General features: G+C 39.2%; 2 protein-coding genes across 6 annotated transcripts; one reads left to right on the top strand and one right to left on the bottom strand.

Annotated features, from left to right (window-relative positions):
- Positions 1 to 38,543: 38,543 nt before the first annotated feature.
- Positions 38,544 to 67,466, top strand: FANCL (FA complementation group L). Of its 3 annotated transcripts, XM_032184853.1 has the most exons (14): positions 38,544 to 38,644; positions 40,735 to 40,793; positions 41,799 to 41,859; positions 42,952 to 43,008; positions 45,316 to 45,413; positions 50,818 to 50,914; positions 55,740 to 55,808; positions 63,625 to 63,775; positions 64,699 to 64,782; positions 65,402 to 65,447; positions 65,537 to 65,618; positions 66,396 to 66,512; positions 66,863 to 66,934; positions 67,406 to 67,466. In XM_032184853.1, exons 1-14 carry the CDS (start codon positions 38,549 to 38,551, stop codon positions 67,439 to 67,441), a joined length of 1,125 nt encoding a protein of 374 aa, XP_032040744.1. In that variant the 5' UTR covers positions 38,544 to 38,548; the 3' UTR covers positions 67,442 to 67,466. The 3 variants fall into 3 exon arrangements, with proteins under 3 accessions (XP_032040744.1, XP_032040746.1, XP_032040745.1); XM_032184855.1 differs by lacking the exon at positions 38,544 to 38,644 and having other exon boundaries at positions 40,741 to 40,793; positions 41,804 to 41,859; XM_032184854.1 differs by lacking the exon at positions 38,544 to 38,644 and having other exon boundaries at positions 40,743 to 40,793; positions 41,780 to 41,859.
- Positions 67,208 to 113,904, bottom strand: VRK2 (VRK serine/threonine kinase 2). 3 transcript variants are annotated; one of them, XM_032184851.1, is made up of 14 exons: positions 113,732 to 113,904; positions 103,562 to 103,617; positions 102,969 to 103,038; positions 102,080 to 102,167; positions 101,833 to 101,941; positions 100,321 to 100,413; positions 90,777 to 90,909; positions 80,981 to 81,101; positions 77,839 to 77,897; positions 75,390 to 75,568; positions 71,202 to 71,375; positions 70,702 to 70,872; positions 69,901 to 69,992; positions 67,668 to 67,731 (listed from the first exon to the last, which is right to left on the bottom strand). In XM_032184851.1, exons 1-13 carry the CDS (start codon positions 113,853 to 113,855, stop codon positions 69,921 to 69,923), a joined length of 1,449 nt encoding a protein of 482 aa, XP_032040742.1. In that variant the 5' UTR covers positions 113,856 to 113,904; the 3' UTR covers positions 67,668 to 67,731; positions 69,901 to 69,920. The 3 variants fall into 3 exon arrangements, with proteins under 3 accessions (XP_032040740.1, XP_032040741.1, XP_032040742.1); XM_032184849.1 differs by lacking the exon at positions 69,901 to 69,992 and having other exon boundaries at positions 67,208 to 67,731; XM_032184850.1 differs by lacking the exon at positions 69,901 to 69,992 and having other exon boundaries at positions 67,208 to 67,731; positions 70,702 to 70,869.
- Between the last annotated feature and the right edge of the window lie 30,275 nt (positions 113,905 to 144,179).

Genomic DNA, 144,179 nt, shown 5'->3' with positions numbered 1-144,179 from the left:
CTTTGCAAGATTCAGGTCATAACCAGAAATGGGCTCAGTCTCTATGCATTCACTGTAGCATCTTCTCCTTTGCCCTCATCTCAGAGTGACAGAGTATTTATATGTATTTTAGAAACTCTTTCCAGTAACATTTATTACACTTTAAATTTTAACACTACAAGTTATTTTAATTAGCATTATTTCTTGTCTCCCATTATTTTTTCCAATTCAACCTGTCCAAAGCATGACCATAGGATAACGTGCACTTTATACTGCAAATAGCAAGAGAAATATTGGTGGGCTCTATCTAGCATGCCCTAAGGCCTTGGGAATGGCACCAGATGAATATGTTTAGATAACTGGCTGCATTGTTGCATCTACTTAAGGTCCTAACCATACGTCTTCTTATGGAGGAGATACCTTGTTCCTATCCAAAGCCTTGCTGAAGTCATTGAGGAAACTCACATTTAATTTTTGTTAAAAATATATATATATATATCTCATTTGATTAAAAGAATTTTCTCTAGAGAAGAAAACACTCATTTCCTCCAATCTTTGTCTGAGAACATGTTTACATCATTCTCCCCTCATTCAACATTACTTGGACCTGTATTAGGGGTACATTAGAGCTGCAGATGCATTAAGTCCCTTTGCCTTTCCCCCTAAAAGCAGGTAAACATTCTCCTTCTACACATTGTCCTGATGCCCTTCTGCATCAGTTTGAAATGTCAGATCTCTGTCTCATTGCTAGCATCTGGCAGCCAAATGCTTTCTCCCTTGTCACAGAACATGCAGGATGAGATGAAACATTAGGCACTAACAGATACAGTAAGTGCACAGAAGGGAACGTGTTGCTTACAGCAGCTCTTTGCCTATTTGTTGCTGTCATGCTCTGTGTCTGTATTCTTTTTACCTTTGGTCTGGTGGACTTCCCATTTGGGACCTGAAGTACTTACACAGAGCAGTGAGAAGCATACAGATCCAAGAGCCAGTTTTCCTTTCTCTTTGCCCTGCTGTGCTCTTTTTTCCCTCTTCTTGCTTGCACAAGGGTGGAGCAAAGGAGAATATCTGATTAATCCTTTTCAGACTGGAAGGCTTTGCAATTTTATTACAGAACAAAATTATTATGAACAGCTCAAGATAGAAATACTCTTTGATACGGAGAAATGTATTTAAAAGTTTGCCTGCAATGCCTGGTACGAGCAGAGCTGGAATATTTGAATAAGCCTTTTGAAGCTTGCAGTTGCCTGAGTTCATTGTCGTCCAAAGCTCTAGTCCAAGATGACTGGAGCTGCTGCAGGCTTTGCGAACTTATTACAAGCACAGGTGAGTTGCTGTCATCAAATTGGAACGTCCATTAAAACTTCAAAGGATAAGCTTGATCTAAGTTCTCCTTGTCATAATGTGTCATACTTATTACAGAGAGATTTATTAAGCTTCTCTCATGTTATACGTTGAGTCTACTGTAGGGTCATGGAACATATTAAGGTTCTGACCAGCAGTAAAGAGCTCAAATTTTCATATTTCGCATATGACCTTGGGACTATCTAAAATGGCAGCCACCTTTAACTCAACACAGTTGTGCCTAAGCACATCGGTACTTGCACTCTACTGGCATTTCAAGAGACAAAAGACATGAGAAGATGAATGCTGAATAGGTTTAGGGGGCATTTAAAAATCCAGGTACTGTGCTAGGCCAAAAATGAGGGACCCTGACATGTGAAATTTTCTTTAAAAAGATATATAATTTGGAAAATTAAGTTTGAGTGCTCTGTCCTATCCTGAACCAAGTCCATGTCCATACTGCACATTAAAGAGCCATTGTGTTTCTGAAAAATCACTGTTAAAACAGTGAAATTTCATACTTACTCTAATACTGCATTCTTATCTACTGTGAGTGAAATTGCCAACTCGCACAGCACAGTTAATAATCTCGTGTCCCTAACAGAGCACTGAGCAAAACCACAATGTAAATTTAGAAAAATATATTTATATTGCTTATGCTGGTATAAATCCATAGTAGCTTCTGGAGACTGAGAAAGTTTGGAAGGGTTGCTGGTTTTGAGCTATTTATTTCTTTTGATACTGTTTCTGCAGACTTGAGAATGGGCTTCATCTGAATAAGAACAACCTACTCTTTTAGTAAAGTTAGTTAAGGTCTAGGAAAAGGAGCCTAGGGCTGTTTGTTTCCCCTTGAAGTAGACTCTAAACTAGTTCAGTGACTATTTTGCTCTGTTGACCTAAAAGGGAGCTTTGTGTGCAGAGGGCACATCACTGTGTATCACAGAATCACAGAACTGAAGGGGTTGGAAGGGACCTCCAGAGATCATCGGGTCCAACCCCCCTGCCAAAGCAGGTTCCTTATAGCAGGCTGCCCAGGTGGGCGTCCAGACGGGCCTTGAATATCTCCAGAGAAGGAGACTCCACAGCCTCCCTGGGCAGCCTGTCCCTGTGCTGCGTCACCCTCACCGTGAAGAAGTTCTTTCGCGTAGTGGTGCGGAACTTCCTGTGCTCCATTTTGTGGCCATTGCCCCTTGTCCTGTCCCCACAGACCTCTGAAAAGCGGTTGGCCATATCCCTGTGTCTCCCACACCCCAGGTGTTTCTAGATAAGATCCCTTCTCAGTCTTCTTTTCTGCAGGCTGAACAGAGCCAGGTCTCTGAGCCTTTCCTCCTAGGGGTGATGCTCCAGGTCCCGTATCCTGTCTGTGGCTCTCCGCTGGACTCTTTCCAGGAGATCCCTGTCTTTTTTGTACCGGGGAGCCCAGAACTGGCTACAGTACTCCAGGTGAGGCCTGACCAGGGCAGAGTAGAGGGGCAGCATCACCTCCCTTGACCTGCTGTCCGTGCTCCTTTTAATGCAGCCCAGGATCCCGTTGGCCTTCTTGGCCACCAGGGCACACTGCTGGCTCATGGCCAACCTGTCATCCCCCAGGACCCCCAGGTCCTTCTCCGCAGAGCTCCTCTCCAGCAGGTCATCCCCCAGCCTGTGCTGATGCATGCGGTTGTTCTTTCTGTTATAAGTGAAGTCTCAACTCAATCTGTATTTAGTAATAGTTATAAAAGGAATATTTATAAAAGGTATAAAAGGCAAGTAAACAGCGCTGGGTGTGCGGGGAGTCTGTGCTCCACCAACACGCACACACAAACATCGAACATTCTAAATATACAGAACATTGCTTTTACATACGAAACCCGAGTATGCCTATACATACGTACAATCAGGAAAGGTAACAATCTTTTAAGTTCCACAACTTACTGAACTTGAGTACGCCTATACATAGGTACAATCAGAAAAGGTAACAAACAATTGTTTAAGTTCCATGAGGTAACAGTCTCCGTTTTCCATTCCTTTTCTTCATTACAAACACCAGAGAATTCCAGGGCTAGTCGTGGTAGCAATATGTCTCGCTTTAAGTTGTTAAGCAACTCGGTCTTCGGGCCTTATGTTTCCCGTGCTTCCCGCATCGAAGAAAAGCATATCCATCTCCTTTGCAAGGCCAATAGGGCCTGGGTCCAAAGGCACGTCCAGTTCACCAGGGGGCGGAACAGCAAAGGCCTTCGATGGCTGTAGCAGCAGAGGGGCCGATGGCGTAGCAGTCGGATCAGTGAAGGAGCCCGCAGCTCCCTCACTGTCTGGCAAACCACACGTGTCTGACTGTGGTCCCACAGGGCTCTTTAAGGCCTCAGAGACTGCTCGCCAGGTGCTGAGCAATCCCACTGCAACCTTGTCGTTTTTAGTTGCAGAGTCCCACGCCTTGACCTCAATTTGGTGCCATATTTCAGGATCATAAACCGTCTGATTGTTAAGAAGAAGAATAAGCCGTCAGGTTACCAGGACAGTCTTTGTTCCTAAGGACGTATGATTCGCCATAATGCGCAACTGCTTACCAGCGAGGGGCAGCTGTGTGTGAGGCTCCGCTTCTCTCAGCTTGAGCTTCTCTCCAGCTCTGGTGCGCCCGTTTCCAGCGACTTTCAGTACGAGCTTCTCTGAACAGTTTGCTGAGTTTGGCCGAACCGATCTTCATGAGGCGATCAATGTGCCTGTTCCCGTCCTGGTCTGCATTCTGCTAGCCTGTTCCTTTTCATTCCTTCTTTCTGCATTTTTATTGGTGACGTAACTTCATCGCATCGTGTTGCCTTTTTTTTTTTTTTTTTTTTTTTAATCTTGAGGACAGGCTCCCCTCTTATACCCTTCACCCCACAGCAGTCCTTTTGAAAAACAACTTTTCCTTGGTCAAACACCTTTGCAAATAACAACAGCAGCAAACACCCAGAAACTTCCATGCCTTAAGGGCTGGAGAACAAGCAACCCTGAGAGTGCATGGAGTCTCCTGAATCAGCCTTCTTTGTTCCCTCTAAGCTCTTTTACATTCCTGATGGCCTCATCGTTAAGAGTCTACTGTTATCATTAACCACGGGGTTTGCTGACCCCCATGGCCACACTCCCACATCTCCCCCTTCTTTATTAATATCAACCATCTTCTGGACACAAATTACCACTGCATATATAACACTTCCCAGGTGCAATTTGCTTTTGTTAAACCTCCTCTGGTTTCTTCCTGCCCAGCTAGCTCTCCAGCCTGTCCAGGTCTCGCTGGATGGCAGCACAGCCTTCTGGCATGCCAGCCACTCCTCCCAGCTTTGTATCACCAGCGTCTGATACAGCGTATATGTATCATATACTTGCTGAGGGCGGACGCTGTTCCCTCATCAGAGTCGTTGATGAAGCTGTCGAACAAGACAGGACCCAGCACCGACCCCTGAGCTTGTCACAGGTCTCCAACCGGACTCTGCGCCGCCGATCACCACCCTCCGAGCTCGGCCAGTCAGCCAGTTCTCAACCCACCTTACAGTCCGCTCTTCTGTCCCAGGCTTTGTCAGCTTTGTTAGCAGGATATCATGGGAGACAGTAGCAAGAGCCTTTGGATTTTGTTGTGTTGTTGTTGCTTGGTTTGGAGATTCACATCACGCTCCGTGATAGAGAAGTTTAGCGCATCGGCATCCCACTGGGAAGACACAAAATGCACTCCCAAAGTCTTTCCCCGTCTCCTTAGCACTGGGGGTGCCTTAAGAGGAGAGCGGTCATGGCTGGGCCCTTGCAACGCTAGCAAATGCTATGAAAAGTTGCATTCGGCTGAAAAGTAAGTGAATGGCATGAACGTGATCTCACTATTTGAACTAATGAGTTAAATGTCCACTCCTGCAAAAACACTCAAAGAAATAATCCAGTAGGTTATGTGTAGTTAGGCAATCACAGCTGAAACTGCAACAAAGTGCCGATGGTGAGAAACAAACAACAAAGCCGTTTCCTTCTCTGAGAGCGGGACACCTCGCTCAGGGAAGACCCCCACGTGTCGCCTTCAGAAAGCCTTCGACACCCTCCACCTCGTGCTCCCACCAGCAGATTGAAGAAGGTGAGAGGGAGCGGCTGATGGAAGACTGCTCTATCCAGAGCGTGGGGTCTACTGTGAAATTTTCCACTGAGATTGTGTCCCTTTCTGAGGATTGTATTTCAAGGAACACACACACCAAGCAGAAAGCACCCAAGGAACCCAGGAAGCGATGCTAAGAACGACCCTTCTTAGGATCAGACTTCTAGGAAACATGGTCTCTAAGGAAGGATTAACCATTGGATTACTGGACTAAGGCTTTAATGTCAAGAGCAGGCAGAACCGAGCTGTGGAGAAGGATGCTGCAAATAAAAAGCGAGCAAACTTCTCCCCAGGCCATAGATGTGGGACAAGGAAGAAAGGACTTCTGTTGCAGCAAAGGGACTTTAGTTTAGGTGTTACTGTGTGGTGCTTTTACTTGGGTGGGCAGCCGAGTTCCAGCCCGGCCGCTCTCTCACTCCCCCTCCTGAAAGGGAAAGGGAGAGAAAATCCGATGCCAAGGGCTCAAGGGCTGAGATAAGGACGGGGCGATCACTCAGCAGGTATCGTGATGGGCAAAGCAGACTCAGAGTAGGGAGACAGTAAGATTTTCCCCCCCCGGTGCACCCTCTCCCACCTCCTCCCCCCGAGCGGCTCAGGGGAGCGGGGCAATGGGGGCTGCGGTCAGTCTGTAGCGCTTTGTCTCCGCCGCTCCTTCTCGGTCGCTCTCTGCCCCTGCTCCACCGGGGTCTCCTCCGTGGGCTGCAGCGTGGAACCCTGCTCCACCGTGGTACACCATGGGCTGCAGGGGGACAGCCTGCTTCACCGTGGTCCTCAGCACAGGCTGCAGGCTCTGGCGCCTGGAGCACCTCTCCCCCTCCCTCTTCACTGACCTTGGCGTCTGCAAGGCTGTTTCTCATTCCTCCCTCTCTCCCAGCTGCTCTTCCGCAGCAATTTTTTATTTATCTTTTTAACCTTTCTTAAATCTGGCCTCTCAGAGGCGCGCGCAAACAACAGCGCTTCTTGGGCTGGCTGTGGCCAGCAGCGGGCCCTTCTCTACCATGGCGCAGTTTCTGGATTCTTCTCACAGAACCCACCCTGATGGCCCCCCCGCTCCCAAAACCTTGCCACGTAAACCCAGTACATGAGGCAAGAGAACTCGGAAATGGTTTGAAAGAGATTTATAGCAGCATGACAGAACATGGCACCTCCCAGTACAAAAAAGACAGCTCTACAGGAAATGATCGGTTGGCAGATTGAAAACAAACAGAAGAATGTGCTTCTTCATACGTCAGGCACGGAGCTGTCGGTCTGGCTGCAGACATGGGAGATGCCAAAAAGCGCCTCACTGTAGAAAACACCAAAAGCTGCACGATGAAGAACTCCTCAAGGGCCGTAGTGAAGAAAGCACCCAAAGCTTCACGATGAAAAACTTCTCTGGGCCTGGAATGAGAGAACAAAAACACCAAATGTTAGAAGACGAAGCACTTCTCAAGGGCTGGAAGGTGAAAACAACACCAACATTGGCATGATGAAGAACTCCTCAGGGAAAACGCGGAGAAGAACCCCAAAGGCTGGATAGTGCAGAACTCCTCAGGGCCGCAGTGACGAAAACACCAAATGCTGCTCGACAAAGCAATCCTCAAGGGCCAAAGTGAAGAGAACCAGAAAAGCTGCACGATGAAGAGCTCCTCAGGGCCGTAGCGAAGAACACACCAAAAACTGCTCAAGAAGGCACTCCTCAGAGGCTACAGTGGAGAAACACCAAAAGCTGGACGATGAAGCTTTCCTAAAGTGGAAACGTGGTGAAGAGATCCCGAAAAGCTGAACGATGAAGAACTCCTCGTGGGCCGCAATGAAGAATATGCCAAAAGCTGCACGCAGAAGCACTCCTCAGGACCTAGAATGAAAAAAAAAAAAAAGCACCAAATGTTAGAAGATGAAGCACTCCTCAGGGGCTGGGAGGGGAAAACAACACCAAAATTGTTGTGATGAAGCTCTCCTCAGGGAAAACACGGCGAAGAACCCCAAAGGCTGGATGGTGCAGAGCTCCTCAGGGCCGAGTAGAACAAGAAAACACAAGCTGCACGATGAACTCCTCAGGGCCGTAGTGAAGAAAAGACCACAAGCTGCACGATGACGCATTCCTCCGGAGTCGCAAAGTGAAGAGAAGCCCAAAAGCTGCGCGATGAAGAACTCCTCAGGGACCACAAGGTGAAGAAACCCCAAAAAGCTCCACGAAGAATTACTCCTCAAGCGCCACAGTGAAGAAAATGCAAAAAGCTGATTGATGAAGCACTCCTCTGGGGAAACGTGGTGTGGGGAAAACCCCCAAAAGCTGCACGATGAAGAGATCCTCAGCGATGTAGTGAAGAAAATAGCAAAAGCTGCTCAGGAAGACACTCCTCAGAGGCTGCAGTGGAGAAACACCAAAAGCTGGACGATGAAGCTCTCCTTAGAGGAAACGTGGTGAAGAGATCCCGAAAAGCTGAACGATGAAGAACTCCTCATGGGCCGCAATGAAGAATATGCCAGAAGCTGCATGCAGAAGCACTCCTCATGGCCTAGAATGAGAAAAAAAAACACCAGATGTTAGAAGATGAAGCACTTCTCAGGGGCTGGGAGGGGAAAACAACACCAAAAGCATCATGATGAAGCTCTCCTCAGGGAAAACACGGCGAAGAACCCCAAAGGCTGGATGGTGCAGAGCTCCTCAGGGCCGTAGTGAAGACAACACCAAAATGTGGCCGAGTAGAAGAAAACACCACAAGCTGTACGATGAACTCCTCAGGGCCGTAGTGAAGAAAAGACCACAAGCTGCACGATGACGCATTCCTCCGGAGTCGCAAAGTGAAGAGAAGCCCAAAAGCTGCGCGATGAAGAACTCCTCGGGGACCACAAGGTGAAAAAACCCCAAAAAGCTCCACGAAGAATTACTCCTCAAGCGCCACAGTGAAGAAAATGCAAAAAGCTGATTGTTGAAGCTCTCCTCTGGGGAAACGTGGTGTGGGGAAAACCCCCAAAAGCTGCACGATGAAAAGATCCTCAGCGATGTAGTGAAGAAAATAGCAAAAGCTGCTCAAGAAGACACTCCTCAGAGGCTGCAGTGGAGAAACACCAAAAGCTGGACGATGAAGCTCTCCTTAGAGGAAACGTGGTGAAGAGATCCCGAAAAGCTGAACGATGAAGAACTCCTCAGGGACCACAAGGTGAAGAAACCCCAAAAAGCTCCACGAAGAATTACTCCTCAAGCGCCACAGTGAAGAAAATGCAAAAAGCTGATTGATGAAGCACTCCTCTGGGGAAACGTGGTGTGGGGAAAACCCCCAAAAGCTGCACGATGAAGAGATCCTCAGCGATGTAGTGAAGAAAATAGCAAAAGCTGCTCAGGAAGACACTCCTCAGAGGCTGCAGTGGAGAAACACCAAAAGCTGGACGATGAAGCTCTCCTTAGAGGAAACGTGGTGAAGAGATCCCGAAAAGCTGAACGATGAAGAACTCCTCATGGGCCGCAATGAAGAATATGCCAGAAGCTGCATGCAGAAGCACTCCTCATGGCCTAGAATGAGAAAAAAAAACACCAGATGTTAGAAGATGAAGCACTTCTCAGGGGCTGGGAGGGGAAAACAACACCAAAAGCATCATGATGAAGCTCTCCTCAGGGAAAACACGGCGAAGAACCCCAAAGGCTGGATGGTGCAGAGCTCCTCAGGGCCGTAGTGAAGACAACACCAAAATGTGGCCGAGTAGAAGAAAACACCACAAGCTGTACGATGAACTCCTCAGGGCCGTAGTGAAGAAAAGACCACAAGCTGCACGATGACGCATTCCTCCGGAGTCGCAAAGTGAAGAGAAGCCCAAAAGCTGCGCGATGAAGAACTCCTCGGGGACCACAAGGTGAAAAAACCCCAAAAAGCTCCACGAAGAATTACTCCTCAAGCGCCACAGTGAAGAAAATGCAAAAAGCTGATTGTTGAAGCTCTCCTCTGGGGAAACGTGGTGTGGGGAAAACCCCCAAAAGCTGCACGATGAAAAGATCCTCAGCGATGTAGTGAAGAAAATAGCAAAAGCTGCTCAAGAAGACACTCCTCAGAGGCTGCAGTGGAGAAACACCAAAAGCTGGACGATGAAGCTCTCCTTAGAGGAAACGTGGTGAAGAGATCCCGAAAAGCTGAACGATGAAGAACTCCTCAGGGACCACAAGGTGAAGAAACCCCAAAAAGCTCCACGAAGAATTACTCCTCAAGCGCCACAGTGAAGAAAATACAAAAAGCTGATTGTTGAAGCTCTCCTCAGGGAAAACATGGCGAAGAACACCAAAGGCTGGATGGTGCAGATCTCCTCAGGGCTGCCGCAATAAGAACACCGAAAGGTGCACGACGACACCCTCCTGCAGGGTCACCCAGTGAAGACAACACCGAGAGCTGCACACAGCAGCACTCCTCAGGGGCCACGAGCAGCGCAAAGGCCGCGCCTCGCCTGTGCGCCACCATCGCCGGAGTGCCGCAGCCCCAGCACACCCAGCACTATGTCAGCCACCCTGCCCTGTGACATCTCTGCTCCATCACGGCCAGGCGCCGCCCCATTGGCCGCCTGCCTTGGCGCCTCTGGGCGCAGCCAGTAGCGAGGCCGCTGGCGCTTGTTGCTAGGCAGCATGGAGCTGTGGCAGCCGATGGGCGCCAGGAGGCCGCAGGGCGGGGCTGGCCTCCCAGGGCTGAGGCCTGGCGCAGTGCCTGGCAGGAGCCATGAGGCTTTCCTGACACCACCTCCTCTTGGAGCTCTGCCTCGCCTTGCCCCCGGCCCTCCAAGAGGCACGTTTTGGCGCTAGGAGCACGCCAACTGCTCCAGCAAGGTGGCGGCAGCATTGTGCAGGGCACACTGACATTGCCCATCAGTCGATCCCTCCTCTGTCCCCGGTGACACAGAGTACACTGCCCGCTTAGCCGTGCTGCCCACAGACCTGAAATTGGGTCCTCAGTGTCCTGCAAGGGTACAAACCAAAGCCAGTTCTGTTGACACAGCCCACAGGACTAAACTCGGTTAAACCATGCACCGTGAGAATGCCAGTCTCTTTCTTCCTCACCCAAACTGCCCAGTGCCATGTAGTTTTGGCATCAGCTTCTTGCAGAACTGGATCTTCAGTGTTCGTGCAGCTCTGCAAAGCTTCCGCTCTGCAAACTTTTGAGTCTGTGGACTGTGGAAGGACCAAGGCCCCGCTACGCAACTCGCCGTTCGATGTCGTCTTCAAAAGCAGGGGTTCTTATCGATGCAAGCCAGGTCTAGAAAGACTGCATCTTCCTGTTTTCAATTGTTAGGGGTAATCCAAGTGTGAGAAGCCTGTGGAAACATTGTATTAATGGAGCCGTTACTCCAATAGGTTAAACAGAAGATAGAGAAAGCTAGGCGTTGTGGGGCTCGTTTCCCAGACTTGTAGGGGTTGGAAGGGACCTCCAGAGATCATCGGGTCCAACCCCCCTGCCAAAGCAGGTTCCTTATAGCAGGCTGCCCAGGTGGGCGTCCAGACGGGCCTTGAATATCTCCAGAGAAGGAGACTCCACAGCCTCCCTGGGCAGCCTGTCCCTGTGCTGCGTCACCCTCACCGTGAAGAAGTTCTTTCGCGTAGTGGTGCGGAACTTCCTGTGCTCCATTTTGTGGCCATTGCCCCTTGTCCTGTCCCCACAGACCTCTGAAAAGCGGTTGGCCATATCCCTGTGTCTCCCACACCCCAGGTGTTTCTAGATAAGATCCCTTCTCAGTCTTCTTTTCTGCAGGCTGAACAGAGCCAGGTCTCTGAGCCTTTCCTCCTAGGGGAGATGCTCCAGGTCCCGTATCCTGTCTGTGGCTCTCCGCTGGACTCTTTCCAGGAGATCCCTGTCTTTTTTGTACCGGGGAGCCCAGAACTGGCTACAGTACTCCAGGTGAGGCCTGACCAGGGCAGAGTGGAGGGGCAGCATCACCTCCCTTGACCTGCTGTCCGTGCTCCTTTTAATGCAGCCCAGGATCCCGTTGGCCTTCTTGGCCACCAGGGCACACTGCTGGCTCATGGCCAACCTGTCATCCCCCAGGACCCCCAGGTCCTTCTCCGCAGAGCTCCTCTCCAGCAGGTCATCCCCCAGCCTGTACTGATACATGCAGTTGCTCCTTCCTGGGTGCAAGACTCTACCCACTTGGTTTTTTTAAACCTCATCTGGTTTCTTCCTGCCCAGCTAGCTCTCCAGCCTGTCCAGGTCTCGCTGAGTGGCAGCACAGCCTTCTGGCGTGCCGGCCAATCCTCCCAGCTTTGTGTTTAATGCTTCTGAGACAAATACCTTCACTGGGTTTAGTTTTCAGAATTGCATGTTCCCTGTCATTACTGTTGCTCCAACAACTTCAGTTAGAAGTGAAATTTTTAAAAACTCTTGAATTGCTAGAAGCCTGTTGGATCCCAAAATATATCATTTAGTCGATAGTATTGTTTTCAATTAATACAACTAAAAGCAATATTTATGTTTTTTCCAGAGTTAACTGGTAAAAAAAATCATAGAATCATAGAATGGCTTGTGTTGGAAGGGACCTTAAAGATCATCTAACTCCTCTGCCATATACATGGATGCCACCTACTAGATCAGGTTGGCCAAGGCCCCATCCAGCCTGGAAAGAAAAGAAAAGAAAAGAAAAGAAAAGAAAAGAAAAGAAAAGAAAAGAAAAGAAAAGAAAAGAAAAGAAAAGAAAAGAAAAGAAAAGAAAAGAAAAGAAAAGAAAAGAAAAGAAAAGAAAAGAAAAGAAAAGAAAAGAAAAGAAAAGAAAAGAAAAGAAAAGAAAAGAAAAGAAAAGAAAAGAAAAGAAAAGAAAAGAAAAGAAAAGAAAAGAAGACCAACTGGAAATAACCAACAGCTATTCTTTCTTGGATTCTTTATGATAAATAACAAAACCCCACTAATGAGGCTGTTTATGCTTAAAAAAAAATAATAAAAAATCAAGGTTGCAAATCGTTATCAGGTTGACAGGACAACCATTCAATTTGTCTTCAATCACTACACTCAGAACAGTTCTTGTTCATAACAGAAGATCTTACTTCCCCTTCATGTAACGTAGGACAATTTCTTCATAAACTAAGGTAAATTGTCTTATGCATATCCCTGGAGTTGTTCTGGATTTATAATAATGTAAACTATGTACAGAGCTTTAGCACAAATTTGTGGCTTATACCATTTTTATATGCAGTTTTTGCAATTGTGTTTTCACATGATTTGCCACACTCGGAGGGCCAATGGTATGAATGTTGCAGGCAATAGGGAAGTATTCATTCTTCCTGATTTTCAATAATAAACAGAGAATGCAGTCTTAGTGAGGAGGTTAGTCTCCAAGGGCTTCCTGTATAATCAATGCAGAGAGAAAGGCTCCTGCACAGTGACTGAGAGCACCTGGATTAGGCTTTGGTTCTGAACTGCTCTGTGGAGCATCCTTTCACTCTTATACGCAACGAGATCGCCTTCCCCCCATCATAAATTTGGTTCCCAAACTTAGATGAAGGTGAAAAACCTCCCTGGAGAACCTATTTTGTGCATGGTTTTACTCTACATGACTAGTGGGAGAATGCTTTTTTATTTGGGGGAGTTAATTTGGACTACTGTGTAACTGTATTTAAATCTTCTTCCAAGAACAGCCTTTTGCCTAGTGTCCTGAAGAATTTATTTGTTTTCATGAGTTTGTCTCAACCTTCAAGTTATTGTAACAGTTTTGTGTATTTAATATACAGTCTGTGTTAATATCATGGACAGTTTTATAACAGCATTATAACATACACCGTTCCCTCTAGCTTTTTATGGACATCTACGCTTCTGCATTAAACTACTGTAGCTTGTTGAATTTACAGTAGAAATCAAGAATGAAACCTGATGAAAAGCCTTTTAAATTGTGTTGTATACATCCACTGCATCCATCTTGCAAAAGGACTAAAATGAAGAGAACTCTTATGTGATAATCCCTAGCATCGTATCTTAGCAAGAGTACAGAATTACAATTCTGCTGGAAAACCATAAAGGAAAAAAGATTGTAGTACAGTAGGAAGGCTTACTTTATTTTTTTATTTGAAGTTAAGCTTAATTATTTATATTTTCTGGGGAAAATAAAAACAAAATGATAACTATGCTTTCTTTGTTTAACGGAGGTCTCGTTTTAGATTCCACAGCATGAAAATATAACAAATATGTACTGAATAGAAAAATAAAAGCAGAAGAGACCCAGAAGACAGACTAATAGATAAACAGATAGATAAATAGATACCTCCTTCCCTGCCACAGCCCAAAAAAATACCTAAATAATGAGGAATTGTATAATTACAAAGCAGTCTAATTATTTATTGTCCTCTGTACATATATTAATTCTTAATTTGAGAATTCCTACATCATTTTAGTGTAAGATTTATGCCCTTGACAGAAGTTATTATTATTGTTCTAAACAAACAGAAAAGAATACAAAAGCTGGACTGTTATTTTTAACTTACTAATGATCTGAATTTCTACTGAAGAAATATGAAAGATGACACAAGTTACACTTCACATTATCAGTAAATACTACCATAACATCACCACAAGGCAACACAGGTTGTCATATCCAGTTACTATTTTCTTAGGAAATAAATGACTTCTGGTTATCATGGGCCGATGTGACATGACAGTGTAAAATCATATTCCAGTCTGTGGTGAGCAAGATGATAACATATGTCACCACTCTACTAAACCTGTGAAAATCCCTTGGAATTTCTATTTATTAAGCTTCATGTTCACCCAGTGTGCAGTATACAGTTTCTCCACTGGCTACAGTAAAGCACTGCTTACTGTTAATTGCTTATATGTATTCCATTTCAATAGCAATCAACCTTACACAAACTAGTGAAAACTCTCCATAAGTAATACTAAGAGCATTTTTCAAAAGTACTAGTATGCTACCAAATTAACTCAAGGAGAGCTCTACAGCACTCTGTACTTCCTGTTTGTAGTCTACTAATTCAACTAAATTCAGCTGATAATTAAAGCACAGCTGACCCATACTGAAATTATAAAACTACATTACCTGCATTTAGGTTCTATTTACATAACATCTCTTATCCTCTTTATTACTTTATCTCTCAATTTTTCTATTATTTATCTTACTACAGATGTTTTTAATGGGGGATTGTCATACTGAAGAAATAATCTGAAGAAAACTATGACTACACTCTCTATATAATAGATGGAAGCAATTCCTGAAGCATTATCTTTGTTACACCAAAAAAAATAATAAAATAAAATAAATTAAATTAAGATCTCTGTGTTCATATAAAAGTCTAATACCTCTAATACCTCTCTCGACTTTTGCCAAACTAACATCCTGTAGCGACAAGCTCCACAGTAAGTGAGAAGCATGTCTTCTGCTTTAAATTTCACTGTGTTCTTATCATACATGACAAGACCCTATCAAGACATTATTTCATAATATTTTATCGTATCTCTAATGTAGCCTTTCTGCAAAGCTGGTGATGCCATTTGTTTCAATATTTTCTTTTCATCCTCTGTCATTCTTGCCAAATATAACTGAGTTGCTTCTAATTTTGCAAAACTTCTGTTTGCAGTTGGAGACCAGGTCCATACATGGTGTGTTAAGTGTGGAGGACAACTGATGTAATGACATTAGAGTTTTTCATATTATGGTCCCTTCCTGTACCAAAATTTTCTGCTGTAGCTACATGCCAGGTGGAAGACTTCATTGCACTCTTGGCAATGCTATTTAGGTCCTATTCCTTTGATACATTTAATTTAGAACTCAGTAAGGTGTAAAAATAGATTAAAAAAAAAAAAACACCTTGCAAAGTACATTAATTTGCATATATCAACATTGAATTTAATCTGCCATCAGGTCGATCATTTACCTAACTTGTTTATTTTCTTCTGAAGCTTCTTATTACCCTCTCTGGACTTGATTAACCTGCATAATTTTGAGTCACCTGCAAATGCCATCACTTCAGTGCTCATCCCTTTTTCCAGTTCATTAATAAATATATTAAGCTATGCCACTCCTATTGCAGAATATCATGGCACTTGGATGTTAAATTCTACCACAGTGAAAACAGAGAATTCAGTTCTTCCTCCTTTTTATGTCTCCTAGTCAGATTGATTCATGACAAGAACTAGGAAACCTTTTTTGACTGCAAGTTACAGGAACTTTGTTGAGCATGAAATTTCTAGTTGTGCCTCTGGCTTTGGGACTAGTTAATTTTATTTTATTTTTTGAGGGTTTGAAAGGTTAGACTTAAATGATTAAGCAGTTTAGCTTTATCCACATTTTATTTTGTTCAATGAGTTCTAGCAGACAAATTGATTTGGGAACATCCTGTTGTAGATAAAAAAAAAATGAGAAAAACGCAATTTCTGCTTACCAGATCTGGTTCATTTAAGAGTAGTATTTATATTATACTAATTTTAGTGTCTGTTATTCTGAGAACTTTGGATGTGTCAGTGTGGGTCTTTATTTAGAAAGTTTGTCTGAAAGGGTTATTGAATTCCTTCAGTTTGGGTTGCTCCCCTTATTTGTCATTTACGTTTGAGAGGACACTCAGCACACTTGGAGGATCTTTTAGCCCTGCAAGGTTTCATTTTCAGAAGCAAACAAGCAACCTGTTTCCCCACCTGACATGTAATTGCTCCCTAGGATAGTCTGGCAAGCAAAATCATTACCAGTACTGGGAGGCTAAGTTTCTTGTTCCTGTAAGGAAGGATTTGCAGTTGTTCAAACATAAAAATTCTCTGTATTTCTAACTAGCAGATTTCCTTGGTTCTCTGTCCCTTGAGAGCAAGTTATCAGTTCAATGAGGGCTATAGAATGGGCCATAATACTACTCTGAAAGTAACCAGACTGTAGACAGGTATGTCAGGACTACCTGTCTTTCCCCTGAAAGATGAGACCCTGCTCTGCTGGTGTCCTGCTATGCCTGAAGATGAAAGTGAAATTAATAGCAACTTTGGAGCCTTCCACTATCTGAATCAAGATGAGTTTTCTGAAGCACAAAGATATTTTGGAAGGTAAAAAATTGAATGAATAACAGAGGATGGAGGGAATTACTTAATCCACTTGCTGACCTCCCTAAAATATTCTGGGAAAATTTATTGAGTTTGCTGAAGATTTAGTAGAGGGAGGTGACTGAAAGCTATGAAAGTTTCACTGATTCCTTAAAATTGGAAACTAACCCTCTAAGTTAAATTAGTATTTAATTTCACATCTTGATGCTCTCCTATTCCTTTAAAAGGAATCTATATTATTATTTTATCAGGAACATGATTTACAATGTTACACATGGGATTAACATATCCATCTGGTAATTATGTAATTTTCAAGTAATCCAAGTTATAGAATTTTCTTCCATGAAAGTGACTTTTGGATCTTTTGGAACAACTGAAAGCTCAGTATGCAGAACAGAAATATTTTTACACGAAGGATCCTTTTAAAACGAGTCTCTCCCTCTTTTTGACTAATTGATTGTATACAAGATCACTGCTAGAAAAATTCTAGTGAAAAAGTCGCACATTATTTTTTGTTGCTTCTAAATTCCCTGGAAAGCAGCTTGAAGATATGTAAGCTCATTTTTTTTTGGCCACCCGATGATTTAGGATCATCTCTTCATATGAGAGGAGGCTGAGAAAGCTGGGACTGTTCTGCCTAGTGAAGAGAGGGCCCATGAGGGATTGTATCAGTGTGCATAAATACCTGGCCGAAGCAAATGAAGAATAAGGAGCCAAACTCTTCTCAGTAGTGCCCACTAACAGGACAAAAGGCAATGGGCACAAACTGAAAAGTTTGGAACTTCTAATCTGCTTAACTGATTCTTTTTGAAGTAAATCCTTCAAAATTTCTGAGATACTTTCATACATTTACAAAATTTATACCAAATGCCTCTTCTCTGTGCATAAAATTAGTCCAATTATACAGGTCCAGTAATAAATTTAAACTGCCAGAATCTCAAATCGTCAAATCTATATACCTCTCTCTCTCTTGTGAAGAAGTGAGAAATGAAAAATCCATCCTTTATTAATTCAGCCAGTAACAATTCAGTTACTTGTGTCAATGTAGTTAAATCCCCAAGACATGATTTTATGGGTAAGAATTTAAGAAACACTTCAATAAAAACTAATGCTTCATTATTTTTTCCAGTAAATTCATAGAATAAATTTCTAATTAAATTATTAAGCCCTTAAGTCTTTTGTAAAGACTACCTTTTTCATAACAAAAATGATGAAAATGTTTCAATAATACTATTTATTTATTAATAATACTATTATAGTATATATTATTATATTAATAATACTATTTATTTATTAATGGGATCTTTATCCCATTAGTACACAAGACGTGTTTTTTGATATATTAGTGTTCAGAGTATGAAGAAGAGACTTCTCACTTGATTCAAAGCAACTTCAGAGACATCTTGAAAGCAGAATGCAACAGAGACAAGCAATGTTTATGAGCTAGAGGAGCATGTGCTACCAGAGTCAACTTAAATAAGAGGTATCATCTGCTTCTGGTGATGAAAATCTTTCTGTAAGGTGAAATGGGCTACATTCTGTTTCTTTTAATCCAAAGATGAGATGGATTTGAAACCTGGCTCCTTGATGCAAGGACTCGCCACATGAGATAATCTCCAGCACATTACTATTGGCAAGCAGATCTTTCACCCTTTTTTCTCCATGCATTACAGAAAATATTAAATCAGTTTGGTGTCCATAAAAACTTTTGATCCTACAAATAGCCTAGGGTACTATCATTATCTTCAGGAGAACCATTTGTAGATCTTCAGTAGGTAGCACTAATTTAATTTCTTTGCTAGAGAAAAAGTGGCTGATTTTCTAGATCAATATTTGATTGAATATGTTTGAAATGTCAGCAGATAAAGGCCCCTTTTTCTGGCCCAAAGAGTTTTTGAACCACAGAGGTATACTGTTCTAGCTCCCCTGGGATCTGACTGCAAGGAGGTCTCAAAGATCTGTTAGAAACCTTCCTGCTGTTCCTTGTGTTCTTCCAGCAAGACTTTCTAAAGGTTGAGATGAGAAGAAAGAAGATCAAGAACCAAAATGTCTTTATATCCATTTTTTAATCTTTCCTGGTGCTTCTCTTAACTAAAAATAATCGTTTATAACACGAGTTTACAAAAAAACTCCTGTAATAGGATCATGTGAAAGTTAAAAAAAAAAATTGTGAGGGCCAGTCCTTCAGATTTGCTTTAAGAAGATGCTCCAACAACTTTTGCAAACCATCGACATTTGAAGGGCTTTTTTCTCTTTCATGACACTAATTAAAGCAGAATATCAATGTATCATCATCTTGAAAGTGATATATTAAAGAGATATGCTCAAGGCTGAAAAACCAGGGCAACGGACACATGTTTTAGAACTTCAGAAGAAAAGTTGCCCAGTTATGTTAGATAACTACAGAAAAGCATAAAAGCAAAAAGATATTCTTAAACAATAGTAAGAAATACTGTTGAAAAGATGGCATGATGTGAGACCCTGAGTTAATATATTCCATATAAATTCATGCCAAATACATGCACACACAGACATCCCCCTCCCTCAGCCCCATATAGAACAGTGCTCACGTTCACGCTGTTCAACTGAAGAGCTTTCTTTAAATCTTCAGCACCAAGAAGTACCTTTTTCAGCGACACAATGAAATATTGTGGATGGAAACTTGTAAAATTGAGATAAGGAAGGCATCTAAAGGGCAAGTCATATTGGCCATTTTGACTACATACATAGTTTTAAGTTACATGATTTACAGTATATGTACTTCTACATAATATGACTCATTCATGGTAACATAAAAACTAATTTAAATAAGAGAAAATTGATGGATATTTCTTTTATAAGATTGTATTTAGATCTTTGATTTTATTTTTAAAACTAAGTATGTTTAACTTTTTAATAATTTGTGTACACGTCTTCAATATAAAAATTAGAGGGAAAACTCTACCAACCAAAGATAGTGAAAGCATGTGGTGTTATATCCGTTCTGATGATAGCAGTTCCCACTCATCTGTAGTAATATCTAATATCAGTTTTCTGCCATCCTTATAAATCTTACATTATTTCCATTGGTCCAAAGCACCATGCTTTAAAAATACCTTAATTTCAATTACCCAGAATTTGAGCAACATAATATACTGCTTTAATTTATTTCACTATGAACAAAAACATACCCCTGTAAGCCAAATATGTGTAAGATACTCTAGTAGCTGCTTTGTATATCATTTCAACAAACTTGGGAGAGACTTTAAGAAATACAGTTTCTTTTAGAAGCAGCAAAAATGCAGCTACATATCTGTATCTCTTGTGAAATACCAAAAAAATCACTACCATTCTTGCACCTACCATGTAATTTAGAAAGCTGCTCTAGCAACACTAATGCCTTATATGTAAATAGAATGTTGGCTACTCATCACTTCCTAAGGAAAAAAAAAAAGGAGCTTTGCCACCCACTATTTCTGCATCATACTGAAATTACGAGATTATATCAAAAACACCTCATCCAGTTGCTGTACCAGGTTCTGCTAACTGAAACCATAAGCCTCCAGCAGCGAAGTCAGAAACCCAATAGTCTCTGCATGGATCAAAGTAAGCCAAACAAAATCTATGTTTTGTACCTGCTTCCAATGTGTTTGGGAAGCACTGTTAATGAAAAATGAGGTTGATGTACCTATTGCACATTTTTGGATTATTGTTCACTCCCATCAATCTGAAACCTAATGAAACAGAGACCACCTACAGTGGAGGGATATTGTGTCCATCTGACAAACTGCATCCAATTTACTAACTGATGGGATGGCATAAGCTGCCACTGGTCATATGATTTTCAGCTTCTGATTGGTCATACATTAAGCATTAGTAATGGGGCATTGCCATTTCCACTATCATTCTCTGGCAAGAGTAATGGTATTACACAGTACACTGTAATTCTGTGATAATGATAGCATGCAATGTGCCGTTTTCTCCCACTGCGGACACAAAAATTGTAGGAGACTTGGCTTCTACAGACTGTCTTTATGGAATTAACAAAGAAATATGCTTGCTATGACATATATTGAATCTTTTTAGTGCATTTCTGGGTAACTTTATGGGCACATGTGTTATGTATGTCACAACCAAACTCTGCAGGAAGAGATAAAATAATGCACACATCACACAATGGGTAACAACAATGGGCAACCTAGGCTCCAACCTGCACAGAACAAATAAGTTTTGTTTTGTTTTGTTTTGTTTTTCCAAAGAAAAATGTTGACTCTCCAAGTGGAAGATGCCTTTGTTTCTGCACCTGTTTTGCTTAGTATCTTGTTAAGCTGCTTCTGCTTCTACTATTTGTCATGCTAATAGGCAGAAGCAAAATAGGAAAAAATTATGATGGATATTAGTCGATCTTCTTGTTATTGCTAGATGTGATTATTGCTTTTTCCTGCTTGGGTTCCCTCAGTGTACTCCTAACAGAGTGCAGCTTATTAAAAAGCTCTGCTGTTTAAATTTTACTAGCATAATAACCAGTTCTCTCTTTATGGCTGTTCTGAAGTCGATTCGCTGGCCACCTGTCAGTTTGTGAAATAAATGTTAGGTTTTCCTAATGAATATTAAGGTTCTTCATGGATTTTTCTCCCATCATATCTCCCTGAACTTGTCCAGTGCTGTGTTCATGCCTGTGATTTATGCTTAGCAGGTGTTTGTTTGCTATGGGTTTCTAAATGTTGGCTTCCTACTGTAAGAAAGGAATGGGAAGGTGGGAATGGGTTTATTGTATTCTGTATATTGTTCCACAACTGTGAAATGGATTTCCAGCTGACACTCTATGTGCTGCTATGTATTAAACCACAAAACCCCATCTATATCGGCAATATACGAACTAATGCACGGGAATTCACAGTTAAGACTGAAGCTCCATTATTAACTCACTGTGTTGTACCTAGGTATTGCTGTACATATTGTTTTGATATATACCAAAAGCACTGCAATGGGTAAACAAAAGCAGATGAGTTCACAATACAACTTCAGCCTTCGCTATGAGATTCTGTGCTCTGGCAGTTTTATTCAGACCTTTTATACTCCCTGAATTTTATATTTTGCTATTTCAGTTTTTCAGCTTTAAAATGTTTGTTGAGGCTATCTGAACCAGTAAAACATATCCTTAGAGAACTTTTGTGTAAGTAAATACATAAAATGTTTAGCTAAATTTTAAAAAAGACATTATTTATATAGTAGTTTGGATTGGTCTACCATGCTAAAAAATACTGCAATTAGCTAGATTAGAGTGACCTAATTTTAAAATGCATACTAGATATCTGCTAAATTATAAAAGCTCTTGTCAGAGTCGATATGGTGTGTGTTATAAATACTTTTTCCCCTAATTTGTATAGACATTATTCACTTTGGGGAGGATAACTACTGCTGGCAAGTTGTGGATTGTTAAGCATTGCTAACAGCACTGAGCTGTTTTCAATACTGTATCTATACAAACTGTGGAATACCGCAGAAATCATACTTTTCCACAGTGTTATTTCTGAGCTTCTGAGGCTGACTGTGTCACCTCCAAGAAAGTTATCCAAAGACTCACATGTCAGCAGAAAAAAAATGATTGTCTTCAGTGGGCTTTGGACTAGGACACATTTTAATATACTTTTCAAAGATGGGTTTATACATGCACAGTTCCTCTTTTTTCCCAAAGACAGATCCTACTTAACCTCTGAGTTATAATTTACGTATGTCCTCAAGGTGCACCTCTTTTCCCCAAGCTAGGCATTTTTTTCCAGTGCTGCTGACTAAGCATGATCTGGGGCTTCCTTTTATTATTACATTCTTGTGTTGCCATTCATGTTCCCTGAGTAGTCACTGGCATGCTCCAGTTGACTCTTATGGTTTTATAATATTCTAACTTTCTTCCTGGTGACATATAATAGCACTAGTATGCCATAAAAGGGAGAGAAGATATACCTTAGCTTTCTGCAAAATATGTCAACCAACCCACTGCAAGATCCTGCAAAACCTGCAACTGGTTATCACACTTAGTACCATGGACTGGCTTTGATTCACCTTAACATCATGATTATAGAGGTTTAAAGCAGCTTTTCACCTGAAATTGGAGTGAAAACTGAAATCATAACAACAAAAGCACTACACCTAACGGTGCTTGTAGGACTGTATTTGAAGTTTACGTTTAAAATAAAATAACCTTGGATCTATCCTTTGCAGGAATTCAGTTATTAGTCTTTATTCTTCAGCTATTCAGAGAGTGTTTGGGAAGTTGCAACGTGTATCATTTTATTTATCCTACGACTTTGCTTCATATCATTGAGATATACACTAGAGCTAAGATTGGCTGTCATTTGCCAACAAAAGGTTGTTATTTTTGTTGTTAAGTGTCTGTGTGCTGTTTTGACAATAACTCTTCTGTTTTCATGTCTTCTGTGCTTAAACTTCATAGCACATACTAGATAATTTAGTAGATATTCTGAAGACTGCTACTTATCAATATCTGTTGGCTCCATTTTGTAACTCTCATTTGAGGAAGGTGTCATTTGATTTATTTCTTTATTTGGATTTTTACTACTCTATAATAAGAGTACCCAGTCAATGCTCACAGCTCTACTGACAACCTTTTAAAAATATGCACATAAATAAATAGAATGTCCAATTGCCACAAGATCCATCAAAGAGTCCAACAACATAGATATAACAAAAATAATTTGTCCTTACAAAGTGACTGATAGTTGCAATGACCTCTCTGAAACAGAAGCTGTAAATCATTACCATAGCTCCATAATGACATCACCAATCCTTTCCACATGTTTTCTTAGTGGACAGAGAGAAAGAATAGGGCAGATAGATTAGAAAAAGTATGATTTTATAAACCGAGAGAATGTACCTTGAAACAGTTCAGGATCACCAGGGTTTGATATGAAAGTGTATTAGAAATATCTGAAATTGAACACTAAGGCAGCTTCTGGAAGCTGCTGCTTGTCTGGTACCTGCCTTCCACTCCATTCAGCTGGAGGCCAGACAGATATGAACATTTTCAGAGAACAGAGCTCATTCATTCAGCCTATAAATATGGTATGGCTTGAAGCAGCACATAAGTGCCTTGCCCATTGGTCCCTCTTTCCAGATGCTGTTACTCTCTTAGGGACACAAATTCTTAACACACACCTTTCCTCTTCACCACAACATTATTTCATCTTCTGAAATAGCACAAGATGAAGTTCAAGGAATGTAAATGGTCTTCTTATGGGATGATTACAACCTCATGTTTTCTACGTTATTTCTTTGCAATAGTTTCAAAACACAGCTCAGAAGAAATCCTTAGCAGCTTGTACTCACAAGAGGCACAGATTTCTCAGCAATTTGCAATTATCCTAAAACTAAAGCTATACGGTAATATTTTAAAAGTTTACAATTTGCAGTCTATTACATTTAAACAGTCTTCTATTAGATGCTGCTAATACCAGTCAATATCCTACACACACATCATATATCTGCATATGGGAACACCCAAGGATGGCATTTGCCCTTCTGATTGTACATTTTTTTCATTACTGTTCATACTACCAATCACATTAAAGCATAAAGAAGCACAGCCAAACTCTGTCCTGTGTTCCAGAGCCAGCCTGTTAGGGCTTTTCAGTGGGGAGAAAAGAGGTCATGGGGTACAACAAATGGCTAAGCATCAGATGGTACAGTGCATTACATGCATGGCATCAATGTGAAATTAAATGATATTGTACTTCACATTCTACTTTATTTCCCACTGTTGGATAGAGCAACTACAGGTGTGGACTTTTTTTTTTTTGCAAAAATACATCTTTTTTTTTCACCCATAATTTCAGCTGATTAAAGGCAGGTAACTTCTGTGCTGGGTACTTCAGTGGAGACTTGAGCCCCATCTAAAAAGCAAGCTATGAAATTGTGTCTATTAGCACAAGCTCTGCAACACATTAAGATTAGTATATGGACTCAGGCTTGGAACTAGTTTGCAGATACAAACTGATTTAGAATGCAGATAAGGGCTTGTGTATGGCTGTAAAATACCATATAGGTATATTGGTTTAACCTCGCTAAGTACCAAATGGATGCTTCTAATACCTGTCAGGCAATTTAAAAGAAAGGAATCTGTAAGTAAGAGATTCTGTTTATGTCCCTCTAATCATTAGTCTTAATCTGGCCTATCAATTTCCGTGGATTTTCCCATAATTTTACTGGCGTAAAAAGTACACAACCATGCTTATAATAGACCTAGTTAGCATTGTAAGAATATTAACATGAATCACCTGACAAACGTAATCGGCATATACTTGCGTGTTTTTGTAAAATCTGAATTCTGGTATTGTACTACAATGGAATCATATTTTTCTCGTAAAGACTGCAATAATGCTATGTAGCTCTTGAGAGAGGAACTTTTTTCTATAGTGTTTGAATCACCTTGCTTTTAAAATGCTGCTAAGTGTGAAATTAGTGTTGTCCCTCAAAGTACATGAGAATAATTGTCAGTAATTGAACATATTTTGGGGGCTAATTATATAAGAATTGATATTAAAAGAGTACTACAGAATTGATTGAGTTTTGCAGTTCATATTTAGTTTTCAAATTACTAGAGTTGAAAGGCTGTGGTAAGAAACAATAAAAATCCATTCAAAGCTGCTAGAGAAAATTAAGGTTTACTAGTCCTTTGAAAGACAAATGGTCCAAATGATATAATGTACAAAGGACAGTAAAAATGCTCTTCGCATTTACCATAGATTTAAAATATCAAATATTTTAGGATGCCTATCTTGAACATAGCTATTTTTTGCAATGAATTTCTGCTTAAACGATTGTTTTGTTTTGTTTTTTAAAAGGATAAAACTTATACTGTCCTGGAAGAAAGGCCTTTTTAAAGTTTATCAACTCCAGAATTTTGTCCAGGATCCATTAGAGTCAGTATGAGAGGTGAGAGGAGTATAGCTTGTCATGACCTTGATCCAAGTTTCTGAATCAAAGCAGGAGATTCGTTTTGGGGAGAGTTTTCAACCACCACTTGTTCTAATTATGTAGCATCAGAAATAAATGGAATCTTGGAAAAGTAGACCAAATGAACTTGTTTCATCCTGGAAGGAACTCTGCAACCCCAGAAGCAATTGAAGCATTCTCCTGGAAGAAGTACTGTAGAAAAACATCAAAAGGGAGGGGAATCATCTACACAGTTGCAAGCCATAGGGCCAGAGTGTTCCAAAACCTGCTGTATATTTCCATGCAACCAGAAGTAGCTGGAAAATGCTGAATAATTAAAAAAAAAAAAAACACACACACAACACACACACACACAAAGAAACATTGATCTACCCTAGAAAGATCATAGTACAGAAATATTGCTTTTTAAAACCAGCATCATGAAAAGACCACTAAACAGTGTTTTGCATATGAATATGAAAATGCAGAATATTCTAGATGACAGCTCACACATGGAACTTTCAAAAGACTGAACCAAAACAATTTTATTAATTTTTGCTTTTTAATTGCAGCTAAAATGTATTGCGAGGAAGATTCTATCTTTTTCAGGTCTTCCCTAAAAAATCATTTGCTCTTTATAAACAAATCTAGAGGCTTATGAGAATGATCGCAGATATTTTTCATTTAATGAAAAATGGCAACTCTAGAAAAAACATATTATAACATTTTAAATATTTATAGATTATCTAAATATTAAAAAAATCTTGTAAAAATAAAAAAGATCTGCTTAATTTTGGTTTCTATGTACTTGTTTGGAGAACAAACATCTTACTATATATCATTATGATTTTACAAATTGTTCTTTGTCCAGCAAAAAATTCAAAGTTTACAAAAGCAAATGGCATGCCTGGGGATACACTCAGAGAGCCAAATTTAGATGGCTACGAAGAAATTGAGTTAATTATTCTGTTTCTATATAAATATTCAAACCAGACCCTTGAAATACTAGTTTGCAATGCTAGAAATAAAGGCTACATGTTTGGAGAGGTATGTGAAATACACTAACTGTAAAAATACGAAGAAAAACCAACAGCTACACAATGCTCAAATAAAGTGAGAAAATAAAATGTTCAAGAGATGAAGCCAAACTGTTCTCTCTACAGAGGTGATGCCACTGGCTAGAGTTAAAAAGAGTGGAAGGGGAAACATTCTTAGATATAATAGCTATAACAGATATAACAAATGCATATGATCAAACAAATTTGTCTTCCGAAATGGATGTACAAGCTACAGTTAATGAAACTGATGAAGCTTTTAATGGATTGGGCTGCATTAAATCTATAATGTATCACACCACTATAGGAGCCAATGTGCTTTCTGAAGTAGATGTTCCACATAAAAACCATGTAACATTCAGACATAGAATACAAGTTGAACTCCACCAGAAGGCTGGATCATTTTGTGTCAATTCAGACACTGCTAACTGGGTTCATATCATGGTCATTGTACAAAAACAAACAAATGAACAAACAAAAAAGACAAGAACTTCAGAGATAAGAACGATGAGAATAATGCAGTATACCTAAAGTAGCTCCCTAGAAGATTAGGTAAAGAGGTCGCATCTAGAACTCAAAAATGCAAGAGAGCATTTAGTTTGGGATATCAGCTAAGGAGCCTGCAAGACCAACACTATAAAGAATTTGTTCCTTCAACTCATTTTTCAGAAGAGATGCATAAGAATGCATATGTTTCACAATTCCACCAGCATGTGATCTTTATGAATGTCTTGACTCATATACTGGAGGATGTGGACAGAATGGAATCAGCTAATAACTACTGACCCACTGAGAAGTGAAGATGATCAGATCCCAAATCAGGATGTTTGATTTCTGTAAGGGACACAGAACATTAGATTGAACAGAAACACACTTCTTGGTCAGCCTAGAAGAATTTAGTTATGGAGAAGAAAATAGCAAAAAAAGACCCAGACCTGACCCTCTAAAAATGGATTTACATGTATGGATGGAATACCCCAGAACAAGGAGACCTGATAAGGACTGATGGGCTTGTTCCCATACCTGAAGATATTCATCCATAATTTGCTATGGTTAAGAGATTTCTTCAGACAAAAAATTGTGACAGTGAGTTGAATGGCAGAAGAAAAGCCTTTGGAATACAGAAGACACTATTACAGAGGTATCCTTACTGATATTTTTTTGGTATTAAGCAAGATGTGCAATCTCAAATGTGTTATGGAGTATTTTAATACTTATTGACATGAGCTTCTAACGCATATAAAACAAACAGAAAGCTCACACTTTTCCTTAGTTCAGAAAGTTTCCTGCCTAATGCCTGAGAAGTCAGGATTATTATAAAAAAAAAATCCCATATACAAATGATTGCTTTCATAAATCCTGCTGTCCTTGCTCATGGTTTATTTTATATTAAAACCTCTGTTTTGAAAAGTAGGTGGAATATTTGATTTTTTCTATCAATCACCATCACTACCATTTTAAAACATGCTTAACTGAGATTTGAATGTTATGTAGCTGGCAAGAATCTTTAGTTCTGTGAACGGTACTTTCTCTTTAGCTACCTTGGAAATATGAGCCCAAGGTCATTCTAAAAACAGATTTTCCTTAATAATAATGCTTCCTTATAAGCAGCTTACACTCATTAATGAGTAGTACAACAGAACTGCAACATTTCCCAGTTTCACCATCAGGTCTTTTGAGCTTTCAGTGGCTTCAAGGCCACGTAGTTTGAAGAATGAAACTTAAAAGATCAGCCTCAAAACCTAGTCCTTCCATATGGCTACACTCTTAGCAAAGCCTCTCTCCCTTTTCTTTGTGATCTTTCATGACTTAATTAGAAACAACTTTAAAAGGCTTTTTTTTTTTTAAGTATAGTAGTATAACATCTGCATTTTCAGCAGTATGCTATTTAATCACACTGGGTTATAAAGTGAAATTTTTAGTACTTAGTGTAATATCTTGTAGAACCCATGCATTCGGTTGTTTAGTGTCCCTGACTCATCATCTTATAGTTTTTCATCAACATTTTAATAGCCAGTCTTAAAAATGTAATTTGATGGATAATTCTCTAAACCTGTTTTAGTTTTGTTGTTTCTTCAAAAAGTTGTGTCTCTGCATGTTTTTTTTCTGTAATTCCTGTACCTGAGACTAATTCAAAGCATTCAACGATGCAAAGATAAACCCAGGGCTATCATACATTCAAAAGTTGATAGTGCTGGGTGAGATCGGATTGTAGAAGAGTCTGATTCTTAGGTAAGAAAACTTTGTTGAATGTTACGAATTTCACCTTTAGTTGATGCATGTTTATTTGTTATATACTTAATATAGGCTATGTTATGTCAGTTTACATTTAGGCATCTGAATTCTGTTTTAATCATGCCTTAAGTCCCCACATGCTTTATTCGATCTAGCATTTGCTGTCTGAGTTAGTCATTTTGTTCCTATGTAAGTTAGTCACTGACTGAAAATCAGTTATCTGTAGCTATTTTGCAGCAGGTGACTGAGTAGAGTGTTTCTTTATTTGCATTTTCTGTTAATTTGACAAAAATAAAGCTCAATACAGTAAAGTGGGGTCTCCATAAATCTTAAAGAATTCTAGATCAGAGCTCCCCTGAGGAAGCTATATCTGGAGAGCTCTGACATAAATTCCCAAACTATATGTTTACTTAAATATCTTCTCAAGTGACTCTTCTTTTTTGAAAATGGGGAATGGCTAATCATACTTCAACTAGACTGTTTAACATAAGCAAGTTATCCATGAGAGTATATTCCTTTCTTTTCTGGCAACTCACAAATAGTTATCAGAGGAAAAAGGGGACTAGGCTGGTTGTAAGAGCCCAGAAGAGAGCTCCGCTGCTGTATCTTTCCTTTGAGACTTCTGCTAGTTCTTAAAGCACTGGGAAACACTGAAATACAAACTACTCCCTGGACTCTGAGAAAATGCCAAGAAGACGGTGGAAAAACTAAAAATAGTACTGATGTTGAATTATTGCCAACATCTAAGATACCTGAACTACAAAAAGTTCTTAAAAAAAAAAGTTAAAATGTGTACTATTGTTAATGAAATTCCAGAAAGATAAAAGATAAAGAACTTGAAAAAAATAACAATAGCAGGAGAGGAAAGATGATATAAATGCTAAATACCTAGCATCTTTTAGGGAAATCTTTCCCTAAAACTTGAAAAAGTATTTTAAGTCCTGTTTAAAAAGTGACTATGTAGTACTGGTGCTTGCTTATTCAATAGCATTGCATGCTATGGAGCCATATGTGCCTAGCTGGGTTTTTAAACCACATTCCAAAAAATGCACAAAAATGTGATGGGATTTTCTTCCAATATGTGGGATATTTTTTTGTTGTTTGCATTTTGTTCTTTTAAACTGTATTGAAATTTCTATTACAAATTTAATGTTACACCCAGAAATTTCCCATGCTTCTACAGGAATAAGGGAATGAGCTAGGGGAAAAAAATCTAAATTTTGTCTACAGCGATTTGCCTTGCTAAATTGCATTAGTCACAAAAGACAGACAGGCTCTTCTGCAGAGTAATACAGAGCAAGAGCCTATTGTTAAGTGCTTTAAATAACTCATGAAGGGCTGTGTTCCTGCTATACAGACATTAGCTTGACAGTGCTAAGTTACCATATGCCCCCTCTCCCCCTCCCCAAGAATAGGATGGAAGCACTGGAAGCACTGACACTCTAAGACAAAATGCCTATTCTCTATTTGGGTGTTGAAAATATTCAGTCTGCAGAAACATGGCCTTTGCAGATTCTGGATAATGAACCTCTCCTTTGAAGAATTCCACCAAACCTGGCCAACCGAAAGCCTCAAAAATTCATAATACTTCCACAGCAAACTGTGTAAACTAAATTAACCCTATCTATTATTTTGGGCAGAGTGTTTTTTGTTTGTTTGTTTGTTTGTTTTGTATTTCCTGTATGTGTGTGTATATGCATACCCTATCAGATGACCAGTCCTCATTTCTAGATAGCTTTGTTAGTGTCTCCATATGCCTACCTCACACTTCTTTAAGCAAAATCCTTAGACACTTCCCTTCCTTGAAGCACCATTGGACTGAATATATGCTTTTGACCCAGAAGTGGTAATTATGAAGTCTTGCTTCAAAGGTGGAAGGACTCTGTATTGCAACTTAGGTTACTAGTTAACTCTTTAAAAAGTAATGATCAAAGCCATTGTCTGAACTCAATTTTATTACACATGAGCAAACCGGGAATAAAGCTACTGCAGTCAGGTTAAAGTCAATGAACTATATCAGATTTATATTGGCTCAACTGATATCATAAATTGGTCTTGTAATTGGACCTTTGGTTTTAAATGTAACACTTGCAATTGACTGTTCTGCCCAGGGAACAGACAACTGTGTTTTGGCAGAGTTCTGAACTTATTAGAGATAGCTGGGAGAGGGTGACTACGTGATGAACATCCAATTCTATAAAATGGAGATCAGTACCACTAGAAATAGGGAGGTGCTGAATTTGAGGTAGATGATACTTAAAATCATGCCCATATTAGCAGCATTCGCAAACCAGAAGGAGTGGTAAAAAAACAAAACTGTTGGTAATGAAAGTGTGATGTCCATGTCACTTTTCCTTTTTTTTTTTTTTTTCTTTTTTTCTTTTTTCTTTTTCTATTTTTTTTTTAACTTTAGACTAGTGGTAGTCATATTCAGTTGACTGAATGCTCATTTGCATCTGGGGTGCATCACAGCATGGTCTACTGGAGTTTAATCCAAAGGGTATTTAGTTCATGTGCTTCCACACCGTGATATGAATCAAAGTACAGAATACAGGGACGATCAGAGATTTGCTTCAAAAGCACATTGTTGATCTGAACTAAAATGACACTAAAAAGAGAGCTTATTTGTAGGTTACACTGAAGGTTTTATATATTCAGTGTAAACCCTCTCCCAGTAAGGGCCTGAGTGACTATCTGTGTTCTTCCCTGAAATGGGGGCTTGTGACTGAACTGCTTTTAAACAATGAGATGAAATGATCTTGTCAAGATCAAACTATGCTTGCTGTTTTTTAGCCAGCTAAAACTAATCATGTCCTATAATAACAGTATATAACAACTCTCAGGACTGAATTGTTCCTAAGAGGAATTATTTGGAAAGGAGCAAGTACTTACTGAAAAAAAGTATTAACTCCTCTGCTGACCTTTAAAAGAAAACATCAGTTGCAGTATAGATAATTCTATCTCAGATCAGCTAATCTGGCTAGGTCATGGGCTGAAATACGGGTTTGCTCCCTCTTCTGTAAAACCTATTTTCAGTGCACATTAACACCCTAACGTGTTAATAGGCGCTTTATGCCCTTTCCACAGCTCTTCCTTGTGGGCCAAAACAAGTCGTCCTACAAGTCAACTTGCAGAAGAATCCATGTTACTGGACAACAGAAAGTGTTCAGGGGAAGGCAAAAACAGTGAGGAGTCCTTCATATAGACAGACATTCACGTGCTAACTAGACTGTTGCTCACACACCTGCAGCACCTATCTCAGCTCTGGATTTCTGTTTCCAGAGTTTTTTGGAAAAGGCATCATAATTTTCTTCAATCACTTTAATCAAATATTTAAATCAAGTTGAATGGCTTTGCCAGAAGTAGGATCCACTGTGTTTCTTCACCTAGACAAACCACATGAGGAAGCCCATTTTGGCATAGAAAGGACAGTCAGAGGTCAACAATGACCTCAGCATCCAGCACTGCTGCCTCAGAAAGCAGTATCTGGCCACATACTGAGATTAGGATACAAATCTGCAAGTTAAATGTACGCTGCAAACACACCCTAAATGTAATTAGCTCTTTTGTTTAAGAATAAACTGACTCTAACCACTTCTTGGGTATGTGGTTCTTCCAAGACAAAAAAGCAAATAACTCAGTTACATTTAGAAAAATGGCTTTAATGAACAGGAAAATGGCATTTAATCTTTTGGTGCATCCTGCATTTTATGAGTAAATTCTGTGGGAAACTGTGTAAATGGAATGTAATTATTTTTAAAATAGAATCCTTTGTTATTAGCTACATAACTGTCATGTGTACATAAAGAACCCTGCTGTACAGACAAAAGACTGGAAAAGTTTCCTGGAGAGTTTCTGCTATTGAAAGAATAAAAATTGAAGCAGTGGGGTGAACTTTTGGTTCACAGACTCAAACACTGAATGTTAAACCTGGCTGAGAGAAAATCACTTTGTTCTGATAACCGGATTACTTAGAACAAAAATAGAGGAAAATTAAGAACTGAAGAGCAGAAAATTAAGGTGGAATGCAATTTAAAGAGTAAGTAGATGATGTAGGCTTTCATTTTCATCCCCCCCAGTGTCCAGCTAATTAAAATTACAATCAAAATGAAAGTCTAAACTTGTAAATATCTTTAGCTAATGATTTTGTCTTTTTAATCATCTTCACATTCAAAGACTTTATTTTATTCATTTAGAGCTTTACAATAAAATGAAATTGTTTTTCTCTAGTAAAATCCTTTTAATTTTCTTTATCTGTTGCTTTTTACATCATACATTATGTATTTTTCTTTTTTTCTTTCTAATTTCTGCACAGTATTCTCTCTACTTTTATAGTCTGTTCTCCTTATGCATTTACTTAAAACTATTATAAATCTGAATGTAATAAAGTGGATAATGTAAACTTTTTGCTTTCCATAAAAGCACTAGAATCACATATACTGGCTTGAAAAACAATCTAGACAAACACTACATTTCTTCCTAAGGTACATATGCAGATACAATGAATTTCTAAGGCTCTGATCACATTCAACTCAAAATTTAGACAGAATAGTAAGTATTCAAGTTTCTTTCTAAGACACAGAATGAATTTGCCCTGATTTATAGACTTCTATCCATGAAAAATGGCTGGATTTTCTGTGAGTTTTCAGGCAACTCTTTCAAATGGTTCAAGAATTAAATGTAATTAAGGACATCTGTAATATACTAGGCAACATTTCTGACCTTAGTGTTCTTAAAATTAGTGTTTGGTATACTTGCACATACCAACAAAAGGGGAATACAGAATGATTTTAAAGAAGCATATAAATTTACAGCCTTTGTTTTGCATCCTTATTTCACCTTGAAATCTATAAAAACACTTAATTTCACTTAAAAATTTACTTTCATTATGTAAGCTTTCTGAACTCATTGTGAAGAAGCCTTGAAGATATAGACAAATGATGATCAGTGGTATGTCTCTGTCTTCATGACCATGCTCATGTTGGATAATATGAGCATTTTTATCTTATTGTGCTAGAAAACACTGATCACAATGGACGCTAGGGTTGGGACATAGCAAGTCAACAATACATCTTAACACAATAGGAATACAATGTCATTTACTAACACTTCAACCTCAGTGCTGCTTTGATTCAGCTACACTGCAATCTGAGCATTCTGAACTGGATCAAAGCTATCATGAAGTGTCTGTCAAATATTTTGGGGGTTATAAACTTCTAGCTGGTACAATGCAATGTTTTCATCTACAATTTGATTTTCTTAGGACATCAGCATTAGACCCTGTCTTGCAACATAATGATCACTTTTGTATTTACATTGGCATATATATATACACACCTCCACTGAAATATTCTCAGTTGACACCTACAAAAGCAAGGCCAGATTTTGGCCCAGAATCTTTTGGAATCTCTAACAACATACATTCCCTGGTTCTGAAAGGCAACTTTCATCTGGCTGCTTGGAAGATCTCCAACAGTTTGTGCTCTGCAAGGTTGGAAAGGGATTAACTGTATACTCTTGTGTCTTTAGAATCAATACAACATATGGATTGGCTTCAACTTCTGGTGTTGCCACTGCCTGCAAAGGGAGTATTTGTACAATTCGAGACGATGGAATTGAGCTTAAAGTGTCTGTACTTTATGCACAGAAGTTAATTTATGTGAATGCATTAATGTTTATACATCAGTCATTTCACTGGGTCATCTGCCAAACAGAGTGCCAAGATTTTGTATATATGTACGAAGATGAATTTGAGCTTTGATAGCCCTCTAGACCTAAGACATTTTAAAATATCCACTGCTTACTTAACCATGTACAATGATTTTAAATACCCTGAAATAAAGTATAACGTAAGACGACTCTACACTAATCACTAGAAATATTTTGTAGCAAAAATTTTGTGCATAAAACAAAGCAAGGGGGATACGTGCAAACTGCCAATAACAGGCAGCGTGTCAGGACTGTGGTGTTATGGGAAGCCTGGTGGTTCTCACCTGTACTCTTCTTAGTGGCTGATCTAAGACCTCGCTATTTCCAAAGAGAGTAGTAAAGGTTGTGGATCTGTCCTCCTGATGCTTTCTTCACGTCAGCTCTAGTGCTTGCATCGTAGCTTCAGCAAGCCAGGCCAGCCTAAAACAAATTCATGAAAAAAGCGATCAGTTTTTGATCAGCAAACAAATCCAGTTTACAAAGAAATCAGGAACTGGAATGGGTGTAGGTGAGAAGGGGCTTCACAGCCAGGAACAGGGTGAAGGGACAGAAGTATCTTTTACAACAATGAGCCAGCCATTCAGCTGGAGATGTACAAGAAAACCTCTTTCAAATCACAAACACAGCCTGACGGTTTTGTCACAGAAAGTTCAATCTAGTTCCAATAGCTGCTACCGTGTCTGCGTTGTGCTTTCAAGCAGTGAAAAACTGAAGTTCAAGAGAGGGAAACCCCTTAATCCGCTGAGGATGGAGTTTAAATACTATTTTTTTGTCTAGGACCTTGGTTAAGTTTCACCGTTCCTCAGTGGGTTCTGATCAGATACAGATACTTATGCTTCTGGCATAGCTTTTAGACTATCGAGTTGTTCTGACTTCAGTGAAAAAGGCATCATTACAACTGTTGCCACCGGATTTACATGATCACCAGGTAGCAGCAGAGAGGTGCTCTCTGAAACAATTATGTACTAAAATACAGCCTGAACTGTGAAAGTTTGAAAACACTTGATTGACAGCTTTACACTCTTAGTAACATCGACCTTCAGTGGCTTCAAATACTATTGTAATTTTTCAATTTGCTATTATAAAATCCAGATTTCATAAACATATTATTATCTTTCCATTATGATTACTTACTCCCTCTGAGGTCTACAATGCTTTTCTGTAACATCTAAATGGAAATGGGATTAGGATGAGATTCTGTCACTCAGGGGACTTGTGGAAAAAGGTGGGGATATACACAGGTCATATCTTAGGGGCAAGACAAATAAAATGACACTGAGATATGATGAAGGACAGCGATAACAGTATTAGCAATTTTGCATCTTGTAAAATTGATTGGTTTATGATGGAGATACTAATGTGGAGAGTAATGCACTGTTATTTTCTTGCCTTTCATAATATCATTAGATAAAACAAAATTAAACTTAAAAATAATTAATGGAAATCATGTCATTTTCTTAGGTTACTAAGTGGTTTTGCATGAATTATCTTTTGGGAACATACTTGCTGTCTCTGTTTGTGGGATAATTTTACTAGCAAAACCTAGCCTATTAAATATTCAGATATTATTGCTTTCAAGTGTTTGGTCTTCATACTGCATATTTTGTCACTTAAGTCCTTTTTTTATTATTCCTAATAATATTAATTGGCTGAATACTGTATTTGAATGGACAAAAAAAAAATAATATCTTTTATGATTCTTCAGGGAAACAATGATTGTAATCAGATTAGCAAAGGTGACCTGTGGCTGCAAGATCAAACCAGGACTCCTTTGCTGTAAGAAGGGTATCTGTCATACATCTTTCTTGCTGTTATCTTGTTACTTTCCTGATTTAAAAATGCTAAGGACTGTGTTCCAGATCAAAGTAACATGATGCTTCTCGTAGGCTAAACTGCTTTTTATAAGAAAAGTGTAACGTATACTCAGAGGAAGTTAATGATTGTAATTGCTCTCTGGATCCCTGTACTAATATAACTTTAGGTTCTGATATTATATTTTGTTTTATTTAGACATATTAATCTATAATTGCACTTGGCTAGAGGAGCTTGACATTTCTTTTAATGTTAGACACTAAGATAAACATGGCCAAAAGGACAAAAAAAGTCGTCTTCAGTTTTGCATTTGGTGTAATTAAGAAGTCTTTGTACTTGGTAAAGCATAGACATATTTCCAACTAAATAAGGTAACATCTAGCATAATAGATATTGAGATAAAACAGCTCAAGAAATATTTTAATCAAAATAAAGTTAATTGCATCCTTTGTATTATTTATTAACTATGAAGCATTAACTTAAATGCCTGAGGTGAGCCACGTTGGGTAGAAAAATGGATATGAACTGCTTTAAGGAGCAAACTATGGGCATACAGATTAACGTTATGGTATTTAAAACCTGTTTGTGCATATACTCAAAACTTCTTTTTTTTTCTTGATTTGCTAACTGAATCACACATTGTTCAGAGTTCTCTGAAAGAGAAGAAAAAATGACCACCAGAGCAACCCCTTGTTCTCACAAAGAACTGAACTGCTAGAACACATCTTTCTCAGTAACTGATAATTTGCTGAAAGTCTGGAACTGATCGGTGACACTTGCAAAATGTAAAACTGTGTTAACCAGCATACGTTATAACCTTTCATTAGTGCATATTCTTAAAACATTTACAGCAAAGAATTTAAATGGCGAATCTTGGGATCCTTCTTCCACCTCTCTGTTTGTGCGCAGTACACCTGATGCTCGGGCAAATCACTGGGAGAATTTACATAAAGGACTGGCAGTTTGCCAGCATACAGAAGGAATACAACCGATTTTTAACATCTATCTCAAATGAACAAGCAAAGCCTCATCTTCATTCCTTGCCCTCATGTAGCGGCAGGACTTCTAACAGCCACTATAATGCCGTACGAATTAAGGGAGTTCAAATCATGTCCCCTTTTCACAGATTTATTTCCAAGCTACCCCCACGTACAGCTCTCCCAAGGTAAGGGCCCAAGACCTAGGGGTACAAACACTTCTTTCACTTCTCTCCCAGCCCTGCAGGAAGAGAGCCGCTGCCAGCTGACATACAGACTGGGCAACAAGATGCTGGAGAGCAGCCCCACAGAGAGGGATCTGGGGGTTGTGGTTGACAGCAAGCTGAATATGAGCCAGCAGTGTGCCCTGGCAGCCAGGAAGGCCAACCGGATCCTGGGGTGCATCAAGCACGGCATCGCTAGTCGGTTGAGGGAAGGGATTGTCCCGCTCTGCTCTGCACGGGTGCAGCCTCACCTTGAGTACTGTGTGCAGTTCTGGGCACCACAGTACAGAAAGGATGCAAAACTGCTGGAGAGTGTCCAGAGGAGGGCGACAAAGATGGTGAAGGGCATAGAGGGGAAGACGTGTGAGGAGTGACTGAGGGGAGACCTCATCGCAGTCTACAGCTTCCTCACAAGATGGACTGGAGGGTAAGGCGCTGATCTTTTCTCCTTAGCCACCAGTGATAGGCCTGAGGAAACGGTGTCAAGCTGAGGCAGGGGAGGTTTAAGCTAGACATCAGGAAGAGGTTCTTCACCGAGAGGGTGGTCGCACACTGGAACAGGCTCCCCAGGGAAGCAGTCTCTGCACCAGGCCCGTCAGAGTTTAAGAAGCGTTTGGACTGTGCACTTAGTCACGTGGTCTAAAATTTGGGGTAGACCTGTGCGGTGCCAGGAGTTGGACTCGATGATCCTTATGGGTCCCTTCCAACTCGGGAAATTCCATGGTTCTACAATTCTATCTGCTGTCGGAGAAAAAACTCGCAGCCACTTCTCCTTCCCTGGGCCTGGAGCGGCCGAGCTCCTGCTAACACCGCCTCCCCGACACCTGGCTGAGCCTTCCGCACTTCTCCACAGCTTGAGCTGTCCGCGAGGCCTTCGGATCTCTCCAAATACGTACAAAAAAACTCAAAAAACCTCAAACTGCCCCCTCGCCTCGCCTGCCTCGGGCGGCACCGCGGGCTGCTCCGCCACGACACCGCCCCCCTCAGCGCCGGGCTCCCCTCAGCGCCCCAACGGCCGGCACGCGCCAGCCCAACGGCCCTTCCCGCCCAAACGCCCGCGCGTGCACCGCCTCCCCCCTCACCCCCCCCCCCCTTCCCCGTGTGGCGCCTGCGCCGTGCGGGGGGCGGGGCGCTGCCGGCGGCGGCCGCGTTCGAACGGGGGCGGCGGCGCGGCGCGATACGGGGCGATATGAGGCGATATGAGGCGACACGGCGCGATATGGCGGGCTCGGCGGCGGCTCTGCTCCGGCAGTGCCCGCTGCTGCTGCCTCAGAAGCGCGACGGGACGGCCTACGAGGGCTTCGTCACCGCGCAGGTACCGCGGCTCGGCGGCCGGTAGCCCGTGAGGAGAGCGGGCGCGGCCCCGGGCGGGAAGCGCGGGCAGGGTTTGAGGGGAAGAAGTGAAAATAAAAGTCAGGAGCGGGGCAGCGGCACGCTTGCACGCTCCGGAGCGCAGCAGTGCAGGCAGCCCTCAGGAAAGCCTCGCTTTTAACGCCTGGGGAGCGTGTGTTGATGTGCACGCCGCTCACTGATGAGCCGGGGTCACCTCTGAGGCAGATAATTTGTTTTTGGCGATGAGGATCGCAGGGAGGATGAGGCTGGAAGAGGCCTCAGAAGGTCCTCCAGCAGCGTCACCTGGAGCGGGTTGCGGTTGCTTTTTGGAGAGATTTAGATTTCACAGTCTCTCAGGCAGCCTGTTCCAGCATTTCACTACCCTTATACTGCTAATATTTTTTTTCATTTCATTTAAGTGAGACTTCCTGTATTTCAACTTCTACCCGCTGCCTGTCATCCTTGCAGTGTGCATCGCTCAGAAGAGCCTGCCTTCACTTTCCTTACTCCTCCTTCCTCAGGTGTTGGTACTTACTGGCAAATCTCATCCTTTTCCTTCCCTGGTCTAAACAGTCCCAGCTCTCTCAGCTTCTTGTTTGAGAGATACTTCTGGCTCTTAAATCACCTTCACTGCTCTTCCCTGGACTAGCTCTAATATGCCCCTGTCCCTCTTGCACTGGGGGTGCAGCTGAGGACCCAGTGCTCCAGGGGCTGCTCCCACTGCCGAGCAGAGGGGAGGCATTGCCCTCCTTGACCTGACACAGTGCAGGAGTCCCTTTGGCACAGGGTTGGTGTGGTGTCTGCTGGGACCTCTCTAGCTGGTCAGCCTCCCCGATGTGTTGGTGCATGGGTTTAAATCCTCTCCTGCTAAAGGACTTGTCACTTTCCTTTGTTAAGTCTGTGAGGTTCCCATCACCTCGTTTCCCTAACCTGTCGCATCCCTCTGCATGGTAGCATGACCACATCATGTATCCATTGCTCTATCAAATTTTCTGGCCTCTGCAGACTTGCCGAGTGTGCCCTGCTCTGTCCTTCAGGTCACTACTGAAGGTTAAGTGGTGCTGGCCCCAGGACTGACCCCTGGTGCGCACCACTGATCCCTGGCTTCCAGCTGGACTCAGTCCTGCCTGGGGGCACTTGTGCCACCTTTCAGGCCACCTCACTGTCTGCTCAGCTCATCCTTCTTCAGGGGGATGTTAGGGGAGACAGTATTGAAGGCCTTGCTGAAGCGGAGATAAACCATTAGAGAACTGGTCATTTTATTATAACAGGGAACCTGTTGTTCATGCCTTTCTGCTGGACAAATCTCAAGAGTCTGTAGGTGTAATTCAAGGTACACTGAGATGAAATGCCCTGAAATAGAAGTTTTAGGATAAGCGCCTTCTTCACTTCAGGGAGGTGTTAAACCCTCTCAAACCTTCTTTCTTTCAGTCCTATTTTGATCATACTGTAAGAAAGTAGAGGGAGGATCACAAATCAGGATAATTACTGAAAATACAAGTGGATGGTGTTTAGGGGCTGCATCATAAGGATTGCACTAACAAGAAAAATGTATTAATGTAGTTAACATAGTTGCAACGAAACATAACGTAGTTAAGTTTAGGTTTCTAAATCCTTGTAGAAAATGTTTTGTGAATCAGTGCCCGAGTTCTTTTTTAGTGTAGTACTTCTGTGGTAAGTGTCTGCTCTTTTACTTGAGTCAAAGACAGACTTTCATATACTTCAGTATGACTTGGCTTAAAGTATATTTCTTGGTTTTGCCCACATTTGGATAGTGTTTTTATTCTAAAGCTTATTATTTTTGCTTTATGAAATGTGACGTGCTGAAGAGTTCTTACTGAGTATTGTGAGTTGCAGAGGTCAAGAGTATTTCAACTTCAGAATTAAAAACAGGATTATTCCTACCTGTCACTCATGCTGCTTTTTTTCTAAATGAAGAAATTCTGAATAATATTCCTGCAAGTCAGACAAGAGAAACTTTCTTGTTTCGTAGTTGATACTATGGGGAATACTTCCATCAAGTGTCTATTTTTCTTTGCTTGCCTTCCTATTAACTAAGTGCTTATTTTTAAGGGTAGAGACTTCCATATCCGGATACTGCTACCAGTAGATCATCAACTGAAAGATGCAAGGTAAGATAGTTTCACAGAGAAAAAAAATGTGTAAGGAGATATGAAACCAAGCTTATTTTGATAAAAGCAGTGATGGATATGAAATTGAATTAGTATTTTTTTCCCAGTATGAGCATTGGCAATTAATTTTTACTGGTTTCAACTTAACCTTGCAACAAAATTGTATAGCATCAGTGTTAATAAACGCTGATAATAAGTGTTGCCCACATCAAAATATTTTGTTGTTAATTAAGTTTGAAACCTGTTGGAATTAATTGGTTATATTTATATATAAACCAATGTACTTGGGGAAAATGCTCATTTAAATCAGACTATTTATATGTCACCATTTGGGAAACAGAAAATTCAGTGCAAAGTTATAAATTAAAGCAATGACTTACTTGAATTTTAAAAAAAGCTGCACTAACCTTATTTTTTTTCTGGTTAATACCCTGTTACTGAACTTTAAAACCCCTGTTCTTAGTGGTGGGATTGTTTGCAGAGTGATGTTGGGGGTCTTGGGAGGGGATTGTGTGTAGACATGCATGCGTTTAGGCATGCATTCATCTTTATCTTTGTATTGTGTGCTTCTGCCTAGGCCAGCCTGCTGTAAACCGAACTGTTGTGGTATTAGACAGCTTAATTACATTCTAGGTCAGGTAGTTAAAACTGCATTATAGGTAACTTTGACATTTTCAGGATACCATTTTTAAATATTGGTACATTTTATGAAGTCATATTAGCTTGCAAGAATTATGTTGTTGTTTTCAGCAAAGAATAGAGGTTTTTATAGGTAAATGTCTGCTTAATTTTTAATGGGCCTTGGGTATTGACATTTGAAAATTTTAAATAACTTTGAATATGAGTGCTCAAAGAAATTTGAAAGTATTGTTTACTTCCTTTGTGGTTTCTAAAGAAAAAACTATGTTGTTGGACGCCAGACTTCCTGATCCTTTCTAAAAATCATGTACTGTTAATTTAAAATGAATACAAAGTTTTCTTTGCAGTTTTCTTTTGTTTGTCTAGGATAGAGTGTAGCTGGCAACTAAAGAAGATACTGCATGGATATCGGCATATTTTAAAGCAGGTATGCTACTTTTAAAACTGATTCTGTTAAATTGATATGTATAATGATTGTAAAAAGCTAGTACTCGTACACCTATTTTAAGTGTTAAAGAATTCTCGTTTCGCTGCATAGCCAAGATTTGCTATTTTGAAATGCCTGAGTATTTGCAGGCTAATGTGAATTGATATTGATAGTATTTAGAAAATACTTACATTTAAATTTTTTAGCAGTGGTGTGTTTTTTTTGTTTTTTTTTTTTTGTTTGTTTTTTTCTAAGATTAGGATAGAATTTTTTTAATGAATTGCAGATTACATCTTACTGGGATTTTCTTTAGCATCTCAGTTAGAAACAGATGTTTTTCCTCCTTTTTTACATATGTAGATGTATAGAATTCCTTATAAACTATTCATAATACGTGGATGAGAAATTACATGAATTATGGATTTATCCAGCTTGTTTTTTGTTGTAGGCAGTCAAGAAATCTAAGTTAAATCTCTGTGTCCACATGAAGCTTTAGAGCAAGGATACAACAGCACTCCAGTCATGAAGAATACTTTGTTTTTAAGAAGGCATCTTTGCCACATGTGCAGGTTGAGAAACTATCTCACCGACTGTGCATCCCTTTGTAGAACAAGGGTTGTGACTATAGAGTAACCAAAGGTAGAGAGCTGAAGAAATTGAAGTGTAAATATCTGCTGCATTTGAAGATGGATAAGGATCCGTTAAACCTCTGCAGCATCTGAAAGCAAATGGCTCTGGAGAGTTCTTAAAGAAAATTTAACCAAAAACCATTCTGAGTGATGCAAAAGCCTCTGTTCTCACTGATGAAGACTGAAGTCTTCATAAATGTCTTTGTAAATACGTGAAGTGTGAAGTCTTCACAAAATGTATAAATGTTATGTGACATTATTTGACAAAGGTGGCAGAAAATTTTCACTGAAGTTCCCTATGCTCTGGGAGTTTTGTTCTTTAATTGCTGGATTTTTTTTTTTTCTTTCTTTTAGTGGCTTGATGATACCAGAAAAGTAGATGGAAATTTTAGATGGATATTATTTACCATTACAAGTTAAGAGATGAAAATGCACTGATGCTCTGTTCTTCTGTTTCCTCCAGAGGCTGCACAGCTGTCCAGATCTTGTCAGTTTTATGGTGGAGCTGAAAACTATTTTGGTAAGTGACAGAACATGTATGTGGGAGAAGGGTTGTTCTCATAGCTTTAGGTTTTACTATGATTTTTTTTTTCAGTTTACCGTTTAATAGATGGATATATATATATATTTTTTTTTTCCATAGGGGATTATGTATGTATGCTGTTCACATAATGCTTGTATAAATATCCTTTTAAGATTTTAAGCTACTGTACTCTTTGGAAATTGGACTGTTGCAGAAAAAAATAAGATTTGGGCAAGTGATCTCAATATGTTCAGCATAGAGCTAGCCTCTTTATAATGATTTTCTTGGAATTCTTGGTGTTGTCCAGATGTTTTGTTTGTTTGTTTTTTAAAAAAAGGGGGCATATAATAATACAAGGGGATTACACGCTATCAGTGGGTTGCTAAGTGTGTTTTCACCATTGTGGGAACTTGATGAATAAATGTAGAAAACCTTTTCTTTAATATTACAGAGATTTCTGTGTATTTTCTGTTAAGAGTTTCTAATCTGGGTTTAGAAGAGGAGCAAAGTCTTCAGTTAACAGCGTGAAACTGACCATTTCATGTCTGTTGCTAAAATATTATAAAAGCGTTCTATGCAAAGAATACTTGCTTACAGCCTACTTAACTTAAAAATAAAACACTAAGTTTTATTCAAAACAACAACAAAAATACTTTTCTAGTGTTTTACTACTGCTCTACAATAAGAATACCTTTCTTCAGTACTGGTTCAATTCCTGCCAAACTGGATTATGCTGAAGCAGGCAAAGGCACTTAGAATAAGACATAAAAATGTCTACATGGTGCTGTTTTGGAGTATTTCACAATAGTTGTTCCAGTCTATTTGCCTGGATACATAAGACCTCAGAAAATGACACTGCAGAGGAAGTATAATTCATTCAAAATAGTAAAGTGTTTCATACCATGAAGTGAACCTGAGCGCACAAAAAAAGTAGTAGAGGACAAACTTGGGAGAAAGGATTGATGTAATGGCATTATTTTAAATTTATTTTATTTAAATTATAACTTCTTGTTTTATTGTAATTTCTGTATTATCTGTGTATACAAACAACAGAAAATAATTTGTTAGCTCTTAATTAAATCATAAAGTTTACCTTATTATACAAGTAAATATCATAAAGTTTACCTTATTATATGAAGACATGTCAAAAAGTCTAAAATACTAAAGCAGATATATTGAAGTTGGTCACAGTAATTGTAATAACAAATATTTTGCTAATTGCATTAGATTTTTTTTCTTGAAATTTCTTGAGATTTTTATTATTTTCAAAGTTTAAAACTTTGTCATCATAGTGAAAAATTGTTCATTATATCCTGTTGGAATACCCATTTTTTCATTTTATGATTTCACTTTCAGTGTTTATCTCGGTGCAGAATTCAGTTTAATAATAATGAAGAAAACCTTGTTCATGGTGACGTTTCAGTGTTTTCCATGTCAGTTAAGCTGTGCTTCTCTTATCCTCTCGTTTCCTTGTGTTTTTTTTTTTTTTTTTTCTTTTCCCTTCCCCTTTCTCTCTTTTTTTTTAATTGTTGGGCCATCTTGCCATCTTTTAGCACAAGGCTATACTGAGACTGAGTGGCACTGGTAGGTGCTCTTGGAAGTCATCATTAATAATCACTGTAGCTTTGGAAACAGCTCTCACTTTATATGACCTGTAAGCATAATTTGAACCAAAGCACACTTCTCAAGAACAAGTAGCACAATGTGAACATGTGGAACATATGGTTTGTTTTGTCTGTAATCTGGTGTTACCTTTTTCATAAAACTTTTTTGAGGCTTTATAACATACCTGATAGGTGTCTATACCAGAACTTATTTTCTGGGATCCTATCATATTAAAACTGAGAAATTGAGTATTTTTTGATTGAGTATGTTAAGTGGTATATAGTTGCTTAAGGATAATGTGGGGGATTTCATATATGTGTCTTCTTTTGTGGCTGTGATGCTCAGGAAACAGCTGTGGGCTTCACAGAACCTTCTTTTAAAATGTTCTTTCAGACAAGATGCTTGGCTTCAAATTTATTAGCTTGAAAAAGAGGCACATTTGATATTTGCATCTGAAGACTATGTTGTCAACATCTGTGTTTTTTTTAAATTGCAGATGTTTTCATTAGCAGTATCTGAAGTAATTTACCAAACAGCTTTTGTCTGCTTTAGCTGGAGGCTATAACAAAACAAATGCAGTGTACAGTTAATTTTACATAAGCTTAATATTTTTGAATGAATTGTGAAAATCACATGACTAAATAGATGCAAAAATATTGAAATCTCCCTTAATGATGTTTTTAATGTTCTTTTAAACAGGAAATTGCTTTAAAGAACACAGAAGAGCTGCATATACAACGACCACCAGAATACTACTCCTGTCTTGTCAGAGATCTAGAAATACTGGGTTGGAATAAGTATGTTTATTTTGTTACTTTATTTAGAGATTATCTCTAAAATATTCTGTTCTTTGGTATACATGGATCCAACATATTAAACATAATTTATCTAGTTAATTTGTCTTATTCAGAAGCCTTTCTTGTTTTAAAAGGCAGCTGCTTTTTTCATTAAAAAAAAACAAAAAACCTGTATCAACTGAGAGCATATTTTCAGTATCAAGTAACTGTGCTGAAAGGTGAGAGGCTACTACTAAGCAATTGATTCTTCTTTGACCTATTACTATTGGCATAGTAAACATATGCAATAAAACGTTTGTAGTTTTTTCCATAACTTCTATAGTATTTTGGGTATTTCTGTTGTGTAGTGAAGGGTAACAGTGATGTGATTATGGAGTCAGTTATAACTAAGTTATAAAAGTTCTGTTCATATGTGGTTTTTTTAGATCTATAATAATTTTTAAAGAACAGTTTTATCTTGTCTTCATAGTGCGAGGGCCTCCTTAGACAAAGTGAAAACATAATCCACAAAAAGGTAAATCTAGATTAACAAAAAAAACCAAACAACAGTAGAGGAGATCTTGGAAAACTGTAATTCCAGAACTATAAAACAGCTGTTTCTGAAACCCCCAGAGAGAAATTTACCATGTTTCTTGCTACCCAGATGGATTCAAACAGATCAAAGAAATCAGGGCTAATGAAAAGCATTCCTTAGTCTCCAAAAGGTTTTCTTGATTCAGCTGTGCAGGGAGACCATGTTTGGTGTTTGAGGGAGGTGTGTCCCTTTTGAGGAGGGTTGATTACTGCACAAGTGGCGTGCAAAATTCTGCCACTAGGGTGTGTAGGCTCAGTGCACTCAAGAAGAGGTTTCAGAGGGTACATGCTGTAGTAAAAATTCAGCATCTGTCAAATAAGAGGTGGAAGTTTAAAAACTAGAAGTGAGTCTTTTCACCCACGCTTCAACTGTCATTTAGATACCGTGGGAATGAAAGTCAAATTAGCAATGGATATTATGGATATTTGTCTTTGTTGAGGAAAGAAGTGTACACATAGCTATTTCTGAGGACCTTCTCATTAGGGTCTTGAATGCATTCAAACAGATTATATTATTCACAGTCCAGTATACCCTCAGAGAAGCTCATTGAACAAACTTAATTTGACATCCCTACACAGGGAAACAAGATTCTTGTAGAAACCTGAAGGAACACAGGGTCAAGTACTCAAGGTCCGTGTGGAAATTTTTTAGAAGTCTGCGGTGCTTCCTCTTTTTGCTGACTTTTAGTAGAAGCTCTAGGAGACTTTTATGGAGTTGAAAGCAGTTTCTATATAGGGAGGCATGAAGGAAACATTCGTGGGCTGTTTTTAGTTTTACTGATAATATAGAATTAATTTGGGTGCCTTCTTTCAATAAGCAAAGATGAAAGTTTGTGTAAGACAGTTTTGAATGAGAAGTTCTGTTTTTGTTTTACATGCTGTAAAATGAAAGCAAGTCTGCTTTTCAGCTTTCAACAAGACAAATCTACTTTTACCTTTGTCTTCAACAGTGATTTACCAAGTGTTTATTTTACTACATGAAATAAAAAATTAAAAAAGCCTGGTGTTGAAGAATAGTTTTTGAGTTTTCTCACCTGAATTTTGTATAAATAAATCATGTGTAATTAACATTAAGTGGGAACTTGCTTTGAACACCCACTTATTTAAAGGTCTAAAACATCCTTGTTAAATCAGCTGAAGCTTTTCAGTGATATGCATTATTCTTTTCAAATTTCTCAGACCTGAGTGTGAGAATATTAGTTAAACACATGGGAAGTAAGTTCTGAATCATGCCTGCTGCTTGCTCCCCACACCCAAAAAAAAATCCTCCAAAAAGCCCATGCCAGCAAAACAGATCGACATACACTAATATACTTATATTTTCAATTATGTTTACTATATTTATAATTGAATATAGTACACATATAGTTGAATGTATGTTATATATAGCAAAATATAATACACTTTTGAAATACGATTTAGTAGCTTATCTCAAAAACAGTATTTCTGACTTGCAATGCATACAAAATATTCAGTAGTTTGCTGTTAAAAAAACACCTCAGTGCTTTATCAGACAGCATGCTTCTAAGACAGAATGTGTTTTCTAGATTAAGATGATTTTCATGTAGACGCACAGCTTATGTTGCGCTTTTGTCCAGCGCAGTCTTGTAATTCAGTAAATGTATGTCTCTTGATTTACTTGTGTTAGTGATAGTCACTAATTTTGGGGGTGGGGGGTTGATTATTGAAGGGGCTAAGCTTTATATAAGGGATAGTATCTGCTTTAGGATGAGTTGGAGGGAGGATAATCTAGAGAGACAATTTGAAGTGTATTAGCAAGTTACACCTCTAATTAAAAATATAATGGACTGCAGAAAAGGCTACAACCTAGACTGATTTGGGATTGCAGGTGCTGTGTGTTTGCAGATTAAAAACATGTTGGTATGGTCTTTAAGCCGGAAACTAAGCCTTCCTACAGCCAGGAAGCCTCAATCACCGCTCATACCTTAAGAAGCCTCTGGCTTTATTATTACTCCTTTTAGGAAAAAGAAAAAAAAAAAAAAAGTGGCTTGTTGTGGATGCCAGGCTTTTTCCTAGTGAGTTTTGTGTCATGCTGGAAGCCAATCCAGATCTGACTGCATCCAAATTCATCTTGAAAAATTTTTGTTTGAAAGAGAATTGAAGCAATAGTATATAGTCCCTTACCTCTGAAGTGAGTAAAGAAGCTTTTAAGAATAGCACAAATTTAGTGTGTTTGAATAATCTAAGAAATATGGGAAGTTTCTCAAGCACAAATTGCATATAGTACCTGGAATGATTTTACTCCTTTTTCCTCCCTACCTGTTGAAAGTAAAAGCAGTAATGAAGGTTGCAAATTGGCTGGCTGCTGTGATTAGACATCACTTCCTCTGTGATATGAAAAACATAATTCTTTGACCTAATTTAAGTGTGTGGCACACATTGTGTCATATTCAAATACTTGGACACAAAAATCCTAGTTGGATAAGTTTTAAAGTTTTACCAAATTTCCTCCACCAAGTTCTGCCCTCCTAACAGCTGGGGAATTCAAAGAAGAATTCTTCCTTCATTTTAAGCAGATCAAAAAATCCTGGTGCAAATGTAATTAGTTGAGGTGGGAGAGGGTGCATATGAAGCAACAGTAATACTAAAAAAGCTTTTCCTTTATCTCATAATCGCACTAGCTGAGTCCATGACAGTGCCTCAGGAAGGTAGATTCTTGACTATTAAACATCGGTAGGACTTGTTACCCTCACGTGGGTGCATAAATGTTGCTAGCATCTCTGGAGTCCATGGTGTGTGAGTCATGATCCAAATTTTCTCAGGTCTCAATGACATTTTGATTTCTGTTTGATATTTGCCAAGTTTTTTTCACAGAATGTATCTTCTTTTGCATCCTCCCTTTCCAAGGAATCCTGCCTTGTCATGTGCCTCCATGAAATACCATTTGTGTGTTATGCTGAATTACAGTACTTTGGAGATTTAACTGAGGCTTTCCATCTTTATGGTCATCCCATTCTTTTATACGTGATAAAATGATGGAGCCTACTGAGGAATAAAGGTTTATATAGCTGAAATATCACCTATCTAAACAATTCCTTCTTTTATTATACACTCGTAAGAAGTTCATATGACTTTTACAGACTTGTCCAACTTTCTTCAGTGCTACAGAACTCACTTTTTCATCTTTTCTTATCCAAACACTGGTAGAGTGATGTTGCAGAACAAGTAGCCACTGAGCTGTTGAGTTCTTTTTTTCTGTCCTAAATGGAAATTTGAATCCTCCTTCATTCCACGGAGGCAGTTTATTGCTTTTTACAGTCTGTTGAGAAGAAGGAAGACCAGCAATGAATTTTTTTTCTGGGCATTTCTCAACCCCATCTGCAACAGTAGATGGAGGAGTGTATTATTAATTAGTTTTATAAAGATAAGAAACTTTGTGATATAATTTTGAGGTGAAGTTTGAGAGAGGTGGGAGTAATGATTTGTCCTCTTAGAGGAGGAATGCAATAAATCTCTCTAAATAAATTGTGTTTGATTGACTGCAGTTTTATCAAGACTTCTATTTCTTTAAACTGTTGTAGGAAAAAGGAGTGTCAAAATACTCCCAGGAAACTGTAGGACAATTTAATATTGCATTAAAATTATTCAGCATGAAATGTGAAATAATATCTCTTTCCCTATTTACTATCATGATAGCTTTTTCCATATGTATTTTTCAGTTCCCTCGTATTGAGGCTGTGTATTCATGGAGATGATTCTCTTCTTTTCGCTTCTTGCCTGGGAATGTGCATGTCTTTTGGTCTTTTGGTGCAGGTCTACTTTTTCTTGTATAGACTTCTACAACTGTGTATCCAGTTTCTGCTGAAAGAGAACCATTTGTCCCAGCATGCTGGCCAAAGTGACTGGGCTAGTATGTAATAGTTTAAAAAAAAAAAAAAAATGTTACTTAGGTCAGTGAGCAGATGCTTGGTTTGAACTCTGATGGGCCTTTCCATCAGTCTGGGTGATAAGTTGTGCAATAATCTTAGACTGCTTTTTATCTTTACACAAGAATGGTATAGTAAAAATGTCAAAATATCCAGATATCCAGTTCACTGATAAATATATTTTTTAAATAGAAGTTTGAACCTTTTTGGCAGTTGCTGAAGCTACTCAGCAGAACGTATTTCAATACAACAATGTATTTTACAATGGTATTCATCTTCATTGTTGTGGGAAGCACAAATCAGTGACATCTTAAACAAAAAGTCAGTGATTATGTCATAAGTTTTAAAACTTATTTACATTTAGTATGTACTTGCTACTTGCTTGGGTGCATTTACACTGTGTAAAACTGTCATGAAACAAAGGCAAATCATTGTAAATAACTCATTTTGTACCTGTTCCAGTACTCTTTTCTGTAGAAAATCAATTTCAGCATATGAACCAATATCCACTGAATTTTCCACAATAATAATATTGATAATAAAAGAGAACTTCATTGAAGAGAAAAGCAAATCAAGAGCATAAAAGTCTCATACTGTAAGAAACTGCAGAAATGGATCAAAGATTTGACAGGAAGTTTAATGTGTACATAAGTAGAGGCTGACAGGAACATGCTGTGCGTGTCAAAGGTTCCAGTGATGGAAAACTGAAACATAGCGCTCACTGACCACAGCATGAGCCTTGACACACATTGTAAATAACCCAAAGATATATGACTGCATTAAGCTGTAGACTGGTGTATTAACAGCAGTAAATCTAGAACAGCAGAAATGGTTGGCATATAGGACTTCCTCTGATTAATATTTGTAACAGACTAATAAGAGTATTGCAGACCTTTCAAGCTGTAATTCTTAAAATACTGTTAGAGTTTTCTTTTCTCTTGTAGAGTTGCATATGTGGATACTAGTCTTACTACAATCAAGCTAAAAGCTGAAGACTCCTGTGGTCGACAACATCTGATCACTCTGAAGTTAAATGCAAAGGTGAATTTATATGGGAGAAAATATTTTAAGGCTTCCTTGAAAAAGATGGATTTTTTAATTTATAAGGATTTCAGAGTTGGTTTGTTTGTTAGTATGTCTGTTGTGAGCATAATGTGTTTTTTGCGTCTTTTTTTGAGAAATTATTTTATAAAAAATAGAGTTTTCAGACTTTATCTGCATTGAAAATTTGTAATACATTATGCTTATTCCGTAGGAATCTTTCTATATGAGGCTGTGCATTATATGAAAAATCATTTATGATATTGCAATTATTTTTCTGTATCACAGACAAAACAACTTGGAGACTTTAATTCATTATTACTCAGTCCAGAGACCGAGCTTCTGACAAGAATAGAGGATCTTGGGTTTCTTTTTTAGCAAGTCTTACTGCTTCAGCTGTAGAGATTAAGGTTTATGATAGACTGACTACAGAATTGAGGTTCTTATATTAAAAAAATATATATATTTTTTTAGTTTAAATAGCTGGCTGATTTTGACAATGTTTAGAAACCAAATCCATGGCATGCGTGGAAGCAGTAAAATTTTAATTTTTCCTGATACCTGCAACAGAACTCAAACTGTAATATTTCTGTGTAGAATTTCTCATTTTAAGGCATGAATCTTTAACAGATATCCAGTCTGTACAATGACAATTGTATGGTGATTGCTGTTATCTTCAGTTTAGGGAAAAAAGTGGATCCAAACACTACCTGAATATTGAATTTTGGAACTACCCTTGATCCATCCTGTGGAACGGATCTTGAAGGGATGAGGACTGGGCACTGTGTTGTGAAATTAAATTTCACCTTCACAGACTTCCTATTTTCCTTGGAAAAATGGAAAAACAGGAGTTTTTTAGTTTTATATAAGACAAGTTATTTTACCTTAAAGGGAAAAAGGAAATGTGGTTGCAGAAAAGGACTTTTTTTTTTTTTTTTTTTAAGTATACTTAAAATATAATGTGTGTATATTTACACATACAGAGTAGTGAATTAAATAATTTGCTAGTCGTTTAGTTGTTAAATACATTATGTTAATAAATGATGGAAAATATATGCCAAGAAATGAAATTGTGGTCTATTTAGTATGCAGGAAGAAAAACCAGACTGTATTGTCATCGTTTAGAAGGGAGCTGTTACCCCCATACTTAGTATGATATTAGAAATGAAATGCAGCCTGTTGCCCCTAAGCTTTTTCTTAAGTTTATGGTGACTGAAGTTAAGTGAAATACTTTTAACTGTTTGTAAATATAGACGTGCAGAAACAAAATACAGTCTAATACCCATTTTTACCAGGTAGCTCAAACACTTTTACATGTTGGTTGGTTCTGTTTATCTTTAATTCATCATTGTTCCATAAGGAGAATTGAGATTACCTCTTTTCTGTTCTCCTTAAAACTTGCACATTTTCTTTATAGTAATAAAATCTGTGAAGTTGAGACTCCTAATAGCAGAAAAAAGCACCTTCTATCAACTAAAGATACAGTATAATAAAAAGACTAGATTATCCAACTTGTCTGCTGTTACAAGTAATCATCAATCTTTTCTTTTTTCCCAAGTGATTTTTATGATGAAAGGATCAATTGTTTGTCCTTTTTAAACTGTCTGGCATTTAAACTTGCCACAAGAGAAAATTTATATGTGAAACGTGGTTTTGTTGACATGGGGATTTGATTTTCCTTGATATATGTATTTCATTCATTTGAAAAAACTTCAAAGTATTTTTTTTAAGGGTTTTCTTTTGATAACATGCTTTAACAAAATTATGCTTATTATTGTTATGTTGTTTCTTTGACTAAGGTTAGCAAGAGAGCTAAACCTCTCCCCCAAGCATATGTTGCTGGCTCTTGTATGTGTTCTGGCAGGTTGGTTCGTTCAGCCTTGTCCTTGTGGATGCCATATAATAAGAGGAGTTTGTAAGCATGCTGACGATAATTTCAAGAAAAATCTATAAGTGATTTAATAAGTTATTTTTCATAAAGTTATGTATTCAGGTATTCCCCTAAATATCCCTTCACTATCATTCTTAGTGGTTTGGATGTGTTTTGAGGACTTTTCTTATGCTTTGTCAAATGTTTCCACTTGTTGTATGAATGTGCTTTGTGTTAGGAATTGTCCTTTAAAACACTTGCTCTCTGTAATCTGCGTTTGTAAAGTATCTAGGAAACTTGGTGCCATCAAAGTAAATCCAGAGGAATTGAGAGTGTCTTATCATAGGTATATTTGTCAAGTCATCTGCTATGAAGTATTGACTTCTGTAAATTAATAGGACTGTCATAAGAGGATATATTGTCTAATTCTCAGTTTACAGTTTCTGAAATAGTTTTCAGTTTAGTTTGGCTGAAAATGTCTGTTGCGGAAATCTTTCTCCATTCACAGTTTAATTCATAATCTAGAGAAGTTGTCTGAAAACGAAGTGTGCATTTTTGCAAGGTATGAAACCAAGTACATTTGTTTTATTTATCAGATTTCCTTTTGCATTGCACGAGAAACTCATATTTTAATTCTTGGAAGTGGGTTGGGTGCTTGCCATTTCAGATCCCAAGAACTCTAATAGCCTCTGCAATAATTTGCATGCCATGTAGTAAATGAGATGCTTTGATGGTAATTAAGTGAATGGTTTGGCGAGGGTTATCGAAAATATTTTTTCTAGATAAATTCAGCTGCGTGCTCAAAAATACAGAATATAAATCTTTGCTTTAATAATTGCTTAAATTGGTTTGAAGAATAATAGGATGATTTCTAACATACAAATTTAAATGCAACTAATGGCACATTATGCCATTGATATGCTCTGGTATACTGTTTTAAAATACTGTCTTCTGGGGAGTCACTTGCCTTGTTTTATACAGGATTTCACCCTACATGGTCTAAAAGCATTACACTAGACATGTGTACAGAATCACTATTGCATGGTGCTTGGCAATTAGCTGGTGCACATTACAATATTATAATGTTAAGCAAAATTTGACTAAGAATGCAGATAAGGTGCCGTAGGTATTTAAAAAAAAAAAAAAAAAAAAAAAAAATTTGTAGAATATGTTAGCAACTACTTGTTCAAAGGCATCTGACAAAAGAGTACATAAATGAATTTACTTATCAAGAAAGTAAGAACATAATTGGCTAATGCTGCTGGTATTTTAACTTGGGTAGCTCTAAAACTAATCCTACAGAGAAATTGGTCTGTCTTAGTTTGTTCTAGACATACTTTTATGTATTGAAAACAGGTTTATTTTTATGCAAGCACTGAAGTATTTCATGAAAAATGATACCAACATTACAGTAAAAGAAACTGTAATAGCTTTTGTGGCTGTACGTTTCTAAATTGTAACTGCCTCCTGTCCAAATTAGTTGTTTCAGCTCTCTTGCTCTGTCACTGTTATTTAACTTGTCTGCCACCAATCTGATAAAATAGTAAATATTCAGGTAGTGAAGTTGTCTTCAGAAAGTGGATATCTAACAAAAAACAGAAATGAAGTTGTACTAAAAAAAATGCATGTTTAAACAAATTTCTGTGGAATGCATAAATCCACCAGACTATTATTAAAATCAAGTGCAGAATGGATGCTCTGGGGAAGCTATGTCTTTTTTGCTCCTTGCCATAGAGGGCAATTGGAAAGTAATTACTGTGGAATTATACTGTATATAAAATGAAAAAACTTTTATAAGGTTCCAGTAATTGTCAGGTGTCTTGTATATAATGACATTATCTATACATATAAATTTATTTTGGGTAGAGAATGGTTATGGGAGGCAGCATAGCTAAACTTAACTTTGTTTTTACTTCTGAGGAAGTTGGGGCTTTTTTCATATTTCTCCCCAAGTAAGATTTTCTATAACGTTCTCTTGCTTTGTCAGTTTATGCAATACTAATACAATTTTTATAACGCTACTGTGTCTGTCATTGGTACAATTTGAAAGGTCACATAGGACTAAAAGAGGGAATTTCTCAGATGAATAAGATTTTGTGTAGGTGTTATTTTTAAAAGACACAGTTTGTTTGTACCTAGATGGTTCTTTCCTTTGCTGCTTTCGTTTTCAGAAAATACTTTTTCTCCACAGGGTTGATATTGGGATAATGAACTGTAATATTTTTACACGTGTAATGAATGGTAAATGGTTATTGTTGGATTTATCAAACCTTTTATTTTTGTAGCTTTGATTTGCTTAACAGAACTATTTGTTCTTTTCCTAAAGGATGCCTTTTAATTTGGGGCAGGCAGAGTGAGGGACCTGTTAGTTTTAATTTTGTGTGTATGTTCATTCATCTTTTTCTAAAAAGTTTTGTGCTTATTTTGCTTTAAGTTTCAAAAGAAAAAAAAAGCGTTCCAATCAGAACAAATATTCTAGTTCTAATTATTGACTCATTAAGGACTATTTTGTTGTCGTTGTTTTAAACTTTTATACCCACTACAGGTAATTGAGGAACAAGAATGTTGCATGGGTAACATTAAGCTTCTATTAAAAAGATGCCGTCAAGATATCAGGAAACGTTGTAAAATTTTTTTTAGTATTTGGTCTTTTTAATTTTAAGTTCTTTTTTAATATATCTTTGCAAACACTGAACACAGGAAACTGTGATTCTCCTGCCACTATTAAAATCTGTTATAAAAAAAAAAAACAAAACTGTTTACGTGTAGTTTTCTTTAAATGATAATTATCATTTATAACTATTTCTGAAAATTCCTTGCATATTTTTCCTTTGAGAGCCAAGTTCGCAAGATGCTCAAAGTGCTCATATTTCATTATCATATTTGGCAGCTGAGTATTGGTCTGACTTTAAATCACATTTTAAAAAAGAACTGTATTTTTCTTCTGTTCCTCAGTATCCAACAGAACCACCAGATTGCCTTGTGGATTTTCCTGTTCAGTTTGCTATTTCCTGGATGCCACAGGTAAATTGCTGTACTATGCATCCTTCTTTAGTAATTATGATACATATGCGAAGGTAGGTGGCAATGATGTGTTGGACTTTGTAGCTCCAGATTTTTTTCCCTATGTGTTTCCCCTTCATACCTGCTTATGTAAAATTGAACTCCATATTCCTTCTGATACTGTTTTTAGTATTTTCATTGCCATATAGATATACCTTGCATGTTTTATACTTTGCACTCATATTGGCTGTTTTTCTCATAAGCTGTTCATACAGATGAAAATTCATATCTTTAGAAATTATATTGGGTAAATATATGTACAATAAACTTTTTATATAGAAAGAAGCACCTTCTAAAGCTGACAGCCTTTTAGAAAATTGCCAGTCCCCCAGTTCATTATCCTATATAGTTTCCATGATGTAATAAAACTTCCTCAGTTATAGTCAAAAGAACAACAAGAAAATACTTAATAGAATTCCAGTTTCATAGTGTAACAGTTACTGTCAATACAGAGAACCAAGAGCCATTGTCTTTTTTTTAATCTTTTTCTTTATTTCATTTATTTCTCTTCCTTAATAGAGCATGTGTACTTGATTAAATGGATTTAAATGTGACCACTTAGTTGTAAGTTAATTTGAATTATCTGTAGAAAATAGTTGATGTTTAATTTCATTTAGTTCAGGAAAATAGATTTTATATAAGTGATGGTATTTCATAAATCTAACTCTTGTGAGGATTTCTGACCATCAATAAAGCTTGCCTTGGTGCTATTAAATTTATATAGGGAACATGGTTGAAAATTTTGCATCAGAATAATTTTAAGATGAGCATATAATTTTTACTGCAAAGCTCAAGGTTTTGTGTATCACCTTAGATCCTTCAGTTTGAGAGCTTGAGGAAATAATTTCAAGAATGAACCATTGCAAATGAAAAATGTGCTTGTTGTCGTGTGTCATTTTAGTTTTTGATTCTGTGCTATGGTTTTGAATGATTTAAATAGATACTGTTTTTCCCTTAGATTGTACTGGATTTCATGTACTACAGGCAGGATTTCAAGTACTGTTTCTTACCTCCAGTGTTATCCATATATCTAATATTATTTTATTAATTTTTATATCAATGCAATATATGTTGCCTCAAATTAACAACATTTCAAATATCCTTGACAGTTGTTGCTGCTCTGAGTTTACTGTTAGTAATTTTGAAGCTACCGGCTGGATTTATGTCTTAATAAAATGTTCTTGAAAAACATAATATGAAGCAGCATTCTTTGACAAGTTAAAGATGTAAGCAAATACATTAATATTGACACTATAAGAAAGTAAAAATCTACTGTTAAAAAGTGGCATTCCAGAGCTTGATATCTTAAAATCTTTATACAGTTAGAATTACCTATGGGTAATGTGTTTGAAAACACAAACAATAGGTGTAGGTATGTAACTGAAGACATGTTCTGAAATCATAGGATACAAATTCCAGCTGCAGATAATCTGCTATAACGTGGGACCAAATACCAACAACCTGTACATTATGTTGATAATCTTGTTTCAGTTGTCCAGTCCTTTTTCAAAATTAACCTTGTATGTGAGTGACATGAACCCAACACTTAGGGAAAAAAAAATAGTTGTAACAATTGCATTTCATACACCATTTAAATTTGATTTATTCTCAAAATGCATGGAAATCATTATAGTGAGCAATCTTCATGCCATGGTAAAATAAGGGTTAAACTTGGATAAAGCAATTTAGCATGTCCTCAAGTGGTTGATATATTATTTTTTTCTGTTCCTAAAAGGGAAACAGAACACACTATACATATCTTCCAGTAAAATAACATGAAGTTTTGATGGGTCTTTATTTTTAATATTTGTTGGTCATCTTTAAGGTAAAGATTGACAAGGCTTAACTGGAATTGTGCAATTGCACTATTATAATATAAACTCCTGTGAAAGAAAGTATAAATAGATTTCAGGTAATTGATTTTTTTTTTTCCCCCTGCTGTTGCCTATTTCAGGTTCTTTTCAGTGCTCATGGACTTTAAACTTGAGGGGTTGTTGGGTGTCTCTTTTTTTTTTTTTTTTTTTGGTATAATAATAGACATGGCTTTATGGCATCCATATTAAAAATGGGTAATTTTCCTTATGGTCCCTGTCTTCCTGCTGGGTTGATAATGTTTTGATGTATTTTTCTTTTGCTCTGATGAGAGGTCTGCTGCTGCTGCTCTGACATATTCATTTGGATGAATAATTATAACTTGCACAATGTCAAGCTGAAGATGGTAGGGTTTTGTGCGTCATGACAAGCCTAGTAGCCAGTGCAGGTGTCTCACAGCATGATCAGCAACAGCCAGTGTATTCTGGCTCAGAGGAGACATTTTAGAGTAGTAAGAAATCAGCACCAAGGGCAATGCTGCTGCTGCTGCTGCTACTGTTATAAGTGCCAAATAAATGCAGAGTGCTTCTCAATGACAAGTGCAAGAACATCTACTTATTTCAGTTACATTCTTTTTCTAAATAACCAGATAAATGTGCTGTCTAGAGATTTTAGCATAAACGGTAAGCATGGTTCTGCAGTTTCAGAGCATCTATAATCTGCTGCCCTCACGTCAGGGTATTGTTTCTATACTGACCACTGCCCACCTGGTTTGCTACATGAAGGTCAGGAGAGTGGAAATTAATGACTAATGAGGTCATGCAGCCAGCCAGCCAGCAATGAAACAGTAATACAAGATTCAGAAGGTATAGTGATATGAATGAGATTATTCTTTAGTTATTTTGATGGAAACACAGTAGAATGTATCATAATGCTTTTTTTTTTTCTTTTAGCAAAAGAGCTTCACAGACCTCAGTTTTCTATGTATCTATCAATACAAAAAATGGAGATGGTTGACAAGTCACTTTATAAAGATTTGAGAGTGCTGTGTCTCAGTTGGATTTGTGCTAAAAAGGAGGAAAATTGCTAAATTTCAATTTATGAGTAATAAATAGTAGTCCAAACAAATCTAAAGAATCATACATTGCTTAGATAATATAGGCGATCCCTTTGCCAGCCAAACACTGTTCACTTTATTAAATTTTATTTTATCTGTGAATGCATAGAACACCTAAAGTTTAGGCTGCTTTACATTTCCCATTAGGACGCTTTGCAGTTATTTTAATTTTGCTGGATTCCTAAGGATAAGCAAATTTTGTGCTAGGAAGAATTAGCAAAAAACAACCAAACAGAAAAAAATCCACCAAACCTCACAGTAAAGATAAATCATATTTGTATATTTTTTAAACACAAGTTTTATTAAAATGCACTGTGTTTATCTTAATTTGAACATTCTACTACCATTTGGTTAGAATTCAATCCATCCAGGATTTGGAATGGGTGTTTAAAGTTTGGCAAGAATGTTACCATGTATCATGTAGCACTTCTTTAAAGTTAGTGGCTCTATAAATAAGAACGAAGAGTAGAGTGACTTTTTTTTTCTGTTCCTTCTTATTCATTTAATTGAAGGGAAGAGTGTAATTTAACTCTAAGTGATTGATAAGCTGAGTCTTACAGAGCAGTGGTTGTAAACTTGGGGAAAGTGTTTGAATTAGAATAAACTAAAAGAAAGAATTAGCATGAGGACCAGTGATGAGATGGAGATGAGAGTGCAGAGGACAGGAATGGGAACAAAACCACTGCAGAACTACATGACACTTCACTGGTAGAAGAGAAGTTATTAGGATGAGGCCTGTCTGCAGACGCCGAAAGGACAAAGCTTAGGGGTAAGAGGAGCAGCAATAGAATATGTTGCCTTCTAGGTAGGTCCAGGATATCTGATTTTTACTGACCAGAATAAGTGCTTCATCTCCTACCAGTTGTTGAAATAAACGGAGGATACGTATAGTCTGATAGGACAAATAGTAAAAGTTCGGTCAGTTTTCTAAAACTGCTAGGGAACCATGTGAAAGTCAGTATGTTTACATGTCTGCTTTCCTGTAAAATAACCAATTTAGTTAGCCCAGTGTCTACACCTACCTGTTTTCAGATGTTAAGAACATAGAATCATGGCCCTATAAATTAACACTGAATTGTTCAGTCCAAAGGATTGTATTGGTGCATTGTGTAGCAGTATATGTCAGATTTTTGTCTCACAGAGCCTAGTATAACTAAAACTTTGAAGCTTTGTTGAGAGAAAACTGGCTGCTGAGTCACACTGCATTCCTATCATAAGTCATCACTGATTGTATTATTTGTTTTCTATACTCACAACTTGATATGTGAAAAATCTAGAGAAGTGTTGAGTGTTTGCAGCTATGACTATGGTCACTGGAGGTGATGCTTTAATGCAAAGAATCCTTTAAAGCCTGCTGAAGGGATTTCAAGCTGAGTATTCCAAACTAAGGTTTTCTCAATTTCTTATTTTTCTGTATGGAAACTCAGAGCGAGGTTTTCTAATTATGCATTTTGCTGGTAAAATCAGTAATGTTTTTGGGCTGCTCAGTTTCTGTGGTGGTCATTAAAGAGAGCTGAAGGGAGCTGGATCATTAAGTCATGCAGTATCTCTCTGCCAAAAACTGACCACGCTCCCACCTGAAAGTAATGGGGTGTCCTGGGACTGGAAGGCATTGCCAGGACCTCAGTGCTGCGAGGGAGAGGAACCCAGCTCTAGCTGTTGGCTTTGTGTGAGTTCACATTTGATGGGCCTTCCACCAGCTCTAGCTCTAGCTCCCTTGTACAGCTACTGTAATATAACTGTGGATAAAAATCACATCCCCTCTTAGGCTGCTTTGCTAGTCAAAGCAAGTGAAACTTTTGACTTTTCCTAATGATGGACTCTCCATTCTTTGTCTGAGAAATGTTTTGTCTTGGATCTGATTTGTTCGTAGCTTAAGGCAGGAAGGGACCTCTGGAACCCCTTTCTCAAGCCGGGTACCCGGAGCAGGCTGCCCAGGACCATGTCTGGGTGGAAATATCTGTTTTCTTGGGAAGATCTGGTCAGAATCCTGTGCAGTGTTTCAGCTTGAACTGTGCATTCACTAGTGCCTTCTGTGCTGACTTCATAAATCCCCTGTCACCCTACAGACTGAGGGAGCATAGCTGCAAAGGGATCACTTTCCAGCCAGTGCAACAGATGTAGGCAATCCCATAGAAAGAAATAACATGGTTCAGTTAAAGACTGTGATATCCACTTGCACAACAAACTACGTTTAGGTTTTGTGACTATTCTCATGCTGGTAATAGTCCTAACCTCTGCTAGCTACTAATTACTGCTAGTGTGGGAAACGGATGTCAGTGCCTCAGTAGTTAGAAGTAACATTCAAGGTTTGTATTAGACGTTAAAATTATCTTCATTTTGTTTTAAGCTGTTGTGAAAGATTAAACTGCCACAATGTTCTTTATGTTTTTATAATGTATGTTTTGCCTGATGGCCATGGAAACCTAATAATTACAGAGGATGGTGTAACTAGTTTAGTTTTGCTAGTGATTTTTAGAGTCAGGTGGGTAGCCAGTGATGACATCCTGAAGTATGAATGTCTTATTTTTCAAAGAATATTTTACATATTTCATACAAATTCTAATGCACTTGTACAAAGGTTACCAAGAAACAGAGAGTTTGTGCTGTGTAATATTATTAATGACTATCTTGGTGATGTGTAGATAAAAATAAAAAAATAAAAAAGCATGATAGTATTTTAGAAAAGAGTGTTGAGCAATGACCAAAGATCAGTTGGTTAATCAAATAAAAAGATAAAAAGGAATGTTATAGTTTTCATGGTTTGCATGACAAACATGTGATGTATTTAAATAACTATAGATGCATTTATGTATATAGCAGGAGACAGCTGGCTACATCAATGAAGCATGCAAATAAGATCAAATGAACAGTGCATTTAAAAAAAAGATTTAACTACCTTTTTAAGGAACATCATTGAAAAATTACAATTAGTATTAAAATTAATTGGATTTTAAAACTTATCTGTGGGTTATAATCCCTTGATGTTTCTTTTTTCTAGTGAAACCCTTTGAATTCCCAGAAGATAAAGATAAAAATGATTATTAGAGGATTTATCTGTATGTGATATAGAAAAATGTAAAAAATCAAAATGGAAAGCAACTGTTGCAAGTACCAGAAAATTATGCTATTAATTTAAGTGTCATCAGAGCACAAAAGATCACATTTCAGGACTGTGTGAAAATTATTAAAATACTGGAAATAATAGTACTTAAGATGAAGATATTATACTCTAAGATGTGGTTAAGTGACTGACACTATTATATCACTTCAGGTATTATAAAAGTAACAAAATGCTTTTAAAGATAATAAGCGTTACATTTTGAGATTGGCAGTATTCACACTTTTCTGCTTAAGTGCTTTCCTACTTTAATTTAATAACAGCAGGAAAAAAATGTAGCATTTTATTTCTAAGCTGCACCATTTCTTTCTAGAATATGTATGCATAAAATATAAAAACTTACTACGTATAAAAATCATATTTTTCCGATGGAGAAATAAATAAATATATATATATATATATATATGTAATTACTTCTTTCTGTCCAGGTGAGAAAGGTAGAACATAATCATTAAATATTAAAGGAGACAATTTCATGTATATTTCCTGTTACTGTTATTTGTAGAAAAATACCTCTTCAGAACTGATCGTTTAATTTTCTTTTTCTTTTTTTTTTCTTTTCTCCCTACTTGATCTCCCTTCAGTGTCTTCTTTTACCATTTTTTTGACACCTTCACTTTTTCCTGTTGTAGCTTCATCTATCTGTGTGAAGCCTTGTTTTGACTGCTTGGTCTGCTCCCACTGGTCTGTTCGTGACACTTCCAAATTCCTCCACTCATTCCATTTTACATCAGACTCTAGCTTACTTCAGCTCAAAACCTGTATGGAGTTTTACTCCAAATAAAACTCATCTCTTGCCTCCTTGCTTTCTTCACCTGTTCTTGGTTCCATAAATTCAACTTCATGTTTTGTACCTCTAGGCATCTGCATTTTAAAAGGTGTTAACTTGACTGCTGAGTGTTTTCTCTACTTGAAGAAGCCATTTCCTCTAGAAATAATTACTTATTTTTTGCTCAGTGATGTTTAAAAGACTTTTTTTTTTTGCATTGCTGTTCTGTCTGTTGTCCTGTATAATCACAGATTTTTTGATTCCATCTAATCCACTCTCAAATATTGAAACCCCTTGAGTGTAATCCTCTGATTATTGCATGGTTTCTCCTTCTCTTACCATATTTACATGGTTTGAAATCTAATGTTAAGTACCTGGCTTAATGCTGTTTAATTCTGAGACCTTTATGACGTTATTTGGCTATATATCATAGCTTTTTTTTTTTTTTTTCCCAATCTACCTTAGTGGGCATTTCTTTGTGTTACATCGTATTGCTCAGATGAAGCAGGGACAAACTATCATAATATTAGAAGTGTAATGGTAGATGATGCTGATTTTTACTTAAGCTTTACAGTAGTTTGTTACAAGTTATAATGGAAAGGAATAGTTGTTACCATTTTTTAGAAAACTTTCCTTAAAAAGGGAGTCTAAAATACTTTCAAATCCAACTATAATGTATGTATATCACAACGTGTTAGAATTACCAGGATTAGCGAAATTATTTGTACTCAGGATACAGATACACTTAATTTGTGGTATTTCGATTAAAAGAAAAAAAAAAAAGCATTATTATATAAGGTTCAACATTTTTGCTAACATACTATTATTGGATGGATACTAGATTTTAACTCCTGTTAAATTACCTACAGGTTTTTTGTTAGTTTGTTTGTTTGTTTTAATGTTCTGTATATCCATAGGTAGAAACTATATAGTATGTTTAAATTTCTTCTTTTCATAGAACTCCTTAATAGACATCCATAATCAGTTCCTGGCAGCGTTAGAATCACTGAAAGAATTCTGGGATGCCATGGATGAAATTGATGGAAAGACATGGGTGCTTGAGCCAGAAAATCCCACACGGAGTGCTACAACAAGAAGAATTGCAATAGGTACAAAAAGATTTGAAGGAATCACATGGGTTTTAGAAGTAAAACTCGGGCTGTTATTTGCTCTGCTTATCTAATCAGGTTACGTAAACTAAAAGTAGGACTTAAATACAAAGTTAAGAGTTGTGTTATTTAAAAACAAACAAAAAACCCACATTCTATTAGAATACAGAGCCTGCTTAGAAAATTGTTACAACTTTATGGTGTTCAATATAAAGGAAAAATTCTGCAGGAAAATATTGTGTATCTGCAACTTATGAGCACCTAGCTAGAAAAAATGATGACTTTTGTGACACCTCTAGGAAATTAGTATTTGTAAAAATAGAGCTTAAAAGAAGCCCTTGTCTCATTCACAAATTCCAGCATTTAGACAGACTTACTATATTAGATGGATCCTGTCCAGGAAGAGTGAAAGGAGAATTAGAAGGAAGTCCAAAGGCAGAAAAGCTAGGAAGGTGGGTTAGGTAAAGAGTGAGGTGGAGAGATTTACTACATTGAATTTACTGCTTAAACTCCTTAATACTGGCTTTGCTCTTGTCTTTTTGACTATAAAAGATGATGAGGAATTAATAACATTTACATCTCTATTACCTTTAAAACATCACTAATACTTCAAATTGATTATAACATTAATTTAATTTCATTATTCAAAAATAAAACTCTAAGTGTTAAAACTAGTCTTATATTTTTTCAGTAAGTTGATATTTTTAATTATAGTCCACTGAAATTTAAATAGAAAAACTTTATACTGATGTTTTGTACAATTAATTTGGATACCTACCAACTTCTTAATTATTTGTAGTAATGAAAAAAAAAAAGCCTGAAATAACTAATTTAAAACTTTTCTAAAATAGTTAATGTTTCAATTTTTAAGTAGTTGATTGCAAAGAAAAGCTTCACATATGAATTGCTTTCTCTCATTTTAGGGAACAACATTTCAGTGACCATAGAAGTAGATCCCAGGCATCCAAACATGCTCCCCGAGTGTTATTTTCTTGGAGCAGATCATGGTAAGCCAGCAGACACACGCTGTTCATTTCACTTTTAGAATCTGATCTCTGGTGTGCAGATACTAGTGCAAGCTATTCCGGGCTCCTGGGGTAAACTCTGCTTAAGCGGAGCTAGGAATTAGGCTATGTGCATAGGAGAATTTTACACAGTAGATGCTGTCTGTTTTTTTAACAGCCTAAATACCTGGCATGCTGCTTTGCACTGAGTGATGCTTTTCTCAAGTGCTTTCCTAACACAATTCACAGGGAAATCTTTATCCTACAGATGATTACCCAACCATGTTTATATTTTAATATAATTTTCTTTATAAAAGAATCTACTACATATGTCCTAGTATTATGTGAACATATTTATCTTTTATTCTACTTCCCACAGTTTTTTGCCAACTTCTTACGGGGAAATAAATAATATCTTCAATAGTATGATATTTTAAAGGCTAGTATACAGAATTTTTAAAACTAAGGGCAATCATTGACTTAGGTGTCTCGAGTAATTAAAAAAAAAAAGCCAACAACAAAATACACCTTGCCCTTCAGTGCTGAAACATGAGGTAGAATTTGGCAGGGGACAGAAGAGGATCCTAAAGATACTATAATTATTTATGTACATTTTTTGTAGTGGTTAACCCTTTGAGAACTAAGCTGAACAACAACATGCACTTGTGGTAAGCATCTTTAGTAATACAGGTTTAAAACTAAAATGGTGTTTGCTGTTCTTAGTGCTGACTTTTTTCTCCCTCTCTCCCATTTGCAGGGACCCCAAAATCAGTTTATTACAGAACTTGAAAGACGTCTTAGAAATTGATTTTCCATCTCGTGCAGTGCTAGAAGAAAGCGTAAGTTGCTTTTTGTTAATGAACAGTTGTTATTTCTGAGTAAGTAAAATTTAAATGGTCATTTTATAACTGCCAGCAAAAATAAGAGACTTAGAAGAGAGGTAATTGGATTAATATATTGTCATAAGGACTTCTGAACTTCAAGCAACAATTGTCAGAGCTTGTTAACCTTTGATTAGAGGTGCACACTTTCCTGTGGCCTTCATAGCAGTAAGGCGATTAATAACAGGCTTCACTATTAAAAGGGAAAGAGGAAGTTCCAGAGTAGCTAATGAGATGTGGAAAAATCCAAACATTCTGTTATGGATGTTGATGACTTAAGTTCTAATTAGGTAGAGCTGCTTAGAGGGGACAAGAGGCCATCCAAATACTGGTGCATTTCAAACAAACTTGGAATTAATTTTTGACAATGCTGTAACACTGGATTACTAGCTTGGCTTTCACTCGTGACATTTTTAAAGTAATATCTGACTGCAAGGTTTTGTGTCTAAAGCCCAAATACAAATTGTGTTTGATGAAAAAGAAATGGTAAGGCCCAAGAGCATGAAAACACTTGTCAAACTAGATGTAATGCAGGGAGAAGATAAAATATATTCAAGCAGTCTTGTATGTCCAGCAACTACTCTAGCAGTTAAGACCATAATGTTGTAAACATGTTTAGTGATTCTAAATAACAAAAAATGCAAACCCAGAGCCAGATAGATGAAAATGTTTCTCTGTGTTCCATCCCTGGTTCTTCCTTTCCGTTCTACTGTAAACTAACATGTGTGTTTTAAGGATTTTACTAAGGACTGTGGAATCTGCTATGCCTATCGACTTGATGGCACTACTCCAGATCAAGTATGTGATGATCCCCGATGTGGACAACCTTTTCATCAGGCTTGCCTGTATGAGGTAATTAATGGAACAAGCTTGTTTGTTAACACACTGACAGATCCTAAAAAATAAGCATTTCACACCTCAAGTTTCAGATGAAGCAAAATCCCATAAGGATTGCTAGAAAAGCCACTGTGCTTTCTCTTGTGTTCTAATCCAAAATCATAAAACAAACAAACAAACAAACAAAAAAAAACCTCGCTGTGGAAGGGAACCTGCCCTGCTTTATGGTTATACAGACTGGCTTGGCATGCACCAGGTCAGATGTATATAAAATGAACTCTATTTGCAAAATCCTGTGCTAATAGACAGTTCTTAAATTTGATATGAAAGAAACGTGAATTTTAATTCACTTACTTGTGTTACAGTGGCTACAAGGTCTTCCATCGAGCAGACAGAGTTTTAACGTCATCTTTGGTGAATGTCCATATTGTAACAAGGTAAGGAAATCCGGTGAAAATGAGTGACTGAATTAAGAGATGTATGCTAGCTTTGATAAAATCAAGCCATTGTAAAAAGGCTTTTGTAAAATACATTTTGCAGCTTTTATCTTCCCTTTACTCAGTGGGGTAAAGAGAGAATAGTTTAGACTTCCATGCAGTTAACGCATTGGTATTTAACTAAAGATCTTTGGAAACAGAGAAAAGATTTTATGATAACAAGTACTTTAGCAACATACTAGTTTTATAATAATCAAATACTACGCTGTTATCTTTAATGATACTTCTTTTAATGTTGCTGTAGCAAAAAATTAATTTCCAAAAAAATGAATCCCAACATTCATAGTACAAAACATCCCAAAAATAGTTTAGTGCATATGGAACTCTATTCAGTGCAGATTTTGAAAGTTTAGGGTAACTTGCTTTTAAAAGATGTATTTACGTTATTATTTTAAAAATCTATTTTCCAAGCCCCTGACACTGAAATCTTCCATGAAGAAACTTTGAGAAAAACAGCATGATGGGAATACTGCTGCACTTAAACAGAAGACAATGAAACAGTTACATCAAGTAAAAGACAAAGAAAGCCATATTAGAAACAGAAGCGCAAGTATAGCTATACTGTAGTGGTATCTTTCGTCAGTAAATGCAATTCTAAATATAGTTGATATAGAAAGACCAGGTTCTTGCAATGATACTGGATGATCTGTAGTAAACAGCTGATATTGGTTGTTCTTTCTGAATTCTGAGAATGTTGCTTGGGGGTAGAGTGGTGGTAATTCTCTTCCTGTGTCTTTCTGCAGGAAAAAAAAAAAAAATACAACCTTGGTATTTGAATGAATGAGATGTGAATCAGATAAGGGAAAAAAAAAAAAAAAAAAAAAAGATGCCAAAGATCTGGGTATTTAAATTATTCTGAAGAAAGCAATGCAATTCTGACAAACTCTTAACTCTTGGATTTGCAGATGTATATTAAGTGTATAACATTAAGTATGGTTAAACACCATTTAAAGAGAGAGACTCTCTCTTAATTAAATTAACAGCTGAAAATCTTCTATATTTATTTTCCCAAAAATGTTAATATATTAAAAGTCTTTACAGTGTTCTTATTAATAAAGACTGGAAACCCAGCCAATACTCTGAAATTTGATTTGCTGTTTCAACTTGTGTAACTTTTTGCATTTTATAGTGAAGCTACACTTCTCCTGATTTATGATAGATGGCATAAATATCCTATTAGCATGTTCTCTGCTGCAGTTGGATAGGGTGGTTGGATTTTTAGGTCTACGGAAGCAATGGTATCTTTAGCTTACCGTTTTGATTTTTATCTTTGAAATAAATCCATAAACACTACTATTTGTTCTGTCACGAATCCAGAACTTTAAATTTTACCTTTATTTTCCACTGTGTCTGAAAAATGTCTACCTTTGGTTTCCTCTCCATGATCTCACTCACAATATATTATTTTTTGTGAATACATCCTGCTTAATTTCAACTATAGCAATATAGCTTTGTTGGTGAACATTTGTAATCTAATTTGTATTTTTCTATTAGAGATTTCCTGTCTTCATTATCAGCTGCCTTATTCCTCTTTCAGATTAATGACAGACGTGAAAAAATGGGCACCCTCTGATAGACAGATACTATGGTGTCTGACATAACACTAGCTCATAAGTTTTTTCTTCTCTGGTTTTTGTTGTTTCTGTATTCTTTTCTAGACACTACTTGTCTTTCACATTCTCTCTTTCCCAGTTTGCCAGATGTCCTGTCTCTCACAAGCATCCTACTCTTTTTGTCCTACTCCTCTCATTCAGGTGTTCCCCTTGTGGCACAGAACTGTTTCTCCTTATTGTTTATACCTAAACTGTAAGGGCTTTTCAGCAGCATCTTACAAAGCAAACCCACTCCATCTTTCTCATCTTCTTGTTATTATCCGAGCAGCTATCTGATGTTTTACTGAATGTACTTCCCTTAAAAGATAAAACAGGGAGAAACAACTTTCCCTCCAAGTTCTGTATTCAGACCTTTACCTGCACCATCTACTACTATTAAGAGCAGGGTGGCCATCCCATCCAAGCGTCTAGGCCACAGCAAGGTCCCTGCAGTTAACTCCTCCAGGTGGGTGCCTAACAAAACTGCTGGGATTTGCTCTCTGGAGAACACTCGACAGACACTCATTACTTCAGCTCCTACATTAGCCATTAGTTTTTTTCCCTTTTGTGCATGAAGTATCCTCCTGAATTTTCATAACTTTACAACTATAAAATACAGTTTTCCTGTACCAATCCCCAAAATTACATGAAAGAAATTAAGAGGAGGTCTGCAATACGAGACTGTCAATCCTGCCCCTTTTTTTCCCATCTCCAGTTTTTCATTTCAGTCTCTTAAATGTTATAGGACATCCATTTTAACTACAGAACTATTCTACATAGATGAAGCATTATTAATCATACTGGAACAGTGGATTTGCTTTTAGAAAGGCTAAACCAAAATGCAAATAATAATCTAATATGCAAGACCTGTGATCAGTTCAATTTCTGCAAAATGTATTTTTTCTTCTTCCCATAAAGAGGGAAACACAAATCCCCACGTTACACTCCAGTGTGAAGAGCTACAATCCATGTGGTGTGCCTGCTGTTCAAATGAACAGAAGTTACAAGGACACCAGCTCTTTTTTTTTTTTACCCTATGTAATGCTGTAAAGCCAAATGTGCCTCTCTTTCTGCATCTACACCTATCTTAAGGAGTAAAAGTAGCTTTTAAACAAATTATACAGGAGGAAAATAAATGGGGGGAATGCCACCTTTTTTCCTTAATATTTTTAAAAATTTTATACTTAAGAACCATGAAGCAGCACTCAGAATATCTTCACAGAAACAACGGTACTGTGTCAAAACTCCAGAGACTTTTCAGAATCTGACTACCTTGCTATTAGCCAAGACATCTCCAGAAATTGTTCTGCTCACCACTTTACTGCCTGATGCTCTCAGGTACAGCTGTGCTTTTTCTGCTTCACTCTCCTAACTTGTACCGGAGTCTCCAGGCAGTGATCAGCAGACTGCTTGAAGCAAAGAATTTTGTATTAATAATAAAGCTGTATCAAAAGTTGCATTTTTGTGCTTATTAGAACTTGTCTTCATTTAAGTTTATTTTCTCTATAGGAAAGAAACAAACAGCTGAATTTGCTAAGATAAGCTCTGTAGAAAACAAAGGAGCACAGTATGTTCATTAAGATGTACCTTATTTTGCACTAGTTTTTACTAAAACCTTGATTAATATTTTTCATTCTGTAGAAACCCATTCAATACTTTTATGCAGTAGTTACTAATAATATTTGAAGTGAGTCAGTTAGCTTCTAAAATCCTCAGATTAAAAAGTCAGAATTCAGGAACTTAAGACTGCTATTAAGTTTTCTACTATGTAGAAAACGTAACTACTAAAAGTTTCTATCAAGAAAAAAACAGGGACAAAAAAAAAAAGAGATTGTTTCCCAACACTTGTATCTGTTGGGCATGCACACTGTTCCAGTGCTTTACTACAAAGCTATAGAAAAAAATTAAACAAATGTTAATTTAACAGCTGTGTGACCAAGCAACCACACACAAACTTCTAGTGCTTGTGGCAAACATCAAGTTTGCATACACTTAGTTTCGGGTTTGTGTGTGCTGCTGGTTTTGTTTCTTTGTTTTTTAAACTCTATTTTAATAAAGCTCAACCTTCTTTCTCCACATGCCACACCTCTTCAAAGGTAAAACCAAAAAACTCACCTTTTCTGGGTCAGGCTCCTGAATTGTGCTGTTCAATTTAATTGGCTTCTCCTCAGCCTGGAATTGCCTGCGTGGAGCTTGGGGCCTGCTTGGATAGTTGGAGTCTTCCTCTTTCATCTTGATTTGCTTCTTTTGCACTGGTTTCCGTGAAGGCTTTGGTAGGTGAACCTGCTGATGGACAGACAGTAATTTTGTATGCTGAAAAAAAAAATCAGCAGGATTTACCATTTTTACAGGTACCACTCTGATATTTGAAGGTTGGAAACAGGTAAGGATAGCGTCTTGACTGCACTTACTACCTGGGCTACATAAGAAGCTTCCAAATGCTTCAAATAATACAAGCCATTAAGCATATGCCAGCTTCTGCTGGTCTGGGACTTAATGCTTGGCTTTTCTCAAGCACTCTTTTCCTCTGCCCTTCCCAGGAGCTGGACACTGAGCTAACAGCACACGAACTCCCAGAAGATACCATGCATTTACAGCCATGCCAAAATCCTCACCTGCTGAGGCTCTGGTTGGGGAAGCATTCGGTGTAAGTTACTTGGCTTTTCTTCATCTGGGAGTCGTCTGCCTGTTACCGCAGTACAGGCCTTGTTTGGGCGCATGTATTCGTTCCCTTCCATCTTTTTTTGCTTCTGTTGAACTGGTTTTGGCACAGGCTTTGGTAAGCAAACCTGTTGATGAACAGACAGCAATTTTGTTTATTAAAAATATCTCCGTATTTTAAAAAGAAAACCGTTCTAACTTCACTTCAGTCCTGAGAACACAGAATGAGAATAAGCTTATATCTTTCTCAGAAGAATTGTTTTCAGCATTTTAGTTATCAATAAATGTCTTTTCCAAGCAGTACAAAGTTAGAGCTATGCTGTATTTTGGGAAGTACAAAATAAACTTGAGCTATACATTTCAAAATATTCATTAATAACCTTTATTGGGAATGAGGCCAATAAGTCACTGTTTGTATTATTAAGTAGAGCTGAATGCATTTCATATCACTGGATTGAGTCAAATGCAAAACTGTCTAAAAGATAATCAATAAGTCTTTTGGCCCAGGTAATCTAATTTAAGAGTGAAGTCTTATATTCTACAGTCTTCTGAAATGTAATTGGGAATACACGGTAAATAGTTGCTTGAGTTAATGCAAGTTTTTCATAGTGCTGCTCTAAGCACTGGGTATCAAATGATGTCTGTTTTTGGCTTTTGTAACTTGGAAGACAAATGTAGCCAAAACACAGGCTGTATGCCACATGCCTTTGGTACTTCTGGCACGCTAATAACTCTGTAACTGTAATGTTTGCATATGGTCCTGTGTGCAGCAGCTGTATCTCAATATAGCAGCTAGAAAAGAAATAATAGGCTTCTTTTTCTTACTGCAAATTAAATACATATAGGAGATAGAAATTGCACAACCCAAATAGCATTGAAAGTGCCAGTAGGCACTTCATAGAGCTGAATCCAAAAAACCTTTTGAGAAAAAAATCCATAGTTCTATTCTGTGAAAATTATTAATGTTTAGAAACAGAAAGGTGTATCTGTTCTGAATGCCAACTCAAGCTAGTTTCAGTCAGTCTACCTCAGCACATAACACTGTCCAGAGCCCTGAGAAAGGGAATTACATAGGCAAGGCTCAGAGCCACACTGACAGTTAGCTGGGTTTGGGTGCCCAAGCTGTTTTCCCTGCATCGTGGCATCATACTACATCGTGTAAGAACTGCTGATCTTGTTGACAGCTAACCCTGCTATCTCTACAACATACACATACTTTAAATTACAAAATCGCTTTCAAAAGAGGACTTATAGCACTTCTTAATATTTATTGTATGCTTAAAAATTACCATCATCCATTACTAGTAAAGTGACAAGTCAGTATTGTAATTATTTTTTTTAATATGAAATTTACGGGATCTAGCAACTAGTCAGCTGGCCTTACCATACTTCATTTGGCCCTGATCCTAGCACTTTCACTGTAGGTGAGAAAGCTGAGAATATTTATCCAGTGCCAAAAACTGTGGTAAGGAAGTTTGAGAATTAACCTAATTAATATTTTATCATCTTTTTGATATGTAACTGAAATAAAGTGCTAGTATGTGGCCACTGTTACACCTTTTATGTCACTCTAAGACAAATTTGATGTACTATACAGGAGCTACATCTTAAAATTCAATTCTGTAGCAAGTCCTCACATCACCTTCAAGGAAAGCTGGTGTTACAGGATCTTCTTGCTGGTACTTACGGGTGTTTACTGGTCCTCAAAAGGGGATTAACCTAAGATCACCTCTTTCCTGCACCAAACAGGTACAAGCGGAATCAGACAGGTTGTCTACAGTCTGATTCTGCTCATAAGCAAGAAGTGAGGAGCCAGGGGTTGGTTTGTAGCAACTCCCCCTATTTTTAGGTTGCCTTTTTAATAGGAGGAATATCTGGTGAAAAAAAAGGAGAGGTGGAAAGAGAATGCAGAAGTGTGAGATGAAAGGAGTCAGAACTGGAATAACTGCAGACAGCGTCACAAGGAGCTGCAGTGGGAAGTGCCCGCCTGCCATCGAACACTGTCAGGACTGTAGCACCAAAGTGCACCAGGCCTTGAATACTCTCCAAAGTCAATAGCTACAGATTGAATATTGGATTTTCTCAAAATAGCAATAAATTTAGAGAAAGTTCAGTTACCTGCTCTCTCTACTCGTATTTAAGTGCCCTTTAAGTCCTTTGAATAACCCTAAAAATTTCCTTTCTACAGCTGTTTTGCAGTGACTGTTAGGGGAAGCTTTTCCATGTAAGCAGCACAGCTGGCTGAAGAAACATACTCGAGGAAAAAGAATAGGTGGTCACTGGAACAGCACCAGAATTCTTATTATTCCAAAAAGTACAACAGTCAACATAAAAAGTTCTCTGAAAATGTGATGATAGGTGTAAAGATCTAGCAATATGCAGACTCTCTCCCAAGTCTTGCTGGCCACAAGAAACAATTCTGCTTAAGCCTACAGCACCAGAGTGCCAGGAAGTGACACTCCACAGTCGTGGATTTTTCAGTAGGGTTGTGCACTTGCAAACAGTACGTGCTACAGCAGCTTTTACAGTCCAGAGGTTTTATCTTTTATGCCACCATGCTGAACAAGTCTTAGACCAGGCAATGAGAAGAAAACAGTTTTACTATCCAGTATCCAGCCCTAAGGAATCAAAGATATGTGCACCAGAGATCCAACCAGATCCACTGGAGATCAGTTATCAGATACCTGATATTTCAATTAACTTCAGAAAACAGTACAAACTGGAGAAAAAAAAATCATCTCAAATTAGTGAGGACAACATGGTCACCATCATAGCAAGGGAAATTCTGTCATGGAAATAGCTTTTGGTTTCGTTAAAAGACAAAAGTGGTAAAAACAGAAAAGTCAATAAAATTGCTAAAATAAGTATCTGTAATTACCAAGATCAAAACCCAGTGCCTTTTTATTAAACATGAACTTTTGTCCTGCCTTCCGTAATACGTAAATAGTGCTGACAATTGGTTTGTGAGGCACTTGCTACAATAAAATGTAATTGTATCATGAGAGAAAGGTGACAATCAGGAGATCATGAAAAAATTACATATTCTCACTGGTGGTTAATTAGCCATGCAAAACCCCCTCAAACAGATATTCTCTTCTATTAGGAATGATTACTATGCAGGCCTACAGATGTCAATACCACAGTCATTCAAATACTTCTTTCCCTACTAATTGAAGGTTGTAAAGCTCTGGTGCCAAGGTTTTGCTTCCAAAGAGCTAATTTATGACTAGAAGGATATTTTATGTCTTCAGTTGCAGCAGCTACAAAACTCAGCAAATCAGAACCATCTGTGCACTGATACTTGAATCACCATTCATCTCGCAGCCTATCAGTCACATTAGTTTGCATCCTGCATTCTTGGCTCACGTATACTTGTGATGGTCCAAAGTTCACCAGAAATATTAAAAATGAATGGTACCCTGACCCTGCCTTATTGCACACGCATCGGAGACAGAAATGGGGCTTTTGCATACGGGTAGTTTCAAGGCAGAGGTATGCCGGGACTGACATTTCACAGCAAGTCCAGTAAGACTGCTAATTACCTCAATCTCCACTTATTCAAACACGGTGTTAGTAACCATGTAGCTTCAGACTTAAAGGTACAAAAGGAAAACATAACACGATAGCTGTCAGTTTTCAAATTCCACGTTAGTGTATCACTGCATACCAACAACGCAGTTAAATCCCAGAATAATACCTCCTTCACATTAGTGGCTGCAGGAGTATAAAAGCAAATGACAAAGAACAGCTTGAAAGTAAGAAAATGAATTAAATGCTTTCACTAATAAAGGTAACTTTGCTTTTAATCTGGAAAGAAGGAAAAAACTGGCATTCAGGCTTTTCTTCAAGATGTTGGTGAACAAAGTCCTTGACTTCCCCATTATCCTGAAAGTAAATCATTCTCCACAGACCTACTACTTTGAAGTGAGAGGCCGTAGGTCAAAAGGACTCATGACAGTTCTTCCTCCTTAAGGGTTGACATCCCACTTTTTAGCAAAGCCAGGGGAAACAGGAATTAACAAACACGATGTATTTAAGGCAAAAAGAAATGCTGTGTCAGTCTCATTTTGCAATATTAAACTACTTCCTCTTCTACAAAAGAAAAGGCAACAATTTCGGAAATAATCCCAGAACTCTCTTACTTTTGACGCTTCAGCAGTACGATTTCGTCTGCATCCTGCAGTGGAAAATTCCAGAGGGCCATCGTAGCGAGTTCCACTTGACTCTAATCCATCCAGCAAGATTTTCTTGAGCACTTCATACTTCGGCTTTTCATCATAAGCTAAGTCATAAACACATGCCAAGAACTTGGATAGTTCACCTGTGGAGTGTATTTTAAATGTAAATTTCACTTGGTGTAGACCTAGAACTTCAAAAGAATTTAATTCCAAAATGGATGCCAATCCTATGCTGCCAAACAAGATGACAAAATTTCAGCTGAAGACAACACTCAAAACAGAGCTGACAGTATCTTGTCTTTACAAGATGAGAAAAGGAAAAGATAGACTTGGATAAACAAGCTAACCCTTAAGTGCTATCTCTTGTTATGCATATGCAGTAATTTGTGTGGTACTGAAAGTTATCCAAACATAATTAATCAAAACACTTCATTGACAAATACTGGACAGTTCTGTATAAAACAGAAGCAGTTTCTATATGAAGGATCGTAATACCACTTTAAATATTAAATACTCTCAACAACTCTGTTTTAATCTGCATAGATATTATTCTTAGAATACTTTGGAGAATAGGAGAATTTTGTTTTTACTTCTAATACTCTGACAAATAGTGGTTTTGTTTACATACTAATACAGTCTAACAGCAGCATTATTTTGTTATCACTATTGAGTGGTTCTAGAAACAAGGAAACCACTGAATGTGCAGAAATAATGCTATTAGGAAAACATGGGGGGGGTGTGGGGTGTGCGGGTTGTCAAACTTTTATTTCAGTTGAAGACCCAAGTGTATCCTAAAACTGAAGTGCTTCACCAGATATTAGCATCTGGTAAAATCCCAGAAGTAAACATTTACTAAATATGTATGTACATCGTGAATATATTTTATGTAATGTGCCCTGCATTCCAATCATTCAAATACAGAAATGTTATGAAAATAAGTAAATAAACCTAAATAGATCCTGACCTTTGAAGGAAATGTGCTGTTTTCCCTAAACAAAAAGGGGTTTTCCCTGGACTACTTGTGTATTTCACTGAAGAGACATACAAGACAAACCATGCCTTCATTTGCTTTTTCAAACTCAAAATACTACGCGATAAAACTTTTGTAGACAGTTCCTTCTGCTGTAGGACAGGTACTGGTTCCTGACACCCTGGATTTCATGTGGCTGAGATCTTCTAAGTCACTCTATCGCATGCATCACAGATGAGATTGATTATGATTTTTGCACTGCCACTCACGAGGGCTGAAAATTTAGCCCGCAGTGCCTGTATTATCTGCTTAGTACTTGCTTATGGGACAATGCACGAAAGCAGCAACAGAAGTTCCTGCAATAAAAGCATTAAGTATCCTTAATCACTAAGTATCATTAAGCATCAAGAATCATTTATTGTAGAGTGACCAGCGTTCAACTCATCCAGAAATTTACTTTTTGTCCCTGCAGTAAACAAGCCTTCAGGTTAAAAATGCTTAAAGTATAATAAGCTTGTACATGAAGGGCACGATCCACTTCCACTGAAGTCAGAATTGTTAGTCCAATTAAATTACACCCTAAATTAATGAGCCTGACATACAATCTAACAGTGAGTATTACATAACCACCCTGTTATCAGCTAAATACAGATACAGCAGGCTGAATTCTTATGCTGGACATACATGGATCCACAGAACTTCCACTGTAGTGCCAGATTTTACACAAACAGGATAAAGGAAAACTGCTCCAAACGCCTCCATTCACGAATTACATATATTTTGTACTATTTGTTATCTTAATACCCTATTTAATACAGAACATATCTTTGAGCATTGTAGAGATTTCTTTACTAATTCCCTCGTCCCTCAGCTTTTAATGCTCGTTATCAAACCTTGTATTCCTGGATTTGGCAAGGGACATATCCGAACCTCGTAAAAAGTTGCTAATAGTGGAAACCTCACCCTGGTCTCTTCCATGTGCAGGAAAGAAGTCACAGCTACCTTCTCCTCCGAATTGAACTAGCTCAGCAAGTAAACACAGGAAGACAGAGGAAAGAGAGGGAAGCTTAGTGGAGGAGAGTAAGGATGTGGACAGGACATCAAAGGACTTTGGGAGCAAAAAAGGAAAGGAGAAGCTGAGCCCCGAGTTTGATTTCTAGGTTAGACAGAACTGAGCTGCACGATAGGAAAGTCAGGTGCTACTGACTCGGATACTCTCAGTTTGTCCCCAGATCAGAGACTGGTAGCACTGCGTGACTCATCTGAACACATCTGCCTAAAGGTGCAAAGCATAGCAATGAAGTTTAATAATTGAAATTCAAGAGTTGGTTAAATTTCTGTTACTTTTATTTTTCTTCTGCTTCTCCCAAATAGAGTAAGACATTTAAGTCTTTTTTGTAACAGACTGAAAAGCTATATGGTAGACACTGTAAGCACACTTACTACAGCTGCTTCCAGAAGAATTCCATTCCATCACTGAATCTGGGAGCTCATCCATAAGTCTGAAACAACATGAGAGTGCAACAATTTAATGTGGTTTTGGAGCAGGTGATTCTTCATTTGGGATTTAGGTAGACAGCAAGTCTCAATTCCAAAGGGAGTGGACCTCCAGGATAGCTAATGATTCACAGTTCTGCTTTTAAAACAAGATCTCCCCTTACCAGCTATATTTTTAACTCTTTAGAGACTGCTGATTTCAGCAAGACCTGGCCTGCAGCTACGACTGCACTTTTAACATTAAGTTTTCCTTCATAGATGTTTTAAGCTTTCTAGAGAGAGAAAATAAATTCTTTTGAGCTGAAATAGCTTGTTCTGATTTCAGCTTAATGATTAATATTTGTGTTTTGAAATTTAAGAAGCAGTTCTGGTCTGCCTAGTAGTAATTTAACATCAGATTCTTTCTGCCATATAGGCTCACTGGCAGCTGGGTGATGGCTGTCAAAATTACAAGCAGGCAAGGCAGGGACAGAGAGAGGGAGAGGGAGGATAAACCTCTGTGAGTCCTGTGCAAATAAATAAAATTAAAATAAAATAAAATAAAATAAAATAAAATAAAATAAAATAAAATAAAATAAAATAAAATAAAATAAAATAAAATAAAATAAAATAAAATAAAATAAAATAAAATAAAATAAAATGCAGGGGCATAGATCTAATTCCTATCCAAAAACAGAGATAGCAAAGAGAATTGGAGCTCAGAATGAATCACACCCTAAAAGATAGGTGAAGTAATACCAGCTCTTATCTTTGAGCAGGCACGCACCCCAATTTCCTAGCACCTGGAGGAGCCTGCAAATACACCAGCCCTCTTGCTCTGAGTGAAATCTATTAGTGCAGCCTAGCTGCTGATGCTGTTAAAGGATCCTTTGTTTTGTTTTGTTTTAAGGAGTCATAAAGGTCCACCAACAAGGAACAGGATACGTTCTGAAATGCATAAATTGGGGTACATAGGCTAATAATCTTCAGTTCCATAATCTGGTCAGCCAGGCGTTTCAAATTAATTGGTTTGGCATGCAACAGCTTCCCTGAGACCCGAACTTCAGCCAAGCTCTGCCAACACACCCCTGAAGGATGGAATCCACCAGGCACGCCTTGGTCTGAGACCTGCTTCTGTGGTAACGAAGGGATGCTGCCAAGGTCAGGCCTGTGAGTCCCACCCCGTGAAGCTATCTCTGTAGGCTTGGCATTTTGTAGCAAACAGAAAGAGGAATGGGATTATTTAATGTACAGCTCCTTGGAATGCACATCTCCACACTGCAGTCACTTTGTTTTCCTATGCAATAAACACAAGTAATCTCAAGGAAAAAATTACACAGTTCATTAAAAAAGTACTTTAGTTCCTTTTCTTATTCTTAAGACCTTGCACTCCTGACAATCTTTCAAACCAGGATCCAAGGCTAGATGGACCTTTAGTCTCACCAGGAGCTGTTCTTTAATACCAGAAGGAGGTTTTTCAATTTGGGGGAATTATATATTTAAATGTACACATTTTCCTTTTATTTAGCTTAAATTCTAATTCAAATGGAGACTCCCCTCCAATTGTGGCACGAACATTTCTGATCTCAAGTACACCAGCAGTCCTTAAATACCCTCATACCCATGCACAGCGGCCTCATCACCCCAGGTACTGGCAGCAAAGACTTAAGAGCCTGTTAGGAAGGGATGAGACCACCAGTGGACAGCAGAATTTGAGGTCCTGCTCTGACTCCTGCTTTCCAAATGCATCACCCTTCCAGGCCTAGACCCCGTCTTCATCCCAATCACACAGACTCACAGCAAAGGGCTGGTGTGCTCAGAAGTGATCTGCCTGTGCTGGTCACGTACTTAGAAGTGACCAGGTAAACACCTACACAGTGATGACTATTTCCAGCCTTTAAAAACAGCACAGGCACTCAGAAATAGGTAAGTTAAAGGGGAACATTACCTGATACCAAGGAACTTGATTCATTAAACTAAAAGGATGTTACTGCTAAATCTAATCTATCATTTTCTGTACATTTCCTCCTAAGAACGTTTGCCTGGCATCCTGAGAATGCAAGCAATTGAAGGGTTAATTGCACAGGAAGAATTAGCGAAGCAGCTTGATTGATTAAATTGATTTAACATTGAATTGTATAAGTGTTACCTTGCAGGGGGTTGTGTAATGATCAGAAGTTCTAAAGGAGAAATATTAAACATAACATACGATGTCAACATTTACAGATGCAATCTGTATTATCCACAGTCTGCAGGCTAACCTTTTTCTCTGTTGAGAGCTGATGCCACACTGAATTTGCAGATTGATTTCTGTGGATCAGCTATCCCTATTGTGTACCTCTGTTGTGACTTGCCCTACTTAAAAGTTTGCTGCCTTCTCCAATTGTGATGTTACATTTATGGATAACTACTCTTCTGTATAGCCTTCTACAGGCAATGCTGTACCACATACAATTAACTCTCTCAAGTCCCGACTGTGAAAGCAGTGAAAGAAAACACTAATACACTCTGTTGCTTTAGTAAGCTCTAACGAGTCATGCTGGGAAAAAGAAAAGATTTTAAGCAAATTCTTTAGTATTTTGGTATTTAAATGTTTGTAACATCAGTAGGCTTGTATAACATTAAAAACCTACACAAAAACATCTAAAAACCAGGTATCAAATAGCAAGTTAAATATATTCAATACACATCTGAAAGAAAACTTCCAAGAGACTTTTGTACCACAGTCTCTACAAAGCACCCAAGAACTTCAGCGGAAACCTACAACATCCTTCCGCATGTGCAGTAAGGCACGCACTTGTTCACAGATGTGTGCTTTAAAAAGAGCATTGAAAAAATACCTGGCAGACAAAATGACTGAACTCTGCAGCTGAGTTTCGTATCTCCGCAGCAGTACAACGTAAAAATGTGCGAGAGGGTCTACATGCACATGGAGTTCACGTCTTTAACTGCTTCTTACACCTCCCTGTTCAGGAAAATTGTTTTAGCTCTCTTGTAAGGTGATACTCTACAGGATGTAAATTGTCCTTTTCAGACCTGTTTTAAGTGATGAGGATGTTGTAGGGCTCTGGGGTGGTACATGCGTGTGTACGTGTGGGTTTAGTTTTACTTTGTTTTCGCAGTCTGGACAGCCACGGGGTCCTTCAGGTTCTGCTCCCAGGGTAGTTTCCCACATAACCATTGCAGCATGCAGTAGCCAAGGATTTCAAGGTCACCTCGTCTGGATGGGGCTAAAACAGAAAGGGGGAGGAAAAAAAAAAAAAAGATGAATAATAAGAACCTCTTCTTAGGAAACAGAAAAGACGTTGATTGAACTACTGTCGATGAAATATGAAAAAGCCAAATGGGCAAAGTGTTTTGTTTGTTCAGCTGTATTAGGCCTAAAACGCCCAGGCTTTTGGCCACAGTCCACAGACAGGCAGTGACTTGTTGCTGTTGAAGTAAGGGTCACTTTCCTCACCTCCTCCAACTTCATCCTTCCTCAGTCTGGCCTGTCACATGGACTTGATCCCCATGGCCTCTGACATGATCCAGACAGCCCATAACTGAGTACCAACACTTTCTCAAAGAGCCAAGCAGTAAAACAAAGAAATAAATGTCTGCTGCTAAATTGCTAACACATGTTCCAGGAAGTCCATGGGGTCCACATTGGTCATGCAGGGACCCCGTGAGTGCAGACTAAACACTGATGGCCTTTCCTGTTCTCCTACAGAGCTATTTGAACTTGGAAGATATGACAAAACTGCCATCTAGTGTACGTTTACACACCAAAGTTGTCTGCTTACAAGTACTGTGAACTGTTTGTTTAGAGAGAGCTGTAGCCCAGGCTCAAATACACTTATGGTTTAGCAAGTCCTGGGTAAACTTGCCACTACCTGTTTCTAAAAAGGAAGATATTTCAGGAAGAACTTACTCTCACCCCGCACACCCCAAACACATCTATTAACTACAGAATAAAAATATAGTAGATATAATTCAATCAAAAATTAGCCCCATCCACAAACATCTCCTGTGCAGAAAAATAAGTAACTGAAGTTAATCTATATATTGACTTTTCCAAGGGAAAGGGAAAAAAATGTGATACTAACACATTTGCTGTTGCTTACTGCTAGTCAGAGGAAGCCAAACTTGAAAAATTTGAACAAGGAGGATTTTTTGCAATGTTTCTGTACACATCTGACTTACAGCCTATGGTTTGCAGGACAAGACAACACGGAACCTGCAAAAACACAAACTGTTTATCAAGACTAAAGACAGACAGATGTAGAAGTTAAATTTATGCTTTTCCAAAATGAGTTTGAACTTTCCAGGAATGAAAGAAGATTTCAGATTTGCTCCACACTTCTTGCCTAGAGTAAAGACTGGTAGTTGAGCACAGCGCTGCTAATCCAGTTGTAAACAGGTATCATATTTTATGGGCCTTCATTAAATAAATTCCAGAAAGTCACTCAGCAAACTTATCTTTTAATTTAAAAAGTCATCTGCTAAAAGCTATGGTGCCAACACATCATAACTGTTTCTTGTTACCGTACACGCATTATTGTGAAAGCAGAAGATAAGTTCTCATGCATTCTCTATCTGAACTGCTATTAGACCATGGGATTATTAAAGGCCCTTCAATCTAACAGAATGCTACACTGTCCCTCGGGGGTCGTTTATTTTCTGCACTAGATTCAACAATGTCCTAATGCAAGACTTGGCTCTCGTATTAAAATAAAAACGCAATCTCTACCACTTGCTGTTCTGTAGTGATTTCTTCCGCCATAAATCTCCTGTTAACCGTGGAACAAGTCCATTCATACACATGTGTTCACAACTCCTTTTTCCATTATGGCAATTCCAGATTAGAACCATATAAGCTAGCATTTTTGATTGCAGATCCTCTAATTTTCACTCGGTGCTTTTCTGGCACCTGCTTGCGTAAGATGGGCTACGTAAAGTGGCCTTCTGAGAAAAACTGTCAGAATTACAATAGGACACTGCTGTCCACTGAGGGACTAATTGATATAAATCTGTAAATAATGCTAAGTCAATTAGGCTTCAGGAGCTAACCTAAGGTTTTCTGACAAAGCAGTCCCCAGAGAATAAAGTTTACTTCCCAGTCAGAGTTTGGCCACGACTAATTGCCGTCTTCCTCCCATCCAGATCTTCCAGCCCTTCCCCAGATAATGCTAGAGCAAAGCGACCACCAACGGGGAGATGGGTGCAAGTAAACCTTCGCCAATACGTTCCTAAAGCCACGGCACTCAGCTGAAAAAAATACACACACACGTGTAACTGAGCCATACATCACTCGAAAATAAAAGGGGAAATGTTTTACAGAGAGATGGTAAATTCCCGTATCACTTTATCTCCCAGGTCACTGCAAGTGTTACTGCATAAAGACTTTTACATGTGTTTTTCATAGATCCACATGAAAATGTCAGCATTTGATTGCTTGGTTGTACAAGCTTATTCTTTCTCTCTGCTTCTTTCCCAGCTCAGTACTAGAGATGCTAACTTCCTCAACTTTTTAAATCATTTTGATTCTAGTTATAAAAAAAAAAAAGGTATTCAAACAGCTAATTTTAATGAACTAATATGATCTATAACCGATGGAATAATTAGATTTTCACCCAAATAAAGCACTGATCTATAAATTTCAACTATACGTTTACTTGAAAAACAAATCTGCTAATATAATTGGAGATTACAAGAACCCTTGGTAAACATCAACTGAGAGATGTGAATCTGGCTTCATTTTTAAATGCAAGAGCCAGGCAAAAATACAACAATTTTGCTTGATAACTTGGCACCATTACAAGAGCATATATTCAAAATTATATTTAAATCAAATTATGTTATTTCACTGTAGACTAAAAATCTGTAGTTTTTTCTTTCTGTATATATACTTGATTTCTGGTTTTCTATTAACTAAGATTTTTTATTATTATTATTTTAGTCTCATCTGAAATACTACTTAACAGGAACATGTTGGCAGTATTTTATTTCACAATATTTTATAGTTTAACTTTTTAATTTGAAGATTTAAGGCCAGATTCTGTCCTCACTCCTGCCAGAATAAATCAGGAACAACTCCACTGAAGTTAATGAATTAACAACCACGTCAATGAAATCAGAGTCAGGCCATAAAAAGTTTTATACACACTACAAACATATACTCAACATGCAGGCACAGGGCTGAACAATAACTCAGAATAACGTAACTGAAGCAATTCACCCTGAGAAGAAAATATATTGTGTATCTTCGTATGCTGGATTTGGCAGCTATCTGAGCCCTAATATAAATTCAGATTACTATTTCAAAATAGAACATAAATGATACCACAGCAGCCACGCTATGCTCTCAGTGCTACACTGCTCCCAAAAAACTCATCTTAAACCCATGTAAAATGGGAGTTTTCCTCCATGCCCCTTATTTAGATAACTTTGTCAAGCCTTTTGTAGAGATCTAGGAGGCTAATGAGCAGAAAATGAAATGTTTTTTCTATTACTTTAATTAGCACTGTTACATTTTACTTTCACCATTACTGTTTCTTTAGATTGGGAGCTTTTCGTAAAAAGGATCGTTTTAGTTGCTTGCATTGTGTCTGCATGCAGTGGAATCTCCAATTCCCACTGGCATTACAGCACACAAATTCATATTAAATCACAAACAAATATAACTTATAGCAGAGCCATTAATCCAAATGCCCATAAAGGAAAGGAGCATTAACATGACCATGGAGAAATGTAATTATGTTAAAAAATGTCTCATCATAACGTTTTAATAAATGAACTGCGCGTGGTACCATTTATTTATTTTTTTAACTTGACGGTGAGAAGATAAAAACGGACAAACACAAGATTTGCCAAAAATCAGTTCCAGTATGAGTGGCAGGTGGAAGGAGGAGCCCAGAAGACGTAATACCGAGGTAACGCTTCCCCAGCATCCCGGCCAGTCTCGCGGAGTTCGTTGCAGCAGTACAGTGAATTACTGAATTGAGTGGATAGCTACAGGAAAAAGGTTAGGTAAATACAGTAAAAGAAAGAAGTTAAATGAGTTTTTATGCCTGCAGGCCATTCTATAGGGAGCGAGCCAGCGGGGGCCGGGAGCAGTCCCTCCTTGCCTCATGTTCAGTTCTGCACCGTCAGCTTGGCGCTTTGTTCAAGCACTCCCCGACAGCAACCACCACCATGCAACGCTGGAAAGAAAAATAAATCCAGTGCAAACACAGCGCTGCCACAATTGGACTACAACCCTTCCAGATAACTCAACCTGGGGCATGGCAATGAGCAACTTCCTCTGTGCCTTTGGTCCCTGTCCCAAACCCGAATCCCGCAGCTACACGCTCAGCTGCTTGGATGGCTGACCGGCACGAAGCGTGCTGCAGCGCTGGCAGGAGCTCCTGAAGCTCTTGGCCCACCATGGGTGGTCAGAGGGGCCAAAATCAGCCTGGCAGTCCTGAGGGTTCGCGTCCTCTTGTAGCTGGAGCACAGCTGGCCAGCAGCCCCGGCCTCGGGATGCTTAACTCGCCTCGGGAGCCACGGATGCAGCAACACGCCTGCTCTGCCCTGCCGCGTCTGAGCTCACGAGCACAGGACCTCACTGCAGAGCCTCCTAGCTCCTCGTGCACTGCTGGTGTCCGTAATGCTCTGCTGCAGCTGCAAGAAGAGAGCGTGGGCAGGATCCTCCTCTACACACAGGCAGGGAGCGGATTAAAAAGTAGGACTGGTGAGATGGGAGGTGCTGAAGAGGGCTGGGGTCCTGACTCAGGGATTTAGAAGTTTACGTAGTGGGAAGATGTTGGGAACTTCACCATCAGGTCTGAGAGGGAGACAAAATGCTGGTGGCAAGAGGTGGGCTACCTGGTCAGATGGAAGAGGTCCCAAGGCTGCACTAAGGAGAACGCATGGCAGGGGCTGGGGACGGGAAGCTTTACTCCTTCTTTACATCTGTGTGGAAAAAATATATCACACAAGTGAGGGGCTGGCAAGCAGCCGTGAGGTTCACTAACTATTTGAATTCCTGGTGTAGAGCATGAGAAACCCAAACTAAAGAAAACAGCCAATTCCAAGCCACGCTCATCAGCTGTGCTGGAAACAGTGATGCTCATCTTATTTTTGCTACTTCTGGCCATTCTTGGCAGGACAGATAAGCTTGCAGAGGTGGTTTCAAGAACCTATTCAATCTTTTCTCTTCTCCTTGCTAAAGCCTGACTCTTCTTTCACTTAGAATGACCTTCTGCTCCCTCTTCTGCTGCAGACACATTTCCAATCCAACATTCAGAAACTAAAACATCTTTTTATTTATTTTACACTGCAAAGTTTCACCCATTTTTCACCAGACCAGTTATATTTTCCTTTTATTTTTGGATTTACAGTTTGTCCTGCACACAGTCTTCAGGAAGCACATACCAAATTGCAGCAAATCAATAATTCATTTGACCGACAAAAAAATGCAGCAGGCTCCCTCTGACTCCTAACTGTACATGGACAGGCGCCAAATAAACCTCTTGATCCAGAGCCACTTAGAGCTGAAGTTCCCTAGAAGCCATGCAGGCTCAGAAAGAATTTGTTTCCAGGCAGAGGTGTTTATATTCCTGCACATCCTTCCTCACAAAATGAAGCCTGCAGGTATTCCAGTCATCCCTTGAATATAAAAGAAAAGTGAAAATGGACAAGCGCTGGGCTGTGTTAGTATCAACAGTTCTGCCAGACCAGTGGGAAAAGGAGAGCAAGAACCGCCGAGCTTGCTCCTCGCTCAGCCCGATGCCTGCACACCCCGAACAAACACAGCACACGAGCATCTGGGGGGACCTTGAGGCACGTGTGCTGCAATAACCCCATGTGAAGGGCACAAAGAACTGGCTAAAATGTGGCATCACAGATAGCTGCAGCTGCCTGCCCCGAGGCAGGACATGAAAATACACTGAGACACCTTTGTCTCAATGAGAGCCACTCAGAGAAAACGTATTTGCCAACCACCAAAGTAGCCCTTACTGAGGCAAACTTCTTCAGATGCTCTGCTTATCCTTAAGCCTGTCAGAAGGCACTCCTGCTGTCTGAAGCAGCTTTTGCTATTTTAGATGTCAGTATCAGTCCTGCAAGGATTTTGGTAGGCGCCCTACCCAACTCAAGAGATGGCAGAACTACTAATAGTTACTGTGAAACATTTGTTAAAAGGACGGGCAGAGTTATCCCGAAATCTACGGCAAACAGATATATGCAGGAGGGTATTCATAGACAGTTCATACTTTTATGCTCATCAATGATAGCAAATTAAAACTGGTCTTACACACTCAATGCACAGGACTAGAGTATTTAAAAAAAAAAACCTCAATATGTTAAGCGCAGTATATCTCCAGAGAAATTAGGTATTGACTGCATGCCTCAGTGAGTAGAAAATCTACAAAAATCCATAAGAGGCATTGATCCAAATATTACATTTTAACACTAACTATGTAACAATTTTTTAAATGTACATTGGGTGCAGATATAATTCTCTTTAATTATCAATCAACAAACAAAAATGTAATACTGTTTATACAGTATGGTCTTTAAAAATGAATACAATGAATACGCTAAAATACTGTGTGAAAACTAACAATGCAGTTGCACCGTAAGGAATTTGCATCAAGCTAAAAATGGTTTTAACCTAAAAAACCCTGTAGAATGATGCCTTATTTGGTGCCACTTACTGGCCACACGTTTGCGAAGAGACCCAGCCACTGAACACGGAGAGCTGATGGCGTGGGATGGCAAAGCCCCAGCCTGGGCCCTGGCCTGGCACAAAATGAACCATGGGTACGGGCAGGATGTAACCGAGGTCGCGGTGAACACCTGCAAACAGGTGCCCTGACACGGGGCATGTGTGAGCTGTGCAAAGCTTGCAACATGAAGGACGAGCCAGCACAAAGAGCCAGGACACGGCAGGGCAGCTGCTCCCAGCCTCTCCCAGCTCGTGGGACCCCTTCGGCTCCCACCCAGCCAGCAGCCCCAGCAGCCCACACCAAGCTGCCCTGGCTGCAGATGCAATTCACATCCCCCTCGACCCTCACTGGAGGCTGTCAGATGAGCACAGACCCAAAAGTGAAACTTTCTGGGTCTCGGTGGACTGCAAAACTTCTACAACCAACGAGCTCCACGGCGAGCTTGGGGAATAGACACGAATGCAGCTGGGTTAATCTCTCGATTCAGCCACGGAAACTCCAGTTTTGATTTAAATCAGTGGGAAGTGGTTGCATTTGATTGGCGTTATGCAAGGAGGTTATCATACTCAAGCATTGCCAAGAGGCACTTTTGTAGGCAACAAATTCATAATTTTAAGTTTCAGCATGTACCACAAATCCTTGTGTATATTCAGGTAGCTACTTTACCAGGAAAACCAGAGCAAGTCAAAATGTTCTCATTTGTCTAGCTCAATACAGAACTGGTACTGTATAGGGGTTTTGAGGTTTGAGACATATTTATGTTGCTACATAAACTCAGGAAAACGCCCCCTGGAAAGGATCTCATTTATATAAAATAACATTTAAAAAAATTTGAACTCTATTCCAAGAGCATTAAAATAAATAATATTCCATGCTGAAAATTTGGGTAACAAATTTGAATTAAGGTTGCCTACGTGGCTGTAGTTTGCCAACAGTGATGCAGTCTTCAAACACTTCAGAAGAGCACCTCGTCTCACTTTGTACTGGAGACTGTGCTGAGACTCAGTCACAAGTCAGGAGTACAGGAGATTGTTGAGAAGCCCTTACAAAACTGTTGGAAGATTTTTAGCATCCTAAAACATCTCTGCAACTCTGAAGCTCACAAGAGATGAGATGTGGGAAACCAGTCACTGTATTTTGCCATCTGGGCCCGTGTAATCTCTGACAGAAGTCACTGCAGATGCAGATTTTCCCCAGGATGTTGAGAGACCTGCTGCAAATGAGAAACTGGTAATTTGACCTTAATGGATTCAGGCTGTTACAAAGTCAGAGCTGAGGCATTCAACATGCACAGTTTGGATTCTCTGCAACATACCAGATCTGAAATTGTGTTCTGCAGGCTTTTCTGACAGGAACAACAGAAAAATCTGCAGATATTCTGTTTGCAGCTATTAGCAAGCATAAATTTTTCAAGTGTAAGATGGGGGAAACCCCCCTCCTGGCAGCTACTTTGCTGAATATTTTGTGTTCTGGAGTCCTTTAACTTGCAGCAATTTCACCATGGCTGTAGCTACTTGAGGGGGGAATCTAACCCCGCAGCTTACTAAAGAGAAAAGCTTAACTTACAGTTGAATGTGCACACTCTTTGTCTCCCACGTCTGTTAAATTTTCCTATTTTTTCAAATAAAAAGAATTACCTGGCTTATAATCATAGATTTCTCAACAGACACCTGTCTGCTAGACAAGCTAGCTACTGTAACCATCCGACTGCTGAATCCCAAAGTCTCCAGCCTCCACCTATTCTTCAGACAGTGCCCACATAAAACGCTAGCACCTAGCCACATCCCTCACTACCAGGACAATAAGCCACTGTCAGAACTCCAGAAAATGCACGGGATGCTTCGGTGGGCTACAAGAGGCTGGAACAGATGCCCTCTTCACCACTGAATGTTTTTTTGCAGGTGAAATCATGCAATTGTCTTAGCAGCAAATACTTGACAGTCTTATTTCATTTTTCCTAATGACCAGAGTTAAACGATTGCAGGTTTTAACAGCGCCGGCAAATTATCAAGACCCTCTACATTACATGGTCAATGGTCCTTTTAATAGAAAAAGCAATAATATACAGTTGTTTGTGCCAACTAAAACTCGTTAGAAAGTATTAGTTTAAGGTAACAGTTCAGCAGCTATTAACAAGCACAAATTTCTACAGTTATCACTTGTGACACTATGATCCGAGCCAAACTGGCAACAGCAAACCATTCCTTTTGTTTTAGAGGATCTTGGGGTGGAGAGGGGGGAGTAAGGGAAAGAAAAGTTAACAAAAACACTGTTTCATAGCAAGAGTCAAAGTTTTTCAATAATCACCATTTTTTCACTACCATAACATTAGAATTGACTTTTTGTCTTGCTGACATAGCAACTAAGAAAGTTGTGTTGCATTGACCATATTGATTGTGAACAATGCAGCCATCAGTGGGACTTTGCACCATATATTTTCGATATTGACCTCCCATTCCCTTTTCCATGGCTCTGTGGGTCTGCTATTGGATTTGGACTGCAGTGTAATAAACAGCTAAGGTTTAATTAATGGTAAATGAATACAAGACATAGGTTATGACTTTAACTAATTAGGGAATTGTTGAATTAAGTCTGCCTTGGAATGCAAGGCAGTACAATCAATATCCAATAAAAGGACTATGTATGTAATTTACCTGCAAATGTGTTTCCAATACCATCAAAGTGAGTTTAAATAAGTAAGATATATGAAAGGCTACTGGAAAAAGATTTCAAAAATTTAACACTTTATGGCTTCCGAGAAGGTTTCTCTCCTTGCAGAAGGAATGTCATCTTGAAATATCCTCTTATAACACAGATGGTGACACTCAGACACAGCTCTCCCTAAAGGACAGTGCAGACCTGAAAACGTTTTTCCTTGATAATACAGCATTAGCATGTGCTGCCTCTGCAGAGGACAGCGAACACAAACCAGTACTCCCAACGTGAACCAATTAAGTTCATCGGCAAGCTTTTCTTAGGGCATCTTGGTGCACCTTCCAGTAGCAAATGTGCAGTGGCCTTTGGGTTTTAGTCGTGCTGCCCCCTTCCCCAGCAGCACTGAAGAAGCGTTCGCAGGTACAAGAGGAGGTCACCACACAAGGGCCCAATCAACCTCACGCAATCCCCAGGACTACTTCTATTGTATACATCAGCTCTCACAGCCTGATTACTCATGCTGTAATCACTCCTCTGAAATACAAAAAAGAAACCTACCTACTCCCTTGTGGGCATCTATGCTGGTAAACTCTATTGTCCCATTATGGCCCTTCCTAGGATTTTCCTGATACTGTTTGTGGTTCCCATTGGGACAATATCTGTAGGAAAGTCCATAATCTGCAAGATAAACCTGGAAGACATGAACAGACAAATGAATAATGCTTTTGTCCTTTGAAAGTATAACCTTTATAATTAAGTCTTAAGAAACTGATAGGTTAAGGACAGCCTTAGATCTAAATTTTATTAAACCAAATGGTGCCTTAGGATAAAATATGTACAACTAGGGGCTATAACAGCTGCCCTCCCCATTTAAATCCTTCCACTACCATACTCTTATCTTATCCCAGAGTCGAGCACAATTTCAGTCTTTTTATTTTGTTCCTAAGCTCTCTGCTCTCCAGGTGGGCATCTAGACATCATAAAGCACAATATGCCTTTTATGTATCCTTGTGCTGCTTATGGGACCCCTTTCTCTCCTCACTTAAAACACGCTCACACACCCCTCCTCAGATCTCCCATCAGCTGAGACTGTACAACTCCATGTCAGCAGCACCACACGAGAGCCAGGAGCAGCGAGAGGCTGCAGCTCCCCAGCACGCAGGACGCCAGCGCTAGCAGGGCCCGTGGCCGCGGGCTGTACCCGACTGCGGTCTCCTCTTCTTGGATGTCACTGCCAGCAGCTTTGTGCTGGCAGCAGCTATCTAAACAGAGTGAGTACAATAAAACAAAGCAAAACAAACCAGCCTTGAAAGCAAACCTAGTAAATCACTCCTGAATTTAAACTAAACTTGAAGAAGGCACAGAGACAAACTTCACTCCAAGTTACTCTGAAGCAAATCCAGAGGTAAATCAGTGTACAAGTGTAAAAATAAGAGAGCCCTCACTGGGTATGAGGTAGCACACCAATGCATCCTGCCACACGTTCACCTTTCCATCCTGGCACAGGTGATTTTTTCCCAGGTGCTTGGCTATAGCTACCTAAATAGCTCTGCACTGGGAGATGCACTTCGACAGTCGTAGCACTTCACTGTGAAGGTATCAACTGACTTAAAACTTACAGCCACGCTCGCTTCTGTGGTGTTTGAAACTGAAAACTGAGCGGCTCAGGCGAGCTGAATTACAATTCCTGCTCCTCTGCTGCCTGTCAAGACAACCCCGAACAAGTCATGCGGCTCCTGTTTCTCTCTAAGCATAGCGCATCCGTGTCAGTTCTGCCACTTGCAGAATTTAGATTAAGGACACGTGTCCACTCTGTGAAGTTCAGATTAACATGTTCTACCCTCCAACGGGGGTGGACTTAATACATGCACATGGTCAATTACCGCAGCGCAGCTGACAAGCAGGAACTTGTTGAAAGCAGCTGGAATTTAATCACAATCTGTCCACCCCATAATACCCCATAGGTTATTTTCTCACTCTGTCGTTTTCACACTCCCACCTGGCCTTTGACCCCTTTCATTGACCAGTTCTCACATTAGGTAATTGCTTTAAAAAAAAAAAAAAAAAAAAAAAAAAGTTAAAATAAATATCCAAGTATGGTACTTTCACTGAAAAATAAAATAAAAATGTTACAGACTGCTGTTACACTGCCAATGGAACTGAGCTCTGGGGCAGAAGCAGAACCACCTGAAAGCACAGAGATCATTTCCACTAAATCAAGTTATAAAGAAAAACTTTTTCTTACTCTAATCTTCGTTTTTGTTCTCTTCAGCTAAAAGATAGTTTATCCTATAAAAGTCTACAATAAACTCCTCTGGCACTCACTTTTAATTTAATTACATCACTCCTGGTAGAGGAAAAACAAACAAACAAAAAACCCTCAAGAAAACACAACACGTTATTTTGTAGCACATTCTGTTGAATTACTGATTCCTGTTTGTGCTCCAGGCAGCTTCAAATCCTGGGATGGCTGGTCTCTTGGTTTTACTGTTTCTGCTGCAGGATCTGTGCTTATTTGGAGCGTGTAAGCTGGGATGCAGTGCTTGCTTCCTGCAGGTTGATGGCTTTTAAGATTACTGATGATGTTTTTCACTTGACAGACTATACAAACCGTGATACAAGATTAAAGACTGTATGCGTATTGAGAAAATCTGGGACAAGGCATAAACTTTGTTGGGTTCACCAATTTGATTTTCTCCTGCGTTTACTCTCCTGCATATTCCTGATGCTCTGGTACCTGTCCTAATTGAGCCCACAGCCCGTGTGAGAGAACTAATTTAAAGTACCATAAAGCCAAGTTTTGCAAGACTTCTGCCTCCTTTGTGGGCTGGGAAGGAGAGCAGGCCAGGAGACGTATTCTTCCCCGGCTACGTAGCACGTTTTGGATTTTGCTTGATTACCAATTGCTGGCATGTACAGCCGATCAGGTACAAGAGGATGAAATCCAGAGGGGGATTTGAACCTTTACAAAACCAGGCTATGCCTTAAATTCAAATGAGATTTTAACCATTAGAAGAAAACAGCCTAAGAAAAGCAGCCCTGACAGCTCTCTGCTGCTGCCTAGGCTGCGAACGCTACACAAGGTGACAGACAGCAGCCCAGCCTTGGTGCGCTGCAGGAGAGTAGCCACAAACACTTGCTAGTTAAACCTGAACCTAGTAATTAAGTTGCCAGGTCTCATCCTAGTAACTATATACCCTTGATCTGCTTTTCAGCAACAGATATACTTAAAAAATCCATCAGTAGTAGTATCAGCAGAGCAATTTTGAATTTCTACTGAAAAAAAAAACAACAACCCTAAAAGCAGGAAGTAGTTTTAGATTACCGTGTCTCGACTGAAGGAGGTAAGGCATGGAAACTAAGCAGCAATGACTTCTCGAAGCCCTGCACAGGCAACACCTGGGAGTGCAGCAGTTTGCTCCTGAAGCTGGGCAGGAGTGCCATGGCTCAGCGTGCTTCTGGCCGAGCCATGGAGCACTGCTCCAGCTCTCAGGCCAGAGTTTTTTCCATAATCACACAGTGCTGGTAGCCTCTCAAGGGAAAGCCCCCGGCAAAATGAAACCCCTTTCAGCCTGCACAAAACCAGCAATGCCCTGCTACAACCTTGCCACAATCGTTATTAGAACGTCTACATTATTTTAAATTACCATTAATTTCATTTCATCAATTCTCATTATAGCCCTTTCATCATTAAAAAGATATATAGTTTTTTATAGCTAGTTGTCACTTTTTGATAGTGTAACACTGCGTGCCCTTCTGAATTTGCTCAGAACTTGGTGGGTAGGGGTAGCTGAATAATTTGTGTGTGTGCATTTTTAGGAATATAGGGAGAGGGAAAAGAAGATAAATATTAAAGAACATTGAGAAAAATGAAGTCAGCATTAGCATGAGTTTCAATAACAAATATTTTCATCTGCATGCTTTTTATAGTAACAACAAAGCAAATAAAAAGAAAACAAAACATGCAGAATAAGATACATAAGACACTTCAAACAAGAAATTATATCAAGGATGATGAAGGTGCAAGTGACAGAAGCCTCGAACAGCTGGTTTTAGCTGTGTTACATTAGACACTCCTACCCCCGCACTTTCTTATTTTATCTCTGTTGATTTTATTCACGGCTTTTGTTTGTTTGTTTTTTAAACGCATCCCAGTTTGCACTAGACTCAGCAGTGCCTAGCATGGTCTGTTATTAATAGATTTTGTTATAGATTAGGAGCCAGATTTCTAAACTCTTCGCACTTAATTTCATGCAAACATGAACGTGCCATCTTATTCAAGCAAACAGCCACACAGGCACAAGTAATTATTTATGTACACAAGCAACCAGCTGTAGATTTGGTGGTCTTCTTGTCCTTTCTGTGTGTGACTCCCTCACATTGCTTTAGATGTAAGGTGCTCAGCACCGGCTAGACACACAAAATTCTTAAACTTGTGTATGTTATAACACAACTGCACTAATTTGGGAAGCCACAGGACCCATGCTTTGGATTCTCATGGTGTATTCTTTATCTGACAGTACACATATCAGGAGCTTCATTGCTGAACAGCTGACAATACAGAGATTTTCTTTGGATGGTTTCTTCCCACTGGTTCCATCACTAAGTTTGTGCAATGCACTGCAAGTAACTAAGTAGATACCAGCTAATATGATGCAGATTGCTGATGGCCAGAGAGCTGTGAGCTTCAGCTGGACCCTACACTACAAAAAGATGGGCTAAAGCAGGTCTTCGGACTGAAATCCATCTTGGGATAGGAAGTTTTAAGTGTAACAATTAGGACAGAAAAAAAAACCAACACAACAAGGAAGGAGGAAAGACAAACATCTCTGCCTGTAGAAGACCACTTCCAACTCTCCTCAGCCTGTTTAATTTCTATATTCGGGGCCTAGCATGTTCTCCTGCTTAAAGAAAAGGGTTTGGAGTGAGGAAGGCTCATTGTTTTTTTCTCAGCTTTACCCTGTTGCGCACATACACAGAATGGAACCAGGCTCTAGAAGAAATACAGGGAGGTAGAATGGTAGAGAAATGTAAGTGCACAGAGAAATCAGAAGTTATTTTGGCAAAGCTGTAAACATAAACCTAGTGCTGCGTTATACAAGGTTCCAATGCTTTGTTAAATGTGTCTGAATCTTGCCAAGTTGTAGCAGGTAAAGTTGGAAGAATGTTTTGACTAGAATGGTGTTTATTGCAAGTTTTAAATAAAAAGAAGTCAAGTAGACTCAGAGGACTGAATCTGTTTAGAGGGAAATATTTGCAATGGCTCATCATCTCACAGGCTGGACTAACACTAAATCCACAGAATAGAACAGTAATGTCAGGGGCTTTGTACAAGCTTCAGACTAAACAATTCAAAGACATCCTTCCAGCTGACTACACCTCTTTCAGACTTTAAGGAGTAAGTGTCAATTCCACCAATCTAAATATTTTTGAAATACCTTATTTTAAGAATACATCACGCTCACCATAACATGCTGAAATTGTGCTTGAACCTATCCTTAATTTTAATCCACTTCTCAAATCCTATCCAGGAAACAGCTGCCTTTGTAGACCCATTTGGCCACAAAAACGTTCAATGACACTGCCAAGCCCTCCATGCAGGCCAAGTCTAAAGCTGTTTCTGGGGTGCCCAGTCTAGGTTCTTGGCTCTCCTTTTCTTCTGTACCCATGCATTTTCATTCCATGTCTTTTTTCCTCTTTAAAGCCAAGAGGAAACAGAGCTACAAGTTCCAGTGCTGAAATCAATTCAAATCCAAGATGTCTGGGCCATAACCACCAGAAGAAATTAAACCAGTGTGAGCAACTTACTGCTACTCCAAAAGTAGCAGTAAGAGTGATGAAAGAAAATTTAGGGCGTCTCATTGCAAAGCTACATCTCAAATCAGAGGAGAAGCCAATGTCTGTGTGTCAAGCTCAGCTGTTTCTGTATACCTGGGTACTGTATCCTTCCTAGAAGGCATGAAGGGGAACAGAAAAGATTTCCTTTTTTCTCAGTTCACCTGCTCCTTAGCAGATCTGTCATGCTGGACTAAAAAGCAGGAATCACAGTGATTCATCTCACAATGAAAAATAGCTTAGAGTTGGAATTGTTTTCATGCATGTTTTTTCCTGTATGATCAATGCATGAGCTTTATATCTTCTGCACTGCTCCACTGAAAGCTGGTCTTAAATTTAAGATTTTGAAATGTTTCTTTATTCTTCCTTTTCCTTCAAGACCATCTATGATTAATGTCTGGGAGTTTTATTCTGTAACTATCATGTCTAAGAAAAACTTAAAAGCAAAACTGAGGTGCAAATCTAATTTTAAAATTTACAGCTTGAAAATGCAAATACATGACTTCTGGTAGAGTCTTGAGAGTCTGCAACACATCTGCCCATACGCTGCATAAAAAAGAAAAGCTACAAGAATTGTTTTGAATAGGCATTCTTCCAAGCCTTACTTCATTTATTAAAAACTCCAATTTTAAGCATTTCCCTCGTGACCACTTGTCCCTTTTAACAGTATCATAATTTAAATGTGTTTAGTGGATTCATATTCCTCTTTTAGAGTCTACTCCAGTAACGCTTGTTCTGTTTTATCATACAAACAGTTCCTACCATGCACCAAATCATCTTCAGCTCGCCACAACACAGAGTGCTTCACTTGTTCTGTAATTTATAGGTCTGATCACTTCAAGTTTGCTTTCAGGCCTCTCCTAGATTCATGGGCTGTGTACTTCCCTCAGTACATCACTCCTATTCTGTCAGTCATTGTGCTGGGTCCATGTTCAGAAACATATTGACTAGAGAATTGATCTTTTGACCTGTAACTCGCTGAATGGCCTCGCTCCCTTCTATTGAATAGATCTGCAGCTAGCTGCTCTTTGAGGTCAGTTGATTCTGATCTTCTAACTATTTCTAAACATCATTTGGAGGTCACAGAGTGACAGGACCTTTACTTTATTTGTTTCTCTGCCGTGCCACACAAGGTAAGGGATAGCAATATGGATTTCACATGTTATTTCAAAAAGGGGACTATGATATTTATTGACAGTGGTGTAAATTCACTAGGTTAATTTATAGGAGAGACAGCGTAACAACAGCAAGTTTAACACAGAAAAGTAATCTTTTCTGGAACTGAAGGACATCAGTGGCAAATTTGCATCTAGGACACACAAACAGACACTAAATAAACAGAAGCAAAGTCAGGCTAAAGGTACATATGCTTTTTTTGAACAGATTTCTGTCTCTTCACCAAAACAGAGAAATCTGAATTGTATTTCCGTTCCTTTTTATATATAAAAAGAGATTATTTATGGGTTCCATTTAAAAACTAATATTTCTGTAACTGACAGCACACTTCAAATTTATTTTCTCTTAAAATCCTAAATCCTACAGAGCAAGAATCCCCTCAACATAAAATTCATAACAAAAACTCACCAGATGAATTGTTAGCTCAGACAGCTTTATTATACTAACTTCCCCAGGAGCCAGAGGTCTCCCAGCTTACATTCTCTTCCTGAGTTGGAGTTTGCCATTGGCAAGATGCTCCCACTCAATATGAAACTAGCTTGACCACGTCACCACCCAGATCCATTGTTTTAACCAACCAGACCAAGGCTATCTAGCTATCTACCATTTTAACAGAAAGAGGTTGGATAAAAAACACGCTTCACAAGCATTTTGTAGCAGTAATAGTGTTTGAGGTTTTCTCTAAAGTCTCTAAGATTGATACAAGATTCCCAAATACAGCATCTCTGACAACAGTTTGGAAGATATGGGTCAGGTTATTCCACATTGTTGTCATATTTAGTCAGTGGTAGCGCTCCACAGAACTTCTAAATACTGTTCTGGTAAATACATAACAGCCTCAGCTTACCAGCATGTTATAAAGACAGCTTGATTTATAGAAAAGATTGTCACAACACCATGAAGCCTTACAATAGGAACAGGACAAAATTTGGAATAGGATGAAATGACTTTCATATAGCAATTACAGCCAAATCATTGGCACGTGCATATGGCTAAGACCTAACAAATGCAGAATCACGTGTGCAAGTATACACACACTTTGAATGCCCACGTCTGCATGAGGATATTGTCTAGGGCTGCACGTGCCTGCAGAGTAGCGTGCCCAGGTAAAGAAGTACGGGGCAGACAGCACATCACCCAACAGTTCCAGGGGCAGGTTTATTGAATTACATTACAACATCTAACTTGAAATTTTACCTGCAGTGTTGGTGAGATTATTCCTTCTCCTGCCCCACAGAGCATACATGTTTGAAGATATATGGCGAACCAATTTGCTTTTATTTGTCCAAAACCTGTCCCCATTAAGCCATCTGTGCTGCTGCGTAAGCTCAATTCAGCACACATTTTCTTAAAAATACATTTACAAATAATCATCACACACACACATGAACACATTGCGCTTCCAAGCTCTGTGAACATGGTTCTGGGCTGGTATGGTATAGTTATCATGGTTTCGGTGAAACCAGCAGACTTGTGGCCACTTGCAGAATTTCAGGCGCCTGTGACTAGGGAGTTTATTTCCATTCAACCTCACTTCATTTAATAATATCTGAACAGCTCTCAGTTTTCTTAGGCTAATAGAAATGCAAGTTTAATGCACATCTTACTAATGAAAGCAAATATGAGAAAAATTTTCCTCTTAACTATTCTAAATAGGAATGTGATTTTATTTATTTTGTTTTACAGAACCACTTCAGTGGAAAACACATTTTACCATAACAAAATTCTGAACAAGAAATCTCAGCAGTAACTTACCATTTTTACACTTCAAGCTAGAAGATACTTAAGTTGGAATATCTATTAATATTTTCTGTATTTATTAAGTTACATTTCCACCTTAAAATTCTGTCCAGTAATTCAAGATTACTTTAATCTGTCAATGAATTTGCTACTCATGAAAACTAAATACTAGTATGCAGACAATGTGAGAAACAAATCGGATCACCCCAGAACCTAGCTAACTCAAAAGCAGCTGATCAAAGTCAGCTACGTCTTAAAATTTTATGATTACTATCAATGGACAATTCCAAAATGATTTCAACGTGAAAAACAGCAACTTATCTTGTTGTCATAAAAACACACAATAGCCAAGACAAAAAAAAAAAAAGTCATTTGAGTTATGTTGATGGAATTGGGTAGCAGATCATTTTGCCTCTAAATAGGCTTCTTCTTGGATACAGCAGGCTGGTAAACATCATAAACTGAGATGATGTACTGGCTGCTACCACTGTCTAAAAAGACGGCAGTTTTAAACAGTTGTGATAGTTCTTAAACTATGTATTTTAGAAAGCTGGAAAGTTAATTTTGAATCAACCATTTAACTTGAAACTTGTAGGAAAGTAGATAAAGTTTAACGGTTCGACCTTTAATGGCAGCGAGCTGTTTTGTAATATCTGTTTCTTCATCACTGTGGTAGAAAAATATATAAAAAAAAAAGGGAGAAGTATTGCTGACAGCTAATTACATTTAAGTGAAATTAGATTTTTTTCCCCTTATGAAAAAGGCATACTTAAAATGTATTGAGAAAAAAAAAAAGACGTGGTACAACCATACTGAGTATGACAAGATCAAAAGGTTTGTTTCACAATGTTTTACTGAAATGCTTCAATTTCAAGCCTAGCTTTAGGGTATTAGACAGCAGCAACCTTAATGCTACTCATCTGCCATATCCAGTACAACAAGCAGGACATAACAGTTAGTGGTATGGAATCACAATTCATGACGATAATAGAAAGCTAGAACATCCTAAAAATGAAAATACAAGGGCCACATCCTTAAACTCTAATACTATACTTACACTAGCATAATCTAGAACAGGAATTGCGTCCTCTAACTTACCCTGCTGATTAGTTTACCTGTCCCTTACTACTATCCCAGTTAACAGAGCCCTAAAAGAAGCAGCAGAATTTTATTCTTTCTCAAACAAGGCTCCACAGAGACACTATTGGATTTGTCATGAGAGGATGTGAATATTCATGCCCAAACCTCTCTTTTATTAATACATGAATTGTTAACACAGAATACGAGTAACTAACTATTAAACACTTAGGAACATATTCATGTAACAGTGTAGGTAAGTAAACATGCTTACCTCATGTGGATTGGTGTAGCCCAAAAGCAGATTTGCTGCTTTAATGTCACCATGAACATACTCATTTTCATGTATATATTCCAGAGTATCCAGCTAGGAAGGATTAAAACAGAAAAAGAAAGCAGGCATCATTATCATCTCCACTTCTTCACCTTAACCCTACCACCAAATATTTCTCACTTATGCAGTGAGCTCAAGGGCTACACAAACTGAGATAACATTTGTTTTGAGTTAGAGCACAAGGACTGCCCACTCTTTCCACAAAGCCTGTTCCCACCATGCACACTGCTGACAGCAAATATTAAATAGTTGTACTGTGCCATGAGTACCCCCGTCTAACTACCATATGAGTCCCAGCTTCTATGATTACAAAGCCAAACAAGCACTTTATAAATATAGGAGGAACTGCTAAGAACACCAAGCTCTTCAGAAGAGCACACAATCAGCCCTGATGGTTTGTAATATATTTGATCCTGTCAATTATTACATGGCCCACATTTCACATCATTGCCCCTTTCTCATTATCATCTTTCTTCAGCTCTGCGCTGAGGTACTACAACAGCTCTGTTACTGGAAATAAACAACACGTGCACCTGTCAACTCAAACAAAGGACAATCCTGGCTGCTGGAGAACACAGTGTTACAAGTTAGTCAGTGATGCGACTACAAAAGCCGTTCGCTTTCTTTTATTATTATTTTTAGGTTAGAAGCAAACATTGGAGGTCTCTAGTCTAAAACCCTGCTTCAAGCAGGGATAATATGAATTAGATCAGGTTGTACAAGAGACTAAACAGTCAAGGTTTAAAAGTCTCCAAGGATGGACATTCCACAACCTCTGGGATGCCTGTTCCAGTGCCAAGCTATTCTTTCTGCAAAAACCTTTCCTTTATATTCAGTCAGAAATCCCCTTTCTTGCAATTTATGACCATTGCCTCTGCCCCCACTTGCTGTGCACCTCTCTTCAGTAATAGCAGTCCTTCACAACACAAGTTATAATGCAAATGAAATCATACATAATTTTCTGTTAGAATATGCCAATCTACACATTTGAAAACAAAACCAGTATTTGCAGACTAGCCTAATCTCAACCCGTACTACCTGTGCATTCAGCAAACACTCAAGTTTTTGCATTCAAGCATGCAGTTGGGAACTTTGACAAATATGGATGTCTAATACAATACCTTTCAAACACTGAAAAAAAATCAGTACATGTTAAAGCATGAGAACGGGCTTACAAATCTCAGTCCAGACACACGTTTTGAAGTGTATGGTCTATGTTTTAACCAATTAGAAAAAGTTGGGTTTGAGCCTACCAACTTCCAGTTTGCACAGGGTCTCGATTTTGCACTTAACATTCATTTTATAAAGGATGAAAAACAAGAAAATGCATAGAACTTGCATGTGTTTAATTCTAAATTCAAAAGCTAACTAAATAAACTTTATCTTTTAAGAATAATGATCTTATTCATTGAATTCATGAACTGTGAGACAGTTTTCTCTCTGCATACATACCAGTCGTGCTCCAAGTTGCAGAACAGTCTCCTTCTTAAATCTACTTCCACAATCTTTAAAGATTCTTTGAAGGTCTTCCCCCAGTCTCTCCATGACCATAAATCTATAGCTATCCAGAAATACACAAGAGGGAGGAAACTTTAAAGACAAAGCTACAAGTTTGCGTCAGGCTGAAAGGAGGTAGCTCCATTTTGTTGAAAAGGGATCTTCAGTCAATTTCAAGCTTAATTACAATTCATCTTATTACCTTTTTCCCTTGTACTCAGTCAAGCCTGATCCCCAGAACACTGGAATTCCTAAACATCTTATTTTTTTGAGATTCATCCATTTTCTTACTGCAATAATAATACAGAAAATATAACATTGGGTTAACTAGAGAATTTCAGGAATTAGTCTATTTTTTAGCCACCAAGCCAAGACTTTGAACAAAACAATAAAGCAAGCATAACTTATTTGGCAGTTACTGTACCAAACAAAGGATTGTAGATTTACACTGATGTTCTCTACGTTCTCCAAAACAAGAAGCATTTTTTGTTCTAGTAATTTGACATTTTGTTCCATACGAAGGCAGATACAAAGTTATCAGTAGCTGACGAAATAATGCCTTTGGAAGCTCTACTTTATTTCATACAGAGTACTTCAGCTATCACAAGTGCTTCTGTCTACCAGCCATCTAAGTCACCTGAAGTCTTTATGACAGTTCCCAGAATTAAATCACATCCATGCTAAATTGTCTGCAGAATCAAGTGCCTTGATTACTACTAAATCCTGTGATGATTACACACATTCTTAATTTCGTACACGAGCATAGTTACTAGCAGAAGTACAGTTGCAAATCAGTCCACGTAGTACCTCTGTTTTAAGGCTGACTTCTCTCTGTAGTCCATACATTGCTGTGCACTTTGAAGTGTGCACCTAACAAATGTCATTCTTCTGATCAGAAACAACAAGGATGACATCCAAATAAAGAAAATTACAGCAAACTAAAGCTATTACAGCACCAGCTGTATGTGAAGTGAGTTGGTTATCAGGCTCTAAAGCATTAGTTCTTCTCAGAAGAAATGAAACCTAAATTAGTCCTTAAATCTACCTGAGTCAGAATTCAGTGGTTTTTATTTTGTTGATATGTTACTTACTCTGCTCTTGTTTTGCAGCCCTCTGGTAAAATTTCAGTTCAGAAAATAAGGGCCCATTTTCAAGATATTCCTATTGAGAAATAAACAAACTTAGCATTATAAAATACTAGGCACTTGTTTTAGAGAAACAACAGTTCCTAAACAAAAGCATAAGATAAATTCAATAAATTCAAAGAGGATTAAATCCCCTTTTTCCCACCTCCCTTATACCATGCCATCTGAAATACAATTTTTCTAAGTAGATAAGAAAAAAAGTTGTTTGGCAACGCACTTTCATACAACACAGATTCTTTCAGGAATTATTAAAGATGCTATTTTCCAGAAATTCTATAGATCAGACATGTTTAAGTTCATAGTCTGATTTTCCTTATGTAACCATTCAGGGCAGAAATCAAGGAAAGGAAAAAATCAAGTCAGGGAAACACTATGAGTCGTGGAAGTACCAAGCATATACCCTAGCAGGGAAAGTATACCAAGATGTTAAAAAAAGCCACAAGCATGCAATACATACTCAATACTGAAAATAAGGATAGATAATTAAGAGAAAGCACTGCATACAAGTTAACAGCTTAGGAATAAGATCTCCACATTACCACTTTAATTACATGCACTGCATCATCTTCTACAGGAACATCAGTATGAGGGGAAGCTGCAAAATGAGAAAGAGATGGATCAAGCTGTACGCAACAAAATATAATTGCAAAGAGGAAGCTAACATTGCATAAGGTGTTCAGTAAAATATATGACACACAACATTTTGTCTGAATTCCAGCTTTTAGAAGTCAAAGACTTGCTGAGTTAAAAAACAAACCCAACACCACAGAAGCTGTGACCAACAAGTAGAGCAGCAATTTGAACCCACACTTTCAGAACTCCCTCTCCATGGTAATTAAGCAGTAAGCAGGATGTCCCCATTGCACGTTGGCACCACAATGAGGTATCCCATTATAATAGACTATGTTTAAGTCATTCCAGTCAATTGGATAACCTCTGTATTTGGCTCCCGTCAATCCACTGTCGTGACAAAGACACCACTTAAAAGTTATGACCTACATTATGCCTCTAGACAGGATTGCCAGTTTTCCTCTATTACAAATTAATTTGGCCCCAGAACCTTGATTTCTATTCTGACATTATTTAGACACTGGCCTAAGTTAGGGATAGCAGAGCCATCACCTGCCTAAAAGGGGAGATGAGGGATTGTGCCTCTTAGTGCAAGCAGAAATTTCAAAACAATAATTGACCACATGTGCCAATTACAGCCCAGGAGACAGAACCTCGCTGCACAGACAATGCGATTCTATTTTCTTCTGACCCTGAGAGAACTATCAGTTCTCTCTGATACTACTGAGGCTACACGGAGCTATGCTGGGATTAAAATTTAATGAGACTAAATCATCTTTTAGAATCATCACTGAGAGAAAAACTAAAAAGAATACAGTTCCTATGAAATAAGTGTCCCTTTCAAACTTCTTATAATGATCAAATACCAACAACAGTCCAGGTGTGAAACACTTCAACTGTCAGCACACACAAAAACGGACTACTTTTATCCGCATAATAAAAATCAAGTAAACTTGGATATAACCAAACCATCCAAGCTTACATTTTTTGATGGTCAGGGCATAAATATATATATATATATATATTTATTTTTTTTTACAACGAACAGACTCCAGCTGCCATCTTCCTTCAACTCTGCACAGTCTCTGGGTTCTCTGGGTTCAAGGAGCAGCACAGACACTTGTAGCTGTGTGCCTTCAAGCTTGACACCCTGATATCACTGGTTTTGGGCTAATTGCGCATTAAGATAAAATGAAGCTCTTCCAAAGCAGTAGGTCTGGAAGGTGTGAACTATCCATGGACTCGGGTGAGTAACAGTCACATTCAGAACACAATTCAAAACTATTCTTCCAAGCAGGAAGGAAATTTTGATAAACTTCCTTCTTACCATTTCCTTGTACTGAAATGGGAATTAAGGCAAAGGTGCTCTGGGCTTTATCTTTTTTATGTTACACGTAGACTGTGCGTTAATAGCTGCAGACATTAGTCTAAAAGAACACATCCCATGTGTTTTCACTGTACTCAATAATGTCACATTACCCAAACAGAATGAGATGTGCTCTCTTACTGACACAGATCAGAAAGGAACCTGTGTATAAGAAAATGTATTTTAATTCCAGATTACTTAACAGAGGCTTGATAGGTACAGAGAAGTATCAAATTTAAATTTATTTCAAAGAGTCTGATCTAACTTCCCTGCAGACATCTTGACATTTTATAAAGAGAGGCCTCATTCATGTAATCTGGAACAGACAGTAACAGCTGTCAGGGTAATGAAGAAGAGCAATTAACGGGAGGTAGCCCAGCAAAAGGGCCTAACCCCCACGGTTCTTACACTATAACCATGTGGATGCTTTTTGGAATAATGCTGAAAGAATATCCTGAAGAAAAATAAAACCAAACCTAACTGCAAAATGTTACAATGTGAAACGAAAGAGAAATCAGACAAAGCTCAACAAGATACAGAAACAGATGCTCCAGAAAATGAAATCATGACTTTCAAATACGCAAAAGGAGAAATGGTATTACCATTTTTACTACGCGTGCAAGAAACAAAGCGCAACACACACAATGGATAATACTCTACAATTCTTATAAAGCTCAATCGTATACATACGGGTAAGCAGAAGTTGCATACGGGCCTTTTGTTGCATCATTTTCATTGACCCTTCCTATAACAGGCAGCAATATTTTAACCACAGCTCAGATATAAGACAGACTATTTTTTGTCCATAAATATACATAAATGGTTTTTAAAAAATGGTCTCATTACTATGTATAGTTACTTAACAGACTGGAAAGGCTCCCAAGGTTTAACAAACAGTCTGATTACATACCTCATAGACCACCACCACATACTCTCCTGCGAGTTTAGCTCATAGTTAATTACTGTATACTCGTAATTAGCCATGTGCTAGCCTCGTTCTGTGTGGTAGCACATGGCTATTTATAATATTACAATCAGTTAAGTGCTAGACTGCAGGACAGTAAGCAGAGACCCTGCAGGAGAGCAATGCTGATGTGCAGGAAGTCTCCGATGGCGTCTAAGTACACACAGAGTACCAGGAGCACTACATGGTGAGATTATGTTTGCTAACGGGATCTTAAAATAGCATAACAAATGCAAGAGTTCCCAGCTTACAGTTTGTGTTGCTTTTATCAACAAGAGATGCACAGTTTCCTTACATTTGGGGGTAGAGGTGTTAATGTATGCACACAGTCAAAACCATTGTCTGCATAATTGCTAGCTGGGAAGACTGGTGCAAGGTGAATCTGTGCAGGGGCTGTGGCCATTCCCACCTTGTGCCAAGAAAAGTCTAATAAAATATTTGCAAAGGGCACACCTTTATTTTCTCTTCCTCTCCTTCATCCCACAATCACAGCTACCATGCCACTGAAAAGTATAGAAATGTAAAATGCACTCTGAAATAATGGCAAAGAAGATGCCACACCGCCTACACAATAACCTACCTCACGTTACCCCATGTCCAGAATTCCCTAGTTTAATCCAGGCACAGCAGTTATGGCCTTATCATCCTCTTTTATCGTGAGTCTCATCCGTTTTGTTGCCGAGTGCCACAACCTTAATTAAGGGAGCTTTATAAATGTTAATATGACATGGTAACAAAAGAGCGTTTCTGGATGAACTGCCATTTCCTACAACCACTCCGCACAATTGCATGCAGTCTGACAAAGAAGCGTGCCAATTCTGTTTGCCAGTTCAAACGTGCTTGTTGTAGTTTTAGCAGTTAATTTGTGGCAGTCACATTTGGAATATGGTGAAATATTTTCAATGGCTCTCACAGAACCAGTTTTGTTGACAAAGTTTACACAGTGGAAAAGAAAACAGCATTGATTTGGCAGTTTGAAAAAACATCCCTGCTCCTGTCCACAGCTGCTGTCTTTGCCACTGCCGGGTATTTTGAGGATGTATTTGTTTTGGAAACACGAACGAAACTATTTTCAGGAGTTCTTGGGTTGCTAGCATTTAGTTTTTGCCTTGTTTCATTGGATAACTAATCCTGAGAGTGATATTGTCAGCTTAGTTTTTGCAGAAATAAAACCTAACCTTGAAAATACCACACTCCAGTGTTACAGGCAGCCTATAAAAAAGCTGGAAAAATTCTGACCCCATCTAAAGTCAAGCCAGGAGCCGTTAAACTCAGCGGCTGAGAAACGGGGGGAAGCCTTGCTCAGAGTATCTAACAATAGAAAATAATCCAAGTTGCAGGATTATAGTTTCTAAAAGCAAAATGTAAACAAATAAATCAGAAGTAGCATCTGCTAGTTAACACAGAACTTCAAATGCATCCTACATACGGAGAGTACTAAGGCAAAGGTTTCAAGGAGAGCAAAGCATGTGGCTTCCCTGCTATCCTCCCTCCCAGCCCACTTCCCAATATTCAGGATTTCCCCAAGAACTGAAACACTCAGTGCTTCAAGTGTATGACAACGCATCAGTGCTTCCTGGATGGACCCTCTTCTGAGAGAAGTGTTTATTCATATAAAGAGAAGAGCATTTATTCATAAACACTCTAAGCAGTGTTTAGGAATATTGTTTCTAGATTCTTCTTCGAGGTATCTCTATGAATTTAGTTTTATTACACCAATTACATACACATGGCCCTCTGCTGTGCTTCTGAAACATCTTCCACAAGATGCAAGTAAATGGTTTTCAGTGGAAAATTGTGCTCAACTGTTTTGCAGATAACTGCAAATGCCTCCAAGTTAAGAACACTTAGTACTGCTAGGAAATTTCACTGTACTGCTTACTCATCTTTCTGGGAAGCCTTCGTGATTCACTAGAGCCAAAGTTTTGTATTCTACAGCAACGGGAATTTGACTTTCAAAGTTAATTACTCTAAGCTGGAATAGGTACGACATATCCTTTAACCCCAGGCAGAAAAGCTACGCATGGTCTGCTCTTGCCGCACTCTCAGATGGGAGGCCAGGCCTCTAATATTTAAAACTTGATGCACAAACTGTTTTCTGGCACAATTCTGCTCTAGCCCATCTGCTAGTTTGACGCAGTGCCCATCAGAAGACACGATGCCAGTTTCAGTAGGTTACAGGTGCCAAAGACGGCTGAGGAGAGTGCCCTCCACAAGGCAACAGGTGCCCTACCTTTCATCCGCAGCTCTTCCTGATGACAGATAACACTGCTCAGAAATACCTCCTTCACTGAAGATAAAAATCAAACCTGCCCTCTTGCCTTTTAGCTTTGCTTAGCACGCCAGGGTCTTGGTCCCTGACCAGAATTCCTGCAAGGTGGACAAATAAAGAGCAAAACAACAGCTCCCAAATGGTAAGTCCATACATAGGTGTGAAAAAACAAACCAGAGTGTCAGAACACTAAGACAAAACAGCAAAGATCTCAGCAGAGTTTGTAACAGACTTTAGATTGCTGTGTAAAAATGAGTTATGCTTTAAAAGTTGCATCTTTTTGCCTCCAAAGCCTACCAGAAAAAAAGAAGAAAGAAGATTCAAGAGGAAGCAGTCACCAGCAAGAACCTGTAGAAGAGGGATTTTTTTCTAGGTGAAGCAGTCTGGTCCTGCTACACATGGCCAGTCCTAAGTGATCACTGAATAGCAAAATCAGGCTAAATTTATGATTTAATTTGTCCACAGATATGGTGAAACATTATAAATATAGATACAAGGAGATTACCTAGAGTTTAGTATTAGTGACTAGATAAAAAGACTCTTTCCTGAGGTGATGTTTGTCTGGCAATGAATTTATTTTCACACTAAGGTTCACACCTAGAGGTACAATGAGACCTTTCTGAAATGCATTTTAACACCTGAAGTTGAGAGAGATCCAGCCTTAACCAGACAGTCACCTGGTAGTGTTTTTAATTACAGCTTTCTGCTATTAATATTCTTCTGCTGAATTCATAAAAATCATCTTTAACATGTATCTTTAGGTATCATTTTTTACTGCATTTTTAATTTGTTTGCTGCACTAAAGCAAATATTTTAGTGAGGCTAATTTAAGCAACTGTTGAAGTACTTAATTTCTCTAAAACCAGTTACTAGTCTGCTTCCTTAATCAAACCAAGGAATGAATACAGTGGCAGAACATGCTTCCATCAAAGCTCCTCTTCCCTGATACACATGCACCCCTGCTCAAGGCTATACAAATTATCCATGGAACAGGACATACTCTTTCTGAAATGGACTTAACCTTTCTTTCACACGTCAGCTTTTTTCCCAGAACCCCGGGTCTCTGAGTATCAACAGCAGAACGCACCACGACCCAAGCCTAAAAGCAGAGGAGGCCAGCATCACACCTCGTCTACCTCCACCAGCCACCCCTTGGAAAATGGGGAGGAGAAAAAGGCGATGCAGGTAGCAAATCTCCAAGCAGGACGCAAGTATCGGTGGCTGTATTATCGATATTCATTATCAATCTGCCCTTTCCTCAGCTTCCCATATCGTAACACCATCTGCAAACATAGCAGTCAAACAGCAACACAAACACCTGCTGCAAAGCCAGCTACAAAAATTGGTTTCAAAACTTTTAGTTTTCACCTATCAAAGTTTCATCACAATACACAGGTGTAATACAGTTAGATCCCATTTACAACGTAGCACGTTATAGCATAACAGACACGATCTAACAAACATAGACGAAGACGAGCGTTCGGCGGAGTTATCAGTTTTCATCAGAAAGAAGCCTGAGAGCAGACAGTGGGCTCTTAACAATGGGATCTTAACAAAACATTGTGTGACCTTTCTGCATTGAAATTTTCAGTCCAAATTGTGCATTAATAGAGTCCTTGCAGCAGGACTAAGGAATGATTTATATAAAGACTGGTGTTAATTACTGGCTGTGATCAGGAAGATAAATGAGAGAACGTAGGGCTCTCAGTAGCACCCTCCTCGACTCTCGCTTCCTTTCCACATGTACTGCTGCTGTTCTCCACAGGGCTACAAACTCTTTGTGAGACCAGCAATACCTCATGTCCTTCCCTGCACGCTCCCCGTTCTGTCCCCACCTTATCAAAGGGGTAACAGCTCTGTCTGAGGAGCCTGACAACTAATCAGTACAGTACCAAAAAATGAAACAGCATGTAACAGCACAGGTAGTTCCAGTTTGTGATCCATACTACTGCCTCTGTGACACAAGTGACATTTGAAAGAACATCTCTAGGTGGCTCCTAGATGCTGCTTCTGGCAGCAGAAGGTCTGCTCTTCGGGAACATTAGGAGGAAACAGTATTTGTGAGCCTTCCGCTGCTGGATTTGTTCTGGTTGAGGTACAAATGCAAAGGGAATCCAAGGGAAGGAACAAGTCAACAAAGAAATAGACAAGATGGCACACAGACAGGAAAGAGAAAAAAATAGCTAGAAAAACAGGGAAAATGTTCATGGGGGAGAACCAAACTTGTAGATGTTGGAAACTTTCACACACATCATTAGAAGCCCTGCACCTGAAAAGCTGATTAGCATTCTAGGGCTCAGGGTCAGCAAATGGCTTTCAGAGGCTTTGATTCAGTGAACCTTCCAAGGAATGCATCCCTAGTAAATATATTTTGCAGAGATACCGTAAAATTTCTCAAGTACGTTGTTACAGATTAATGGAGTATGGAGTACCCTTAATGGGAAATTAAGCTATAACAACGCACATCAAAATCTTTACACCACCACTGTAAAAATACTTATTAAAAGATACAGCCAGCAAAGTTAACCTTTACTTAGAAAAGGGCTGTGCTGTTCGTATCTGGCAGGCAGTCGAATCTGACTCCACTCTTCTGTCTTGCCCACCTCTCTGCAGTTCCTTCTGCGCTAGTTTCTCGCTGAAAGTTTCGTGGTCACTCTCACATCTCGCTGCACGTATGTTAAAAACTGGGCTGAACAGTGCACGAAGTCGGTGCCCTTCAGCAGCACACATGGGAGTGTTACTCCCAAAGGTTCATCTCTTCCTTCGCTCCCCTGACTCTCAGGTGGCTAAATGCTTCTGTAGGATGAAGCCTCAAAATAGCTTCCGAATGGTGTATGTTACATAACATAAATATGCACCTGACCAAAGGAGATGGACAAAACAAGAAACCTTCAGTCAGGACACTTGAAGGAAATCTTGCTGATTTCCTCTTTTATAATTAAAAGATCGGCTACAAAGGGAGCAAGGCCTTCAGTTCACTGCTACATGTAACATTCACTGTCCTTCTGAAAGAAGAGAATAAACAAACAAAAATACCATTAAGTGGCAGCTGTATTTCTTCACCTATGCTGTCACTTGTTAAAAAACAAAGAAGCAAACAAACACAGAACTGCAATACCAAGGGTCCCAGATTGTGTTCTCATTCTCAGCTAACCCACTGACTGCTTTCTATGTCAGTTCAGTGGGAGTCAAACTGCAACAAACACCACAATATAGGAAATCACCTCAGTGGTCTGCGTGATCAGGCAGAAAACTAATCAAATCTGCATGAAACTGTTTGAATCCCATGTGCTACACCACCTACAAGGTCCAGTGTGATTTGACTGCAGAAGTAAACGACAGATGTATTCTGATTCAGGAACATTTTTTTGTGTGACTCATGAATTACACCTACAACTACAACCTTGCATTCTGTGCAGCACCCCCAGCTCTCTCACTCCTTCCTTGGGAGCCTTTTATAAGTTCGTCTCCCTCTCCTTTGGACCCTGACCCTGCACCTCACATACCTCTCCCACAGTTTATTCTTGAATGACAATAGCCAGAGACAACTTCACTTCCTAGCTCATGCTAATCTTTATTTTCTTATTGTACCAATTTTCATATATTCTCTAGGCCCAGCATCCCTCAAATGAGACCAACTGATGTTTCAAAGGCCATAAAAAGCTATCTAAATATCAAAAGCATAAAGAATGTAAATATTATGAGCATCTAACCTTTGACTCTGTAACTGCCGTTTGCTGAAACCCTTATCATCCCCACTGGTTCAGCTTGCTGACTCGAGCATGCACAAGCTACAAAAATTCCTGAAGAAACAAAACCAAAACCACCACTACAGAAGCCTAGCAGATGCACTCCAACTCTTAAGAGAAAGGTAAGGATTCAAAATAGTTTTAATCAGCCTCAAACCACATAGTTGCTGAGGAAATTCTGTGCAGCAGACCACACCAAACCTAGTCCAAAGTAAAACAAACCCAGAACTTAGATAGAGGGTAGATGTAGGGCCATAGCTACCCGCTGCTTACACTGACTGTGTTTACTTCATCTGTAGGAAAGCAGAAGCAGTGGCATTGAGGTTTTACTGAAACCTTTTTGTTTCATTTACACAGCCATTTGGTGGAATAAAGTGTGTTCTCCTCTTCATTCCAAAAGCCAGTTCACACCATGTTGCCCACCCCCTCAAAAGTTTATCACTCAAACTTGAAGTCTCTTGAACTCTGACAAGTCCAGATGCATACGTAAAATTGTTCACCCTCCTGCAGCCATACATTACTAGTGGGAAGTGCAACTCTTGGTGCCTGATCCTACAGTTTGACACTGACAGACATCTTCACCTTCATGAAACCACACTGAATCTAGCACAGCCTTGCACATTTGTGCAGAACATCTTTTTTCATACTAAAGACAAAAGAATTGAGATGCAGGACAGGATGCTTACTGTAGTGAAAACTGGTCTCCTCATAAAGAAATCTGGAAATCGCACTAGGTGGAAAGTTCATGCTGTATAACATTTTTTTTTCCTTGATGCATCACTCAGTATGAAGGAAATAGCATTAAGAGATAAAGCGGGGAAAAAAACAGAAGTGGAAAACAAATGGCACTAGCAGAAGTAAAGAAAAATTTACAAAAAAAGGCAGCAACTGTATTTTCCAGGGCAGAAATACAGAAGAAAGGAAAAACTTTTAAAAATATAGCTGATTTATACATAAAAGGAAATCAATTTAAGTATTAAGGTGGCCTGCTCATCATTTTAAACACTACTACTCCAAATACTGAGTTAACGTACTTTTAACTTGATAGGATCGTTTTTGGCTCCACAGATGATGTACTAAACTGCTTCTAGGTAAGTCTTTACCACTACCTTAAAACAAGTACAAACCAGTCCCTGACAGATCACTACGGATAGCTTGCCTGTACCTACTGTACACAAGCAGTGCAATGGAGGGAAAAAAAGTTCCTAATACTGCCTTGAAAACAGCACTTGCTCTTTCCTAAGGACCGGCAACACGTCTCATTATCTTCTCCAGTGACCCAGAACACTTTACAAACTGCCTTTCGGAACAATTCATTGCTTATAAAACACCGACCAAGTGAAACGCAGCCGCTCCTTCTGAAGAAAATACGGCAACATATCTAGGAAAGCACAAATGAAGAACGGCACTCACGCCTCTGGTGCAAAATAAAATTCTAATCCTGAGGCAACACCCTGCTAGCTTTTGCTCTTGTTATGTTCCTTTGATGCAAACTGACTTTAAATTTTAGCAGGAGACATTTCCAGAACCCCGTCACGCCTGACGTGGCTGCTGGCAGAAGCTCCAGCCTCACTCTGCACAGCATCTCCAGGCGTGCCAGCACACCCATGGGCAACGTGGGGGTCCCCCAAAAAACTTCTGAACAAGGACACCCCACAGAGGGGGGCAGAAGCCAGCCAGAAACCCCCCTGGCCGGCATGGAAACAGCAACAAGCTGTGTAAACCTCGTCAGGTCAGAAAGTTAGAAGCAATTCACGTCGCCCCTGTTAGTGACCGCCGGCGTTTTACCTAGATAGATCAAACCAAAGCCTCCCTGGCCGATCTGGCTGCCCAGCCTCCAGACTTTGCCCTCGGTGTCTCTCAGGACCATGTCCCTCGGCAGAGGAACCGGCAGCCGGCCCCTGGGCGGCATGGCGCCCGGACAGCTCGCTGCCTTTCCTCGGGAGAAGCACGATCCCGGCTCAGCCCCGCTGCACAAGCGGCCTGACAGCTGAGGGGGACGGGGACGGGGACAGGGACGGGGACGGGGACGGGCAGCCCCGCAGTCCCCTCGCCCACCCCGGCCGGCCCCAAGCCTGGCGGCGAGGAGCAGCCCCCGGGCGGGGCCCAGGCTCCCCGCCGTGCCGCTGCCTCCCGCGGGAAGCCCCGGGCCGGGCCGCCAGCAGCGCCCGCCCTCTCTTCGGGCGGTCCCGCCCCGGCTCCCCCTCATCCCGCCCGGCCTCCCAGGGCAGGAGGGAGGGAAGGAAGGAAGGAGGGTTGGAGGGAGGGCAGGACGGCGAGAGGGCACCCGCAGCCCGGCCGGAGGAGCCCGGCCCTGACGGGGCTGGAGTGTGGAGGCTGCGCTGAGCCCGCCAGGGCAGCGCCGCTCTCCACGCCTCCGGCCGCACGCTGCAAGTGAGGAAACTTTTTTTTTTTTCTTGAAGTGCTTTCACAATTATCGAAGTAGTTGGTCAGTCTGCGCCCCGCCCGGGGAAAAGTGAGCTCTGACAGGGCGGCAGGGGCACGGTGAGCACTTAAAGGCTGCACCAAAGCCACAGCGCTATGGCGGTGCCAGCCGTTCAGTTTTACCTCAGGATGGGTCCACGGGTGTACCCCGGCCATACCCCAGAATCCCTTTCACACACAGAAGCAAGGATACCTACAGAAAATAACCTGCGATGTGGGAAAAGGACATGGTCACCTCACAGAGCGCAGGTCATCGCTGCAGGCAGGGGAAGCCATGTTGTGGGCCAGACCCATCACCACTTCTGAGCTGGTGGACATTAACTTTTTAGTCAGAGGACACTGAGCCATATATATATATATTTTTTTAAAACGTTTTGCTCCCAGGACACACCCCTGGCCCCAAGCAGACATTTTGTGTGACCTTCGCTTTACTAACAGGGCCCACCCTGTCAGCACTCTGCATGGAAAGCCCATGGCAAAAAAATGTGATCTTTCCATTTCCTTTTCCTTTTAGAAAAAGCTTTCCTCCTCAGCTACAAGTCCTCAAAGACTAAAATACAAAACAGGTCTGTGATAGGCAGCAATTCAGGTGGATCTCTGTATTTATTACCACAACAGGCTTGAACATACACCTTAAAGTTGAAGGCCTCAAAAAAGCTTTTCCTTGGGCTTCACTTAGCCAATATCTTTGTACTATATCATTGTAATCCACCCAGCCAGCCGCCCCTTGGTCTTCAGACTTCATTTAAGTAGAAGAGGGCCCTGAATAGCTGTTTAACTGCACTTCTAGCTGAAGTGCCACATCTTCCAGGCAATGGCTCCATTTTTTTTTCCCCCCACTAACAGACCAGGGCACTTTTTGTGATGATTCCAAGAGTTCAAGAAAACAAATTCCAGAACGCAGTAAGCTGAAATTTTGTAATAAATTATGGCTACAGAGTATGTTACTGTCATCAGTAGAGCAAAAGTGAAAATAGGAAAGGGGAATACCAGGGTATGTTTCATTGTTAGTGAACGTAGTATATGCTATATTGGTCTTTTTGAGAGCTTCAGGCAGGCTACGTAACATCCAGTTGACTCATGCAACAAAAATACAGAATAGGTAGCTGAAACTGAAGTCCTAGAAAAGATAGCTTTCAGCTTCAAAGCTGCAGAAGCCTAGAAGAAATTAAGTTTATAACTCAAATACTATCCTGAGGCAAGACCATCTGAAGTCTTGTGTATCTTTAGATATCACATGTTTTAAAAACTGTGTAATTTAATATATAACATAAAGAGACTAGTAACATATATTGTACAAGTCATAGAAAATAGATTCCACAGCAGAATTGTGGCTTTTTTTTTTAAAGAAAGATTTTGTTTAGAAGTTTAAGCTTTTATCATTATTAGAAGAGTTAAAAGCCTTTAGAGATAAATGCATGGAAATATAACAGGAGCTACAGAAATCACAAACAGAGAATGACTTACTAAGAAGAGATAGCTTCCTAGATACATCAAAATCCTGAATAATAAAATTACCTGAATCCAGGTGCTTATTAATAAAAAACATAGCTAACAAATCAATTAACAAACCCACAAATTTTGATAGTGGCTTTTTCACATTGCTTTTTTTTAAATGTTAAGCCTATAACTTCTGAAAAGGCAACAAACTTCAATAATTTTACCTGAGAAAAGCTCTGACCAAATAATAGGAGGCCATCTTTACCCTATAAATAGGCTATTGCTGTGCTTTGTAGGAGGGACTGAGAAAATCTCATTTCCTGTTGGGCCAAACTGGAGACAAGGCTTCCTTTTTTTTTTTTTTTTTTTTTTTTTTTTTTTTTTTTTTCTACTTATCATCAAGAAACTGGCTGCTCTTGGCTTGGACTGGTGTAGGCTTCGTTGGGTTAGAAACTGGCTGGATAGCCGGGCCCAAAGAGTCGTGGTGAATGGAGTCAAATCCAGTTGGAGGCCAGTCACTGGTGGCATTCCCCAGGGCTCGGTGCTGGGGCCGGTCCTCTTTAATATCTTCGTCAATGATCTGGATGAGGGGATCGAATGCACCCTCAGTAAGTTCGCAGATGACACCAAGTTAGGTGCGTGTGTCGATCTGCTCGAGGGTAGGAAAGCTCTGCAGGAGGATCTGGATAGGCTGCACCGATGGGCTGAGGTCAACTGCATGAAGTTCAACAAGGCCAAGTGCCGGGTCCTGCACCTGGGGCGCAATAACCCCAAGCAGAGCTACAGGCTGGGAGAGGAATGGTTGGAAAGCTGCCTGCCAGAGAAGGACCTGGGAGTGATGGTTGATAGTCGGCTGAATATGAGCCAGCAGTGTGCTCAGGTGGCCAAGAAGGCCAACGGCATCCTGGCTTGTATCAGAAGCAGTGTGGCCAGCAGGGCTAGGGAAGTGATTGTCCCCCTGTACTCGGCTCTGGTGAGGCCGCACCTCAAGTACTGTGTTCAGTTTTGGGCCCCTCGCTACAAGAAGGACATGGAGGTGCTCGAGAGAGTCCAGAGAAGGGCGACGAAGCTGGTGAGGGGCCTGGAGAACAAGTCCTACGAGGAGTGGCTGAGGGAGCTGGGCTTGTTCAGCCTGGAGAAGAGGAGGCTCAGGGGCGACCTTATCGCTCTTTATAGGTACCTCAAGGGAGGCTGTAGCGAGGTGGGGGTTGGTCTGTTCTCCCACGTGCCTGGTGACAGGACGAGGGGGAATGGGCTTAAGTTGAGCCAGGGGAGTTTTAGGTTAGATGTTAGGAAGAACTTCTTTACTGAAAGGGTTGTGAGGCATTGGAACAGGCTGCCCAGGGAAGTGGTGGAGTCACCATCCCTGGAGGTCTTTAAAAGACGTTTAGATGTAGAGCTTAGGAATATGGTTTAGTGGGGACTGTTAGTGTTAGGTGAGAGGTTGGACTCGATGATCTTGAGGTCTCTTCCAACCTAGAAATTCTGTGATAGAAATTGATAGAAATCAGACAATTAACAGCCCTCCCAAGAAACATTAGTCAAGTTAAAGACTCCTTTTCCTCTTCTGAGTTGGTTCAAATTAACAGTTTAGGAATGTGATGTGAGGGAGAAGAATGGCTAAATTAATTATAGGTATATATGGGGTTTGTTTGCTTGTTTTTCAGGAAACCCTGACTATGGTGGAAGCTTCAAGTTTTAACCAGCATTACTGCTAAATTCAAGAATCCTTATAGGAGAAAGGTGTGTATGCTAATAAGAGTAAAAACATGCAAATCCTGCTAGCACACAACTGAGTGTGACCTGTGTAGTCAGGAACAGTTGTTTTCTGTGGAGTATTTTTTTTGTTCTGTTCTTTTAACAGGATGAAGGAAGAAATGTAAGGCTTGCTGTTATGCTGGAGTATTGAATCTGAATGAAAGGTAAGGGAAGAGGTTTCCCTTTCTTCTATTAGTGTGTATTTTCATCTATTAAATATTTACTACTGTAACTGCTGTTTATTATATTATTTTTGGAATAAACTCATGTTCCTTAAAGGTGTTAGTGTTGGAGGCTTAAGACAAAGGCCCTGAAAATGAAATTACTCTTACTTTATTTATTAATGTTGCATCATTGCAAGCAGCTGAAAGCTACAGGCCCTACTGGTGAGGAGTCAATCCTTCATGCAGCTCAGGTGGGTATTTTCCAGTTACTCCAAATGATATTTTAGAAGTGGTGTAACAAACTGTTTGGATATTTGCATTAGCAGTTGTGTATTTTCAGGATTTTATTTTTTTATTTTGTTTACTGTATGTGTATTGATGTGTGATATATGAACAAGTCTTCTGTGCTTCTCTGCAGAGTTGATACGCGTATAGTTATTATTATGCTATTGCAGAAGAAAGTGATGGTGCTGTGCTTTCTGTTGTGTTTTGTAACTACTACTAAAACTCTGGACTGGTTCTTCAGTAATGTAGACATGGTAGTGTACTTTTGAGGTAAAGATACAATTGTAAATCTCTTCAAATCTTGGATCAAGTTCATATTCACAAACAGCTTTTAAATACATGGTTTCCCCAGTCTAGCTGTATGTTTAGCTATATTGTCCTGTTCAGTGTCTGACTTCTGGAATATATAGGTGCCTAAGAGGCATTTTAAAAGTAGAAGGAGCAAATTTGAGTTTTATCCTGGTCTGGGGCTCAAAAGGACCGGTCTACTCCTTTTGCTAGAATAAGTTTCAGAGGGTAGAAAAAAAACACATGATGTTAGTATCAATTGCATTTTCTGTGTCATGACATACTCCCAGAGTAAGCACTTTCTTTAAGTACTTAATAATACAACAAACTATTTTAGCGGTGTCCTGAAGCTATATTTGTTTTTACCTTTGTTTCAAAGTAGTATAATCTATATTTTAGATAAGCGTTCCATTTATTTTTTCCTCTTGTTCTTCAAATCTGAAGTTGAGTATAAAAGTAAATTACGTGAGATCTTGTAGCTGCACACACAAATCTCCTTTAAGTTGTTACGGTAGGTGAACAACATGTAACTTCTCTCACTGTGTCACTGAGATGCTTCTGTGTTACTTAACATTGATGTTTTAGTACTTCTAATCACCCTACATGTCCTTGTTGATTAAAATATGATAGCTAATTTTACATTAGAGTTGTAATATCTTTGTATTAAGGCCATTGACAGCAAGGCATCAAACTTCCTAAATTTCTGCAGAGAAATCCATGTGTGTTTGTGTATGGGTACACAGTCCCATGCTCTTGCTGTGCTTATTCAGTTGTTACTGTACTTGCTGCCAGTTTCTTAGAACTCTTAAAGTAATTACTTTTTGCAGTATCAAGGGATCTTCAACATCCAGGGGGCATGTTGCTCAACTCAGTCACTGTCTAGGTGCTCTGACACCCATTTTAAAGATTCCTGACACTATTTTGTGTGACTGGCCCCGTGATTGAGATCACATAATTACAATAATTAGGAAGCTCACCTCAGGATATTATCAGAGCAACCCACCCAAACCTAAGTCCATATGGTTTGAAATAGCTAATGAGTCAGTTAATGTGCTATGTCCAGGAGTAATGGACACTCAATATGGATGACATGAAGACATAATTTACCAACTTTCTGACTGATTAAGGTTTTCCACGTAGACAGTTCGTGTATTTTGCATCTCACAATAAGTTCAAACTATTAAAGGCTTTTATGTGTTAAACAGAGCAGAAGAAACAGCTGAGACTCCTAAAAGGCAGGTAGGGAATCTGCTTTTCTCTAAAGAAAACTGAAAAAAGCACAGGTCTCAGAACTTTCCATCTTAAATACAATATGCAAACAAATTATTTGAAATGCTCTATTAAAATAGAGGAGATGACAATGGCAATACGTGACATTTGCTTTAATGCCAGGTAGCCTGACTGAATGAATGACTCCTGTGTTGTCCTTTGCCAGGCCAGAAAAGAAAGTCCTAGGGGGGCTGCTTTAGTCTCTGTAACTTGTTTACCAGTTCCTATCACTGTAACTAGACATTCAGACCCTGGGTGTGTTCCCCATCTCTTTTGTATGTCAGAGGCTTTACTGCTCATACCTTTAGAAAGAAATTATTTATGAGCATTGAAGGAAAAAAAAAAAAAAAAAAAGCCACATTTATTTACTTTCAGAAATGTGCAAAGAGTTGATGTAAGTTTATTGTGGGAATGGATTGGATTTGCAGTGAGAGCAGATCATCTGCTGTTTAGAGATCATCTGCTGTTTAGAGAAGAGAAGGGGATCAGCAATGATTTTCCTTATGGGAGTAGTTCTAAAAATACTAATCCTGGCTCTACTACTGGCTGACCTTATAGGAATAATTTCATATCTGTCTCATTTTATCCATCTGAAGCAGTATGGGTGGCTTGTTTTAAGGTTCTTTGAGAGTCGCTATGTATGGATAATTGCTATTATCTGATGATGATTCACACTTACCATGAAACATGTAATGTATTAATAAGTTTTTCATATGGGCAGCTCAAATGTATGTTTTTCTTTCTCTTGTTCTGATCTTTTTATTTAGGTCGTTCCCCTCCAAAACAAAACGCTTATAGAACACACAAAAATTGCGTGAAGTTGAAGTTATCGTAGCCTTGCAAAGAAAATAAGGATGTTTGTATCCACTGGCATTCCTGTACATTTTTTCCCAAAGCATTGAAGTAGAGCGATAATGCTTGGAACAGCCACGAAAGATTCCTCAGTTTCTAGGTCCTTTTCAAGGGATATCTAGAAATGGAAATGAAGAAATCACAGGAATGCTAGCAGTAGCACAACAGTGTTCTTGGTGTATAGGAGGACCTGAAAGTCTATAGGTTTAGGTCTATAGGACTGCTTGTTTTTCTACATAGCAATGTATGTGAAAAGATGTAGGGGAAAAAGGAACTTGGCAAAGCACTCAGGGAGAAAGGTGTATAGACTCATTTAGTCTTTCCATTTCTGAGATTATCTACATAAAGCTGTTTGAGAAGGGAAACTCATCTGTCATAGCATCCATTATTCACATATCAGTGTTACTTTATATATATAAACTTAATTATTATGATGGGATATATTAAATATGACTCATTTTACTGCAAGATTGATTTTTTTATTATTTTTTCCTCTGACCTAAGAATAAATATTGATCTTCGTGATCTTTAAATGTAGTGCAAAGGTCATTATATTAATGGCATATTAATAGAAAGTAGTTCTGACCATGCAATATTAATATATTTGCATTGTTATTTCTCAGATCACATCCAGAATGAAAGAGGCAGGGTGCTTATACCTTCTTTCCCAGGAGAAATTAGGAAGCTGTTGCATTTTAATGACTGTTCAGACTGCTTCCAATTCAGTTTTAAAAAGGAAAAAAAATTAAACAGTGGTGAAGTGGCAAATAGACTGTATAATAAATCTAATAACATGGTGATATGCCATTTTTCCAGCAGCATGAAAACCTGACAGTGCTTCACCACCCATAGCCATGAAGCCAATTCCATGAGCAGAGCCATAGCTGTGAAAGGAGACTGATAGGTTAATTTGGTGATGTTGGTTAGTATGTGCAGTATCTGGGGCTCTGGTTTCTCCAGTGATCATGTTAGCATTTTCCGCAACAGATGATTTTGAAAGCAGTTAACTTATTCAAGTGAGTCTTTGCTGTGCTCATGTGACATCTTAATATATAGTGTTTATAGTAACTCTTGGAAACGTGTTTAGAAATGCTGTTCTAATGGCTGGCTGAACCAGGAAAGACCTGTTGTTTTAAGATGGTTCTTAGAGTAACTGCATATGACTCTTCTTTGACAAGGAGGGATAAGAGATCTTGCATTGATATAGCCTTTAAATAATCCTGCATAGCTTCCAGAGGGTCCTGAGAAAGCAGTGCCTACTTAGGTAGAGGAGGAATACTTGTATGCCTTTTTATAAATGCTGCTTTGTTAGCATTCTTTCTGTTTAATACATGCTTTGTGTATTTTGTTAGGTGACATAGGTCAACAACTTCTATAGTTTACAGACAGCAAGGAAAATAAATGTTTAGTGTAAAACAGTGGAAAAATGGGCAAGAAGTAACAAACTGAAAGGGGAGACTGGATGAAAGACTTTATTTTTCCCCCTCACCCCTAGGATTTACCTCTGGACCTGTTTAGTTCATTATTTCTAACTTCATGAGCAACAGCGACAAAGCAGACATCTCCTTATACAATTTGCTGATGAATATAAAGTTGTGAGGCACTGGAGTATTGATGTAAAAGATACAGAACAAAATTGTCTAATTTTGCCTGAGTGTAGAGAAGTTGATTCAGGGGAATGAAAAAGCCTTCCTTACAAAAGGGTTCAAAAATATTATGCTAAAAGGCTTACAAGGTTAAATAAGCCAAATTAATAGGAGATACAATTACTTTCTAGAGAATATATAGAAACTATGTGTAGAAAAGATACAGAAGTGTATCTATAGAAGGATAAACTTCTCCACCCATCTATTTTAACTTAAGCCAAATGTATGCAAGCTGGCCATGTTTGTGCTAGACTCGTTCATGAGATAAATGTAGGTCTGCATGGCCTTCCAGCACGAGCTGCAGAGATGGAAAGCAGAATGCCCTTAAGGCAGACTAAGATGAAAACAATATTCTGACAGAAAAGGGACCACAGTATTGAAGATTGAAGGTGGCTTCAGATCTTGGGCTGTTGCTCTTTAGGTCTAATGTGGAGAACTGGAATTCAATTGAATCATATGTAACAGTCCTCAAACTGAAGACTGTCCTGCAATATTTGTTGTTTGCAATAAGTATTCTTCTGGAAAGAGGAAAGAAAGTCAATAATAGAGTGTGCTGCCTTTCAGCTGGCCCAAAGGGCTGCAGCTTCACTAAAGCTGATAGGGTTGAAATGTATTTTACCAGCTAAGGATTTCTACAGGTCCATCTAGCCTTAGTTGTACTTTTATGGCAAAATTCAGAATACATATTTGGCAGTCTTTCATTGTGAATTCATATTTACTGTCTTCTATATTCCTTAAGCATTAAATCATGAATGGTATCTCGAAAATGATGCAGGCAGAGGGCAACGCTCAAATTCAGTTTTCCTGTGGAAAGCAGAGCTAGATTGACAGTGAATTGAATTGGAAAAAGACCTCTTCTACTGGAATCAGGTTCCTGTAAGAAATATGTATGAAAATAAGTTAGGAAGAAAACTCATTCCAGAGGCAGAGTAAACAAAATACCCCTCCCCACTCCAGAGAATTGGAGCCTTGTGGGGTAAGAACAAACAGAAGCTCCTTTGCATGAACAGTAGGTAGTGGGGAACTAATTAATTTGATAGGAGCTCAGAGGAGAATAGAAAGGAGATATTTGTTTTGTACCTTGTGGAATAACATCAGAAATATGGTGAGAGGTAATAATGAGGCCCAGGGTAATATAGTGTGAATTATTTTAGGGTATGCAGGGTTAGATTTTGAAATCAACCTATCTTTCCACTTCTCCATGATGTGAAGACCTATTACTTGTGTATACTATCATCCCATGCTCAGGAAAGAAGGCAAGAACTGCTGAGTTCTGAGAGAATTTTCTGGAGAAAGATTGCAGCCCAGAGAAGCACCATCATTAGTTTGGTGTTTCTGACATAGTGATACAATAATGGTCATGCACTAGTCAAGTAAATTAAGAAGACATCATTTAAATACTATTTCAGTAGCATCCTGCACTCAGTTTGTCCCAGAAGTTTTCAAGGGAACATCTGACCTGTTTACTTGTTGACTTAATATTTTGCAGAAACTGTAACTTTTTAATTTCTCTGATTCTTAAAAATTTGTAACTACATAATCTATACGTTAGGGACATCACCAGAAGCAGCTCATATGTATTACTGTACACATAGTACATGGTGTATGGCACTGTTAATTTTCTTGTTTGTATGTCTGTCTGCTCTTTGCATATATACATCTATGGATGTGTGATATTTTATTGCAACACATATGATTTGAAAAAGCTGATTTCCTGCTGTGGTATTTATCCTATATAAATTCGACATTAAATGACGAATTTTAGGCTCATCAGTCCATCCGTTGAATTCCTATTTGTATTATTACTTTCTAATGAATTCTGTACTACAGCAGGTGTCAAATCATATCTGTTGTTTTGCAATCGAGTATGAATAGAAGATGTATTGCTATTGCAAATGAATCTAATATGAATCTAATGAGCAGTAATGAGCAACTGTTTTGTCATTATTGAGGCAACCACTGTGATGCTAATAAACGCTCATTTCTGCTCTTTAGAAAAAAGCACTGACCAGGATTTATAACATGGCCTTAATGTCCCAAAAGCCTGAGGCAAAAGAGAAAAGTGGAACCCCTAAACTGAGCATAATTTAGTCATTTTCTGTGTGGCAGTCCTCTTATTTTCTCTTATTAAACTAAACCTGGTTAAGTCTTTTGAGCTCCCTTACATTTGAAAGGAAAAAGATGAAGAATGGGCCTCTATTAGAGGAATATAAAGTTAAGAAGATGGGCGTTCTGCCTTAATTTTCTTTAATGTAAGTACTCTAATTCTATACTTCTACATCTGACAGTGCTTTTGTAATAATAAAGGCAACTATCTGCAACTGTTTTAAAAACAGTCACTTTAAAAGTAACAGGCCGTTAAATCAATATAGAAATATAATATATGTTTTGGGAAATATCACAACTGTCTCTTAATTGAAACCTCATTTTTTATTTTTTTTTTGTCATCAGTGGATTACAAGACTGCTGAATAAACAAAAATACCTTTTACACAATAGCATCAATAACTTACTACATAACTGATATGTAAACGAGTTCTGACTCCTGTGTGGCTCTCCCTTTTCCAAGTATAAATAATACATAGAATGATACATAAAGCTGTGTAAAAGGGACAGCTGGGTACATGGTACTTACAAGTGGAGCACAGGAAAACCAGTCAGAACTGCTTTTCTAAAAGCTAAGTACTATAGTTCCATCAAAAAATAATGCTTCTGTGTATATAGTCTTCATGGACTCATCTCTCTGTGCAATAAAGCTAGATGCACTGTAGAGATTCATTTCGGTATTTCATTTGGAGGTTTGAACTATTCTGTGCAGGGTACAGCTGTTTGTTTTACTACAGTACACTTCATACTTGCTTTAACTGCTGAATGGAGACTATATTGCCAATATTTAAGGTATTATATAGACACAGCAGTGAAACTGAATTTGTGAGCAAGCCAGGGGATGGGCATTAGGACAAATTACAGCAGTCATCTCTCAAACTTGCAAATAGGGTGTCAAAAGGTTGCATGAAAGCCATAAACTGTTCCTTCCATGCTGGGGCATTAAAAGGACTCCTGGCCTGCTGGGCTGTAGCTTGAACTAGTTGCCATTTACTGACATTTCAGTTCCATCCCAGCACTGCAGAAAGGAAGGGAGTGTGAGTCGGGACTGCTGGCTTTCTATCAGTAGTTCTGCCAATGCTGTGGTTTTTTAAAGTGAGGAAATCATTGTGTCCAGCTTTTCTCCTCCTCATCAGTAAGATACGGACTGTTTTTTTCCCACCCTTTAGGTATATCAGTGTTAGTTTTTATTAATGCTTGATGTACAGAGTTGGAAAAGGCAACTCCAGCATGAAAAGCATCAGTACCTTAGAAGTCACTAGATATATCCTTCAAGATATGTTTGCATGCATTTGTATATTTACATGGCAGAAGAACTCTGGTTGCTCTTAGAATAACAGTGCATTCCACTGAAATCAATGGAAATTTTGTAGTTTACTTTAATGATCTCAAGTCCTCACCTTTAGTGCAAAGACCTCTCTCCCGTCATACATAAAGGGTTCAATTTGAAGGTGTAAGTTAATATTGCACAATCCTTCAAAATAGTTTATATTTCACTTTGGTAACTATCACTTCACAATCATACAAGTTAGGCCAAAACGGACCTCTTCAGGTCATCTGATGTGTACCCAAGGCAGGGCCAGCACTGAAGCTAATTGAATTGCTCAGGGCCAGGGATTTCTTGTCACTTGAAAGCTGTGGTAGTTTGTAATTGAATGTCTGGCAGTTTTATTACAATTACATTTTTTCTGATTGCTTTCATCCACAATAACAGACATATATTACAGTGGCATTCACAGGCCTCTGTTAGGACTGGAACTTTCCACAGTAAACATGGTAAAAATAGAGAAGCAGAAGTGGCTGCTCTCTGAAATGTACCATGATAACAAGATAAAGATGTCTTTCTGGTGGTAGAAACAAACTTTTTTTGCTTCTGCTACAGCACCTTAGTCTGGATCTGTGACTCTGGCTAATCTGTGTGGTATGTGAATACTAAGGACATGTAGGATAAAAAAAACAAAAACAACAATTCACCCCAGCCAAATCTCACACACTGGAACACTTTTTGGCATTTCATCCTACCAAAAACAATAGATGCTTGCAGGCTACTCAAGAAAAACATGTACAAGAACTTTATTCAAATCTATGCATGGCAAGCTAACAGTGCATATATTACTGTGCATCTTGTATCCATCAGTTTGTGTGTTATGACTTAATGTGAAAATTATTTACATTTCAGTAGGGGTCCATATCTCTTTTTTTTCTCAATATCTCTCAGATATTTAGATACCTACAGCTTCCAAAAACAACTTTAAACTACTTATATAATGTCTGTATTTTAGCATCACTGGGGAAGATGGACTCAGGATATTAAAAGCACATTGCAGGAACAGTGACCCAGAGGTAGCTAATGAATGGACTACAGAATTTTATGCTGGAGGCAGTAAGTGTGAGGGTCTGTTCATCTGATAGTCTCTTCTTTGGGTACTTAATTTTTCTCACATAGGTAAAATAATTAACTCTGAAACCACCTTGTCATAGAGTAGTAGAAAGCTTAGCTGAGTGTTTCCTTGGATATTGTCACGTGTTTGCAGGGTCAGTTTCATTTAGCAGTAAGCAGCCATGCAGTAGCCATTCACATGCTCTCTGGCCACAATTCTGGAAGCTCTGGATAACCTTTTGTCTCCTGTACTTTCTGCAACACCAAAACAGAGCAGAGTTGTTGCTTCAGGGAGGCTATGGAGGTTCAAGGGGACTTGAACAACGAGTATTCAAAGGAGGGATTCTGCTCAGAGTCCAAGTGGCAGAAACATTGATCACATACCTGAAGATTAGCTTGGCTCGTGAATGAAGAAAGGTTGGCAGAAAGGAAACAAAGGAGAGATTGCTGTGCTTCCTGCAGTATTCACAAGGACTTACGTGGTGGCATCATCATTAGTATCTAGGTTACAAGAATATCCCTTTGCCAGAGGTATGGAATCAAAAGAGCAGATGTTCAAGGCTTCGTTTTCCAACTTGCAGCCCATGTTCTGGAGTGGCCTGTGGTTAGTGTGGCCTCGGAAGGATGGAGATTGCTGCTGAAATATGGGGCAGGGCTGGGAAGCGGTTGTAGTTCAGACCATCTTTGGATTCTTCAGTAATGCAGGCAGCTTTCCAGCAGTTCTACCAATAGTGCACAGACTTTGTCTTGTTGAGTGTACTCCTTGCAAACAGTGTCAAGCCCCACTTGGGAAACTGCACCAAGAGGATAAAAGCAGCTCCAGAATAAAGTGTTGTAACTGAAATAGCTAGAAATTCAGCTGAGATCACTACAATTTTTCTGCTTGCTTAGGATGAAACTGCCTTACTGTCTTATACAAGTGCCTGTCCCTGACGATGTTACTGTATTGCTGCAGTGACCTGCTGTAGCTGAGAGATTCATCAGATTGAGGCTTTATGGAAAACGGATTGTCATGGGAGGGCATTTGATGAAATCCCCGTAGGATATAAATATCACTTGCAGGAATTCAGAGATGTCTAGGAAAAGAAAAACAAAACAAACTCTTTCTAAGAAGCTGAATCTTCATATGCTACTGCTACATAAATAATGAAACAGCTGTTTAGCATGACCATTGAAGGCATGTAGTAACTTTGTTTGCAGACCCACCAAACTCTAGACAATCTCTGGAGACATCCTTCCTTTTGCCACTGGCTCTCTTCTGTTCTGCTGCCTCCTGTGACTGAATGCCAACAACAGATTAATCAAGGGCTCATTAAGCTCTAATGGTCTGTCCCTGTCCTTCCTCTTGTTCATATTGCATGTGGCTCTCTTGCTTTCTTCATGGGGCTGGAGCAGGGAAAAAATACTTTCCCTTCTCCCCTGTTATGCCACTGCCTGAGTGCGCGTGGTGAATCACTAAGTCTTCTCCCGTGTACCCTTCCCATCAGTGTGGCTCAATTCAGCACCTCAGAGCTAATGCTTCTTGAGAGGGTGCCAGAAACTAACTGGCAACCTGTGAATTTTGCTGAGAGGTTTTAGCAGGCATGTGGCTAATGCTCTTTAGAAAAGGTGGGCATGAAGGGAGAAGGTAGTATCTTTAGCTATAGGATGATTGCATGCAACATGGCTTTATGAAGTTATATTGAATTATATTTGCACTCTTAAGAAAGCATTATAAACACTAGAAGAGCCATGTGTAAACTGGCAGCAGTATCACCATGTAGATAACTTCCCATTTAGACTTGCACCTCTTCTCTGGTAAAGAGCTGACCCTGCTCTTAAGGAGTGAAGGGCACCTGAATCCAAATGAGAGAGAGAATATGCATAAAGAAAATGGAGTTACATTCCCTGTTCTAATAGGTGGCAGAAAATCTATAAAGAAGCTCTTTGTAAATTTGTCACAAGATGTGAAAAAGCAGTAATGCAGCCAAGGTGAATGTTCCCCACCTATACAGAAGATGAGCTTACCCGGTACAGGTATAGAAGGGCTGTATGGACTGGGCAATGTGTGTAAGGAGCACCACAACCAAAACATGATGGCCTGCAGGGAACCCTTGCTATCAGCTTCAATGCAATCCTCAAAAATATGCATTTTTTCTGGTTTCATAGCTATTGTGCTCAGTAGTTTAATAGTTTAATTTTTGTAATCTAAATAGAAATGTAATCAGGCTGTTTTACTACCCTGCAGAAGGTACTCATTTCCTAGAATTAGATTAATTAAGTTACTTAATTTTCACAATATTTTCTTTCTAACTTCTTGGAATTTCTCTCAAGTTATCGGTGATCTTGTCATTTTCTAACTCACATACTTTGTTCCTTGACTCTATAGTAGAGCTTCACTGGAACTTTTAATTTTTTTTAATGGCTAAATGCAATAGGGAGTAAAGTTCATTTCTTGTTATTGGGAGATATTTATTTTCTCTAGTTCTCCTGTATTATTACATGCTTACACTATTGTAACAGGAAGACTAAGACAATTTCAAACACACTTGGGGCACTATTCTGCATTTCTTGACTCCTTGATACTGTGATGCTTTTGTATTTGTATATTGCAAGGCTTTTATTTCATAGATGCTCTTATGCAGGCTTTCTGATGAAAATAAGAGTGTACAGCTGGTAACTGCCCAGCCCACCCTCAGTCTGTTTTGAGCGCGGTCTCTCTAGAAGGTTTTAGGAGCACTGAGTGTAAATTTGGTATCAGTCCATGGCTGAAAAGTTACCTTGCCCTCTGGCAACCCCCCAGCTCTCTCATTTTCACTCATCACCTTTAGTGAGCAGTTGCTGTCAGGAAGAGCCTACTGCTTAGTGCAGAGATCCTTAATGCAGCTGTGCTTGTGATTCCTGATGAGCTTCATGAGGGACTACACTGCAACCCCCGGAGGAATTTGATGCTTCAGTTGAGCTCTATCCTTCTCACAGCCATGCTGCCCTAGATGACACTGTGTTGCTGATGCTGAATGTTGCTGTAATGCAAGTGTGAGGCAGGCTGATGAAAAAGTAAATCTGCCTTTTCTAACCAAAAATTATAACTTAAGCAAGTGTCGAAGTGTTAAAAGATTCATGTTCTTCTTGTCTCGTCTGAGAGGTTCTGTACAAGGCCATTTGGTAAAGTTCAAGGGTAACTTAAGTTTGAAATTTTTATTCTTACAACAAAGGGAGCATGTACATCCAGATTAAAAATAATAATAATAATAAAAAAAAAATATATAGGCATAATACAGCTCTTTTAAAATATATTTAAGTGATGAAGGAGGAGCATTGTGGACTATAGACAGATCACCTCTAACCAGAGGAAGTATAAACCCATCTCACTGTTGAACTTGTGGTTGGGAATAAAACAGCTTTTATGAGACAATCCCACAAACAACAGTTACTCTGATAAAGACACAGGCTCAGCCTCTGCAGAATGGTTTTAGTGATAGTTATTTGGCTCCTGCCAACCCTGTAGTCCTTGGAGAATCACCTGACACAGGGAAGCATGTTTACTCTGTGTAATTCTCGTAGCAATAAATGACATGATGGTGTTTAATGAAAGACAAGTTACAGTTATCTGGTGCACTTACTTCAATTCACTGATCTTCCTTTCTGCCTAAGGGGGCCTGGACAAAACAAAATGAAATATGACTCTGTGACCTTCCGTATTTAAGCTTGATGTTAGAGTTGGAGTAGCCATTGGAGAAAGCAGCTCTTTCCAAGCTGCACTGTATTCACTATACATGGGCAAACCCAGCAGGTGATTGATTTCTTCTTCTTTTGTTTCATATATGGCATTGCCAAGTACATCCTGGTATAATTGTACCCATTTAGTGAATATGCCTAGTATTGAGTTTCCACGTGGTTCTCAAGTTCTGTTACATGCTATAGACGTCCTGCTACAAACAGTCAAGCAGCCTGCTGCCCAAGTGGCCTGACCACTGTCAAGGTGCTCATTAATAACACTGTCACTTCTAGAATTTGCCTTGCCTTGGCTCTCTTGTCACCTCATGTTCAGCTCACAAGGAGCATCTTCTGTTCATCTGCTTCCAAGTAAATATTCTCGAATATCCGAACTATGATGTGGATGCACTTCCAGCCACAGCTGTCATTCCTAGAAGATCTCCCTGGAAATATCCTCTTGTGGTTATATCTGTGATGGTGACATCATCTGAGTTTGTCATCACCTGGCAGGCGAGGGTCTAAGTTTTCTAGCTGTTGGCTGGGATCAGCTCATTAAAGGAAGAATATCTCAATCCAAAGGCTTATAAACTGGTGGATGTATCCTAACCTGACCACCTGTACTTCCTCTCACAGGAGGGCACCCATATGGAAGCAGGTCAGGCAGTAAAACAGGTGAGGTCTTGATCAGACCGTTTGTATCTGAAAACAGCTTTGAGGTGATAAGATTCTGCTCCCACAGTGGAGCTGGTATGTGCAATGAAGTCCAGAGAATGGGAGGCAAGGTCCAGGTGTAGTAAATGAAAAAATTATAAGTATCGTACATTCCAGGTTTGAAGAGATTGGAAAAAGAACTGAAAGAGAATAAGAAAATGTCCAAAAGAATGAAAAGCTAGGTTAAGAATGTTGAAGACTTGTTACTTGACGAAACTGTTTTTTTTTTTTTTTTTTTTTTTTAAACTACTGAAATGATTTTTCACTTATTTTTCCCCTAGATGTATTTTCAAGGTGTGGTGGACAAACACTATTACTTGCATCTTCTCTTTACAGCTTTCTGTTGAGAGCACTGCCATAAATGTACCACGCATACAAAACATCTGTCAGGACCTGACATTATCTTCTCTTTATAGCTCAGAGTGGTTTTTTATTAATTGGCTGTAAAATGAAAATATCAAAAACCATGTTCAAAATGCACAGTAAAAAAAATAAATGCTTAGAGAGATTTGTTTATACGTGTGATTTTCCTGCTGACATTTGAATGAGCCATGAAACAAACACAGACGTAGTGTTGACAAGTCCCAGAGTTCAGTGCATTGTTCTTCTGCTCTACTATTTAGCATTTAGGTGTGCAACAAGCTTTCAAGTTCTTCTTTGAAAGAAAAAAGACCACCACCTTATATCTTAGAATACACTGAGCTGGTATGTGAAGGACTGTCCCAAGTGACATAACGCTCACATGTGAGGTCATCTGAGGATTTTGGAGTTTTGCAAAGGAAGCAATGCTTTGTAGTTTATGCTAACTACTAACTTACAGGAGCAAGTCTTTTGTGTGTATCAAGCATAAGACTATGGACTATCATAAAAAGAAATCGTTTAAGAACTTTTACTGCTTTGAAAGGGGAAGCAGTTAAAAGCAGAGTACAGGCAGTTACATGATTTTACTGCTGTGATCACAGCACTGAGATGGGTCCTAGAGTTCAATAGAATCCAGACACATCTCAAGTCTGCTTCACTGAGGTACAGCAATTGGTCTCGTGACATAATAAATACCTGGCAGAAATGTGAGGTATCACCACCCACTTTCCACACAAACAGTTCTGCAGTAAGTACAGCCTGTATGAGCAGCAGGACGTCCTTCCAAGTGGCTGAAGCTGCTGATGTTTTCCTGTGGGGTGTAAGTGTCCCTGTTGTCACTTTACATACAACAAAAAGTCATGCATCTTCTCAAGTCCCTCAGGAAATCAGTAGCAAAGGCTGGGAAGATGTGCGTACAGCTGGAAGGCCTCCTCTTCTCACACCCATCCCAGCAGCCCTACCTCTTCTCCTTTTCTTCTACTCATCTCATTCTTTCTGCTGGCATTTTCACTAATCTTCCTACTGATCCATTTGGCTTTTCCTTTCCTGTTGCACTCTGCTCCTCTTGGAAAAATCACACCTTACCCCTCAGTTGTCCATTTCTAGCCCATGCTCCTTCCTCTTCCTCAAAACTTCCTGTGAAGAAGTGATCCTTCTCATGCCGAGCGTTAGCTCTTCTGTCCAGCTGCAAGGCCATTTTATTGCAATGTGAGATCCAGTGGGGGCGAGAAGGCTAAGGGACAGCTACGGTGCCTCTCTGCTCAGAGAAGCAGAGTGTGGTCTCCTGGTGCTGAAGGAGAGCTGCAGGGGGATGTGGGGCTCAGGCTTTGGAGCCTTGCCTCAGCAGCAGCATCAGAGCGGTAGTAGGGGCCAGCGTCAGCTCTCGCCAGGTGTGGTGCCACAACAGAAGGTTTTAAATGCTCTAAGGACCACGTACAGCAAGCGGTATGCCTGAAGTTTGGGGCTGCTCTGAAATTAAAAGGCAAAGCACAAATGAAAACTCAGCTGAACAAAAGCTGAGCGTAGAGTGGAAGTGTGTTAGTTCCAGGTTCTGTAAAAAGGAGCTGCTTTGGAGTAAATCTGACCTGAAAGTGACCTTCGGAATAGACTGATCTTCCCAAAGGAGCTTCCTAATTTGTACCTATAATGAACACATCATCTATATAACAGATTCCTGCATTTGAACTATGCCATGTTTGTTCCATTATATGATGAAATACAGATGTATTTCCAGACACACCAGGAAGCTATTTCTAAATCATCTTTTGCCCCACTGCTGACTAAATAAAGTGATTCCAGGCTTTCAGGATTTAAAACAGGTTCACATCTAAACAGTTGTTGAGAGTTGCTTTACAGTTCTTGTAACTGCAGGGAGAGTCATGCTATTTCACAGGATACTCACCCAGCATATGTACAAAATTACAGAGTTAATAGCTTATGCTAACCATTTTCTCCCACAGTTTTTAGAAGCTTTATTCTGCACTGTAGCATGCACAGTCCTCACGCTGACAAAGAAACTGAAACCTGTCCCTTTCTAACCATATTGTCCTTATGTTCTTCCTAGCAAGGCAAAAGCCTCGTATGTATGTATTTGTCTCCTAGCATTGCTTTCTGAGGGGTGGCCCTTAAAAAAGCTCAGACAATGGAGCAACTACACCTCTAAAGAGGAAACAGGGACTAACTTCATCTGTAGGTAGTTACCTGGAGCAACAGATTTCTGTAGCTAACTTCTGGCTGTGAGCAGTTATGTCAATGTAGTAAAGTCTCGGTGTCCCTTGCTTCTCCAGCCATCACGTAGGTGTTGACCATCGATCATCCTGTAGTTCTTCTTCTGTAGTTTTTCCTTCGCCCTTCTGTCTGAGACTGCCCTGAGCTGTCCAGTTGCATTGAAGTAGTTCATGGTGAGAGCTTTATCTCAAGAGACAACGGTCTTCATTGTTTTATTTTTTTTAACATTTAAGTAATATTTATGTATCACATCGATGCTGCCAGAAACGCATGGAGTATCGTGTGGCTGTACAGTAGTGTGCCTCTTCTGTGTTCTCACCATTTACATCTTTTATAAGCAGTGTTGCTAGGATAATTGCAGAGATCTCTTATTTCACTGTACTTATCCTGAGCAGTTAAATGATGTATATTTTGAAGTCCCTACACCCATCCCTTTTCTATTATATTATTTATTATGTGAAAATTGCTTTGCTATCTGTAAAGTCATTAACCATTAAACTTCTCAGGAATGAGGCTGGACATTGGCATTATCTTGACTAGGTTTGAAAAGCAAATTAGTTCTCCAGGAGCACTTAGCCTAGGTATGCTAAATTACTGCAGAAGGTGGCTGTTCCTTTCAGAAGTAGCAAGGGTTTCTTCTCCATCTGGTGGCGACAGGAGCAATAGGATGATTCTCCTGGCCTGATCCTGGTTCTGTACCAGTTCTGTGTCTCCCCAGTTGGCAGTGTGAGCTCAACTTTGGACCAACAGCAGTCTGTGTTCATGGCTCTGATCTTTTTCTGATACCTAATGTTCTGATTTGTACCCTGGTTCGCGGGCCTCTTGTTGAATCTGATTGTATCACATTTTATTGGGGCTTGGAGAAAATATTGCTATCTGTTCCCATAGTAAGTTCAACCCTGCATGAAATGTATAAAATAACAAGGAGCTGAGGCTTTCTTAGTAATGGGTGGCATGCTGCCGACCCAGGAGTGTCAGGTGCACTTCTGTCTGTCACTTCCTTGGGCTCGCGGCGCCTGCCTTTACGCTGCCTGCTTCCCCTCCTCGCCCCCTCTGCACCAGCCTGGAGGCAGCAGCGCTGACCTCCAGCGTGCTCTCGGCAATGTGCTCTGGACATCTGCGATTTCAGCTGTCTGCTCTTGCAGGGCCATGATCTGTGCTCATGTTTGTAAGACAGGTTTCTGCAGTGCTGTTTTTTGGGTCTGTGTAAGCTTTTGCGTTGTGTATAATGAGGTGTACATACCTGCAGACTCGAACCCTGAATGCTGTAGCAGGCATGTGTACGTTGCACTACAGTGAGGACTAAAGAAAACAGCAACCAACTTCCTTGAAATGTGATCAGAAGGGGATAACATACACTTCAGAGTGCATTAGGCACATCGTGAACAGAGGCAAGAGCTCGGAGTCTTTTATAGGCAGCTTTGATATGCTGTAACTACATTCACCCTTTTGCTCCTCAAGGCTTAGATCGTGGCTGAAAAGGTTCTGGCTGAGCACCCGCAGGAAAACCTAATCCACCACCTCTGAGTCCAGCGCTGTCGGACACGGGACCAGGAGGTGTGCTCAGCGACACATGGGTGAGCCAGCTCTGCTGTGGTGCTCCTAGAGGAGATCGAACGGTGTTTCTTGGACTGCAACGTTTGCTTAGGAGAGGCGCTGGTTAGCTGTTGCTGAAGTTTCATCCTTCCTTCACAGAGTAGTTTGAGAGATTTACCCAATTGCTTTTGGCTTTCCAAAATCACTTGGCTTTAATGTTCATGATAATGATGAAGAGTTGGAAGGATGAGGTTGCTGAACGTAAAGATGAAACTTGCAAGTTTATCAAGCTGTAAATTTATTCCTTTTACAGTGCATGATTTTAATGTGATGGATCAGATGAAATAGATGAATGAAGTATTAAAAATCAAATTAGGTAAAATCTAAAAGGTTATGTACCAGCGTGGGAAATCTATCTGTTCTCTAAAACAATGATGGAAGAAGTCAAAAAACAAAAAGTGACCACACTGCCTAGAGCTTCTTTAACTAAACTTTATGCAAGCACAGCCTTGAATGACCTGTTCTTAGCGTTAACCAAATTTTTCTTTGAAATTTCCTATTGGAATATTTTCTTTTCAAGTATTCTTTTCAGTTGAAGCTTCTAAGGTAATTCAGCCTGACTATGTAACAGTTTGGGAATGTTTAAAACCACACTTCTTATTGTGTAAGAATTATTATTCAGTACACCTTTCTAATTAATACACAGCAGTAGCACAATTGTAGACTTTCCACATAATTTGTATGGACTCTGCATTTGGTTCTTGTGGTAGAACATAATCCATCTCCTCTCTTCCCCCCTGCCCCGCCAAAAAAAAAAATAAAAAAAATACAGAATTTATAGACATGTTATAGACACGTTGAAAAGAAGGGTCCATAGTTACTGGACTGTAAAGGACTCTTCTGAACTATCCATGTCAAAGCTCTCAGTGAAAATAAACAGATCAGACAGCATGGAGGGGGAATGAAGCATGCATATCTATACACACAGGGATGTGCATGAGATTAAGATTTTTTTTTTTCTTTGAGTTTAAATAGTGAGCATTAAAGTTCAACTTCACTTTTTCCTGATAAGACTAACACCACGTGACCTGAGCTGAGACAGCCCCCTCCACAAATGGTTGCGGGGAAATAACTAAGCGTATGGTCATCAGCTCATGCCATATTTTCCTCACAACACCATCAGCAAGCAGATGCTGTATGTAATCAGAAATTCCTGCTTACTAACAGAGAAATCACAAATATGACACATTGCCCAACATTTGGGCTCTTTTATTACAGGGTGGCTACAAGAATTTTAAATATGTAATATAAGAGCCTGGTGAGCAAGTCTGTCTTCTGTGAGTTCTGTCAATAAGTAACATAGAGCTTCCCTAGTCACCATTTACAGTCTTTCTCCTGTCTCATTGAGCCCATATGCCTCTAGAATAAGGTCATCAGTTGTGTACTCTACTTCTTTGGCCTTGTTGCCTGTGTGTTTCTCCAAGTCAGCTGTGAGGGCTCACCTGACCCATATCCCCCTGCTTCACAGGTCCTGTGACCTCTCCGTCTTGCTCCACCATTGCATTTTCAAAACTATTTTCATTGGATTTACTCTGAATAATAAAAAGTCTTTGCCAACTATTTTTGCATTACTAATAATGTGTATTCAGAACTCTTTCTGAGGGCCAAATGCAAACTGCCATTGCGCATAAAGTCAGGTAATTTAATATTACACATCCTCTTGTACCACCCAGCTCATAGTAAAGTTGGCTGGTAAATGGAAAGCCATTTTTTCTCTCTGATTCCTTGTATGTTCTTTAATCTCTTAGGATCAGAAGTTTAAACACTTACCTATTGGAGATGCCAAATGTTGACTGCTAAGAACATTTGGAGCACTCTGAAAGCTGTGGTTTGATCTGTTATGGATATGCAAGAATAGAAAAAAAGTTTATCATAATTTGTTCACTTATGGCCTGAAAAAAAAACAGCTTTTCCTATCTTGAAAAGCACAGACAGACATGACCCCAAGCTTATGACTGTAACCTTACCTTGGATCCCCATGAGGCATACCAAATTTCGAGGCAATTTGAACAAGTATGTGGGTTTTAAAGCACTTAAAGTGTCAACCTTTAAACAGAAATAGGTACTCAACCTTGGAGTGCCTGCACTCCCTGGTAATTAACAGGAGGATTTCATTTTTAAACTCTATTGTGGGAATGTAAAAGCTCTTTGTTGATATTATTAAAATGGAATTTTCAAGCTATGTCAGACTTGCATTAGAATCTGTAAAAGCAAAATCTATAACGCTGCTCAGAATATGTCAGAGCAGAGCTCTCCTTTAAGTATCTTTACCCACTATATTCTGGAACTGTCATAAACTGCACTTTGTTGCAGGTCCTCAGAAACCATTCGCATTTCCTGAAGAAAATGGTCTCAACATGTATATTTTTTTCTAAGGTTGACTGCAAGTAGTGGCAGATGAAAAGAAGCAATCTAACCAGTGTGGACACGAGCATTCCTCCCAACAGCTCTGCAGCACGGTGTGTTGCAATACTTAATTTCTTAAGCACAAGAGCATGTTGTGGTGGTAACTACAGACTTCGTGATCGTTCCCACATGCCCACCAGCTGGTCAGATGGTCTGTGTTAGGGAGCACCAAGTGCTTCTAATAGAAGTCAGGTCCTTACAGTGGTGAGTATGGGGGTGTGGGAAATTCCAATTAAAAATGAAAGTAAAGGTGCAGTAACAGGAAAAACAGAAAGAGCAAGGAGGCTGTGATATAAAGAGAATTCAGCTCCTTTTTCATACCTGCATGCATCATTGTCTTTCCATGGATTTGCACTCTGGAGTGAAAAACGTTCACTTATGTAATTTATATTTCAGCACTAATCTTAAATCTCACCTTTCACAGCACCTGGTATCTTGCCCATTCTTCAGTCCTGCATCCAGCTTTCCTAAGCACTGGAATGACATGGCTAGCAATGCTGCTTCCCCTCCTCACCCCCCTTAATCTTACAAATCTTGGATAACTAATGGGATTGTGCGGTCTCTTCAAGCATGTTTTGGTTGTAGTCCAAACTGTAAGTAAAGATTTCTCTAAAACAGGAGGATGTTTAATCTTATCTGATTTACAATTGTGCATGCATGCCTTCTGGCTGCTCACAAACCATGAATGGAGAAGTTATTTTCTCAACCCTTGCTCAAATTTTGGAGACTGACTTACAGCTGGTATAAGCAGTCAAAACTTTTTTATTTTTGCTGCTGTTTTCTTGGGTCTTCCTTCACCTGCAAGGTTATCTTCTGATGGAGAGTGCAGTGTATTCATACTTAAGGTAGTTTTGTTCACGTAAAACTAGCCTGCATGTGAGTAAGAGCAAGTTCTTCATCCCCAACGTGTCTTCTGCATTCACACGTGTATGTTGGGCACAGTCCAACCCTTCCAGGCTTCTGCATTTGTCACTCTAGCACTGTTGTTGTGTTTTTTTTTTTTTTTTTTCTTGCCCATTATTAATATGAATGTCAGACAAGCACAGGTCTACCTCAAACCTTCTGGCTCCCCAGTAGGTAGCAATATACTGGGTTGAAATGTGTCAAGTATCTATCATTACCCTTTGCTTGCAGACCTTCTAGCAGCATCCTTCACTACCTCTGGCAGACTGTCTCCTGCAGGCTGTCCTGACAAATTAATACCTAGCTGCTTGGACAGGAGGGCTATGACATAGATGTATTAAATACTTCTCTCAAGAGCTTTTTGTGCACTGTTTTTGTTAAATCAGGAGTGTTAATTCAAAAATCACAGATACTGTTTTGTTTTATTTCTGGTTGCTTGTTGTTCAGCATTTCTCTATCACATCATAAATTCCTATGCCCAAGTTGCGTAGTTAATGTCACAAGTATTTGTGTCTATGTGAGTGTGTATTATGTGCACACATATAAAAATCTTTCTAGTATGATTTCATCTACTTAATCCTACTCCTCTGGACATAGCCTTTTACCATCAGAAATAGTAATTTCTTCTGTGGGAAGAAAGTGGCGCCTGCTTTGCTCACTCCAGTGACAGTTTGCTCTTCTGGAACAAAAGCTACATGTTTTCATTCACTAATGAAGGTAAATATAAACTGAGGAACATCCATTTACATGAATTAACTGAAATTATACAAATTAAAATCAACTAATGGAAGTATAAGTGGAGGTAAAATATTAACTATTTTAAAACTGAATTCACAGGCAGATTTATCTGGTAAAACTGCTAAGCCTTAGTAACTGGGATATTTTTTCCTTAGTTGCTCAGTGCATGTCTTTTTTAGAAGATTTCCTTAGCTTGAAAAGAGCTGTGGAAGGAAAAACCCTTCGGCCTGTTGGCCTGACACCGGAGACACAAGCTTGAATATCACATCAGACAAGCTAACTTCTTACTGGTCTGTCACCTCTGGCAAGTTCTTTGTCTTCTAAAATGTGGGTGTTTTGGGATGTGGAAAATTACCTTGTCTGTACTTTTCACAGCCATGTGGTATTAAAAGACAGTAAAAATAGACAACTAACAAGGGAACATCTTTACAAGAGGGCAAAGAAGCATTTAGACCTGTGGGAGATGACTCTCCCTCGCTTTTCCTTCCCTTCCCTGGCACGCTCTCAGGCACGCGCGCGCTCCCACCCCGAGAGGCCAGCGATCAATGCCCCCGCTGGGCCCGGCTCCTGCTGAAGAAGCCAGCGAGCCCTCGGCACAGCTGCCTTCGGGGCCTCCCGTAGCATGCTCTTCAGGACAAGGCAAGCACAGCCGCCTAAAATCATGTTTTGTTTGCATCCAAACTGAAAGAGCATTAAAGGGGGAAATGGGAATTCAGAGCTGCCAGCTACACTATCTCTGCTATCAGTTCACCAATAAGGCCTAGCACAGACCCGCAGAGCCTCTGGATAAATTGTATTTTCCAAGGGTTAATTAAGCTGTCTTGAGCTTCTGCATGAAGGGGAACAAACTGGCACTTGCAGCGTTTTCTGAAACCTGCTGTCGACATTACAGTCCCTGCTGCTTTTAGCTGTATCGATCCGATGCCTGACCTGTGAAATCCTTGATGGCTGCTAACACTGGAAGCTTACTGGAGCTTTCCAAGGGAGCTTCAGGACAGCTTGTGTAGTCAAGTACAATTACCTGTCCCTCCAGGAGAGCCAATTAGTTCACAAAGAGCTGGAGCAGAACAAATGTTTTGTGTGTGATTTAGAATCTTTAAAAAAAAAAAAAAAAAAAAAAAAAAAAAAAAGCTGGCTTCTGTCTGATTCTTTTGTTTCTAATTTTATGATTATTGCTCCGTTCATGACAATCCACACTGCATTTCCTTACATGTCTCATAAAGGACTACTTGGGCATGAGAAAACAGATTTACAGTTATTATTTTTTAACAGAAAAGTCTCATGTGTAATGCGAAAGCCAGCCTTAGTAATTTTAAATATCATGGGCCTGAAAGTAGAATGCTTACATACTGAATATTTTCAGAGCCTTGGATTAATTTGTTTAAAACTGACAGCATATGTAGATATTTGTGCTGTAATTTTTATAGCACATACATATATGTATATATAGTTATGCACAGATCTCACTTAGAATTCTGGGTCTTTTCTGAAAGTGAGAAGAGAGCAACTGTTGTACAAAAAAAACAAACCTCATAAGCGTAGAAATTAGAGATCAGCAGGTATAATGTAACCCAGCTATTGCTGTATATACTATCTCTTTTTTTAAAATAGAAATAAAACAGTGAGCCCTATCTTGATCTCCATTATTCCAAACAATCTTACTACTTGGCTGAAGTTGTGAAGGGGTAACAGGGTGGCATTGGCTCAGTAATAAAACCTCTTTAATTAATCTGAACTAATAGTTCAAATAAATAAGGACCCAATAATTTAAGTGATCGTTTAGAGTGGAGGGGGTCCAAAATATGTGGTGTTCTGCATATAAAGTGGTCTATAGTAAAGACTGTTGCAATACAAAAAACTTTGGGTGGTCATCAGCCAAACTTTGGGTGGTGAGAGATGCCCTGCGGTCAGCAGATACGGGTTTTGTAGGTATTGTGCAACTCATAGCCTGTTGCTGTAAATGCAATGCTTTTTACTTTTCTTTTTTTTTTTTTTTTTTTTTTTTTCTCCCCTTGGAAGAGTAATAGAGATCTCATTGGCCTCCAGTTTAGGACTCAGGATTCAATGACTTACCCATTACGTTTGGATCCCTTCCAGTCCTAAAAACTCTTGGCATTGCTGCTCCTGAGAAATGCAAGGAAGGGAATGGGATGTGGACCCTTTTCATTTCAAGGTCGCTGGTTTGATGAGGTCTGGGTTAGCAGTGACCAAAAGTTATTACTGCACGATGACTGTTTTGGTTTCCAGTGTGAAATGAGATGATGATCTTTTAGTCCAATTCCCAGCTGAAGAATGTTGACAGTACAGAAGGCACCATTAAAGCTGACACTAATTGGCACTCTGCTTAGCACCCAGAGCAGGTAGACCAAGCACTGAATGGGCATTAGAATGGATTTGTATTTTAATTCTTTGAAGTCCTCCTTCCAAAGGAGGTTTGAAATGCTCAAGACACAACTTGCTGTTGTCTTTCTGATGCAGGTGCCTTGTAGGGGATGCAGGATTCCATGCTATCAAGCTGGCAGATCTCTCATGTAAGAGAAAAGGTAAATTTTTTTCCACTGAGCAGATAACAGCAACATTTATTTATTTTCACCAGAGTTTGCATTCTATCCCGGTGTAATTTACATGGGAAAACAGAGAGCACTTAGAGCCATGGTTGGAAAAAAACGTATTGTGTCACAAAAAAAGGTGTTTATGATCATGCACTGGTCAGGACTTTGTGAAAGTTGTAGTTTTCATGTCTTGCTCAAAAGCATGAGCATAAACAGGAAATGGATGTTGCTTGCTCAATTCTAGAGCTAAGTCTTAGTGTTGCTCTAAATGTTACTATGTCACAGGCATCAATTTAGGAGAAAATCTAAGTTTGGCTTTTTAAATGCTTTTGTTAGCATCTTCTCTTCAGGTTTGGGAACTTGCCTTACCTCTTGGACTCGATGTGTTCTGATACCACAGGACATTAAAGAGCCATTGAGAGAAATCCAGTGGGGGAGCTGCTGAAATTCCCCGTGTAACACAGGGTGGGCATCTCACTGACGCCTGTGGTCCCTGAAGCTCTGTTTAGCATGCCCAGGTCACATCACCATTCCCTCCTGTGGCATCTGGGTGTGTGTGTCCATACTTCATAGGTACGCAGGGAGGGCTGGTGGCACATTTAAAAGCAACCTTTATGGCTGAGATGGGGTTTTTTCAAAGATCTCATATGGTCTCATGCTGAGGCACAATGCCTTACAGCAGTAGTTGGGCTAAGGCTGTGTCAGGCTAATTCACGGCAGCAGGGCCGTCTATAGCAGGAAGGGTTGTAGCAGCATCTCTGCTTGTTACACTTCTGTCGGCTTCTCTGACTCCTAGATGCTTCAGTGAGGGTGAAAAGCACGGGCCATGCAGGAAGTTCCGGGGCTGACTAAATGGCATTGCATAAAATCTTAATTTAAGATTTATAAATGTGCTTGGTGAACCTTCAGGATGGTGAGACACGGTGCTTTGCATTAGAAAGGACACTCACTGATTTTTCAAAGATTTCCAAGAAATCTGCTGGCAGCGGTAGAGCAAACTGCAGCCAATAAGACTTAGATAATCCTGCAGAGGGTAAGATGGTTTGCTCCATGAGCATCTTTTAATAGAACCTAAATTCCCACAGCCCTATTCAGCCCTATGGTCTTAGCAAATCGTGGGTGAAGGAAGGACCCATACAAACAGAGTTCATTTGGCTTCTGCTGGATTCCCTGCATACTGACCTAAGCAGCAACAAATGCCTGGTCTTTTGTGCATCACATGTTCTTGTAGTATCTGTGCTGAGCTATAAAAGCGATCAATTATTTATATGGGAAGCATAGCAAGTCTGAGTGGCATTTCTGTAACCTGGAGCTTCACAATTAATAAATAAAACCATATCTTCTACTGTCAGTGGCCTGTATCCTTGCTTGCTGAGCTGCATGCTGGGCAGCCAGAAGAGGAATCGTAGGGGCACAATGCTATACATTTACTTTGCTGGTGTAATTACTTGGCAACATTGTCAATATTATCTACCTTGCTTAGTAGAAAAAGGACATTACTGTGAAAATATCTACAATAATATTAAATGAAGCCTTGCTTAATCGTTTGCTAAGAAGGCATCATGAATTATATTGTAGCAAGGCTTTATAGCAATTGCGGTGTGTGGGTTTTTTTTTGCCTTTTTTTTTTTTCCTCCTTTCTTTTCTCCCTCTTTCTTCCTTGCTACTTCATACTGAGTCCAGGAAAACTCCATGATGCGATGGGCAGAAAACACAAGGTTAGCAGTAAGGAGTAAGTGTTAACCACCACAAATGCTGCAGTATTCCTTGCAGCGTAGTTGTTTCTGTCCTTTGGGTCAGGGTTAAGCACAGTACAGCAGCACTTTCAAACTGCCTTAAGAGTATGAGAAGCTGAAGAGGAGGTCATCTTGTGAAGGGTCAGCAAAAGCAAAATAACAAGGTATATCTGTGTGGGAGGGAGGCGTTTGATGTGTTGGTGGTACAAGTAAGAGACCGAGTGCAATCTTTTTAGGTGTAACATTCAGCATCCAGTCCTGGAAGTTCATTTGTGCCTCTCCAGGTTTCTGATTCAGGTTTTCCTTAGCACTTCAAGCAGGTCATATTTTCTCTACCGTTTAAGCTGTTTGGTCATCTTTTTATTCTTTTACTGCAAGAAAGAAAAGCAGAAGTGTGTGTATATATTGTCTATAATTCCAGAACTACTTCTTGAATATTTCAATAGAGTACCTGACTGTGGTAATCTAAGATGGTGCTAAATAGCTTTCTCTCATGGAAGCAAAGTTGGACTGAGCCGTGGAGAGGGGTACTCAGGGCACATACCTATCTGCTCAGTAGTGGCTTGCATAGAAATTGTAAAGCACGCAACAAAAAAAGCCCGTACACCAAGAATGGGTGGTGAGCTGAGTTAACTTACTAATTAACGTCCTTGTTCATCCCTCAGCATCAGAACAGC

The sequence above is a fragment of the Aythya fuligula genome, chromosome 3, assembly GCF_009819795.1.
Source record: "Aythya fuligula isolate bAytFul2 chromosome 3, bAytFul2.pri, whole genome shotgun sequence".
NCBI classification, from domain to species: Eukaryota; Metazoa; Chordata; class Aves; order Anseriformes; family Anatidae; genus Aythya; species Aythya fuligula.
This window is presented reverse-complemented; position numbering and strand designations above follow the sequence as displayed.

Coding starts and splice junctions, on each gene's coding strand:
- FANCL (XM_032184853.1), top strand. CDS start 38,549: ATGGCGGGCTCGGCGGCGGCTCTGCTCCGGCAGTGCCCGCTGCTGCTG. Junction 45,414..50,817: donor GAAATACTGGGTTGGAATAA/GTATGTTTATTT, acceptor TTTCTCTTGTAG/AGTTGCATATGTGGATACTA. Junction 65,448..65,536: donor AACAACAACATGCACTTGTG/GTAAGCATCTTT, acceptor TCCCATTTGCAG/GGACCCCAAAATCAGTTTAT.
- VRK2 (XM_032184849.1), bottom strand. CDS start 113,855: ATGCCGCCCAGGGGCCGGCTGCCGGTTCCTCTGCCGAGGGACATGGTC. Junction 90,910..100,320: donor GCTACACCAATCCACATGAG/GTAAGCATGTTT, acceptor CATGTCTTCCAG/GTTTATCTTGCAGATTATGG. Junction 77,898..80,980: donor GTCCAGACTGCGAAAACAAA/GTAAAACTAAAC, acceptor ATGTTGTTTCAG/ACTTATGGATGAGCTCCCAG.